Consider the following 108478-nt stretch of genomic DNA (forward strand, 5'->3'; position numbering starts at 1 on the left):
TCATTGGGTGCACACATGTTGTCATGCTTCTGTGTTTTTAATCAGAGGATGCTGCAGAGGATACAATCATGGGAAAATGAGAAGTGACACAATCAGTTTAACTTTCTATAAAAGGCAAACAATATCAACCAAAGATTTTTTAAGGTCACCGTTGCATTTTGGTGCAAGATTAGTTTAAAAACATCCCATCTTTGAAATGTTGTAATTTTCTGTTTTCATGCTCAATTTATAATTGTGTGATGTACCATGAGAGAGCAGAATGAAAACAATCATCAATCAAGATTGCTCAAATCTTTGTTCATTCAGGATGAAATGTTTTTGATGCAGTGGAGTCATGTTATCCTGCTTTTCCAAAGTCAGACCAGGAGAAACATTTCTGTTGTAATATCAGTCTTCATATATCCTGTATTAGTGGAGCTTTAAGGACCGAAGCTTGAATCTGAAAACACTGTGCTGACTTCCCAGTTCACAAATAAATATATAAATTAGTAGTTCAGTGATCTTACTGGACTCATACGGGTTCTATCTTGGGGCTTTAATGATTCCTGCAGATACATAAGTGCTATTCAGGTCTTTTTTTTGTCATGTTTTTTTGTGTGTGTTTAGTGCAGATAAAACAGATTTGGGTCATGAATGTCTGTAAGATTGAGGTCTAACAAGAGACCCAAGATGTTGTTCTGCTGCTTTTCATCTCATGAAAGGTGTTATGTTGGAATTATGTTCCTGTCCAAAGATGTGAATTTAAAGGGATACAGCTCGGTCTGGTCTGTGGAGGAGGTGACCTGCTCTGCTTTCCCCTTCTTGAGCGATGCAGTTCAGTGGGTCATTTACAGTCACACTCAGGGAGACCCACGGCTGCTCTCCCTCAAGGAGAAAAAAAAGTTTCAGCTTTTGAAAATGAATGTATGTTTTTGTAATTATGTTCACTGATTTTTTTTTCCTTAATGTTTTGTTATATTTTTTGTGACATAAGAAGTACTTGCAAATTTTTTCCAAAAAGTGTTTAGTTAGGAGATTAGACAATGCCTAATTATTAAAAAAGTCTGATTCTCACTTCAAATAAATATACAAAAAGACTGATTTCTATGGCTTTTTTTTTATAAATAACTTTGTGTTGTGCTGATTTAACTGACGTTCTAATATATATTTTTCCTGTTACTTATGCAGTTTCTCCATACAGGTAATATACATACCGGTATATGATTTTTCACCTTATTGTTAGTTATGTAGTTAAAATGATTAATTTCTATAGTCATTTTCAGAAATCAAGTATTTCTGTCCAAAATGTATCATTTTTAGACAACTAAATATCTCCACTAATATTCTTTTCACAGTACCAGCACTTCGTAGAGTTAGAGTTGGGCTATGTGACATATGATGCAGGTTTGTGATTAGATTAGAATGGACGATTTTTCTGATTAAAGTGACTTTACAGTAAGACAAGTATTATTCAACTGTTTTTACAAAATCACATTTTACTCAAAAGGCAAGAGTCAAAAGGGGTGAGAGTAGGGACTTTGAATGTAGGGGCTATGACAGGAAAAGCTAGAGAGTTGATAGACATAATGCACAGGAGGAAGGTGGATACCGTGTGTTCATAAGGAAAGGTAAGCAAGGCTAGAAGCTCAGGAGCAGAGTTCAAGCTGTTTTATTATGGTGTGGATGGAAAGAGAAATGGAGTAGGAGTTTCAAGGAGGAGTTTGTTAGGAGTATTCTGGAGGTGAGGAGATAGAGTGATGAGTCTAAAACTAGAAAGTAAAGGCGTGGTGTTCAGTGTTAGCAGTGATGCTCTACAGGTTGCATGTGAATTAGACGAGAAGGAGAAATTCTGTTGTGAGGTAGATGAAGTGATGGAGAGCATCCCCAGAGAAGAAAGGATGGTTGTAGGTGCAGTCTTCAATGGGTTTGTTGAAAAAGGCAACAGAGGTGATGAGGAAGTGATAATGTAGGCAGGTTTGGTATCCAGGATGGTAATGCAGAAGGTAGGAAAATAAAAATAAAACGAAGAGGTGAACATTGTGGACCAGGAAGGAGCAAAGATTAGCAAGGCTGAAAAAAGAAGGACATTGAAGAGGATGAACATTGGAAAGATGGTTTTTCCTGATGACATTCCAGTGGAGGTGTGGAAGAGTCTAAGACGTGATTGTTGAGTTTTTGACTACAGCATTCAACAAGATCTTGGAAAATGAGAGGGTGCCTGAAGAATGGAAGAGGGATATGCATGTGACGATTTTTAAGAACAATAGAGATGTGCAGAGTTGTGGCAACTACAGAGGTGTAAAGTTAATGAGCCATACAATGAAGTTACAGGAAAGAGTTGTGAAAGCTAGACGAAGGGCATATGTAAGCATTTGTGAACAGCAGCATAGTTTCATGCCAAAAAAAAGACTACTACAGATGCAATATTTGCTTATAAGATGTCGATGGAGAAATACAGAGAAGGTCAGAAGGAGCTAAATTGTGTCTCTGTAGACCTTAAGAGAGCATATGACAGGGTGCTGAGATAGGAGCTATGGTATTGTATAAGGAAGTCTGGAGTATCACAGCAGTATGTTAGTGTGCAGGACATGTACGGTAGATGTAAGGCAGTTGCTCCTTGCAACACGTTAAAATGCTTCAGGTACCAGTTACCGAGACAACATTTGCGTGCGTGAGTGCGGTCAACAGAAAAATATCACCTCCTCGAGCTCACCCCCTCTCTGTCAAAACCCAGACCAGGTGAAGGTAATGAATTAAATACTATCAGCTGTTACCGCCCATGCCCCGGTGAACACGCCCACCACCCAAAGTGTCAATGAAATGTGCAGGTGCAATACGAGACCATGAACATACAAGCAGAGGAGAATTACAGCTCCTACATTTATAATAAATAAAAATGGAAATGGAGAAGAGAGGAAGGGAAAAGGAGAGGAGAAGAAGGGTGAGAGGCACCGCCCAGTGGATCATGTCGGTGACCCCCTGCAGCATAGGCCTATAGCAGCATATCTACTGCGAAGCTATATTTGAGACTAACTATTATAGTCTTGTTCTATAGCTGCAACTATGACTGGAAAGCAGCCCTCAAGGGCCAGACTTGAAGAGCCCTGATGCAGAAGAACCAGAGACAGCCACTATATAGCCTGTCACCTTGTGATGGGGAAAAAAGTTTCCCATACTTGATGAAAACAAAACTGCTGAGAACCTCAGGCCGACTACAGGTGCAGACTACTACTCTGCCCAAACAAAGATTAGCGGTGGGAACACCAATGTTTTCTTTACTAGCATGTATCATCCTCTATGCTTTAATATCAGTACACTCCTCTGTTTCATTGTCATTCTGCATCGAGACGCCTGGTGTATCTTCTGACCCTTTTGCATGCAACTGTTTAATTAAAACTACCAAAATCTGAATCATCGCTCAAATGTTATTCTCTGTAACTTGGATACTCAGTTCTCAGCCCGGAGATTCACCTAGTTGGAAAGAACGTGTTAAAGAGGTTTATCAGGTTTTTCCACAATACACCTCCTCCTCGTGATGATCACCAGCTTGGTCACAAACTGCTGCAGGATGACATTCCACATTCCATTTTTCAACCAACATTTCTTTTAAGTTAACCAGTGTGGTCGTATTTGGTAGCTTTAGGTACAAACAACATGCCCAAGGTGATCCCACGAGTGATCCGTTGGGTAGAGGTAACGACTCCAAGCAGGCCACTCCAACGACTCCGTTCCCAAATTCTGGGGGTAGTCTCTGATAAACCCAGCTGTTTGTTCAGTCCCAGACTGTGAAGGTATGGGATTGCCACTGGTTGCAGAATCTCAATTCAACATCTCTCCAATTTGATTGCCTCCAATGATGACAAGCCTTAACGGTGAAAAGCAATCCTGGCTGGCCTGCTTTCGTATAGAAGATTGACAAATTCCTCATGCTCACAACTCACACGCTCAACTCTGCTCCTCAACACACAAATGCATTTTCCTTACAAACGTGGCTCTGTAGTGGGCCCTCAATGACTGGATATTTGATGTAACATGTTAATAGGTGTAGTGTCAGATGAGAGTTACTGTCCATTTACGAGTCAAGGCTAGAAGTGTACTTAAGCTTCCTTTTTCTGTGTGTTTTTATTTATTTTATGTTGTTGCTTAGCAGTCAGTTGAGTTGAGAAAACAAACAGCTTACTTTGAGGGGAGCCGACTGCAGATATTGCTTTGTTTTTCTGTACGCCTACAGCTCCTTACAGAGAAATAAACAGGCTTTCCAACAGTAGCAGATTTATTGCAGAGAAACATGGGTACAACAAAGAATAAATCAACCAAACAATATACATTCGCCTCCAAAAGTCACTGGTTTGATTCTCTCGTGGTCCATGTGTCAAAGTGTTGAGAGAGATGCTTAAACCTCATGAAGTGCCTGATGCACGCCTCAGTGTGTAACTGTGAGTGTGTGATAGAAAAAGCACTGGATAAAAAGGGATGTGTTTTGATGTGTGTAGACTAAGAGTGGCAGATGTGTTTGAATGAATGGGCGAAATTTGCTTTGAGTGGGCAACGAGACTAGAAAAAGTGCTGTATGAACAAAGTTCTTCTACCATTTAAGAGGTTGCTTGATCATTGTCTACATGGACATTTTCGATCTCTGATCGAAGAAGGTTTGTGTCTATTAAATGTTTCCTGCAATTCGCTGCAAGTGTAGCACCTTTTGCCCTCGTATAATGTCAAGTGGCGTTCTATTCTCTTCTATTATGCTTTTTTCTTTCTTTTTTTTTTGGGCTCTAGCGGCCCTTTATTCAAGCTGCAGATATGAAAGGGGTAGAGAGAGAGATCGGGGATGACATGCAGCAAAGGTGCGCAGGCCGGGATTCGAACCTGCGACCGCTGCAGGAGGACTGTAGCCTCAGTATATGAGCTGCTGCTTAACCCACTGCGCCACCGAGCGGCCCGTGCTTTTTTCTTTCTTTGCATTTTATTTGGATATTTATTTTTTATATTGGATTAAATTTCTTTCATTTCTTTTAATGCATATACTTATTCATTTATTAAGTTTGTAATACATTTAAATACGTTTTCATAAAAAATTATATTTTTTTCAGTTATATTCAGTTATATTCAGTTATTATAGTGCCTTATTCAATACATCTCATGTATTGTGGAGATTTTGATTGTATGGAAATTTTGTGAAAATGTCCTTAGAGCATGTTATTATCCCCATGACCTGGATTTCTGTGAATCTCCAGCAGCATATTGTTTTTCATTTCTCTTAAACTAAAAAGACTTTTGAACACGCCCACTCTTTTTAAATCTTCACAATGGTTTGTCCAAGAATGAACTTTCTAAAAAGACATGCAGAGGAGAATCATGTCTATAAACTTAAGTTTCCTTTGTTTTTCTTTACTTGTACTTTCCCTCTCTTTAATTAAATTTCCTGGTTTCATTTTCTTGCCCTTTTCTTGCTTTAACTTATGTATTCAATTTGTAGTGCTTTTGATAGTTGTTTAATTTCTTTTTTGTTTATTCTTCACTACAACATGGAGATTTTGATGGCATGAAAGTTTATTTTTCATCTTCACTGCAACATGGAGATTTTGATGGCATGAAAGTTTATTTTTCAGACTTCCTGAGAGGAAGTCCACATGACCTGGATTTCTGTGAAACTCCCGCAGCATAGTGTCCCTTCATCTTTCAAAAACGTAGTAGCCTTTTTACATCACATTACATTTAGCAAATGCTTTCATTCAAAGCTACTTCCAACAGAGGACTACATCAAGCCGCAGTAATAGATCACAAAGTAGGTGTAGACAAAACAGTATTTAAACCAGTGCAGCTTAGGACCAAATGTTATTCAAATGGAGCTCAGGAAGTTAAAGGGGGGGTACAGTTCACGGCAGAAGGTGTTCTTGGCAGAGGAAAGTTTTATACCCTTTGTTGAATGTAGAAAGGGGCAACTGCTGTTGTGGCCGCAGGCAACTTCTTCCACCATTGAGGAACCCCTTGTTTGAGGAGAGGGCAAAGCCAGTGTGAGGAAAGAGAAAAGCCAGTCTGTGCTCTCGTGAAAAGTGCAGTGCATCCAAAAGGGTATAAGATTGATTTATTTATGATTGAGTTGATATCACCTTGTAGGCAGGTATCAGAGAATTGGGTTTTATTCAAGCAGACACAGGTCGCTGGTGAAGCTCAATGACTGTGCCCATCTGGGTTGATTATAGACGGCTAGCAGGGCATTGGCTAAGAGAAGTTTTTCTGTGATTGTACATTTACACTCTTTAAATGTATTTCCTTACCCTTTTTTTGGCCTTTTCTTTTTTATGTCTTCTATTGTATTTGGAGGAGACGTATCCTTCATCTTATGTAACTTCCTCTAGAAAAAGAATGTCGTACAAATAAAAGTTTGGCTAATTTTTTCTCGTAAAATATATTTTAATTTAACAATTTTACACTTTTACAGTTCAAAAATAGTTTATAGTAGAAAGATAAACGTCCTCTGTTTTGAAAGACCATACATCTCGAAAAATCTGGTCTGAAAGTGACCCATACTGTAGTGCCTGGAAGGAGCAGCAGCAGTGGTTGGTAACCAAACTGCCTTTCCTCGTGGTTTGTTAGCACCTGGACTAGTGAAAACAACAAAAAAGGTGATGTATTCAGAGTCAACAGGAGTGGCAAATCAGTCACAAGGACTGTAACTGAGTATTACGATGAATAAATGAATGAATAAGTGAATGAATGCTTTTCTTTGTGGTTCTGTGTTGCCTGATCGCCCATATGAACAAACTGCCTCTGATGTGTTTAAATACTGAGGTGATTGAAGGCTTAAAGCAGCATTTCAAGCTGGTTTAAACCTTTAGTCAATAGCGCAGGATGTCAGAACCTTGAATGAAGTACAACCTCAATTCCAGTTAGGTTGGGATGCTGTGTAAAATGTAAATAAAAATAGAATACAATGATTGGCAAAGCTTATAAACTCACATTTTATTTCTTATAGAGTATTAACACATCAGATGTTAAAAACTAAGACATTTTCCCATTTCATGGAAAATATCAGCTCATTTTGAATTTGATGGCTGCAGGACATCTCAAAAAAGTTGGAAAATGGGCAATAGAAGACTGAAAAAGTAATTGGCACAAATCAAAACTAACTGGACGAGCGTTTGACAACTAATTAGGTTAATTGGGAACAGGTCAGTAGCCTGACTGGGTATAAACGGAGCATTTCAGCATGGCAGGACCTCTTAGATATAATGGTCTGTGACAAACTGCCTATAAAAACTGATTAACAAATTCAGGAAAACTGTCCCTTGATGTAAAATTGGGGCTGCTTTGAGTAATGCACCATCTACAGTGGATAATATCAACATTTTCAAAGAATCAGAAGGAGTCTTTGTGTGCAAGAGGACAAGGCAGAAGGTCAAAACTGGGTGCTCGTGATCTTCGGGCCTTCAGGCTGCACTGCAATAAAAACAGGCATGATTCTCTACTGGAAAGCATTGCATAAGCTCAGGAACAATCCCAGAGGTCATTGTCTCTAAACACAGAGTATCATTCAATCCACAAATGCAGCTCTGTTATGGAAAGAAGCCATATGTGAACAAGGTCTCTAAGGACCAAAGCTCATTTAAAATGAGCTGAGGCAAAAATAGAAGACTGTTCTGTGGTCAGAAGAATCAAAATTTGAAATCCTATTTGGAAAACATAGACATCATTTACTGCAGACTACAGAGGGACCTGCCTGCAGTCCTGACCATTCAGCAACAGAACACATTTGGCACGTCATGAAACAGTTGAGCAGCTAGAATCCTGTATCAGACAAGGATGGGATATTACTTTTAAACTCCAAGGACTGGTCTCCTGACTTCCCAGGCGTTTACAAGCAGTTGTTAAAAGAAGGGATGCTTCATAATGGCAGACATTGCTACATTGCCCAGTTCCAACATTGGTGAGATGTGTTGCTGCCATCAAATTCAAAATGTTTCCATTTCCATGAAATAAAAAAATATCTGTTTCAGCATCTGATACGTTGTTTTTGATATAGTTTTTTGATATATTGGAAACAAAATGTTTGAGATTTACACATTTTCCATTTTTATTCATATTTTATACAGTGTCCAAACTTCACTGGAGTTGGGGTTGTGGGAGTAATTCAAAGAAATCACTGCCGAAATAGCTTCTGAGGACATTTACTCAGTACAAAGACTATTACTCCGATACACCAGATTCAAATGAATGGATCACCATGGGCTCGTAGTCAATCTCTGCACAAGTCTGTTAATGACACAACCATTTGAATCAGATGTGCTGGAGCAGGAAACCATGTAAAACTTGAAGGGCAGTGGCTTTCAAGAACCAGAGTAAGAGAACACAGCCCTCCATTATGTTTTGTGCATTTAAAAATACATTTCTGACAACTGAACAATTGATCAATGAATCTCTTCTCACAGCTTTACTTGTGATCACTGGGTCTTTCGATTTATAATAGTTGTAAATGCATTCATAAAATGTTAATAAATTATATGCACCTTTACATACATTTTATGAATGTATTTACACTCCCACCAAATCACACAAAACTAACAGTATGTGGGATTTCGGAGAAACCAAATAATCTCATCTCAAGGATATTTCTCAAAAATGTAAAAAGTACTAAATAGATAGCCTAGGTAGTAAATAGGCAAGTGCTAAACTAGGTCTAGTATTTTACTCTGCTTCTATCTCTTCTTCTTTACTTTACTCTTGTCTTTTTGTTGTTTAGAGCTCTTGTTAACAGAGTCTCTTGTCTTGGTATTTGTTTGCTGGGCTTGTTGCCGTGGCGTGGGCGCTGCTGTAAAACACAACGTCCTATCATCCTCGCCTGAACTGTTGCTGTCAGAGATGATCCGCCTGACTGTTTTCTTTGGTGTGAGCGAGTTGCTTTTGGAATAGGTTTTCACCTCCATCTTGGGTATAGAGATGAAGCTGTTGGTCTTAGTAACTGTGTCCTTTCTGAAATCTTTCTTCAAGAGATGTTTATCGTCTACGGGAGGGACACGCTCCTCCTCATCATCCTCGTCAAATTCGTATTCATCTTTGACAGGTGTGACGGCAGATTTAGGAGTGTCTGAGACTTTCCTTTTAACTTCAGGCCCTTCTCAAATTCAGAGTCTGTGTTATTGCCATCTACAGAGCTGGAGGGGGCAAATGAGGGGGCATCTTCCTCCTCTGAAGATTCTGATGAACTCTCTTCACTTGAGGTGTAAGTGCCTTTCCCCAGCAACAGATTCAGCATTGTTTGAGAGTTTGCAACCTTCAGTGGCGTTTCACCCCTTCTGTTGCTTTGACGTGGATCCCCTCCATATCGTAAAAGTAGTTTAACCACTTTGAAATGTCCATTGTTGGATGCATCATGTACATAATTCTACCAACGTTAAACAGCAACCCTTTTTTGCTCCTCTGCATTTATATTTAGTTTGCACACCCAAACTTTAGCCCACGGAGCACCATGCAGAAACTGTAACCTTCAATTTACTTGTCTAACAATTACTGTACTCGACTGGAATGATATGTTTACATCAGATCCTGAAGAACATCATAATATGTATGGACACGTGAGCCAAATTTACTTGTCTTCTCAGCTGTTTAAGCTAAATTATAAACTGACACATAGATGTGCTTCCCCAGTAGAGAATGAACAATTAACAATTCTAAGAATAGAAATAAATAAAAAAAAACCATTTATTCTTAGTCAGATTCCTACCATTGTTTCCAAAGTATGGTTAATAACATTCATATTTTACCTCGTTTTCCTCGTTGCCTCAACATGTTTGCCAAATGTTTTTTAGCTCTTACATTCATTCTATAATTGTTCACACAACTCGTACATAGTTTATAAAATGTGTCTGTATAGTGCAGATTTGTCACGCTTCCTTGTTTGTTTTTTTTTTGAGCCACCTCGAAGTTGGTTTCTTGCACCACCTCACTGAGCTTGTTCGGTAACCGCTCTGATTCCTGGGAAATGTAGTTTTACAGGTTCCGCCAACCGTTTTTGCGCTCCCATATTATTCAACTTAAAAACTACATTTCCCATTTCCACTCTGTTTTGCAGCGTTGGTAACGGATGGGCATAACTGCAATAATAGTGGAGCTGCTTGCAAACAGAGCAGCTGTTTGGCTATTAGGTTCAAAACACTGGCGAGGTAAGTAATTTTCTTCGTTATGAAATATCTTGTGGTAATTAATGGGTATGAACTATTGACGTGTGACAATGGCATTGTTATTGTATGTTCCGGGTATATTTCGAGAGGTGCTATTATTAGTAATCCATAGGAGTTAGTAACTTAGCTGCAAAACTACCACTAAATATCGCTTTTTGATTTTGCCAATGTCGGTAAGATCAGTTATTGTTGGCAACTACAGAGTATATCTCTGATTTTTGCAGCTAATGGGTAGCTGTTTTTCATTGTCACGTCGCCCTGGAAGGCATCATGTATTAGCTGTGTGTGTCTGTCACCACTAGTGGGCGCTGTTACACGTGTTTGTTTTATTTACATGCTCAACTTTAAAATGTACACAACGTATTGATGAATCTTTATATTTTGGTCTTAACATATTCATTCACCTTTGTCTCCTACAGGCCCTTGTTTATTGCCAACAGCTCACAGAAATGTCAGAATCATCAAGTGATGTAGATTCATCTTGTGGCTGGAGCATTATAAGTAATGAGGTATAATTAATCTTCCCTCAATTCACTTGTGTAGTTTTGGACATTATGTGATTGCAATGTAAGATTTTTAAAGAAAGATTTAGCATACTATAGAACTCTTTTAATTCTGTGAGGACATTATTATTATTGTTTTCACAAGGTAAATTTTGGTCATGTGATCGAAAGTTCACAATTTTATTATAAACAATTTAACTACAAAACTATGAAATCAAAAGGAGAGTTGGATATTGAAATAGTATTTATGTACATACAGCTGGGCGATTTTGGACAAAAATAAAATCCAGATTTTTTTCTCTGAAAACCCGATTTTCGATTTCGATTTCGATTTTTTTGGTAAAACTACAAAAGACAATAGAATAAATTGTTTCAAATATTTTATCTTTATTTTTAAAGAAAAATAGCAAACAAATTTCCCTATTGGGAATGAAGTGCAATTGAAAGATACTGTAAATCCTCCTTGAGTTTAGTAAAGTGACAACATTTACAATTTTCTTGACCAAACAAAGATGACTAGACGGGCTCTGTCTGTAATGCAGCCAGCTGCAAAAAAGGAAAACCGATTTTCCTTTTTTTAACATCGATTGTGATTAATAAATCCGATTTAGATTTAAAATCGATTAATCGCACAGCCCTAATACAGTATGTTCTGCTTTAACAAAAAAAATTAACAAACAGGACTATTGATGCTTGAAATACAATTTCCTGTTTACTCATTGGCCATAGAAAAACAGTGTCATGGATAGTTAATCATTACAAGCCTGAATCTGACTTCATACAAATATTGTGCGTTTTTGTTTTTTTACATACCTGCTGTGTTTTTTTACAGGGCTCAGATATTGAGACGTTGGAAGCTGGGGTTGAATATGTAGCCGAGCTGCTAGAGTGCCCGGCAGTGGAAGAACCGGAGCTGCTGGAATCACAGCCGCCGGCTTCTGCTGGTAAAAATCTTAACATTTCTTTCTTGGTTGGGGCTGCTGTCAGATCAGGCTGTACCTTCTGGGTTCGCCCTGTTCCAAAAACTGTAGTTTCTTGAATGCCCAACGAACGAGTCCTCATTAACCAATCGTGGTAAAATGCCCAATTTTAGAGCAGTAAGAGGAGTTAGAGCTTTGAACTCTGATGCAGAGAACACTTTAGTTCTCTTTCTTTTATTGACAACATGTGGTTGTGTGTGCATGCATACTTTTTTTTCTTAAAAAAGGGAGAAAAAATGTAAAACTCAAAGCACTAAAACATCACTGTAAATACTTTTCTTCATCATGCTGTCACATCCACCTTTTATTTACAGATTGGGATTTTGAATGGCTGTCTTTTTTTAAAGTAAAATTGTCATCACTTATTGCATGTTCTATATCTTTGTTTGTGTTTAAAGGTATGTATTTAAAAAAAAATTATATTTAGTATTTGTTATATATTCAGCTGTGGCTGTTGTCGAGGAGGCTGCTGATTCCCCTGACGACACCCTGAAAGAACAGACTATAGATGAAACACTTTTCTCTCCAGAGGTGAGAAGACTTGAAAATTATGTGTGGTTAAGTTTGTGAGAAATCTAGTCCAATTAAATTTGTGTGTCATTAATGTCTGTCTTCCTCAGGCTGGAGTCAATGCTGCTGGGAAGGAGCATGTGCTATCTTCTAGCGATCACTCCGATATTGTGACTCTGGGAGACTCAAAAGAGGGCGAGCACACGGAGGAGGATGCAGCCGCCAGTGAGGAGCGTTACCTCGGCACCTCCAGCAGCAGCTTTTACACCTTCACTGCAGACACTGGTAGGGCTTCAGGATAACACACACTGATGTATGGAACAATCTCAATGATTTTCTTTTGCTTTTGTTACACTTACACCCAAACATTTGACATGGTTGAATTCAACACAAAACATTTATCCTCTACCTGAGCAGGTTTGTTGTTGAGTCACTGGAAACTCCCACAGACGCTGGTGAACTTAAGCTACCATCTGAGAAGTCATCTCACTGGAGGCCGATCTTTTCCAGGTGGCCTTATTGAAAATGGAGTGAAGCTAATATGATGCTAAGCTTGCTCAGCAGCCCTCCGAACTAATCCTGATGAGTTTCTAACAAGCCAGGGAGATGCTGTTTGTTTCATGTTGTTGTGCATGAGCAGATCTCAGGAGTTATTGTAAAGGAATGATGTAATAAAACTGTCAGAAATTGATCTAGAAAAATCTAAAAATAAATGTCACTAGAAATTATTACAACTGCATTGTTCCTAAAGTAATTGACTTTTTTGGAAATAGACTTAATCACTTTCTCGCTGACAATGTGCCACGTAAAACTGTGTAAATTTAGAATTTATATCCTAAAGATCAAACAATCAATCAATCAACTTTATTTCTATAGAACTTACCACAGATAAAAATCACAGTGATTTATAATAAAACGTGGAGCAGGATAAAAGAAGAAGTATAAACAAAAGGGATTAAGAACATACAGAAGAAATTAAAGAGCAAAATAAAACCAAGTTTAAAAAAATTGCAAAGTCAAGGTTATTCAGTCAACTAAAAGCTTGTCCAAATAAAGGGGTCTTCATTGTCTTTTTATATATATATATATATATATATATATATATATATATATATATATTTATTTATTTTTATTTTTTTTTAATTACTGGTATCCCGATTTTTTTTTTTTTTTTTTTTTTCCCCCCAACCCATTTTGTCACCCAGTGCTCCTACCTAACAGTCCTGGGCGTTGCTCCCTCTACCAACCCCTGCACTGAGCTCAGGTCTCCTCCTTAACCTGAGGAGTGAGCAGGCCGCTTCTTTTCACCAGACAGGGTGGGGCTTCTCTGGCCGGACGTAGCGCGTGGAAGGATCACGTTATTCCGGCCAGATCCTCCCCACCCCATCTGGCGCCCCGGTTGGCCAGAAGGCGCATGTGTAGCCCAGGACTGTGTGCATGTTTTTGTGAGGGTAGCTCCCATTAGCTACCCAAGGAACACGGGGAGAACATGCAAACTCCACACACACAAAGGCCCTTTCACCAACCCCACCCAGGGTGTGGGCGCTGAAGTCATGGGGGAACTTAACACGCTCTCAGTGCTCCCACGTTGTCTCTTAAAAGAGTAAGCACTGTTGGTCAGGCGCGTAAAGAGAGGAAGAGCATTCCAGAGTCGAGCGACGATGGACTTAAAAGCATGATCTCCTCTTGTCTTATCCCTGGATCTTGGGACAGATAATACGTTTTTTTCTGATGACCCGATTGAGCGAGTTTGGACGTAAACAGTTAGAATATCACAAATATATTTTGGGGTTGGACATGAAAAGCTCTAAAAGGCAGTACAATGAATTTTAAAATAAATGTTTTGCTTTACTGGCAGCCAATGTAAAGAAGATAAAATTGGGGTCATGTTGTTCCATCTATGAACACTAGTTAAAAGCCTGGTAAAAATGAGTAAAAAGAGAGTTTGAGAGGTCCAGTCTAGAAAAAAATAAAAGCATGTAAAACCATCTCCAAGTCGGCACGCAAAAGAATACTCTTAAGTTAAGAAATGTTCCTTAGATGATAAAAGCAATTTTTTGACACAGCCCCTGAGTGTTTATCCAAAGAAAGAGATGAGTCAAGCAACATCCTCAGGTTCCTGATGCTCGACTGGACAGAGGAGCCCAAGGTGTTGTTTGATCAATGGAATCTTTTCATCGGGGGCAAAGATCACAGATTCTGTTTTGGAAGCATTTAGCCGAAGATAATTGTTAGTTAAACAATTTTTTGATGGAATTTACACAATTAAACCAGCTAGCACCCCAATTTTCGACTCATGAAAAGAACAGTATAGCTAAGATCATTTTTACTGTAAAAAATAATGAAAAATAATCACACTAATACTCCTAACAATTTCATTGTTTTTTTATTTATTTTTTTAGATGTTTTCTTCTTGTGTTATTAATTTGCCTGTCACAAAACTATACTTGTAGTTTTATAACCATAAAACTATAATATTATAATAATTGCTTTCTGAGGCAAAAATTCCTCCCCTTACTACGGTTCAGTAAAATTGAAGTCAGTGTGAGTTAGTTTACTCAACATGAAAACAAATTATAGATGTGAAAATGAGCAACCTGATGCTTAGTGTTGGCAAAACAAAGTGTTAAGTGATAATCTTAGAGATTCACTCTCTTGTCGTCATAAGTGGGACTGAGGTGGAGCAGGTGGATTTTATTTTTCCTGGGAATGAAAACTGAGGACCTGTCATGGTCAGTATTAATCTCCAGCCTGGTTATGACAGCTGAGATAATGCAGTATTTCTATGTGAGTGTTAAAGAGAGTCTGGTGAGTTTAGCATGACAGAAATATAATGCAATGGTCAAGAGGCATGTGCATGGCTCTGTCCAAATGTTCATTTAACTGCCTGTATACTCTGATTGTGTGGAGTCAATGTGTACTGCACACACACAGATGTGCCAAATCCATTGACACACATTGGCAGACGTGTGGGTGCTCTCAACTGAAAATGAAAGTGCGGTTTAGGACGCTTTAGGAGATTAAAGTTCCATGCCAACTTCCTGTAGGTGTCTACAAAAGAACAATAAAGAGCAACCCCAACTGAAAAACAAAAACTGGTTTGCACCGGTTGCAGAAGCAAGGCTCTGCAGGAAGACACCAAAATCACAGAGTACATATTTAGTGCTTGGATCAGTCATATCGGTGAGGGGAGAGGCCTGCAAAATGCTCAAATATACTAAAAGACAAAACCAACCAAAGAAAACAAACAAACCTGTTTTCTAAATTATTGCACAATCCTTTAATGTAATGACATTATTAAATACAAATAAAAGCAGCACAAAGGAATTAGTGTAATCTTCAAGCTTTTTGAGTTCCCCCAATGGGGTTAAGTCGCTTTTATGACCAAGATTAACTGTTGTTTGGACTCTGGTCTCGCTCAGGCTCTCATTTTCTCTTCCATCATTACTTTCTGGAGTCTCTTACTCATCTCTACCAGGATCTCCACTGTAGCTCTCTGAGTTAGTTTCGTTTTTGTTGATGTGTGACATAGGGACGTACAGCAATATACAGTTGCCGCAAGAGATTGGGGTGGGAATTGAGAATTACTTTGGATGGTTTTGCCTACTAGAGAATGCATTCAAAAATGAAGCAAACTTTCCTTTCAAAGAAATTGACAGGAAAGTCAAATCAGTTGATCTTCAATCAGTTTCAACTGAATTAAATTAATCACTATCTTTTTTTCTGTTGCATGTATTTACTTCATACTGTATATGCATGCTCTCAAACTTTTTTTCTACACTTTTGTCTTCTTTTATCTATTAATGTCTTTCAATTTCTATCTCACATGCAGTTTGTTCAGCAGAGCAACCAGCAGGGACAAACTCGAGCAGCAGTGAAGATGAGGTTCAGCGAAATGCCGATACTGTTGTCCGAAGGCGAAGGATGAGGAAGAACACCACAAGTGCTATAGATCCAGAAGAGGAGGAAGAGGATGGGGAAGCAGTGCCAGATTCGCGTTCGAGTGAGGGGGAGGACAATGATGAGGAGATGAAAGAAAAGGAGCTCCAAGAGGAGCGGACTGGAGACGGACCATATGCCGCTCTGGAAGACGGAGTGCGAGGCAGTATCTTCAGCAGATATGTCCTGCTCGCCCTCATCGTAGCCATCAGCACGGGAGTCGTACACTTCTACAGTAAGAAATTCACCCCAGGATCACTGAATTTTATTCACGTCATCGTCAATTTAGAAAATACACTGAAAGGCTGATCTTTCCATTTGGAATAAGTGTACTATATTTTTTGTAAATGAGTGGCAGTCTGCTTTAGGTATCTGAGACATTGACTGAATAAAACGTATTAGTCTTTTATTGGCACAACTCCCCCAATATTTTTTTTTCTTCTCCTGACTCATCATAACACTTAGCGTGAGATATATATTTTATTTTTCATGTGTGGTTGGCACCACTTGGAGTCTTTTATATTAGTAGAGCATATGTGCCCCCTGTGTTTTTAGACTTGATAGATAACTGCAGACTGCTGGTTCAAATCTCTTGCATGTACAGTCCAGATGCAGGAAAGCGTGGAGAAAATCGGAGAGAATCAGCTGGACCGTGTGAGGGATCAGCTGCAGCAGCATTTGAGAGATCCACGTTTTACACACCAGGTCAGTAACAACACAGCACACAATTTAAGGAGTAATGAAAGATGAATTATGGCACACTGTAAATAACGATAACTATAAACTCTTACAAAGAAATGCACTGATAGACTTACACTTTTGTGTGTTTTTTAAGCACACATTCATGCTTTCCTTGAGGTTTTTTGATGAGATTTGCCTGTATGACGATATTTACCAGTTTTTGTGTAAGTAAGCGCCCATTCATAGTCAAATGAATGGTTTGTTGGAAATTACTGCTGCAAAAAAAACCTGAGTTTGAATTTAGATGCTTGTTGTCTAATAAATTGGTCAGTGTCTTCACTTGGCCTAAAAATGAGTTTCCCATTTTCATTCTTGTCCAGAGGATCATCTTTGACCAAGACAATCTGGATGAGAATCTGGAAGTTATTTCATTGCTCATGGAAGTGATTGAGAAGATAAAGAAAGAAAACCAGGAGCTACACTCAAAACAGATGCACGTTCAGGTAACTGGAATATTAATTTCCTGTCAAATAGGAATGGGCGATATTTTACCGTTCACGATATACCGTCAAAACAATTCCCCACGATAAGAATTTGTCATCTCGCGGTAAAAATGATAAAAATAAAAAGGAAGGAAGATATGAGCCTGAAAGAAATAAAGAAAGATAGATAGATATGAGCCTGAAAGAAAGATAGATATGAGCCAGAAAGAAAGAAAGATAGATATAAGCCAGAAAGAAAGATAGATAGATATGAGCCTGGAAGAAAGAAAGATATGAGCCAGAAAGAAAGAAATTAGCCTGAAAGAAAGAAAGAAAGATAGATATGAGCCTGAAAGAAAGAAAGAAACGTTTGTGAAATGTGGTGATAGATTTATAGTTACAAAGGTGGAATTGAATTGGTATTTTTTTTATCGTCATTTTTACCGTTATCGGGATAAATGCCAGAAATTAGCGTGATACATTTTTTAGTCCATACCGCCCATCCCTACTGTCAAAACACAAATCCAACTGTTACAAAAGAAAGTTGAAGGTCACTCCAGTAGATTTAAGGAGCACTCTTTTCTGCTATCTCATCAAGGCCCAGAGAGATGACCTGAAAATGTTGCTGAAACAAGCAGCCGAGGAGCGGACTAACATCATGTCTCGGCAGCAGAGTTTGACATCTGAAAACCAGCGACTGAAAAGCTCACTGGAACACGAGGAAAATGCCTTGTCCGTCTTACAGGAGGAGCTGAGAAACCTGCGCTCAAAGATCAGAGAGCTGGAGGGGATGAGAGCGGGAGCCGACTTGCTGATGTCAGAAAACCAGAGGCTGAAGAGCCAGCTGGAGACGGAGAAGCAGCTGGTCAGAGATTTCTACATCCAGAGGGAAGACATGATAGCTGAAGCACAGATGCTGAGGAAGCAGCTTGAAAATAAGGAGACGGTCACAGAGGAGCTGAGGAGAGAGCTGAATAATGTGAGAAGTCACATCCCTGGAGGTGGATTCGGCCCGGAGGCAGAAGAGCTGCAGTCACGTCTGATGGAGCTGGAGAAGAGACTGGGTTTTGAGCAGCAGCGCTCTGACCTGTGGGAGAGGCTGTATGTGGAAACCAAAGAAGAGCGAGCCAAAGGAGATCAAGAGTCCAAAGTGAAAAAAGCAAAACCAGGCATGGCAGGGAAAGTAAAAGAGACATTTGATGCTCTCAAGAACTCCACCAAGGACTTTGTCCACCACCACAAGGAACAGATCAAGAAAGCCAAAGAGGCTGTGAAGGAGAACCTGAGGAAGTTTTCTGACTCTGTCAAATCAACTTTTCGACATTTCAAGGATTCAGCCTCAACCTTCATCAATAAGGCTCAAGGCTTTTATAAGAGACGTGACAAAAGGAGTACAGAGGAATCATGGCAGCACAGATCCCACAGTCCTCATCATAGGCAGAAATCGGACTCCTCCCAAAGCAACCACAACACGCGCAAATCAAGTCGGAAAGTTCATGAGGATCAAGTCCACAACAGCCACAAATCCAGCATGAAGGGATGCGCCGGAGTTTTCGACTGTGCCTATCAGGAGTCCATGAGCCTCTTTAACAAAGCCCTGGAGCCGATCCGAGCTGATGAATTTCACCAGCTTCTGCAGAGCTACCTGCACCAGGAGGTCCACCACTTCCACCACTGGAAGGAGCTGGAGATGTTCATCAACAATTTCTTCCACAACGGAGTGTTCATTCATGACCAGATGCTTTTCACTGACTTTGTAAGCGGAGTTGAAGACTACCTGGCCGACATGCACGAGTATCATGGCCATGATGATGACGTGTTCGGAGATCTTGATGACTACATCTACAGGCACTTCTTCGGAGAAGCGTACACCAAAACCTACGGCCCGCGGTAAGTCTCCAGCAGATTTACTTCTGAAGAATGATCACTTCCTATTAGAGCTGGGTGATTTTGGACAAAAATAAAATCCCGATTTTTTTTTATTTTTTTTTTCTCTGAAAACCCGATTTTCGATTTCGATTTTTTTGATAAAACTACAAAAGACAATGGAATAAATTGTTTCAAATATTTTATCTTTATTTTTAAAGAAAAATAGCAAAAAATGTCCCTATTGGGAATGAAGTGCAATTGAAAGATACTGTAAATCCTCCTTGAGTTTAGTAAAGTGACAACATTTACAATTTTCTTGACCAAACAAAGATGACTAGACGAGCTCTGTCTGTAATGCAGCCAGCTGCAAAAAAAGGAAAATCGGTTTTCCTTTTTTTAACATCGTCTCGATTTAATAAATCCGATTTAGATTTAAAATCGATTAATCGCACAGCCCTACTTCCTATCTAAGACAGGCATATTGACACGCTCTGACTGTTTTGAGTGTCTGCAGATTTTTTAAATCATTTATATTATTATGAATGTTAATAAATATCATCATCTAGTTAGAGACTAAAAATTATTCTGTTTGTTGTCCGTACAGGGGCTGCAATTAGTTGTTCTTTTTTAGTCAAAATCCCATTGGTTTTTTGTGCTTGCATCCCACAGTGGGCCGTTTGAAAGACCCGACGCAGACTCAAAGGATGAGTCGAGGGTAAAGAATCAACAGCGGAAGCAGCAGAGAGCCAGATCTCGACCGCACAGAGATCGCAAGTGGAGCAAATCAGGAAGAAGCTCAGACAGACACATGGCTGATGTCAAAATAGAACTGGGCCCAATGCCGTTCGATCCAAAATACTGAAAACATCTCAGCTGGTTAAATTTCATAGCTGCAATTTCTTCAAATTTTGGGTTATGTTTAGATGCCAAGACACTTTTTTTGTAAATTTGCACATTTTCTTTTAATGCTACTGAACGTACTTGAGCTGTTTTGGTGAAATAATTGTTTTTAAAGTTCTAGTTAGAGATGTGGCATATTTTACATGCACTATGTACAGTAGTGCTATGGGTTTAAAACTGGGTTTGAGAAATTTCTGCTAACGTCCATCTTCATCCAAAGCCTCATCACTTTGTTAAAATTACACAAAATATTAATCTGGAACTCAGTAGCGGAGCCATGTTTCTAAAATGTTGCTGCTGCAGTGACTGGTTTGTGTTACGTTGATGTAATCTGCTTTCGTAGTTCAAACATTCCACCTCAAGCTTGTTTAACTGGAGCTGGTGACTTTATTTCACTTTCACATGTGGCATAAAGAAAAAAACTGGAAAAAAATAAGCAAGACGTCAAGTTTTATTCTGGGTGAAAAAAAAGGCCACATTTAAGTTTAAAAATATTTATTTTAGTAGCATATCAATACCATACTACCTATTCTCCAAGAGAAAATGACCATTGTTCCAGTGTTTTAGTGCCTTTCATAAATAAAGATGCTTTGTCCAACTCTTCCTTCAGGAAAGTGAGTATGAAATAACTCTTCTGTCCTTACAAAGTTATTTCCTTGCAGAAATGCAGAGATTTCCTACAGGAATAAAACAAAACATATTCAGTTTAAAAAGTTAGACATTTACACAAATCCACACAAACCTTTCATTCATTTCTTACCTTTTCCAAAACATCAAACAACACCAGATGTGTTGGCAGAGAGGATTTGTATGGAAATGAAGTCCTGAGCCAAAGAAGAGGCCCATTGTAGAATCTCTCAGCTTCCTCAAAGTAATCCTCCTCCCCCAGATCTGGAGGACACTCCAGAAACCGCATCTTCAGTGGGCAGTGGATGTGGCTACGAGGACACAGAGGACCATAAGCTCCTGCATGCATCATGTGTAATCATATTTTGGGCAGCCAGATAATTGATGGTTTAAATTGGACGGACTAAGAAATGCTCAATCCAGCCTTTCTGGAGCACTGAAGCTGCTCTAATGTACTGAGCAGCAGTGAGAGACATTGCAGACACTTTTATTTGGGTTTGTGAACAATGCAATTTTGCCAAAGAGACAAGACAGTACTGAGCAAAATCTGTGAAACTTCTATACCTCTATGACAAATATCTTCCTATTTATTTCTTTTCTATCAAACCTGTACCTGTAGAAGGGTGTTGAGTGGCAGGGCATGAGGAAGAGGACGTCAGGCTGGAGATGGGTGGAGTTACTGACATCACAGAGCTTCTGGAGGTGCGTCATGACATCCAGAGTTCCTCGTTGGTGAATCAGGCCAGTATACAGAGCTGGAACCAGGTTGGCCACCAGCAGGGCAGCAGTGGCAGCTCGACGATATGCTTTCAGATGAGCCAACGATATCCCTGTAGTACGAAAAAACATTTAAACCCATCCTGGTGCAACAACATACTGCAATTGTGGAGAAACTGAGTACTAACCACAGAAAACCATACAGAAAGGCAGCACCGGGTAGATGAACCTAAACTCCTTGTGAGGAAGCAAACTAAGGAGAGAAAACAAGAATTTATTGCATCTGGAGATGTAAAGCATATATATGTTAATCTAGAGCAGGGGTCGGCAACCCGCGGCTCTAGCGCCGCCCTAGTGGCTCCCTGGAGCTTTTTCAAAAATGTTTGACCTTTTTTTTTTCTTCTTTTTTCCTTTTTTTCTTCTTTTTTCCTTTTTCCTTTCCTTTTTTAATCTCGACATTTTGACTTTTTTCTCAACATTTTGACTTTTTTCTCGACATTTCGACTTTTTTCTCGACATTTCGACTTTTTTCTCGAGATTGTACTTCAACATTAATCGCAAAATTTTGACTTTTTTCTCGACATTTTGACTTTTTTCTCGACATTTTGACTTTTTTCTCGACATTTTGACTTTTTTCTCAAGATTGTACTTCAACATTAATCTTGACATTTCGACTTTTTTCTCGACATTTCAACTTTTTTTCTCGACATTGACTTTTTTCTCGACATTGACTTTTTTCTCGAAGTGCATAATGGAAAAAAAAAATCTTCCCCCAGTTATAGCTAATATAGAAACATGCAACATGTGTTGCCTTCATTCTAAGGCTTATACAAGACTTTTCATTTTTTGTGGCTCCAGACATATGTTTTTTGTGTTTTTGGTCCATTATGGCTCTTTCAACATTTTGGGTTGCCGACCCCTGATCTAGAGGAATGCAAAGTAACATCAATGAGAAAATCAGAGTATACTTGTTGGTAGTGTAGGTAACCATGACAATCCTTCACTGTGGTAAAAAAGTGAGTAATTATGTCTTATACTCTTAATTTAGCCCTTCAGGGCCGTCTAAGATGTAAGAGTTTTACCTGTACACCACAATCGTCCAGATGACTGCTGCCAGCAGGATTTTGTATCTTCGGAAGGCGAGGGTGCATCCATGGAGGAAGAATGGAAGATGAGGGCCGATCACCACGACAAACCCCTGGGTGAAGTACCAGTGCCACGGGTGGGAGCCGTAGAAATCAGCAACACCATGGAAGACGTTGAACTTGAGGAAGTTGAACTGCACCAGCGTCCACTGGAAAACAGAGATCTGTTATTTAGTCAAATCTGACTTGAAATGTGGCTTCAGGATTGTTTATGTTTTACCTTTTCATAGAAAATGCAGTCGATCAGAGCCGAAGTGACAAACGCCAATGTCCTGGTGAGGAGAACACAAAAACACAATGAGCCAAAGAGGGGAAAAAACACTTTGAGTGGATGTGAGGCTAACTGAACAAACCCTATAGGAATGTAGTCATGACTGATGAGTCTCAGTTTGTGCTCTTCCTGCCAGAAATGGTACATCAACAGAGGAAACCAGACAATCAGGGCCGTCGGTCGAACAATCACAGCCAAGGCCACCAGGGCCAAGTATTTCTTACTAGAAAAGAAAAGGAGCATATTTGTAAATAACATATTTGAAAGATTATTGTAGATATAAATGAGACAGAATGTTAACAAACCTGCTGTATGTTTTAGACCCTGGCAGAGGAAAGTAGGAAAGGGCCAAACAGGTGAGGACAGTCTCTGTGCTGTTAGTGAGCGTCCGAGTACAGCAGAACCACGAGAACCAGGAGCACAGCTGGCAGAAGAACTGAGGACCAAGACCAAACAAAACAGCTCAATGACTTCATCTCTGTATTTTTCTCATCAGCAAAAGGTTTTATATTAATCCTGTACAGCAAAGTCAAAGATTTTCAACTATTTTTAAAAAGTGCAACAAGTCCAGGTAAAAGACCACTAATCAGAGATCAAATTTTTTTTACTTCAAATCTCAAAAAATACCACACTGGCACATTTTCTTACCGCCCACCTTGCGATGTCCCCATTTTCCAGCGTTCGAATAAGGAAGAAGAATTTTACATCAGCATATGCAGCCAGAAGTGACTGAACGATCCGTGGAAGCCAAATCTGCAAACACAGCAACACCATGTTTGATGGAGATTTATAACTGAAGGAGATTAAGTTGATTAAGAAATGCTCATTTAAAAAGTTGCTTAGTAGGAAATAAAGCAACTTACCACGAGACAAACTGAGTCATAGTTTATCAGGTGTAATATCTTGTACAGAAATGCAAAGAGGAGAGGATATAAGAATCCTCTTATTCCTGCCTTCCACTCCCAGGTAAGATACCCATAAGTCACACTGTTAAGGATTTAATGGAATAAATTCACAGAGAGAAAAAGAGCAAGCTGCTGGTTTATCACAAGTGTAAAAGGTTGTTTCATTTCTTTAAAGACTGTGCTTTTTGTTTAACATGTTGGGTTACATGAAGCGGTAAGTTTGAATAAAACCTCAGCGATAATTGCCAGTCACTGCAGAATAATCAGATTTTTCTGGCTAAATCTTGTCTGCTGTAGCCATAAAGTGATAAAAAGGACTTGGTTTAATCCTGCGGTCCATAATTTACAGGAACAGCTTCTGCTTCAGATCCTTGCAGTAACCGAGTAAAGAAAATTACTTTGAAAGATATCTACACTAAATCAAAGATACCATTTTTGTTTGTTTGTTTGTTTTCTTCAGCTGTATTTTATATTGAATCATCTATTTGTCTTAGTGTTTCATTTTATGTCACTGTTATTGTGACATAAATTATATTATTGTTATTGTCAGTTATATAAATCTAAATTAATTTACTGCTAATATAACAAATCTCCTTAAAGTTAGTGGGTGTTTTGACCAGTACAAGTACAAGTAATCTAATTAAACCAAAACAAAAGATTGGGCTACAAGGAAAACAACGAAGCACCAAGGTAGTGATGGACATGACACAATTCTGCTAGTTTAACGTGGTTGTTTTCATCCAGGTGAAGGAGAAATATTCTGATGATCAGATCAAAGAATGGTGTTCAGAGGATTTAGTAATTTTAAAAAGCTTTTCCTAATTTTTTGTCTATTTAGTTGACATCACAGTAAAGTGTTCTCCTGCTCAAGACATTTCAAAATTAACATTAATTTAAAATAATTAACACCGAAAAAAAATGACTGAGCAATAAGAACCATAAATCCTTCAAAATTGCAGATTGTTAGATTACTGAGTATTTAAAGTATTCTAAACCACTGAAATCATTTACACAGTGGAAAAAGTCATTGTTATTTCACTGCTGCAAAACTGACTATGAATTAAAATGTTAAATGAATGTGGTAAGAAATGATAATTAAGAAAGTGCTCATCAATTATAATGAATTCTTAGTTTTTTGAATAATTACAGACCAAAAACAATATTTCTAACAGGTCTAGTTTGGTTACCTTTTGTCAAGGTCTGTTATCAAAGCAACCTAGACACAAGAACGACTCTGTCAACACTCCTGGATGCAGAAGAATTGCTAAGGGAAGGCATCATACATATCTATATTTCCCATATTTTTCCCAGATTTGTGTCAGGACAGTCTTTTCCCAGAAGCAAAACAATGTAGAATATCTCAACTCTGAATGATATCATTTGTTTTGGCTCATCTACAGTGAAAATAGTAGATTTTAAGTAGATATATACATAGATATAGAGCAGATGCCGTTAATAGAGACAGTATAGTGTAAATAAGTATATTTATATAAATATTTATATGGGCATGTGTGTACAAATATATAGAAATATTCAACTATGTGTATGTATGTATGTATGTATGTATGTATGTATGTATGTATGTATGTATGTATGTATGTATGTATGTATGTATTTATGTATGCATGTATGGGTATGTGTGTGAGTATAATTACAGTATATAATAATAATAATGTTATTTAGCAGTGTGAGTACAGTGTGTGAGTATTTATAAATACGGGTTAAATGATTAGTGAATGGGGGTAGGATTAAATAAGTTTACACTTCTTCCTACTCCTTTTTTGCACATGTAAACTAAGATATCAAGTGTTAAAGGATGAAAATCTTTGTTTTGTTGTTTTGTTTTCTTAACTTCTCTTGAAGCGTTGTTTTTTTACATGTACAAAAATAAAAATCAAATCAAATCAAATCAAAATACAATAAAACTGAAAGAAGAAAAATCTATTCCCCGCTTTGAGTGTCCAAGAAAAGCGCAATATAAATGTAATCCATCATTATTATTATTAATTATTATTATTAATATTATTAGACTTTATTTATAGGGATGCACACAGCTAAGTTTACCCCCATTAATTTTTATTATCTTGTCCCATGAGAGAAAATTGTCCATATCGATTTAACGCAGAACCATAATTCAGGCTTTAGCCTGAATCCACTGGTCTGTCTTGGAAGGATATTTGAAGGCCATGCGGTGGGAAACCTCCAGAGACTGCCAGTACTCATCAGGGACGAAGCTGGTCTGAACCAGGAAGCAGTTGATCAGTCTGAACACCACAGAAATCACAACCACCCTGGCTCTCAGCACACCTGGGGAGGTCACAAATCACTGCACATTAATGAAAACAGGGACGTCATCTCTGCCACACCTGTCTGGGGGATTGCAATCACTTTTAGACCACATTTTAGACCTCAGTTACAGCCGCACCGTAGTTAAGAGGGCTTTCATCCTCCTTTGAGTACAGCAGGGATTTCCGTTTCCTCAGTTTCACATGCTCTTCCTTACTCCCAAACTTCAGCCGCGATCGGAGGTTCTCCATCTGCCTCCAGCATCATTCACCTGTCCAGGTATCAGGCAGGTGACATCAGTCTAGTTGATAGGAGACCCTCAGTATAAACAACACCACTCACCACAGGTTAAAACAAAACAAAAGGTTGCTATAATTTAAGATAAGTTCTCTTTGAAAACTTTACGGAACTACACTGTTACACGATACTAACATGTATTCGTGTTAACATTAAATAAATACCTCTAAGCAGTTCTAGCTGCTCTTCCGTACTCAAGCCGGTTTCCGGTTGACTTCAAAATAAAAGTTTCTCTTCTTCTTCTTCTTCTCTCAGTTTATTGGCGGATCGCAACAACTTTCAGATGCATACCGCCACCTACTGTACAAGAGTGTGTAAAATTATTTCATTTAGACCGTTTTAAATTCTGTTTATCAGCCTAGTGTCGTTTAGGAAATGAATTAGTGCCTTTCTGGTGATTACAACGCCCTCTCCCTCTGTTCCCAGTATCCCCCTCAAATTCCACTCACGTCCTGCCTCTCTCCCTTTTTCCTGTAGCCGCTCTCTTTCTATTTTATACCTGTTACAGTGCATTAGGATATGTTCACTGTTTTCTTTTATTCCACAGTTCTCACATTTATCACTATCCCTTTTTCCCATTACATGCAAGGTGCCATTTAATCCTGTGTGGTCCAGTCTGAGTCTTGTTATAACTGTTTCCTTCTGTTCCTTTCAGTATAATTCTTTGTTATTATAGTCTTTTGTATTTTGTGATATCCCAGTCCTTTCTGATCTTCCTCCCACCTTTTCTGCCATATTTCCATTCCTTTCTTCTTTATTATTGCTTTACCTTCTCCTTTTCCTAGTGGAACTGGTATTGTTATTTCCTTTTGTAGAGCCATTTTTGCTAATTTATCAGCACCCTCGTTCCCTGTTACTCCCTCATGTGCTGGTACCCAACAGAACTGTACATCTATGCCACATCTGTGTATTCTTAATAATCTATGAGAAATATCAATGAGTAAGTCTTCTCTGCACGTTGTTGTTGATTGTATACTTTCTAATACAGCTATTGAGTCTGTGGAACCACCACCTTATCAGGACCAACCTCTTCCACCCACTGTAACCCAATAAAGACTGCCACCATTTCTGCTGTATCTGATAGTTGGTTGGATAATCTTTTGGAGATATTCACATCAAACTCAGGGATATATACACCTATTCCCACACAATCCTTTTGATTTTTTGACCCATCTGTGTATATCAAAAGTTTCTCTTTCGCAGTCTCTATGAATTTATTATGGATTGGATCGAAACCAAGTTTGAGCGTGTATTACTTCCACCTACTGGACATTCAGCCTGTTCTTTGAATGAGTCTAAATAAAATATATTTGCTTTTGTCCTTCCACATTCATTGAGTAATATGACTTAACTGGAACAAATGTGTAGGAAAATGTGGAACTTGTTGCCCAGCGACAATAGTTTGTTTAACTAGTTTATTATGTAAGACCCATTCAATTTTAAAGGGTCTTATTTATAATCTGTCCTTTTGCATGAGGAGTATTTTTTAGATCTGAGTCAAGAGTTGCAAGTTGCAATTGTCTTTTCATATGAAATTCATTACATGGACGAATATATTTTTCCTCACCTGTTACTAATTATATTTCATATAAGAAAAATGTCTCAAACATGTCAGACAAAAGAACATTTTCAAATGTAAGAAGGGGTGTACATGCTTGGTGGTGACCAATACATTTTTTTTCATTCATTCATTCACTTATCAAGTTAAGGTGTTTAAATCTGAATATCAGCATATATATATATATATATATATATATATATATATATATATATATATATATATATATATAAATAATCATTTTTCTTTTGTTTGTGCGTTTTTTTTGTTTGTTTTTGTTTCAATTCCACAACTTCAGCACAAAACCATTGTAGGAAATAGCCATCCAGTGGTTGGATGCCATCATGGTGTATGTAACAAAATCAAGACATATTGTGTGACAGCTCATATACGTCTTCACAACAAAAAAACTGTGGAACAAGTACATAATTATTACACCATGTTCAGGTAAGTATGAGAACTGTTAAAACTGCAAAAGGGGGGCTCACTCTACCATAGTTCTATAACATATATGTATGAAACTCTGAAGGGATATTACGCAAAGACTTTAAGTAATTTGTTGAAATGCGTATCAAAATATGTATTTGAATAAAATGTAATTACATTCCCTGGGAAATGCTAAGGCGTCCGACTTCTTATGTCAACATAGGGTTTGTTGCGCGTCACTGAACATTCCGCTGGGGGGCGCTGTGGCGCTTCCTGCTGTTCTGCCTTACGAAGAAGAAGAAGAAGGCTTCCCTGCTGCATAAGTGTCCTTCTTGTTGTTGTCTTTAGTTGCATGTTCTTCTGTTTGATTTTCTGTGTATGGTGACCACAGACACCTTACATGAACCGCTTCACCGGTGAGTTTGAAATGTTTAATAAAATCGTCTCTGAAATAGTGACGATGTCATGTTGGACCAGAATTTAAGGGAGCGTTTAGGAACCTAGAATCACCGGCATTACTCACTTTATTTTGACATCCACTTTGGCGTTTTCAAAATAAAAGCTCGAATGAATACTCGGGTAACTATTTTAGTCGTTACAAATGAACTAAAATAAAAAAGAGAGACTATCCTTTACAGCAGACACACGGTACATCGACAGAAAAAGCTCAATAGTCTGTTTAGTTCTCAGGTTCGGTTTCAGTATTTTTAGATTTGCATGACTTGACTTTCATCAGTTTCTCTGAAGGTGGTAGAACATGGAAATCAGATTAACAGTCATTTGAATGAGTTGTGTCAAGATCTTAAGGATACAGATGGAGCCTGGTTTCTGGCAGTAGCAAAACTCACTATTTTTGTAAAGATTCATGTCCGGCACTATTTAAATCCTCATATTGTACATTTCTGTTTATCCCTGTTATACATTTTACTTTATTCTATCTCTCAGTTTATCTCCATATATATTTGTTTGCTTTTATATTTTTATTTTTTATCTTTATTTTTATTCTTACTGTATTGCACCAATCACCACAACAAATTCATTGTGTGTGTTCACAAACTTGGCAATAAACCCCCTTTCTGATTCTGATTCTGATATTGTAAATGAAAATGCTCACTCTAATCTCATGGTTTCTTTTCATAGCAGTTTATAGCAACATCTAGAAAAGTTTTTGTGGCCTTTTTTAGAATAAAGAATTCACAATTATTTCAACCGTACAATATGTGAAAGATATATCAACTGTAGTCTTATTTATGTACTTTATCTACTGTTTTGAAGTATTGTTATGATTCAAGATGTGCATTTAAAATAGTTGGACAAGTACAGTCAGCATGTCTAGTCACAATAATGCAGAGGTGGGTAGAGTAGCCAAAAATTGTACTCAAGTAAAAGTACTGTTACTACAGAATAATATAACTCAAGTAGAAGTAAAAAGTAGTCATCCAAATAATTACTTGAGTAAAAGTAAAAAAGTACTTGCTGAAAAAACTACTCAAGTACTGAGTAACTGTTGAGTAACGTCTGATTTATTTTTCTAACACAACCATTAAAACAGACACTATTACAAAATAATCATCTTTAGGCAAATTAAATCAATAAAATAATAATATAAATTAAAATTAATAAAAAATTTAAAATAGCTTAAATTAAAATAATCTTAACGTAAATTCAAGTACTTTAATAAATAAAATAAATACAATGACAGAATAAAAAAATAAATTAAGCACAAGTAGCACAAAATTTCAAGCCTTTGTACTTTTCTTTTTTAACCAGGCAGAACTAGAACAAGCCCATGAACTCATAGAAACTCTGTGTGTGTTTGAGTCTGTGTAAATGTGACAAAACATGCAAAAACAAACATTTTTCCCAAAGAATCACCCAGTGATGTCATGAGATTGACGCGTACGCGGATAAAAGGGATAAAAGAAAAGTAACAGCTCAACGTAGCCTAATGTAGCGGAGTAAGAGTAACAGTTTCTTCTTCACAAATCTACTCAAGTAAAAGTAAAAAGTATAGTGATTCAAAACTACTCCTAAAAGTACAAAATTTCCCAAAACTTACTCAAGTAAATGTAACGGAGTAAATGTAACTCGTTGCTACCCACCTCTGCAATAATGGCATTGACAAATGTTATGGAAAATCATGTAGGTATTGTAAAGTTACTATTAACAAAATAAAAACAAACACTGTTTTTCTTCAGGCTCATTTGCTGTCTATGTTGGGATTCCTCCTGAAAAGAAGTCATGTTTCGCCGAAGACTGCCAATAACACAGTTGGCCTTCGCCACAGTACTCGGAGTTACTGGTGGTTTTTATATCTACAGACCTTATTTTGAGCCATTGCCAAAGACTTCAGAAAAGCACAATGAGGAAGTGCCACAGAAAAAGGATGAAACAGCCAGAAGCAATTCACCACTCCCAGGAAATACTTCCCAGGCAGAAGCCTGAGCACTCAAAGGCTGCTGGACTGGAGGCCAAACAAACAAAACAAGATCAGAGCACATACATTATTGCTCCTATGTGTTAATGTGTGTGTGCAAAATAAAATAATCTATTATCCGACCTCCCAATTTGTCTCTTAATACTGTTTGTCCATCCTCTATCTGTACATGCTTTTATCCTTGTCAGGGTTGCAGGGTACATGACACAGATCAACTGTGAATGCTTACTTCTATGAACAATTTAGAATGACCAGTCACCTAAACATGCATTTCTTGGACTCTGAGAAGAAGCTGGAGGACCCACAGAGAACCCATGCAGCCACGAGGAGAAAACAAAGTGTGCATTTGAGTCTATTGGATTTAAAAACTGGAACCTTCCTTCAGTGACACGACCATGAAAACTGCCTTGCTGCTAATTCTCACATTCTCACACCCTGGACAGATGGTCCAGGTCGTCTTCAAGGCTCCAGTTAGGCTGATTAATCCAGTGCTGTAAAATCAAGGGATCAAGTGACTTCTGCATGACAAATCAGATGAGCTGTAAGATAACTTACGTAACAGTTCAAGTATACACTAAAAGATCTGCAACATATTTTTTTAGCTTTACTTGTATATCTACTACAAAGGTAAAATAGATAAATAAAATGATCCTCAACCATTAAGATAAGATAGTCCTTTAGTGATCCCCAGAGGGGAAATTCAGGTGTTAAAGCAGCTCAAAGTCAGATACATGTTCAGGGCAACATGAGCTCAGACTAAATAAACAAAGATAAATTATGAGTATGAAAAATACAATAAATCTCCTTCCACTACCCCCAAATTTCTTGATTCTAGGTTTTCTAGTCTGGATGTTTAAATTGTTCCAACAGCCATATTTCTCACCATTTCTTTTAATGTTTATAAACGATCAATACAGAATATAGTGAGGAAATTAATCAATAGTCATGTTGTCCTCCACCTGGGCAGCATGGTGCCTTGATGGCTCCCACTGCTGCCTCTCAGCAGGAAGGGTCCTGGTTCAAATCAAGGGCATTTGTCTGTGTGGAGTTTATATCTTTCCCCTGTGCTTGTGTGGGTTTTTTTTTTCAGGGTTCCTCCCCCAGTTCAAAGAGTCTAAATTGAGTGTGTGGTTGTTTGTCTACAAATGTGGCCCTGTGATGGACTGGCAACCTGTCCAGGGTGGGCTCCAGCAAATCCCCATGACCCTGAATTAGAATTGAGCTAATTGTCTTAATACTGAAGGGCTATTAAAGATCGCTCCATCATCTGTGCCTGCTTCAATCCAACTGAGGTGGAACAGTTGGTCCACTGGTGCAGTCAGAACCACCTGGAGCTGAACCCGCTCAAGACTTCGGAGACGACAGTGGACTTCAGGAGACACCCCTCCCCCTCACCATCCTCAACAGAACTGTCTCCACCACAGACTCCTTCAGGTTCCTTGGATCCACAATCCCTCGGGACCTGAAGTGGACCAGCCACAACTTCCTGCGTCAGCTCAGGAAGTTTAACCTGCCACAGCAGCTGTCCAGGACCTGTACCGGTCCAGGACCAGGAAATGGGCAGGTAGCATCTCTGCAGACCCCTCACACCCAGGACACAGTCTGTTCCAACTCCTCCCCTCTGGACGGCGCTACAGAGCTCTGTAGCCAAAACCTCCAGACAGAGACAGTTTCTTCCCCCAAGCTGTTGCTCTGAGGAACTCATAGAGTCTCAGAGTAATCAATCACTGTGCAATAATAATAATAATAATAACAATAATAATAATAATAATAATAATAATAACCTCAATCATATGCTGTAACAATGCACCTTTCAATAATCATGTTCACACTGCTGCACCATTCACTTTTCAATTGTATATATTTTAATAAGAGCCATCTTAACTATTTAAATCTGGGTTCAGTGAGCAAAAAAACAAAAAAATTCCCTGTCTGGCATGTTCATACTTGGCCAATAAAGCTTATTCTATTCTATTCTGAGGTGACCATTCAGGAGTCAGAATCAGAATCAGAATCAGGTTTATTGGCCAAGTCAGGTCAAACAAGACAGGAAATTTGACTCAGTTATTTTCGCTCACTGTACAGTAAATAGGCAAATGACAGCTCTTTTTTTTTAAGTGAACGGTGCAGCAGTATGAGGTAGACATGGTTATTGAAAGATGCATTTTTACAAAATATGATTGTGTTTATTATTGTCATTATTATTATTATTATTATTATTATTATCATTATCATCATTATCATCATCATCGCGCAGTGATTGATTACTCTGAGACTCTATGAGTGATGAGAGTTCATCAGAGCAACAGCTTGGGGGAAGAAACTGTCTTTCTTAAACATGGTCCCTCTAACATCTGCAGTCATGTCCAGCTTCTAGATCCGGAGGATGACGACATCAGATTACGCAAGATAATTATCATTCTGTGTAAACGGGATGTAAATGCAAGTTTTTCTTTCCAAGTTTCTGGTTTTGGATGGTAATGACTTCGTAGAAGTTTTAGTTAAGTAAAAGGATGGGGTAAAAACAGTGGTTTGTCTATGAAAGAGCAAAAGAGAATCAAACACAATTAAACATATTAACCTGCCGGTGTCGTGCCAAAAAGTGATTGCCTGCCAGAATCTGATTTCTCCTCTGAAAATGGGTCTTTTTACCTGCCAAAAATTGATAGAAGGCCAAATACAGCCAAATAATGAAAGGTTGTTTCTACCTAAATATGATTTGATCTCATTCTTGAGCTTCATAAAATAAACACTAGAGCTCGCATGATTGCTTTTAACTCTTTTAAAGGACCATTACAACACAAAATAGGCATTTTCACCTGCCAAAAAGTGATTGAAGGCCAAATACAGTTAATGAAAAGTTGTTTCTGCCTAAATATGACTTGATCTCAACGCAGAGCCTACGCCGTAAGGTGCGCGTCGCCGAGTACCCTACGCCGTAGGCTACGCAGTCCCCTACGGCATAATGTCTGCGTCGATTTAACGCAGGACCATAAATCCGGCTTTAAGCGTGTGGAGCGGGGAGGAGCCGCTTCTCCGACACGAGACGACACGCACTGAGCTCAGAGTGACCGAGGCAACTCTCCACTGATGGACTAGAGGACACGGAAAAAATAACAAAACAGCTGAATTTCCACAGTTTGAAAAGTTTTTCTAGAGTCACTTAACCTACTTTTTTTTTCTTTTAAAATAAAAAGGCAGGACCCTTGGCGCAGCAGCAACGCCCCGCGGCGGGTGAGTACGGTTTTCAGGAAATGTCAGTCGAAGAAACCAGAGAAACCAGCCTGTAGCATCAGCCTGGGAGTTAGCAGGACACTGACGACTTTCAACTTAGTTTGACTTGTATGTCGCCTGTCAAACTCACCCCTTACATAATGGGAAACATTTTTTCTGCCTTGTTCTAATGCCGCGTTCCATTTGTCCTCGGAAGTGGGGATTTCCCAGTTCCCAGTCGGAATTTACAACTGGAACGCCCCTCGAAGTGGGATTTCCCACTGGGAAAGTGGGAGAGTCTTCACCACCCCCGAGTTCACATTCCAAGATGGCTGCCCCGGTTGTAAACAGTAGAAGAGAGCTCTGTAAAAATTCGTAGCACTTCATTCTAGTTTTGGTCACACTAAATCAGTCGTATACAAGTATTGTTCGGCATATATATGCTGCTATAGTGTAATTTACATTTTTCATGTGGTATATGCGAACTACAAACTTGTTTTCCTACTTTGTAACTGGAACGCTGATAACTCGGCTGTGACGTCATTCCCAGTTCCGACTTCCGACTTCCGAGGTAAATGGAACGCAGCATTAATCACACCGCTCAGTCAGGTTTGGTAAGATATGAGATGGGTGTAAAGTTTCCTCCCAGTTCAGTAGTTGACTGATTTTTGCTGTTGTTGTTTTTAAGTAAAAAAAAAAGAAAAGTAGTGGGACTCCTCGGCTCCAGAGAAGTCACGTGGTCGCCGGTGACGGCCACATGAGGACCAGCTGAGAGTCATTAGGTTTTTATGTTTGTTTAGGTAAATTGATTACACTGTTTGTTTCTTAGCGTGGAAATTGGTTTGGATCGCCTCTCAACTATCTGTTTCTGCTGATAAAGCCTCACATGGTAGCTCAGATTTGGCTGCCACAAGTTTTTCATTATGATTAATTCTGACGTGTCCATTGCTTGCATCAGTTGTGCCAGTTTTGCACCTTGACCAAATATGTTTGTTAACTGCATTCTCGGATTTTTCCCAAGCAGCTGCCTCTGCATTGGACAGTTGCCCAGGGTGGGTCCTTTTGCTTGATTAAAGCTGTTTGGTTACTCAGCTGGGTGGTAGCCTGGCAAACACCAGCCTATCGTCAAATGGCAAGGCCAACCACGGCTCAGAGTTTCTTAGGTTGTGTTTTGTTTAAACACAGTTGACATATGTATGTAAAGGTATTAGATATCTCTCTCAAGAGGACAAAACAAGCATAAATAACAATGAGTCAACAGCAGAGGTGGGTAGAGTAGCCAAAAATTGTACTCAAGTAAAAGTACTGTTACTTCAGAATAATGACTCAAGTAGAAGTAAAAAGTAGTCATCCAAATAATTACTTGAGTAAAAGTAAAAAAGTACTTGATGAAAAAACTACTCAAGTACTGAGTAACTGTTGAGTAACGTCTGATTAATTTTTTTTAACACAACCATTCAAACAGACAAAAGTACAAAATAATCATCTTCAGATAAATTAAATCAATAAAATTAATTAAAATTAATAAAAAATAAAAAATTGCTTAAATTAAAATAACCTTAAAGTAAATTCAAGTACTTTAATAAATAAATAAAATAACAGAATAAAAAAATAAATTAATCACAAGTAGCACAAAATTTCCAGCCTTTGTACTTTTCTTTTTTAACCAGGCAGAACTAGAACAAGCCCATGAACTCATAGAAACTCTGTGTGTGTTTGAGTCTGTTTAAATGTGACAAAACATGCAAAAACAAACATTTTTCCCAAACAATCACTCAGTGATGTCATGAGATTGATGAGTATGCGGATAAAAGGGATAAAAGAAAAGTAACAGCTCAACGTAGCCTAATGTAGCGGAGTAAGAGGAACAGTTTCTCCTTCACAAATCTACTCAAGTAAAAAGTATAGTGATTCAAAAATACTCCTAAAAGTACAACATTTCCCAAAACTTACTCAAGTAAATGTAACAGAGTAAATGTAACTCGTTACTACCCAACTCTGGTCAACAGATATCAGCCATAGAGTTTTTACCTATTAAATCAGTTATATACTTTGTTGATAATTACCAGCATTTCAAAGAAAGCAGCATTTCAAATTTTCTTTGAAAAAGTGTTGTAAAAAATAAATTGTTTGAGAACCTCCATAAAAGTTGAAAATTGTGTGAAAAATCTGATCGTTGTCAACATTTACTGAAACCTTAATGCTCAGCCTCTGAAGCAGACAGACATGATAGAAAACATTTGAGGGCTTAATTTTCTATTGTAAGGGATTCTGTGCATGTATGTTCTTGGATATTGCTGAAAGCATCTTTGGCAATGTGTGGGAGTGGTTTTATAAAGCATCTAGTGCTGATACAATAAATGTTAGTATTCAGTAACGTTATTCTGAGCATGAAGAAGTCAAGTAAACTTTGTAAAAACTGCCATATGTACAGGAAAACAAAAAAAGCAATAAACCGTAGGTGTAAATAAAAATGTATAGCTACATGTTGAAAGATATATTTCAGAAAAAAATATTCTATAAAAAAGTATATAGGCCTACACTATAATCTGGCAAAAGGTAGTGTACAGGATGAAAGTGTAAACAGTGTGGTCTGTAGTTACACTGTAGGCTTTTTTTTTAATTGTTGATGAATTAAGAATTTCACAGAGTAATGAACTATTTAATTTAGTTACAACTTTAACGATAGGCATACATTTATTCATAATTCCATAGTAGAAATCTTGGAACTTCACTATAGATTTTTAGAGACTTTGGTATTTAATTAATCTGAAGCCTCCCTCATCAAAATGCACATTTGGTACCTTTGTTACCCCTCAAAATCTTCACTTTCTACAAGAGTTAGTTATTGAATAATTAGTTATGGCGATGCCAGCGACCAGAGCACCAATTTGAAGGTGAGAGAATCTCAACTTTATGCAAATGAACGGCTTTCATGTTATTGACACCAAATTCCGACCCTACCATCAAACCAGGCAACGTTTTTCCAAATAAAAGTTCTGTTCTCCAGTTTTGGTGAGCCTGTGCGAATTGTAGCCTCAGTTTCCTGTTCTTAGCTGACAGGACTGGCACCCGGTGTGGTCTTCTGCTGCTGTAGCCCATCCACCTCAAGGTTTGATGTGTTGTGCGTTCACAGATGCTCTTCTGCATACCTCGGTTGTAATGAGCGGTTATTTGAGTTACTGTTGCCTTTCTATCAGCTCGATCCAGTCTGGACATTCTCCTCTGACCTCTGGCATCAACAAGGCATTTACGCCCACAGAACTGCCGCTCACTGGATATTTTCTATTTTTCTGACCATTCTCTGTAAACCCTAGAGATGGTTGTGCGTAGGGCTGTTCGATTTTGCCCAAAAATAAAATCTCGATTTTTTTTCTCTCAAAATCCGATTTTCGATTACGATTAAGATTATTTTGTGAATTGACAAAAGGCAAAGAAATTATTTCAAATATGCTGTTTTTTTATTGAACATTTGCCCCATTGGGCTTTAAGTGCAAACTTTGCTCTTATTAAACCAAAATTGAATGAATAAAGTGCAAAACTCTGAAAATAAGTTGAAAAAAAGTTTTAAAAAATATAATAAAATATAAAGTTTTATCTCTGAAAAAAAGAATCAGCAAATCAGCACTTGCAAACATACACTAAGTTATATTTCCAATTAAATAAAACAAGACATTTTCTAATTAAACTAAACTGGGTCTTTGCATGCTAAATAATAATGCAACCCATGAAGGAGGTAGAGGTGTGTAATGTCAGTCATTACATTTGCTATTCACATTTGCAAGTTTTTTGCAAGGAACACGAGCCACCGGCCACCGGTCTACCCGGGGGCATGTTCCAACGCCCCCTCCTACACTAAAGAGCCTCTCCGATGGGGCACTTGTCGCAGGTATTGAGAGGTATTTCCATCAATCATTAATATGGTATCAATCATTAATATGTGTGCAGACAAGGTAAAAAAAAAATTAAATAAATAAATAAAAAAAGTGAAAAATCGATTTTACGATTTTTACGTTTTAACATCGTTCTAATTACATAATCGCGATTACGATTTAAAATCGATTAATCGAACAGCCCTAGTTGTGCGTGAAAAATCCCAGTAGATCAGCAATTTCTGAAATACTCAGACCAGCCGGTCTGGCCCCAACAACCATGCCACGTTCAAAGTCACTTATATCACCTTTCTTCCCCGTTCTGATGCTCGGTTTGAACTGCAGCAAATCGCCTTGACCAAGTCTACGTGCGTGCGTGCATGTGTGTGTGTGTATATATATATATATATATATATATATATATTAGGGCTGTAATCAACCAAAGAAATTCATGGTCGACTGAATATATTGTTTTGGATCGAATTTTTTGCACTGAAATTAAATACACACTACAGCCTTTTGAAATTAATAGGAGGAATATTAGTTGTAAAACAATTGTTTTGTCATATTTTAATAATTGACCAACACTATTATTTTGCACCGTACACAGTGGTGGCAAGTATTTATTTATTTTTTTCTGGTTGAACTACAGTGTGGGACTAACCCATATTTTGGTGGGGCTCAAATAATTGCAAGAATTTCAATGCAAATATATATTTAATAAATATTTAACATCCAGTGTGATCTGAGTTTATCTGGGAGATGCCATTGTTGTACCTTCAGTTACAGTACATAACAATTATTATACTAAAACATTGAAATATGTCAATTCTGATATGTTCATGTTGTCAAAACGGACGGGGCAGGTTGGCTTACCATTTTCAGGTGATAAGCCATGCTTGATGTGGAGCTGTGATATGCAAACTGTTGTTTGCAAAGTTTGCATTCAACTTTTTTTCCATTGTCTATCTTTATGAAATTCTGCCACTCTGCAGATGTCTCTGACATGATGGAGTTCAACAAATCACCTAACCTTGTCCTTCTACTTCCCAATCTATCCGTCTCTAGTCACTGGGGTGGGCTAATCCAAAATAGCAAAAACAGTTGTAGAACACAGACTTGTTTATTTCTTTAAGAGGTTTTGTGAAACTGTTATGTCTTCATTCTTCCAAATTAGCTTAACTTGCATCCTTTATGAGGAATTAAATGTCATTAAGTAAAGCTAATATATTATACATAATTGTCAGACATCTTAACCCTGAATGGCACCTCACAGTGAAGGTTAAGCATTGGATGAAGAGTATGAAGGTGTCTCAAAAAAGATGGGCTTTCCAACTATTAGTGGTCCCTTCATGTAAGTTCTTGTACACCTAATTTTTATAGAACCAACATAGCATTTTTCACCCAAGAGAAGTCTTCATCACGTGGAGGAGTATAGGTTAGGACATTATTGTCTCAGGAAACCTTGTGTAAGAGCGTATTGAGCGCAATACTTCTTGTTCTCTCTGATTGTATACTGCACTCAGTGCTTTCTTGCTCAACGCAATGAAGATTATGCTCGTTTACCAGAGCTTCCTTTCTTTTCACAGTTTGATTAAGCAATCGTTCTGCAATTTTAGATTTAGGCAAGTTTTATTAGTCACACTGTACTGATGATCAAAATCTAATTTCTTGTATTGACACTTCTTGTGTACGCACATTTGTTTAAGTGAGACCAAAACATTTGTTCTGAAGCGCTGCTCAACAAGGAAATGTCTGATTCTGTTGATAAAATCTGCAGAAATGTGCTGACTCAATCTTGGCTCCAGCAGTGTGGGTTTTTCTATATTGTACGTCACTTCTGTGACCTGTTTTTACTAAAGATAGGAATCAAGGTTTAATTAAAAGTTTTAACACAAATAAGTACAGTATAATATCTGCTAGTAAATTTGGCCCAATGTTTTTGAGAATATGACAACTTCCTTTAAAAAAGCCTGTTAGTTGCTTCAGTGTGGCCTTTTTAGTGTGCATTTTTATTTGACATTGCAGTAAACGTGAAGCATCACATATAGTTCAAATTGGCCTATTACCCTGATATCTATTCGTGAAACTTATTAAAGGTGTAACTACTAATTTGCAAGGTTTTTAATTACTATCATTGAATAATTTGGCAGAATAATAATCAAATTAGACCAGAGCCAACATTTTTATCATATTCAAATGGAGAGCACTGCAGCCCTACTGCCAAAATGTTTTGGTAAAAAATTTAGTTATTCTTTAGGTGTTAGCTCAGTTAGGAGGACTCTTCTTGTTGATATAATTCTTTGAACACTCCAGCCACTTGAAATGCATGGCTGATATATATGTATATACCATTAAATAACACTCAGTATATAACACAAAACATTTACAGTATCTTGGTATTTAATTTGCTTAGAATTTTAGCTTGTCAACTTGTGGGTCTGGAATAAACCTATTTATGTAATAGCCATGATTACAGGCTCCTCCACATTTACACTCACAAAGATTTCAGTGAAACATTGTGAAATTGACAGTTTTGTTCCCTAATCTGATGTACTATTGTTTTTTCTTCTTCTTTTCCCCCCTGAGCATAATTCACTTTCCCCTTGATAGATTAATAGAATAATAATAATAATTAAAATTAATAATAATATATGAATCATCATCTTATTATGGATGCAATGTTTGGTAGTTCAGATTTTTTGGGGATGAACTTTAACTATCAAATTTTTTAAACTCAAATGCTCCACAATTTTGCGGGGATATTATAGTTTTTATTAAGGGATTCATTATGATTTTTTTGTTTTGTTTTAGTAAAATTTGTTGTAGAAACTGTAGCTTCTCTTCAGTGTTGCTGAACCTTCTCTGAAGCACATCCAGCTGTGTGGTTTTAGCCACATACAGTTTTCAACAACTGAAGTGGAAAATATTTTATCAATGTTTTCCGAACACAAGAATGAATATTGTTTTCAAACTGGTTTTAAAAATGGACAGCAAAAGGGCTCTTCTGATGTGCAGTGGCAAAGAGTTTTGTACACTCGGCATCACCTAAACCCAGCTATAAGCTCTGATCAAAAGGATATGTGAAATGCAATATTTGCTGTAAACCTTCACCAGCAGCAGGCCAATAATAATGGATGGGCTTATATAGCTGGTGGCCACAGCTAACATTGATGGGCATTAGGTGGGCACGTTTTGAGTCGGTTTCCTGTATTTGTTTACAGCTTGGTGCCCCACATTATGAGAAAAAAGATCTGAAATCTGCTCTTCAGAAAATATGTGGCGTGACGCTGCAGATAATCTGTCCAGCAATATATAAGTGTATGGTCAGTATAAATGCCCACATTACCATGTTGCACCTGCTTCGTGTGTAAACAACGCTTTCAAGTGTAATGTGCTGATATGGTGCATGCGCAAAACGGACCGGAATGTAATCAGTAAAACAATTGATGACGACCTGCTGGGTTTAGAGCAGGGGTAGGCAACCCTGGTCCTCGAGTCCCACTTTCCTGCATGTAAGACGTTTCCCTGCTTCAGCACACTGTGATACAAGAAGCTGTGTCATCAACAGAGTTGTGGAGACCTTGGTGACAAGCTGACAATCACCATTAATTACAAACAGGTGTGTTGATGCAGGGGGACCAGGGTTTATCCCTGGTCTGGAGGGTCAAGTACTGCCGTCTAGGACCCTCTTGACCCCACCAAACTACTAAGTCCCAGCAAAACTAACTAGTAATAATGGATCTTTATCATCTTTTTGCTTTATTACACAGGGATATGTATTGTATGTAATATTGTATAGATCTTTATATATCATTCAGGCATGCACTTCAGCTGATAGCAGGAAAGTCTGGTAGTTGAGGTCTCCAACCTTAATTTTTGTTGTGTTTTGGTTGCGTTTTGCAAATTTACAGGTGGATACTATTGTGTGGACGAGTTTGTTCAGGAGGGTAGCTTCTTCTTTGTTTATATTTTTAATAGAAAGCGGAGCAACCAAAGAAACGCCACACAGGGAGAGCACCTTTTGACACAGAAAAATCGCAACTTCAATGATTATTTGGTAAATTTCTTTACATTCACAAACAATATCTCACACCACATGCTTTCTATTCAATCATTACATGCAATACAGTTAAACAATTTTTAAACCCCCAAATTAATCCCTAAGGAAAGGTTTGCCAGGAAAGATTTGCCAGTTTTATTGACTAAATCCCAAGAAGCCTTAAAGCTGTCATCCTGCTGAAGATGCTTTAGTAGACGACTGAGTAAAGGTTGTGAATATGAAAATGAGTTACCAATTTTATATTTTTAACAAATTAAAAACATTTTCCAAACACATTTTTATATTCACTGTGGGCTACTCAGTGTTACATAAAGTAGCATCAAGGAACCTTTGCAGTTTTTAGATATATTCCATTTATTCCTTTAGGAGTGAATGTCTCTTTTGTGTCCAATATTTACTCTTTCTTGGTCATTCTCATTTTCTCTTTCATAATTACTTTCATTAATATCTAACTTCCCTGTGCCATGATGTCTACAGTAGGTCTGTGAGCTTCATTGTTGCTGGTGTTTTACATTGCTGTTCAGTGGTACACGGGAATCACAGGTGATGAGTCCACTGTCACTTTGTGTGGTTTTGTTGATAGCAGGGATGGGAGACTGCGAATGCTAGAGAGCACCCCCTAAAAGTATCCAAAAATTCCTTCAAATTAATGTACAATTATATTTTAACATGGTAAACACTTTTTACGGAGAAGGTTCACAACTTTGTTGGATGTTGACATATGTGATGTCATCATTTTTATTATTTTTTTAATTAATTATTTATTTTTCCTCAGATATACATAGGCCTACTTTGACCATATAGTGTATTTTTTATTTTAGCATTAATCAAATATTACTCAATTAATTTCTGTTTACTTCACATCCGTATAAACCACTGTAAAATGTTAGTGTTTTTAGGTTTTCCATCCATGATTTTCATCAGCACAGTCTGGTTGAAAGTATTCTTGACATTTTCCTCAATAAATTCTGATCCAGCATCTGTACTACAAGGAAAACAACCATAAATGAAGTAACCAATCACAAACATGGACCTACAGCAATGTTTTCCACATGAACAAAAGAAACAATCCTAAACGAATATGAAGAATTTAAAGATATAATCCAGGATTTAAGCTGCAAACATCACGCGGTCAAAGCTGTGAGAAGCTGGAAAAAGACCTTGTATGTTAATTCACTGACTCATAATCAAAGCACTACTATATATGACTATAATTAGAGCTTGATACATAGTTAACATGTTGCATGTGTATTCTTGTCCTGAGGCAACTTCAACTGTAAACTTTCAACTGCAAACATGGAAGTATTCAATCATATTTTGAGCAAGTAATGAAAAATAATTAAAGGTTCTTAATCAGCTTATTCCCAAATGTCTGAGTTCACTTTGTATGACAACCTGGCAAAAAAAATCTTAAAAGAAAAATAAATTCTTAGTCAAAATGATTTGAATGGTTCATTAGTGTTGATTAAAAAATAAATAAAAATCGGACTGCATGTCTCAAAAAATAAATCAACAAAGAAATATTGAAAAAGTTTTGAGAAGCTTGAAACTGGTGTGGGAGTAAAAAATGAAAACACATTTATAACGATGAAATCTATATGATTAAGAACAAGCAATGACGTAAAAAAATACCTTCAGTAAATACTACCTTTTTCAAAAAAATGCAATTAATTTAATGTGCAAAAAAAATTTTAATTGATGTCAGTATTAAATAAGAGCCAATATTAAGATTTTTTTAAGTAGATGATGATGACAAATGTAACATTACTTCTGATAGGCCTAATGAAAGTTGGATTTAAAGTTATAAATCAAAGACTGCTTTAGAACTCTAAAGCTACCTGAATCAAAGAAAGTCTAGGAGCAGGAATGTAGAAGTCCGTGGTTCAGTGGGTTTAGGTTTTAGCTTACCATTTATGACATACTTGTACTCACCATTTCCATCACAGGGCATTTATCATGATTCTTGATTTTGCACGAAATGCTAATCTTCTTACGGTTCTAGATCAACGGGTCAATGGGGCATGCAGTTAAAGAATGTGAGGCCTGTCTGAGTTCTTCTCAGCATAGTGATCATATGATACATCTGTGGCTTTTCCAACTATTTTCACCGTGATTAGTGAACCATCACAAATGAGATTGTCACATCTTGTAGAAGAAAATAGTGTACTTCCTGTTAGCATAGACTATGTGCAAAAGCATATGAACATTCTTCTTGTCAAATAAAACCATTTCTGTTTTTACTCTGAGATATTCATAACATCTCAAAAGATTCAGGCAGTTGAGATATTCCAATGAAGTACATTTAGGTCTATTGAATTGTGTCTTTGGATAGAGGAAAATACAATAATTTAAAATGCTTCCTGTTAATGTGTGAGTGAGATTAAACAGGTTCTTCCTCACTGCAGCCTGCTGTGTTATCGGTTATACAAATCTATGACGGAAAGTGTAAAATATATTAAGTATTTGTCTTGTAGACTTATCTGAATCGTAAATTATTCAAACGCAGGTGGGCCAGTGGCTTCTCCTTAAATTAAGTGATAAAGGAACTTGGGTCATCTTTTAGTATAGAAGTTATTCATAATCAAAACAATTAAATGGTCCTGTAAATCTCCACAGATGAGGGCAACCAGCTTACATTATGATAATTGGCTTAAGTTTGCAGACATGAATGGATCAATTTTTACATTAAAATCCTCTGTTTAACTAATTTTGAAGTTGGAGTCAGTGTGAGCCAAAGAGGTGAGTTAAGCATGTGCTAGCTTAACATAGTAGTAGTAGTAGTAGTGATCTGACGCAACCATAAAAAGTTGGGAAGCAATTAAACAAAAGGTCATACCACATAAAACATACTTTGTTTTATTTTACTCTACAAAGGCACATCATTTATGAGTAAAACATAATCTAATAATAAAAACTTGAATATATCAATGGACACCAAAAAATGTTTGCATAGAAATTATGAGTCACTAGATTTAATTGATTTAAAATTAGTTACAGTATTAGCTTTTTTTTTTTAAATGACTTGTTTTGTTGGTGTGTTTCAGATATTAAGCACTCATTATGTCTGATGGGGAATACGATTACCTCATCAAATTCCTAGCCCTGGGTGACTCTGGTGTGGGAAAAACAAGCTTTCTATACCAGTACACAGATGGCAAGTTCAACTCCAAGTTCATCACTACAGTTGGAATAGACTTCAGAGAAAGAAGAGTGGTATGTATGTACACTTTTGTCATGCCTGTTCATGAATACTGGCGATTTCCTGCATAACTCAGGGATTTTGTGCTCCAAACTTGTGGTGCAACATTTCCACGTGTGCTTCTGCGTTACAAGCTTTGATAGCTGCCGGGTTAGGGACTTAAATGCTTTTCCACAAAATGAAGTAATACTTTAACAAAACAAAAGACTACTGATGGATATTGCAACATAAATCTAAGATATGACTAATCCATGTGAACAGCAGGCAGCACCCTCCTTAAGAATAAACACTTCTTACCATTAGCAAACAGCTGACTAGTGTTCATATTTACTCTGTTCTTGCTTTTAATACTACTGACTTCCAACTCTAAGAATCTAGCCTGCTGTCAGTATGATAATACCAGACTGTCTGGAGGTTGATGTTGAGGTTAATGCTCAAAAAGAGCATTGCCAAATTGAATTTTACATAAATGTATTGTTATTATTTTAATGGAGAAGAATAATTGTACTATACATGTATTAGAAACAAAGAGATGTCTTTACATTGTAATTTATTGTAAGTTTTCTGAAATCAGCACACAGAATAGTTTATTCCAGTTTCCCAATATTCAAGAGCAGAAATATAGTGGATTCAGAAAGAGTTCAATATTTAACCCGGTCGGTCTCTGTGTCTCTCAGATATACAAATCAACAGGTCCAAGTGGAAGTTCAGGCAAAGGACAAAAGATCCACATGCAGCTGTGGGACACTGCCGGACAGGAGAGGTGGACCTACTTCTGCTAGCACTTCAAACAACCTCCAAAACCCTCCCTAAAGTTTTCAAATGTCTTTACCAAATATTAATTATGTCTCTTAATCCGTTTTTTTTTTGTTTCCAAACAATTTAGGTTCCGAAGTTTGACAACTGCTTTTTTTCGAGATGCAATGGGATTCCTACTCCTGTTTGATCTGACAAATGAGCAAAGTTTCATCAATGTCAGAAACTGGATGAGTATGTCTCCTGCTTCAACTTCTCAAATATGAATGTTTTTAATCACTGATTTGAAAAACTTGGCAAACTAAAAACAAAAGTAAATTAAGACGAAAACAAGTATACAAAAAAAAAGTTAGAGCCTCATAATCATGTCTGTTTCATGTAAAATTGACTTTAGCTGGATATGTGGACCCAAAGAATAGTCGGATTGTTCTAAAAAGTCCATTAAATCATATTACAAACTGACCTACTGCAATGTGCAAATTTCAACTGACTGCATTAGTTTGTTGTTTTTTTTCCTTTTTTTAATAAACAGGAAATCAAGCTTTTACACCTAGAAGTAAATACATAATGGCTTAATGTCCTTTACAGGTCAGTTACAGATTCACGCCTACTGTGAAAGTCCGGATGTGGTCCTGTGTGGAAACAAATGTGACCTGGCAGATCAGCGAGCAGTCAGTGAAGATCAGGCCCGTGATCTGGCAGAGAAATACGGGTATGTCCATTTGATTTGTGCATAAAACTCTCCTTCAAACATTTGTCAAGAAGGTGGTGGCTTCAGTGTTTGTCTAACTCTGCACAGTAGATTGTATGACAAGTTTTTCCCTCTTCAAAAGCAAATATTTGCTTATGTGTGAAATCTCATGCTCTGTGCCCATTAAATACACCTTTATCAAACAAACTGATGCTGTGGAGCAGTTCATAAAACAGTTCAAAGAAGAATATATCGCACTAAATAACTAAAATGTTTTGGTTTTTGGTCACTTTAATGTGTATTTTATTTTACTGTGTATATGTGTGCGTTTCTTTGTTTCAGATCTTTTTTTTTTAAATAAAATATTATTTTTGTCCAAACACAACACATATCTATATATATATATATATATATATATTGTTAGAAAGCCCACACTGCTTATGTTTACTAGTTCATAGTATTTTATATTATTCGTTTTTTCTATGTGTATATTTAATTGTCCTACGTTACTGGACTCACCAGACTTTACCAACGGTCCCTGAACGCACCACAACCGTTACGTTCCGACGCCGTTAAACGAAGGCAGTTTACTTTTCCTTCATGTGGCTGCCGATAGATGGTGCTGTTTTCCTCGTCCGTTTTAACCATCCGCCTGTGTTTTTGAGTTTTTACTGTGCGTAGATGCCTAAAGGTGAGCTTAAATGACATTATAAGGTGAACTGAACATCAGCATGTTTATCCGTTCACACTTTGTTGAAGCTACAGTTAAACTGCTTTTATGTAATATATTAGTTATGCTACTACTGTTCATTTCTATAGTTTATAAACCTCTTTGTAGTTGGTATGTTAATATTAATTAGTAATTTGCTGTAATATTTGATTAATGAATACATTAATGATTAATGAAACATGTAAGTTATGTTATTTACTTTGTATTCTGGTTTCGGTATATTACGGTAATACGTTTTTCTCTTGTTTGTATTGTTACAGACCACAGTTAATTAAATTCATTTGACCTGGAAATCCGTATCCGTGTCCTTTAACTTGGACACACATCCATACCTTGCCACTCTAAACCAGATATTTCCTGGAGACCCCAATTCTCCTTTTTATGGTCCTTCGAGCCGGATTAGAGTACCAACCAAGGTATGGAACCTACACATACGGATGCCGGAGCTGAATCTGAACCCCAACGTGCCTCACGGAGAGAACGATGCCTTCCAGCGTACCTGGATGACTATGTGGTTGCAACTCTCCCTTTTCAGGGACAAACCCAAACCACACAGCGGGCTCCTTCCTCCCAATGTGCACGCAGTAAACTGACACGCTCATCCCAGAGGAGCTCCAGTTCCAGGTCAACACGTTCAACACGCTCGTCGGGGAGCAGATTCTCCTCCAGGGTCCTCTCAGAACTGGAAACAGCCCAGCTCGAAGAGCGACTGAAGCAGATGGAGCTGGAGGAGATGCAGCAGCAGCTGGAAGATGACCGACAGGCCGAACTTGAATGTCAGAGACTACAAGATCAAGCCAGAGAGGCCCAACAGCTACAGGAGGAAGCCCTTAGAGCCCGAGAGTCATTAACCAGACAACTGGAACAACGGCGACAACTAAAGAAGAGAGAGAATGAACTGGTGATAGCCAAAATGGTTACTTCTCTACTTAAAGAGAAAGCACAGGATACTCATGACATCAGCGCCTCACCTCCTCCCTCAGATGATGGAAAAGCAGGCATGACTCCAGCTCTTCCGCCAGCGTCTATGGCTCCGCCTCCAGCTCTACACCCGGGTTTGACTCAAGCATCTGTGGCCCCACCTCCAGCTGTACACGCAGCTTTGACTCCAGCATCTGTGGCTCCACCTCCAGCGCAAATCGTGGCTCCGCCTCCAGCTCTCCGAGCGGCTCCGACTCCAGTGTCTGTGGCTCCACCTCCAGCGCAAATCGTGGCTCCGCCTCCAGCTCTCCGAGCGGCTCCGACTCCAGTGTCTGTAGCTCCACCCCCTGCGGCGCTGGCTCCACATCCAGCTCTCCATATGACTCAGCTTCCAGTATCTCTAGCTCAGCCTCCAGCGCCACATTCAGCTCTTCCTTCAGCACCCCTGCCTACTAATCTACCACCTGCGAGTTATCAGCCTGCTCCTATAGGTGCTGCATTATATCAGGCACAGCATACACCATATCCAGTTCACCCACCGCAGCACTACCAACCTAGTGCAGCTTTCTCCTACCCTGTCCCAGCAGCTGGTATGGATTTGTTCCTTGCATCATCCTACGGTGTTCCAAAGCCTATGATCCCCTTCTTCGACAGTGATAAAGAAAGTGACTTTGCTCTACTGAAGATGGCCCTTGACAACTTGTTAAACTGTCATCAGCACCTGAACGAGCAGTACAAGTACCAAGTTCTCCTTGGACACCTGAAACTACCAAGTGCACTCCAGCTGGCCAAGGCCTACATGCACGATCCAAGGCCGTACACCATGGCCATCCAAGCTCTACAGGACAAGTATGGGCAACCCCGTCAGCTTGTCCAAAGTGAACTGGGTGCCATTCTGAACACTCCAGCCCTCAAGTTCGGAGACTCCGAAGCATTTGATGCCTTCGCCCTGTCTATCCAATCACTGGTAGGCATGCTTAGGACTCTGGAGGGACAGAACGGCTATGAATTAAGATGTGGATCTCATGTCGACCGACTAATGAGTAAGATGCCGCCAAGCTATCGCGATGGGTTCGTGGAATACTGCCTGAACCAAGGTATACTTCGGACAGGTACTGACCAAACCTATACCTTATCTGACTTGGGCTCCTGGTTACAGAGGAAATCCCAGGCTAAGCGCATAGCAGGTCGAGCTGCTGCTCTCTACAACTACGAATCTCCCAAGCCAACAAATAAAGATTACCGGGCTTTCCATAAATCAAAAGAGAAACCTACAGCGTTTTTCCTCACTGCCAATGACGACCAAGGCTCCAAGGGACGGTTTCCACAACCTATGCCCTCATCTAAACCTAAACCTTACTGTCCCCATTGTGACACTAAAGAGCATTTCCTGAACGCCTGTACAGAGTTCAAGAAACTGAGCACAGGACAGATCGTGAAGTGGATAACTGATGGACAGCGGTGTTGGAAATGCGGACGATCTCACAAGCCTGATTTTTGCACCCTCAAGCGACCTTGCAACACCTGCAAAGAGCAGCATCTGACAGTACTGCATGATGTAGTCCAGCAAATCCAGAAGAGTGTGCTCATGGTGACCACTCCGAGTACAAGAGTGTACTTAGATAGACCGAACAGGTCCCCAAAGGTGATGCTGAAGGTCGTGAAAGTCCTTCTTCATAATGGAGATCGAGTACTAGAGACTTATGCAGTACTTGATGATGGATCGGAGCGAAGCATCATCCTGCCACAAGCCGTGCAACACCTCAATCTCACCTCAGAGCCTGAAACGCTCAACCTTCGGACTGTTCACCAAGAGGTAGTGCAGCTTCACGGTGCTTCAGTTGCATTTCATGTGTCCTCCCTGCCTAAACCTGGTGAGAAGTATCACATACGTCAGGCATTTACATGTGATACCCTGGGTCTCTCCGAGCACTCCTACCCAGTGACAACTCTCCAACGGAGATACAAACACCTCCGCAACCTACCTTTGCCTCACGTGGACCACGTCCAACCCCTTCTGCTTATCGGATCTGACATGCCTCATCTCCTGACACCTATAGAGCCGGTACGTTTGGGCCCACCAGGGGGACCCATTGCAGTCCACACCAAGCTTGGCTGGACTCTTCAAGGTCCCACCAGCACTGACCAAGTTCCCGGGTCAGAGCAGCAGTGTCTATTCACCTCAACAGTCTCACAGACCAGTGAGCTCTTCAAGAACGTTGAGCATCCTTGGCAGGTCGATACGCTGCCTTACGTGAGCGAGAGGCAGGTAACCCGATCGAAGCAGGATCAGCAAGCCTTAACCCTACTCCAGACATCCACTGTCAGGGTCACTGTTGATGGCACACAGAGAAACGCTACACCGCTGCTTCGTCGAGCCAATTCCACAACTCTCCAGGCTCCTATGGAGGCAGTGTTGCCGAGCCTTCGAAGTACTGAACGGAGGCTCGCCAAAGACTCTGACCGTGCCAAAGTATACTGTCAGGAGATCCAGAAATGGGAGAAAACGAGCTATGTAGCGGTGGTGCCATCTGAGATAGCTACAGCAACCACAGAATCGTGGTTTATACCTCACCATATGGTGCGGCATAACAACAAAGAGAGGATTGTCTCTAATTGCTCTTTCCAGTACAAAGGGACTTCCCTCAATGACATTCTTCTCCCTGGACCTGCCCTAGGTCCATCGCTGCTAGACGTCCTCATTCGGTTCCGGCAGTATCCAGTTGCTGTGAGCAACTGGAGGCACCAGGAAAGTTATCCTGCTGATGATATCACGCGTGGCAAGACCTTGAAGGAGCTGTCCCGACCACACCGCTGGCCCCAAGGCCCGAAGTTCTTGCGTCACACCGAGGATCAATGGCCTGCTAGCCCGTCAGCCTATCCAGAACCAGAGGATAGCGAAATAAAGAAATCAGTTTTCTGTGGCCACGGGACATGCAATTCCAGTCCTCAACTCCCTGATGTCAGCACGTTCTCCACATGGAAGAACCTCATGCAGGCAACAGCACGATCCCTACATGGGGCGGCCGATCCAAGCTCTAGCTCACCTGAAGCAGCTGGTTACATCAAGGCAGAGAATCTCCTTCTAAACCAATCGCAGTCCGGGTCATTCCCGGAGGAGGTCAAGGCACTCATGTCTGACCGACCCCTACCAACCAACAGTCGTTTGGGATCCTTATGTCCCAAGTATGATAAGGAGACAGGACTCCTCAGAGTCGGAGGGAGACTTCGACGAGCTGAGCAGCTCAAATCGGATGCTATCCACCCGGTCGTATTAGACCAAAAGCATCCTCCGACTAAGCTCATCATCCAGGATTTTGAAGAGACTCCCCTTCATCCTGGACCAAAGACAGTGCTGGCTGAACTGTGTCGCCAGTTTTGGATTATGCGGGGGAGGGAAGCAGTCAAAGGGTGTCGATTGTTTCGGCCCCCTTTCTGTCAAGATTGGACGTCGGACAGAGAATCGCTGGGGCATAGTGTTCAAATGCATGACTACTCAATGTGTGCATTTAGACCTCCTAGAAAGCCTCCAGACTGCTACCATGAAGGTCAAAGATCGGACCTACATCCGACCAGTAGCTCGCTTAGTCCAGCTCCCTAAGCTTGAAGATGATGAAGTCGGGGATACACTTACCTGAGTGGCCTTTCTACCTTGGATTCGATTGTCCATGCAGACACTCGGGGGCGGCTGTGTTAGAAAGCCCACACTGCTTATGTTTACTAGTTCATAGTATTTTATATTATTCGTTTTTTCTATGTGTATATTTAATTGTCCTACGTTACTGGACTCACCAGACTTTACCAACGGTCCCTGAACGCACCACAACCGTTACGTTCCGACGCCGTTAAACGAAGGCAGTTTACTTTTCCTTCATGTGGCTGCCGATAGATGGTGCTGTTTTCCTCGTCCGTTTTAACCATCCGCCTGTGTTTTTGAGTTTTTACTGTGCGTAGATGCCTAAAGGTGAGCTTAAATGACATTATAAGGTGAACTGAACATCAGCATGTTTATCCGTTCACACTTTGTTGAAGCTACAGTTAAACTGCTTTTATGTAATATATTAGTTATGCTACTACTGTTCATTTCTATAGTTTATAAACCTCTTTGTAGTTGGTATGTTAATATTAATTAGTAATTTGCTGTAATATTTGATTAATGAATACATTAATGATTAATGAAACATGTAAGTTATGTTATTTACTTTGTATTCTGGTTTCGGTATATTACGGTAATACGTTTTTCTCTTGTTTGTATTGTTACAGACCACAGTTAATTAAATTCATTTGACCTGGAAATCCGTATCCGTGTCCTTTAACTTGGGCACACATCCATACCTTGCCGCTCTAAACCAGATATTTCCTGGAGACCCCAATTCTCCTTTTTATATATATATATATATATATATATATATATATATATATATATATATATATATATATATATATATATATATAACTTGTATTACAAGTGCTAGAGTACTAAAGCCCATGTCTAACTCCCTTTCATGTCCTTGGCGCCTGTGCTGCTGTTCCCTGCTCCTGCTGTTTCACTGTGAACAGCTGACACATTTACTTGGTCAGATTAACTCCTGCTAACCTTGGATCACACTTATAATCATGTCAGTGCAGCGATACTAAATCTTACAAGGCAAGGCAAGGCAAATTTATTTATATAGCACAATTTAACACAAGGTAATTCAAAGTGCTTTACATTGACATTAAAAGCGGCAAGACATAGTAACAAGCAGAGTGCCACAAAAAGACTCTCGGGCTCAACAAACAATGGAAAAAAAAAAAAAAAAAGTTAAAAAGTTGCTGAAAGGGTCTGAAATTGTATTTGAGACATTTGAGCCATTTATCTGGTAACAGTGGAATAAGCGCAACCCTACAGTAGTACATTTAAGTATGTTGGGTTTAAAATAATGTAACTGTGTTAGTGGGTTGCCACATAGTTTTGGACAACTTTTAATACACTTGGACATTTGCTTATATTATGAGGATGTGAGAAACACTGAAGAGATTTAATTTACCATTGGTATCATCTCCCTCTAATAAATACTTACAAATAGACCAGATTAACCAATGGCTGATAATATTCCCTAATAACTGCCTGTTGCAGAATTACTTTTCAAACATTACAGTCTCCATCTTGTGTTTTTCTTTTCTTTTTCTTCTTTGAAGATGCAATAACTGAGCACCTTTTCAGATCCTCAGAAGGTTAGAAGTTGGAAAGTACTGAGAGATGAAGTTTTTTTTTTTTTAAATAGTGTGATTGTGTTTAAAACACTCACGTGGGCATGACTCAAGACCTGGGAGCCACCTAGCATGATAAATGGAGTGTGTCGAGTCTGAAATAGAGGGGTAGAGTGGTAATGTAACGATATAGTCACCGTGTCACACATCACTGACACATTAGAGCACCACAATCAATCTGAGAAGTCATTCAGGAAGATGACAATTTTGGAAAAAGAGAAAACAGAAAACTGGAATGACAATAAAGTGAAGTTGCTCACGCTGAGGATGAAATTTCTCATCTCAGTATTGATACTGTTCAGGGATGCGGCCCTTTACAATAAAATTGTTGAAATAGTGCAAAAGAGTTATCTACAAAAGCAAATCTCAAGCGATTCATAGGTTGTAATCAATTTGAAATAAATGCATGACGTCCGTGATCGTCATATGAGGCAGCAGTCTATTAGTCACACAACTTTTTGAATAGTTTGGATCAGGAAGGCAAGAGACAGTAGAATGGTGGGTGATGTTATTTTCAGTGGTGATAAAGGTCAGTCTGAATAGAGACATTTTCTCTCCCCTGCTGTGTTGCAAACTTATGTAAATAAGTGAGATTTTATTTCTGAAAGCAATATCACATTCTAACCAGTTAAAATGATCTCTTCTCCATGCAGGATCCCATACTTTGAGACCAGTGCTGCAAACGGGCAGAATGTCGGTGAAGCCGTGGACGTTCTGCTGGATCTCATCATGAAGAGGATGGAGCGATGTGTTGACAAGTCCTGGATCCCAGATGGGACTGTCCGGGCGAATGGACCCACCAACCCAGACATGTCAGAGCGCTCCGATGGAGGCAAATGTGGATGTTAGAAAGAATTTCGTCACACATCTGTGTTCACATGTTTTTTGTGAAAAAAGAGTGAGACAGCCAAACAAAGTGGAATTCTGTGTAGTACATCGTGTGGTTGCGAAAACTTCATCACCTTCAGTGTTATCTGTGTGCTCCACAAACCAGTGTAATGCAGATTTACTTTCACTGACATGCTGGTTGATCAGTCAGTACGGACTTAAATGCATTTTTAATTTGGGTATTTAATTTGTATTTACTTTTATTTAGTCATTAGTTCATACAATAATACATTGAAATTAGTTGAAAGGTGAATTTATTTTTTCTGGCTTACATTTTCTTCCACTTTTGGTGCATATTTTCAAGCGTTACTTTTTTCCTCCACAGAATGATGAGGACCCTTGTTACATGTGCTATAGACATATGGCCTTTGAGAGAAAAATTGATGATGGATGTACTTTTAGGAACCTTTATGTCACTCTTTCTGTGCCACTAATCTTTACTGAATGTCTTATTTTTAATTGTTAAATACTGCAGTCTTACTGGAGCCAAAGCAGAAGAAAATACAGCTCATGCGACTGTGGTATTGACTAGAACAGCTAACGCATACTTCCTTCTAGTAATGTTTTCACTAGCTACCCTCAAAAATGTGGGTTTAGGATTACAGTTTAATCTATATTATGAAGTTTAAAACAATTAAATAAAAAACAAGGCAGTAACTCAGGAAGCCAGTTAATTCAGGTATTGCACCTATAAGATGGATACACAAATGTTTAATCAAAGCCCTTTTTTAAAAAAGCTTAACACATCACTCAGATTTATGTTTTAAACTAAAATATTGGTGTATGGATTTCCTGTGTTAAGTCTGTATCTAAAGTTAAAACATGGCAAGATGGATCCCACTATAAAAGAAATACGTCTGCAATGACTTTATATTCAGTATCAGGGACTGTTCGGTGAAGATGCCTCCCCTAAGACTTTTCAGATTGCAGAAGTAAAGTTTGTTTTGCAGAAATGATGTGAAATGGTTTCACAATGCAGTCCTTTTCACCTCTTATAGAGCCAAACTTTGTAGACATTTTGTCATTTGGCCTACGGTTGGGAATTAGCAGGTTTGATGGTGCTAAGAGTATTTTAAATAAATCTGTGTTCAATCTTTTAAATCAACTAGCTTTTGTCATTATTAGAATATTTGTAATATATTTTCCCTTAGAGGATGCCTCTTCATAAATGTCATAAATTAGATAAGTGCGGCTGTTGTTATCAGATGAACAGATGCGTGACGCCTCCTGCCTATAAAAATCAATTTCCTTTGCAACTTTGCACTAAGGTGCTAGTTGTAATTGTTTTTTTTTGCTGAATTATGAACACAGGTACATGATTCACTGGAAACCAATGACAACTGTTCTGTTTTGGGTAGCTGAATAGGTTTATTCTTGAAAACAATTGAGCTAAGCTGTATTACTAAATTTTCTAAATAAGACAATACAAAAGGAGCCTCTTCATAAGTTTACCATCACTGTATACATTTAAAAAAAATGCATTTAAAGGTTTTCAGATTAGTTTATAATTTTTGTGATATTTACATATTTCATAAAACACTGGAATTACCTTGTATTTAATAGCATCACACAGAAATGCACATTTTTATCACACTGTCTTTATTTTCTGTGTTAAAGGGTATGTTTGATGTTTTTAAGATGCATGAATACATTTTTCATCACAGTTTTGGTCCAGAAATTCAAATATCTGAAAGTCTGTCTCTAAAATTGGATTTGATTTTATTATCAGGACTAGGTATATCATGCTGTCAATTGTCTTGCTTTCATTCAAGAAATTTGTAAATTATGTCCAAAATAAACATTTATATTTATGTATGACCTTGAACTACCATTTTTACAAATATTGATTGAGTTGATACCGGACCATTTGTAATGCTTTATTTATGTATGACCTTGAACTAGCATTTTTTTTTTTTTTTTTTTTTTTTTTTTTTTTACAAATATTGATTGAGTTGATACCGGACCATTTGTAATGCCACTTTTATAATTGTAGCATTACATTTTATTTTTGGTTGCAAATGAGCAGGGATTTTTCCAATTAAAATCAAAATATAGGTACATCTATCATGACTATGAGACGATCCAGCCATCATTTTTGCTAGTAATGACAAGATAAATCTTGTCCCACTGGCAGATTTTCCTACTTATTTCAAGTGAAAATTTACTTGAAACAGATGAAAATTGTCAAATAAGTTATTTTTCTAGTGTTATTTTTCTGGTGATGACTCTAAATGTTGAAATAGCAGTAAAACCACATTCATTGATGAAATGACATAAGGGATGGAAAGGGGGGATGGCAGTTTTACAGGGGGGATGATTTGGACCGTTTTTATTTCAGGGGGGGATGATTTGGACCGTTTTTATTTCAGGGGGGGGGGGCGTCATCACGTACATCAAAGAGATCTTTTTTCATGTTGGGCGGGGCCTCTGACGTAATTAGTTCAGCGCTCACCAAGGTTACCATGACAACATCACAACAGAACATTCTATTGCACTGTGCAAATATTCTGAAAACTCCGTACAGAATCATAGTGTATTGAACCTTCAACACGCTACCTGTTGCAAGACTCTCTGGTGAAAACCACGTCTAACGACTCGGAAAACACTTAGAAAACGCTTCAGAACTTCAAACTTACATTTACTGACACATTTCAAACCGTATATATCTTGAATCCTTCAAGACACGACCTGTTGCAAGACTCTCTGGTGGAAACCACTTCTACGACTTGGAAAACACCTCAGAAAACGCTTCAGAACTTCAAACCTACATTTACTGACACATTCCCTACCGTGTTGATCGCAGAAATGCCTTTTAACGGAGGTCCAAGACCCAGACAGGGATCTGTGAGCTCTCCCAGGGATGGAGCTCCTAACGGAGGTCCAAGACCCAAACAGGGATCTGTGAGCTCTCCCAGCGATGGAGCTCAGTCCCAGGTCTCAGAACAACTCCACCAACTCCAAAGGGGGTTAAAAGAGTGCAAAAGAGACCATGATTTCCTGACCAAATACAGGAACAAACTGGAGTGTGAACTTGTTGGTCGCAAAGAGGAAATAGAAAGTATCTTGTCGATCAACCAGAAAATGTACTCAAACACAGTTGACCTGAGAGAGCAACTCCAGCAGCTGCAGGAGGAAAATAAAGCCCTCCACGAGGAAAACCAAAATCTGGAAGAGTACAACATGGAGATCCATCCCCAGCAGAAGCAGGAACAGGAAAAATCCTGGGTCCGGGTGGAGGAGGCTCTGGCAGAACTGACAAGTAAAAGGCAAGGGTTCGAGGAAAGAGGGGTCGAGGTTGAAAAGGAGAAAATGAACCTGGAAGAGCTCAAAAGACAGACTGAAGAAATAAAACTAGAATACGAGAAGGAAAAAATGGATCTGAAAGAGCAGAAGGAAAGCTTGCAAAGAGAAGAAAAGATAGTGATGGAGGGCAAGAAAAAACAGGAGATGGAGATGGAAGTGTTGCAAGCAGCAAAGCTTGATCTGGAGGAGAAGAGGTCTAACCTGCAACTGTTGCAGTGCAACATTGATGTGGAGAAAGATGAGATGAAGCAAATGAAGGAACATGCTGTAAACTTGCAGAATGAGAAGAACAAGCTGCAGGGAGAGATCAAGATTTTAATGGAGAAAAAGAAAGAAATGGAAACTGGTCAGAAGGACCTGGAAATGGAAAAGACACAAATCTGTGATACCGAACTAAAAACAGACAAAGACTGTGCAGAACTCAAGAGAGAGGTGGGAAGTCTGGAGGAAAAGGAAGATGAAGCAGCACAGGAGAAAGAATTGGAAGAGGAGGATGATAAACTGCAGCTGGAGACACAATTAGAAGAGAAAGAGAGAATCCTGGAGGAGGAGGAGGAGGAGGAGGAGGAGGAAGATGATGATGATGATGAGGAGGAGGAGGAGGAGGAGGAGGAGGAGGAAGAGGAAGAGGAAGAGGAAGATGATGATGAAGAAGAGGAAGAGGAAGATTATGAGGAGGAAGAGGAGGAGGAGGAGGAGGAAGAGGAAGATGATGAAGAGGCGGAGGAGGAGGAGGAGGAAGATGATGAAGAGGAGGAGGAGGAGGAGGAGGAGGAAGAGGAAGATGATGAAGAGGAGGAGGAGGAGGAGGAGGAGGAGGAGGAGGAAGATGATGAGGAGGAGGAGGAAGATGAGGAGGAGGAGGAGGAGGAGGAGGAGAAGGAAGAGGAGGAGAAGATTGAAAGGGGAGAGAAGGACCTGGAAAAGGAAAAGACACAAATCTGTGATACCAAACTAAAAACAGACAAAGACTGTGAACTCAAGAGAGAGGTGGAAAGTGCGGAGGAAAGGGAAGATGAAGCAGCACAGGAGAAAGAATTGGAAGAGGAGGATGAGAAACTGCAGCTGGAGACACAATTGGAAGAGAAAGAGAGGATCCTAGAGGAGGAGGAGGAGGAGGAGGAGGAGAAGATTGTTAAAAAGGAGAAAAAGAAGAGATGTTTCTTAAAGATCTTCAAGAAACAAAGGGGAGATGAGGAAAGAAGACATGAAAAAGTACAGAAAAAATGGAATGACGTCAAAGAAAAAGATGAAGAGCATCCTAAAGAAATGGAAAGGGGAGAGAACAAAAAGAAGGACAAGGTGGTGAAGAAAAAAAGTTGGTTCAGCTGGATTTTCAAAAAGTCCAGCAGAGAGAAGGCTGCTGGGAACCAGTAGCTCAGCGACTTCACCTCCTCTCCCCCTCCTCTCCAAATTCTTCTCCCCAACATCTCTTCTCTTCCCGTCTTCATCCTCTCATTTCCAGATGGCTTTATTGCAGAAGGACAATAAAGCCCGGGTCCGGGGATCGGGCCTCCCCTGGCCGGGGGGTGCACGGGCGGGCGCGGCGGCGGGGTGGCACCATTCCCAGGTGTCTATGTCTTATGTTGTCAGTATGAATGGGGGGATGTTGGACCGTTTCCCCCTCCGTCTGGGGGCTCCGGTGGCGCCGGGGGCGCCCGTGGAGGTACGGTGGGGCCCTGGCCCGGCTCGGAGGGCCGGCCCCCGTCTACTGGATGGCCGGTGGGGGAACATGGGTGTCTTACCAGGGCCGGCTCTGCTGGTCCTGCTTCCTGGCTTCGGCCTCTTCTCCCCCTCCTTCCCCCCCTACACGATTCATACGCACATAGGCGAAGGGGCGGGGGGTCCGGGTCGTGGGGGGCGTTGTCCCGCGTGGCCCGGCACTCCCCGCCTCACGGTTTTAACAGCAATATAGACACTGCACATTCAACACTTAATAAATACATTTGACAAGGACACGTAGTTCGGGAGGGGGGGGTCGGTGTCAAATCGATACTTGGCCCTCCCCCTCCCTGTTTTTATGGCATTAATCACATGCACTCAACACCAGGGGCGGGAGGGGGGCCCACATCACCCGCGTTCCTTCGCCGGCCTGGGATAGGTGGGCCGTGTTGCCCGGGCCTGGCGGGGCTCGCCGTGCAGCCTGGGGTGCCTTCTGGCGGTGCTGGACCCCCCCGGGGAGGGGGAAACGGTGCGTGACTGTGTGTCTGTGTCAGTGAAAATGCGGTGTGGAAGGGTCCTGCCATGGAGGATTTGAGCCTCCATTGGCAGGACAACAAAACTTAATAATTTATCAATATTATATTATACAAAGATGGTTATTATTATTATTATTATTATTATTATTATTATTATTATTATTATTATTATTATTATTATTATTATTATTATTATTATTATTATTATTATTATTATGTGTATATTTATGTATGTGTATGCATATGTATGCGTATATATTAAATATAGTAATAATGCACATATATATGCCTTTGGTTTCTACCGTCATGGTATCAATCATTAATATGTGTGCAGACAAGGTAAAAAAAAAAAAAAAAAAAAAAAAAAGTTGCGCCATGATACAGGTGTGTACCGATTTTCGTTCATGTACGTCAAACCGTATTGGGGGCTTGAAGCACAAAGTTTTCTAGGGGGCGCTGTTGAGCCATTTTGCCACTCCCATTAATGCAAACCATTAAATATAAAATTTTTCGCCAGGCCTGGCTTACTTGCAAAATTTGGTGACTCTTTGGGCACGTTTAGGGGGGCAAAAAGGCCCTCCTTTCGTCAGAAGAATAAAGAAAAAGAAAGAAAGAAAGAAAGAAAGAAAGAAAGAAAGAAAGAAAGAAAGAAAGAAAGAAAGAAAGAAAGAAAGAAAGAAAGAAAGAAAGAAAGAAAGAAAGAAAGAAAACTCCTACAGATACAATAGGGCCTTCGCACTGTAAGTGCTCGGGCCCTAACAAGTGCAAAGAGCAACAGCAGAGCTATGTCCGGATGCTCTTCGTGGACTACAGTTCTGCATTTAACACAATAATCCTAGACATCCTCATCACAAAACTGACCACCATCGGCCTGCCCCCTCTCACATGTGCCTGGATTAAAAACTTTCTCACCAACCGACCCCAGACTGTGAGACTCGACCCCAGACTGTGAGACTCGGCCCCCGCCGGTCCTCCACCCGCATGCTGAGCACCGGCTCTCCACAGGACTGTGGGCTGAGCCCCCTCCTGTACAGCCTGTACACCAATGACTGCAGTCCGACCCATAACAACAACCTGATCCACTGGGCGGTGCCCCTCACCCTTCTTCTCTTCTCCATTTCCATTTTTATGTATTATAAGTACCTCATAGCTATCATTTTTGTCCATCGTTCCTGTAGTTTCTTGTGCTGGCCCCCTTTTTTCTCTTTTGTGCATGTTTGCAGGCCGGAGCTTCAGGAGCTGCGTGCTGGCCTGCGGTCCCCCCCTCTGGTCATCCCACTGCTGCTTCCACATGCCTGCGGTGTCCCCCCCCTCTGGTCATCCCCCTGCTGCTTCCACATGCCTGCTGTGTGCTGCTGACGTCCCCGACTCCCCCAGTCTGGCCCTCGGCAGGAGGGTCCCCCCTTATGAGCCTGGTCCTGCTCAAGGTTTCTTCCCTCCTAAAGGGGAGTTTTTCCTTGCCACTGTTTGGCTTAAGGCTTTTCTCCCACTATGGGAGTTTTTACCTGCCATTGTTTATGTAATAATTGCTCGGGGGTTTATGTTCATGTTCTTGTCTCTGGTCTTTTGTTTTCTTATCATATCTTGAATTGTTATTTTTTACATGTACAAAATAAATCAAATCGAATTTTAAAAAATCTAATACTTTTTCCCGGCCTATCTGTGCAATATTCCACCACATGTGTAGTAATACTGTATGTTATTATCTGTAGATAGGATCTCAGGTCTTGATTTGACTATTCAAAAATGCACCTTAGCCTTTTTATATTATTTATATTTCTTGTATCTGTTTGCGCTGTCTTGCACCGGAAAGGCTGCTTTTAATCTCACTGTAGCCATGTATAATGGCAATAAAGTATTCTATTCTATTCTATTCTATTCTATTCTAACACACAGATGCTTAAGTGTGTTTAAGAGAAGCACTGAGTGGCTTCAGTGGATAAGAGACAGACAAGAAAATAAAGAAATGTCTGCAAAAAAATAAAAAGTAAAAATGATGGTGTGAATGACCATATTGTTCTATATGTATTATATGAATCTTAAAGCTACATTGCATTGTTTTTCTAGTGCAGGAACACCAATTCACATACATTATATCAGGCAGTATTTAAAAAAAAACTCCACCATGTATAGTCATAAAAAACAAATCCCACTCCAGGGAAAAAAGGAAGTACTCTACTCTGAAAGTTGGAGTCAGAAACCTGTGGTTACTGCACAGCAGTAACAGGGAAAACACTAAAGGGCATTTAGCAGCTAGTTGTAGGGTGGAGTTAGAGTATCTAGCTTCAGCTTGGAAAAACTCCTTTCTGCTTCTGCTACTTTCACTGGAAGGGTCAGACCAATTCTGAGTGCAGTCCACAGATTGAGGTAGATTTCTGCGAGCTCTTTCTCATGGAGGAAAGTAAGCAGTTCAAGCAGAGTCATTACACCACATCACATTACACCTACAAAATACCCTTGTACTTGTGTAAATACTTTCAAAATGTAAAAGATGTTCACCACCATAACACTAGAGGCAGCTCCACAAATCACTTTCAGCCCAGGGTAAACTCCAAGAAAGGTTCAAATTCGTTTGCATCCTATACTACCAACGTGTGGAATTCCTTACCAACAGCCATAAAAGAGAGCAAATCCCTAATCTCCTTCAAGTCTGCCCTAAAAAGCCACCTACAGGAGGCTGCTACTCGTAACTGGGAATAATCAAAGCCTCTACTGCACATCCCGCTGTTCCTTCTGATTATTGCTTCTTGTTTTTGTTTTTTGTTTTGTTTTCTGCTTTTGTTTTGTTTTACCTAGCTTATTCTATTTGTCTCATCACCTTTTTAGTCTCTCTCGGTGCAAAATAACAGTAAATTCCCCCCTTTTCTTTTTTTTTTTACAATCTTCCCTACAAAGTACTGCTTCTTACCTGTATGTCATTCAATGTTATATGAGTTTAAAAAGGTCTTCAATGTAAACAAGTGTAATGCTTTCTTGGAATAATGCCTTTTAGTTGACTTTGTATCAGCGAATCTGTACTGTCATGACACTGTACCTGATCCTATGCAATTCTTCTAATAAATTCTTCAATCAATCAAATCAATCAATGGACTTTGATGGGAGGTCTGGGAAGTTCTTCTGCACTGTCCGTTTTCTTTTTGTTTTGTTTTTTCTATTTGGGTAAATTTTTCACAACCCTGTTCATTACATGTGGGTAGATATTATTATTTTTATGAATGAAATACAATTTATTTTGAAGCAGTTGTTTGTGGCCTTGGAAGTAACTTATTGCGAGGTTGGGGTCTTTCTTGCAGCTGCTGTAAACGTCCGCAGGGGGGCAGCACTGTGTCGAGACACCGCCGAGTGCAGCACTGTTGATCAGCAGAAGAAGACGCGCCCACCAGCCAGCTAACTGAAGAAATAGTTGTTTTCAGGTAAAACTCTCTGTTTTTATCATGTTTTTAGATATCAACTCTGTCTTCGGAAAATGGGTTCCGACATTTCTTTTTGTCATAATACAAATGCACTGCTACGAGTCTCTAACTTGTTTTCATATCATACATTAGGTTTAGCTGTTTTCCTCTTTGGTTGGTTAGACAGACTCGCAGTACTGATGAAGTGGCTAAAACTTTCAACTCTAACTGTCTGAAACAAAAGTACAGGTAATGTACAACAGGGTCTTGTTGTTTGCAAATAATGAAACGATATAGTCGTTTTAAATGGGGCAAAATGTCCCTGAAAAAGAAACAAATCTGATAATGGGATGAAGCCATATTCAAAATAACAGTTTTAGATTTTTTTTAAATCACAAAAAAAGGTGGAGAAAAGTGTCAGGTGTGATGTGTGATGAAAGAGTTTCAGCTGAATGAAAGGAAAGGTGTACAAAACTGTGGTGAGACCAGCCATGCTGTTTGGTCTAGAGACAGTGTCACTGAGGAAAAGATAGGAGGCAGAGATGAAGATGCTGAGGTTCTCTATGGCAGTGACCAGACTGGATCAGGAATGAGAACATCAGAGGGACAGCACATGTTAGAGGCTTTGGAGATAAAGTCAGGGAGGCCAGACTGAGATGGTTCAGACATGTCCAGAGAAGAGATAGTGAATATATTGGTAGAAGGATGCTGAGTTTTGAACTGCCAGGCAGGAGGCCCAGAGGAAAATGAAAGAGGAGGTTTATAGATGTAGTGAAAGAGGACACGAAGGTAGTTGGGGTAAGAGAAGAGGATGCAGAAGACAGGCTCAGATGGAGCAACTGATTCACTGTGGCGACCCCTGAAGGGAAAAGCCGAAAGGAGAATTTTTTTTAAATCATCTCCTAAAAGTAAATATGAAAAACACTATTATAAACCTTGGTGATAAACTTCTTTTTTTTAACAATATCTTTATTGATTTGTTGTTACTGAAATGTAGGTATCCTGCCCTGCATTTTCCTCCTGTAGAAGCACCCTTATATCTCCTTTTTTAATAAATTGATCAAATGGTTTCCAGATTTCCTCGTAGGTGATAAACTTCTTAACATAATTTTGTACACAAAGTTAAGAATGTACATTTTGGGCTCTTTGTGTGTTTTATTTTTTTAATTAAAACATCCTCCATAGTAACAGAACTGACAAGTGATGTTCTTGTCAGACCCCGAGGCAACAAACAGGTGTAGCCAGGATACTCTGGTGGTGGTGGTGGGGCCTTTATTGCCGGCCTTCCATATGGCAAGGTAGAAAGTGACAACAACAAAAAAACAAAACAACAAACTACAAAGAAAAATTCAAACTCAAAACTCAAGCGTTCACAAACAAGTTCCTTCCATAACTCAGAAATAATATCCAAAATGGTTTAGATGTAGCTAATCTGTCTTTCTGAGGTCAATACCTCATTATTTATATTATATTATATATATTATATGATAATAATTATATTATATTCATAACTCATCATTATGGACATCATTAAAATTGTCAAAAGCAAAACACCAATAAATTGAAAACAAAAACATATTCAGCTCACATGACAGGATGTTGACGTGTATTTAGGTGTAAAAGACTCCCCACCTATTTCTGCACCGGGACACTATAGGTCCAGCATGAACTGCACCTTTCGTGAGGCAAGTAGTAATATGTTTATCATCCTGAAGCGCGACCAAGTGTGCATCCCTGGAAGCGCAACAAAACGAACGGAAATATGTGTTTCAGTTACCATAACTTTATGCGTGCGCGTGCGTGTGGATGCGCTGCCCGCCACGTCTCATCTGCTCCAAAGTGGATGTGTGTGTTAGTGGCGGTCCAACTCCGTCACAAGCAGACACATGTAAAGTTCAGCTGGTACTTTCTTGTCTATGTGTGTTCATGTATGGGGGTAGAGATTGATATGGAGGCTCAGTTTCAGAGAAACACTGCAGGGTGATGAAGGTGGGAGAATAATCACACCATATGTGTGTTTTCAGTTTTACAGAATGCCTTTCCGTTTTTGTCCCCAATGTGGGACAAAGCTGCAGCCCGATTTCAGATTTTGCCCATCATGTGGGGAGAAACTTCCCGGCGCTGCTGATGAACCTTCACCTGTTAGCTCACCTACCTCTTCAAAGGATGAAGCATCAGTGTCTGAAGCTGAAACAGGCCCTTCTTCAAGTTGTGAGTCCATGGAAAGGATTCCAAAATATCTTTGCAATAATTTCATAAATGGTATCTGTTTGATACCTTTTTTATTTTTTTTTGTGGTTCTGAATCTTTTTATTCCACAGTTCATGAATCGATTAATACAACTCCGGTTTCACCTCGCCCTGCACTGCGAAAAGGCCGCAACTCCCTGCGCCTGGACAAAGCTGTTAAATTCAGCATCGAGGATGTCCGTCAATACACAACGCCCTCCCCTCGTGCTAGAGATGCCGAACCCAAAGGTATTTAAAATGGTCTAGAAGCAGTTTTGAGTTTTTGTTGAGTTTCTTTTTTCTCTCTCACTCACTCACTTTTGATTTGCATTAACAGATATTGGTGTTGGATATGGAGTGTCTTCACCAGAAAGGCGCACAGCTGCTACACAAGTCAGTGCAGAGCTTGAACCAACTTCTAGGTCTGTTGTAAAACCCTCTCGACTTGGTGAGTGTAGTAGTGCTTCCATCTATTCATTCATCCACACAGAGCAATACATACAGTTCTTTACATTTGTAGTCTCTAATTTTTGCTGCAAAAACCTTTTTACTGCGTAGTCCGGGGAAAATCTAAACTCTCCAGTACCCCAAACAAGGAAGCAGAAGACAGCCCATCGGATAAAACCGGTGGCGTATCACAGACATCAGCAGTGGATGGCTCTTCCCCCATGTCCTCACCAATCTCCAAGTCTCCTGTAAAAGGTGAGGTACAACTGTCTCTGTCACCTCACAACAGCGGATGCCATCACAAAACTCACCCACCTGTAGATTAAATTCACCAATTAGTGACAGCTACATGAAGAAACTATCTAAATAAAGTGCATACACATACAAAGTTTTCATTACACGGTTTTCATATGTGTCATATTGTGAAACATGTTGGTACGTCTTTTCAACTACTTTTCCGGGCCTCAGTTCTGAGGAAGTGAGATATGATCAACTCTGACTGCTATTTCGGTGGAGTAGAAATGTTGCCTATCAAGTAAAATTTGAAATGTTCTCACAATTTTTAAACTGTATATTATTCAAAAAGAGAAGAGACTGAAACAACATGAACTGAAGCAGTTTTGAATGAGAACTGAATTCATGTTTGTGGTAAAATGGTAACTATTTGAATGAAGCACTTGTTGTGAATCAAACAACATCGCAATAAATTGGTATTTTTATACTCACTTTTATACATTTTCTGTATACTTACAAAGTGAAATGACATTTTAAATCTGAAATGTTTATTTGAATATGTAGTGACAGGCAGAAATAAAGCCAAGAGAGCAAAGCTTGCATTCGCAGTGGAGCCGCTGCAGGAGGGCGAGACGCTGACGGACACGACGGGTAACAAGTGGAAGCTGATGAAGCTGCTCAGTCAGAGCACGTCGGAGCTGCTGTACGAAGGTCAGGAAGAAGTAAAATAGTGGTTTGGTTAAAAAGTCTTCTGTGATTGTTAGAATGCAGGTTTTAGGTTTTAGGCCCTAAAACCGTGCTGCACCGTCCTATGTAATTTCTTGCTTGTGTTGTTCTCTCAGATGTAAGGTGTCGCTTTTGAATAAAAGACAGTTGTAGTAAAAGTTAAAAACACAGAACTCCCATTTACTGTTAAATCCAAAGCAACCCATTATTTAATCCGAGCTGTGCCTTGGATTCACTTATTTATCAAAATGAAAACAACGTACGAGTACAAGAACTTAAATGATTGTGTTTTAGTGGCCCCCCTTATCAGTCTTTTGTTTTGCTCAGTGCATTTGGTTTGAATTGTTGTTTTATCATCTTCTGGTTCCAGTAAACTGAATTAAACCAGATTTTTGTGGCCGTGGTTCAGACGGCTAATGCAGTTTAGATGATCGGGCCATAGTTTGACTTCAGCGTTGTATAATGGATGATTCTGAACTGACGTAGAAAAATGAAATTGAGAGAAAGAGAACACTTTATTATCCAAATTCAATAATATTGTCCTGTCGTCCTCTTAGTTTCACGACCCAATTCAAAGGAATCAGACCACATCCTCAAACTGGTTAGTATCAATACGTTTTCTGAGTTCGCTGAGTTTGCTGTTTATGATGGGACGTTCCTTTATTTCAAAGCTGTCATCAATATAGAAATACTACTTTTTTTTGTAATCCTTGTTCGTCTTTTAATTTTTGTCTTTAGTTTTGCTTATAAGGCAGAAACTGTTCAATTTACGTCTCTTACATTTTAGGGAGCTAAAGACGGAAGAATCTTCAATGAGCAGAACTTTCTGCAGAGAGCAGCCAAACCTGCATCCGGTGAGGGTTCAGGGTGTTTTTGTATTTGTAGTCTCCAAGAGCAGTTGTGATGTCTTTTATTGCGAGGAGATGACCTTACTGCATTTTATTCCTTGTCCTGTTTTTAATATGATTAGATGAAAATGAGTGACTCAGCAATCAGATAGAGAACCGGTTTGAAATGGACTGAGATAAGAGACATTATGTAAAAATGTGATTTCATAACTTATTTAGAGGATTATTTAGTGTTTCTAGATACAGTTCTGTCAGGATGTGATTCTTTATGATTGTCCTCCTCTTGTCTCTGTAGTGGACAAGTGGATCAAACAAAACAAGATGGATTTTCTGGGTATCCCGCCCTGCGCTGGCTTTGGTCCTCATGCAGACTCATACAGGTGTGAATTCAATATCTGCACATTTATACTTTTCATGACAACATTTTAGCTTGACTCTGAGATTTTCCTTTTTTATTACGTAGGTTTGTTATTTTCCCTAACATTGGTAGCTCTCTCTACTCTATTATGGAAGAAAACGACCAGCTTCTTTCTGAAAAGGCCGTTCTTCAGCTCGCCTGTAGATTAGTGAGTATTGTCTGTTTTATTCGGTAAAACAGGATTTCATTCAAATGAAACCACCATCTTAATAAACATTAACCTCTCCCTTCCCCCTCAGCTGGACGCGCTACAGTTTATCCATTCACACGAGTATGTTCATGCAGATATCAACGCAGAAAACATCTACATCAAACCAGGACAGAAATCACAGGTGAGACATGTTCTCAAGTACTCGCTGTACTCTGCACGTGAGATGCAAAAAGCACAAATATTTCAGAAAATGGAACAACAGGGGAAAAAAAACATGCAAATGTACTGTATGTTTCAAAGAAAATTAAAATGTTAATCTACCAAAAAGGAATGTAAATGTTTAGGGGGTTTTCTCCAGAAAAATTGTTGTAGTTTTGAACACTTTTGAAAGTTATTTTTCAGTATATATTGTGGTCTTGTGATTATTATTTTAAAAGGCATGTTTTCTGAAAATTATCTCTATTGTTCAAGATTCTTTTATTTTCATTTTTGCTGGGTGATTACAACATACACAGGCTAAGCCAAAATGTTTTCCTCCCAGCTTTAAACAGCGTAAACGGCATTAAAATGAACACACAGAAAAATAAATGTTAGTGACAAAAGGTCACTAAAAAACTTTAAAAAAGGAAAAGGTAAAATAACAAACCAAATGCTTCTCAGTTAACTTAAGTGTGTTTTGTTTTCTGAAATGTTATCTTGGTCTTGCTGTCGTCGGTCGTTACGTCCCCCTCATAACGTGTGTGTGTTGTCAGGTGTATCTGGTAGGATACTGTCATGCCTTCAGGTACCGTCCCGCGGGCCAGCATGTGGAGTACCGTGAAGCCAGCAGAACACCACACGAGGGCACGCTGGAGTTTATCAGTTTGGAGGCGCACAAGGGAGCAGGTGCGTCTCTTCCCACCAGTGTGATCAATCAAATGAGACATCACTGCATCATATAAATTACTGTTAGCCAAACATGAGCTGATTTATTTTCTTCCTTTTAGTTCTCCATCCGGTACATCAGGCCTCATATATTTATGTGTGAAAGATATTAAAACTTCTTCCTGTTTGATCATTTGTTCCCTTTTTTGGATTATGTTGACAGTATAATATAACCTTATTACAGAGCCACCCTTATTTACACTCCTATTTTATTATTCTCTATTCTTCATCAATTATTGCAAAAAAAATGTTTTTATTTTTACAATTGTAATATTCTGCATATCTTTTCTTTTGCATTGTCGGTGCGCTATCTTGTTAATTGCTGCCATGACAACTTTCCTTAAACCAAGTGTCTCTGTAACTATCGTCAAACCTCAAATGTAAGATCCGCTCATCGTCTTCACTGTTTCAGCGCCGTCTTGCCGCAGCGACTTGCAGTCTCTGGGTTACTGCATGCTGCGCTGGCACACAGGGATGTTGCCGTGGACCGAAGTCACTCAGCCAGACAAGGTGGCTACACAGAAACAGAGGTGAGTGAGAGCTCGTCAACACTGGCACACGCACCACTTCCAACATTAGAAATGTCAGATTTCACTCTCGTGCTTTTTGGAGTCTCACTGATCCTCATCTTTATTTTTTAGGGCCCGACCACTGACAGTGCAAAGGCCCTATTGTATCAGTAGGAATTTTTTTTTTTCTTGTTTTTCTTCCGACGAAATTAGGGCCTTTTTGCCCCCCTAAACGTGCCCCAAAAGTCACCAAATTTTGCATGCCTGGCGAAAAATTTGATATTTAATGGTTTGCATTAATGGGCGTGGCCTAACGGCTCAACAGCGCCCCCTAGAAAACTTGCCTGCCTCAAGCCCTACAATACGGTTTGACGTACATGCGCGAAAATCGGTACACACCTGTATCATGTCGCAACTTAAAGAAAAGTCTCTTGGCGCCATGGCCGAAACCGAACAGGAAGTCGGCCATTTTGAATTAATCGTGTAATTTTGGCGCAATTTATGCCATTTCTTCGGCCGCTTCTTCCCCTGAACCGTAACGTGCACCCAGGTGTGTTATACATGTGTATATATGTGCGTCTAGATCCTGCGACGATGGGCATTACTTTTCTAAGCCAAAAGCGTTACCGTGGCGACGATAGACGCCAAAAAGCGTGCCCCCCCTTCATCTGATTGGTCCATATGTGATAGTTCCTACTTTCTGCCATAACTTTTGAATGGTTTGACATAAAGAGTCGTGGGTGGTGTCATCGGACTTAGTTTTGAGTCCTTGACCTTTATTGGGGAAAATTGCACGTTGCCCGTTCATCACTGCTTGCAGCTTTAATTTTTTTTTATTATCTGATCTGATTCTAACATTTACATCCTGATAACAGATATTGATCCCCATACATATCCCCAACATTTGTGTGTGTTGTTTTCAAATTGATTATTTGTAATAAAATTGCAAAACCTAGAAGAAATGAAAAAATACCAACACACACATGATTTAACCCTTCAAATATGTTCAAAACAAACATGTTCAACAGGATAAATTAAGTAGGGCTTTTAAAACAGCTAAAATGTATTCTTATTTTTCTTTTTTTTAATCCATGCCATCATTTCAATATCTGATTGCTGAATCATATCAATCACAGACTGACAGTCTGATACTGATATATGATTGGCTCTGTCCCATTTCAAATGTGTCTGTGCCTTTAACCTTCGCTATGGCTCTTATTGTAGATACAAGGAAGATGTTTCTGCCCTGTTGAAGTACTGCTTTGGGAAGAAGAAAGTTTCATGTGAGTTGAAGTGTTGCGTTTTTTTTGTTGTTTTTTGTTTTGCTTTAACTTATAACAAGTCTGAGGGCCTTGCTGTATGATGATACATGTCTCTCTTTGTCATGGTTTAGGTCCATTTCAAACTTACTTGACAGCAGTGATGGCTCTGGAGTACTCGGAGGAGCCCGACTACTCAGCACTGAAAGCAGGACTCACGGATGGTTTACAGCAGCTGGGAGGGTCGGTAGAGCTGCCGCTCTGTTTGTAGGTGAGGACACGCCGCCCGGAGCTCACAGTCAAATATCTTCACATGCACTTCGGTTTTATACACTGATGCCAGCATGTTCTAGTTTGGCAGTGCCGGGTTTTCACTTAGAGCTCTCTCTTCTAGCAGGTGGTTTTAATGTTGTCGTTTATGTGTGCAAATCAGGTTTTGTGTTCAGTTAATCTTTGGTATTATCCTTAAAAAGCACGGGAGAGTCGTATGACTTTCCAGGCTAGAGGAGTCCAAGTCTCCTTTTCAACCTCCACAAGTCTAATATATTATGATGCCAAAAGGCTGTGTGTGTAGCTTGATGATCAACATTCAGGGAAGCAAAGTTAATGTGGTCCTTACTGCAGGTGATCTACAAAATTACTGACAAAACTGAATTGAGCACATGGGTGTTCATAATTTCATAATTGAAGGACATCTGTGGGAGGAATTTTAAGTTATTTTCAGATTGTAAAAATGTTCCTACATTCAGTGCGAATGACTCTCTGGGTGATTGGTATTTGAATCTTAAACCATTTCAGTCTGCAATAACTTTAATTTATACTTTTTTTTCTCTTGCAGAAATAAAGCCATAGCAAGAACTAAATTTTTTTTTTTTTATTCTGCTTTTATCTATGACGTTTAATTGCACTGAAAGCCTTGTGTTTTAGAGTTCAATATGGGATGTTGTCATACTTTTAATCATTCATTTTATCATTGACATTTCTCATCTAAATGTATTTTTTTTTTTTGCATGTTAATGAACAGGGGAGGCAAGTGGCATTTCAGATAGACTTTGGGTGACAAACACTTTTTTTTGTTGAATGCAGTTAGTGTTTCTTAAGTTTGAGCTTTTAGTGTTTTCACTTTTGGGCTGTAAATAGTTTACATGTGTTTCTTGTTGGTATGAATATAGGAATGAAAAAGCACTGTTGTTTTAAATGCTTCTGAAAATGTAAAATGCATAAGCAGTACCTGTGGATTGATAAAAATAAAATTTCTATATTTCTATATCAAAGCAGTTCAGTGTTTCCTTTTTTTTTAATTGAAAATCTAAAAGGCAGAAGCAGCATTCGTGTCTGTATGAATGCATTTCAATTTAAAGCAGCACAAAAATACTTTTTTTTGCTCAGTGGCTCCCCCTGCAGGCGGTGGAGGTTTTCACCGTTACAACACAAGACTCATTTGGTCTCTTCCTTTATCTGTTTTCTCGTCCTCTTCTGTGATGTCCACTGCAGCTGTGTGGGCGAGTTTCATCGTGGTCGGCACAGTATTGTAAAAGTGGTACGCAGTTTTCGCAAGACATGACCGGTGTGGGAGTCTAAAGTCACTTTGGTTGTTTTTTGTTGTTAGCAAATGGGAGACCAAAAGGGCCAGTGGATGCTTCCTAAAGGCAAGAATAATATCCCTTTGAATGTAAATGAGCCATAAACATGAAAAACTCCTTTATGCTGCTTTAGCAATAAATTCAACCAGAGAAAATGTCTCAATAAAAGTCTTATTCTGATGTTTTCTGCATCAAACAAGACACAGACAGTTAACACACAGATGTTAATTTTAAAGAAAACTTTATAAAGTTTAGACATTTCTGAACATAAACATTTTAACATTTCAAGACACATACCATTTTTTTATATGAAACAGTAAATATCTCTTATTGTGCACACTCTTAGGGTGATTCAGAAAATAAACACTGTTACCGTCTGCCAGACCTCCCCTGTCGTGGCGTTAAAGCCACATCATGTCACTTGAGGCACTTTCTGAATAACGAGGCTTTTGAAAAAAAAATAAAAATAAAAAAATATGTAAAAGCACAACAATGAAAGACGACGGTGCCCCTGCGAGGCAGGATTTTTTTTTCTTTTTACACAGTTACAGAACAAGTGGCTTTCTTGGAGAACCTAGCTTACACGCTAAATCTGATCTTTTGAGCTTTTATTTTTGTACAGACAGTTTTGGCAGCGTGAGGCAGCAACACATGCAGGTTTGAATAAAATCCCACACTGGAAATGGGTTTCATATTTGTAGAAACTGCACATGGTGAGTTTTGCACCACTGTTCAAGAGTTTGTCTTGGTTTCTTACACAAGTGTCCATTCAGCCAAAATGAAAAGGGTCTTAAAGGAAAAGATCCTCTTTGTTTTCAGGGTACATTCCTGGTTTGAAAATGACTTCTTGTGTGCAGATAAACATCACATGCTCAAAGTCTTTCCTCTGACAACGAAAGAGCTTTGGGCTGTGGACTGATTTAACACTGAAAATCACAATCTCAGTAGGTTTTCATATCCACAAAACACTGGTTGTTCAAAAAAGACAAAAAAAACCTAATACAGCTGAGTTTTGAAAGAAAAAAAAAAAGACTAAAATTTATAAAACCATAATTTTGAAAAATGCACTAATCCAGACACAAGGCCTCTGATCTGTTCCTGAAATGTTTTAGGGCACTGTAATTTTCACATGGCAGGAGCAGTTTATGAGAGTGTAAACGGAGGTGGTGTCCCATTTTAACACAGGCAACTTAACGGAGTGTGTGTCAGAAGAATTATTACCGATGGAGGTGTTTGTGTATTGTCAGACGGGCGCAGGAACTTCCAGGCTAATCATTTGTGGTAAACAAGGCAAAAATTAGCACAAACTCCGCCGTGATGGAGGAGTTTGTTTGTCTGAGCGATGACGTTTCCTCAAGGCCTCCATTTCTGCAGTGTTCGAAAGATGGCACCAGTTTGTCCAAGGGGACAAATAGATTAAGTGCGGTTCCACTCAGATATTAGAAGACAGTAGAGGCCGACTAACTGGGAGGGGAAGCTCCTGCTGATCAAGTTAAGTTTCCTCTTCTGAAAGATTGAAAAAGAAAAAAAAGAAAATTAAACGTCTACCACATGCCATTAGATGTACAGCAACATCCCCGTTCACTGAGACCCTTCTCACCATGTTGTGCATCTCCCTTTTCCTCAATGGCCTCCTCTTTTTCCTCAGGAATTATCACCTGACCCAAATCTGGCACATCATCCACACTCGACTCCTTTAAAAAAAGGAAAACAAAAACAAAGGAGATCTTAACCGCTGAAAAAAACAACATTAAAGCGACAAACTATCAGAAGCTTTGATGTGAGTCTTTACCTGCGAGTCAGAACAACAGTCTTCATCTGAGTTTCTAAATCCTTCTGGAGCTTCCATGAGGATGTCTAGAGCATCTCCCTCGTCTTCATCACTGCTGGGAGACAAAAACACAAATAGTACGACACAGTTTTATCTTGTTGATCCTTTTCATTAACGTAATATTTTTAAAGAGTAAAATATTAAACCTGAAACACCTTTTCTTCAAATGTGAGCATCCTTATTTTAGACATCTTTCTCCAAGATTCAGCTTTTGCTTTTCAAAACGTTTAACTTAATAATGTGATGATATTGATTTCATGATCCTTGGAACATAATTGTGAACTCCTAGTACTGATTTTTTTTTCAGCTTCCCACATATTCTGCTTTGGAAAAATATCAGGAAATTCTTTAAAACAGCAAAGATTCTTCAAATATTTATTCATGGGGGTAAGTTGTTGGATTAAAAAAGTGTAATATTATTTATAAAAGTTCTATTATTTCTGGCCTTTACTAGCTGCTCAGAGAAATATCTGTTACACTGGCTGCTAAATGCTCCACTGTGGTGATCAGCGAGGCTTTGCCTGATGGTCTGTATTTGCCGTGAAGAGTTTTAAAGCACCATTTTCTTTCCAAAATCAGCAAACAATAAATGAAAGCAGAAGCACAAGGAGCTCCAGATTTACATGTTAAATGTAAAAATCACTGCAACCAGCCTCTTGTTTTTACTCCACAATCATGAAAATATTGATAAGATCAGAAGAGGAGCCTATTTGGAATCATGTGGAAGAAAAAACTATCCAGAGTGATCAATTATTTTGTCCCGTTGACACTGACCTTCCAGGATACAGGTTCTCCACATTCTTTTCTTCTTCTGTTTTCTCCTGTTCTGTTTTAGGTTGGTCCTCTTCATGTTTCTCATACTGCTTTTCTTTTTCTTCTTCCAGCTCTTGTTCCTCCTCTTCAACTTCATCAAGATCGGAGTAATTGAGAAAGTCAAAACTTTCAAGGGCAGTCTCAACTTCCTGAGTGAAACTGGCAGAAGTAGGAAAAGGAACCTGAGAAGAAACGAATACTGGAGTTAAAATAAAAAAAGATGTTAACACATGAGGGTTGTTCTGTTGAATTAATTCCTCAGCTCACCGGCGGTGCGTTCCCCGCTTGTTTTAACTTCTGGACCGGCAGATGGGGTTGACTTTGTTCTACTTGGTGTCCCTCTGCAGCTTCGGCCGTGGCGTCCTCCGTTTTTGCACCAGTCTGATCAGCACATTCTGACGAGTCCTCACAAGGATTATCGATTGCGTCTGTAACTGAAACACCTGCAGTCTCCAAAGACACTGTGGGTACGGAGGATTCATTGGGGCAAGAACAGCTCAGCTCTGCTGAGGTTTCAGAAAAGTCCTCTGATTGGACAGATGCCCTGTCAGTCAAACCACAGTCTGAGCCGCTCTCTCCAGCGAGGCTGTGAGCGCAGGAAGTCCGCTGATGACCGTTGAGCACTGCGTCTGTCTGAGGGAAAATATCCCCGCCTTCTGTCTCATCCTCCTCTTGATTGGAGGAGAGTGACGGCGTTGACGCACTCGACTTGTGTGGCGTGAGTGACAGCTGAGTGGCGACGGTGGTTTGCAGCACATTGGACGCCGTCAGCCTCTGAGTATGATGAGCCATCGCGGGACTGGAGGAGTCATCGGACGACTCAGAGGAGTTGGACCACACCGTGCCGTTTTCCATTTCCCCCTGACGCTTCAGCAGGGACTAAAGAGGAAGTGAGAGATTATCAGCACCCTCAAACTAGTGTCAGACATGTGAAACAGGATTAAAAACATGTGTGTGGAAAATCATTCTTTTCTCCACCAAAGAGACCCATCACACGTATGAGGAGGGTTGGTTGGGTGAGCTGATGTAGAATGAGTCAGTTATTTTTACTGATTTTAAAAAGGAAAAAAAAACATAACATGAATAAACTACGTGACAAAATGATCACAGATTATTTTACATTCAAATTAGGCACAAACCAGATCTGATTCAATATCAAAACTTAAAGGGGACCTATTATGAAAAATAGTGATGCACCGAAATGAAAATTTGTGGCCGAAACTGAAAATAATAATAAACACTTGGCCGAATACCGAACAATACCGAACATGGTTCTTCAGCAGTTTTTCATTTATTTAGCCATTTTTTTCACCATTGCATAAATCAAATACATTTGATTTAGGAATGCTTTTCAAAGAAAAAAATCTTTTACAAAATTACAAGGTAGAAAATATTTATTGAACATAAAAAAATTTAATTTTTTTAATTTCCCAACATTATGTTGTTTTGGTTCCACCTCCTGGTGAATGTTAGGTAAAATTCTTATGGGGTTAGTTTTTGGTTGGCTAACGATTTATGTAGTGCGCAACGTTACGGGACGGAGCGGCCAGTCTATTTCCTTATTTTACAACGCCGTTATTAATTGTTCGGTTTTTTTCCCCACTTATTCCACCGAACACAGAAAGTGTTTTTTTGCCATTTTCGGCCGAACAAATTCGGTTACCGAACAATCGGTGCATCACTAATGAAAAACACGTTTTTTCTTGCTTTAACATATATAAAGTGGTCTCCCCTCAGCCTGCCAACTCAGAGAAGGAGTGTCTGTACAGCCGCCCGGATGAGCCATCCAGTGTGATGTGGCTTCTACGAGCCGTTCAGATTCTGTGATTTACATCGGTTGGCCTCCGATGCGTGAAACCACGCCCACAACTAACTCCGCCGGCCGGAGCTTCCGCCATTTTTTCGTAGCGGTGTATCGTGTCATCCAGGCAGCCAATCAGCACAGAGCCTCATTATCATAACCTCCCCACCCACTCAGAATCCAGTATAGATAATGAGGTTAGAGAATGGGAAGATAAAGACATGGCTCAGAGGCTGATTTTCTCATTTATTTAGCAAAAACAATCAAAAGCTTGTTTTTAAGACATTCAAGGCCTGTTTAAAATAGGTATTAGATGCCATAATAGGTCCCCTTTAAATTACTTTTAGTAAAATACTTGAACTTTGATCTCACTACTGCAAACTAATCTACAGCTACGTCCCAACACACCGGCTGTGGCGAAATAAACTGCGGCATCAGACGGCTGGATTCCCAGCGTAAGGATGCCGCCCTGCCCGCTGTCGCGCTGGGAAAAGCCTCGACCAGCAAGCGGCACTGCCTGGGCCCAGTACGAGGCACGCTCTTCATCGAGGTGAGGAAGAGGAGGGACACATTGGAGCGCTACTCAACCACTATTAAACAGCTACAAGAGCCACAGCTGCGCTCATACATGCTGCTGCTGCCACACAAGCCTCTACCACTCCCATTCACTCCGCTCACATGGGACATCCCACTCCCACAAGCACACGGCCGAACACACAGCCCTCTGTGAAAGTCCTCACACGCATCGGTGCTACCGCTACACACAAAACAGTTGGGGAGCAGCTGAAACAGAGCAAGGCGATGAAATTACAGTAATAATAGTCATCAGTGAGATCAAATTGAAGAAATACAATAGTATGATTGATAAAGGCTTTACTGTGAAGTAGGAATGGGCGATATTTTACCGTTCACGATAAACCGTCAAAAAAATTCCCCACGGTAAGAATTTGTCATCTCGCGGTAAAAAACGATAAATTCCCGTTGATGACGTTTTTGTGTAAAGATGATTTATGGTTCTGCGTTAAATCCATGCACAACGTACGTGAAGGAAGGAAGGAAGGAAGGAAGGAAGGAAGGAAGGAAGGAAGGAAGGAAGGAAGGAAGGAAGGAAGGAAGGAAGGAAGAAAGAAAGAAAGAAAGAAAGAAAGAAAGAAAGAAAGAGAGAGAGAGAGAGAGAGAGAGCGAGAGAGAGAGAAAGAAAGAAAGAAAGATAAATTCACATTGATGACGTTTAGTAGCATTTAGTATCTTTTAGAGCAGTGTTTTGGCTCCAAAGACTGAATGTGGTGATAGATTTATAGTTAAAAAGCTGGAGTTGAATTGGTATTTTTTTTATCGTCATTTTTATCGTTATTGGGATAAATGCCAGAAGTTATGGTGATACATTTTTTAGTCCATACCGCCCATCCCTACTGTGAAGAGCTGATTTATTAGACAAAAATCGTGAACTAGAAATCTCACAGAAAAAGTTGGACTCAGTCGTTTTCAATGGAAAGCACTGAAGAAATGTGACTCACATAGAAAACTTGCTCTCGCATAGACGGCGTGTCAGGAGGGCTCTGATTGGACAGCAGCCGCTTGGAAACCGTACTAGAGGAACAGGTCTGGTCATCTTTATCAAATGGACTGAAAGAAAAAAAACGAGGGTGAGAACGGGGACATCATCACGACAAAAAATCTTGTGCGGGAACCGGAGAGGCGTACGTACCTCCAGGTGACCTCCAGGTTCAGTTTCACTGTCCCCAGGTCGTTGATGTCCACGGCGAGTGTCTGGGGCAGCGGGCAGAACAGGTCGAGCATTTCACAGGACACACTACCCACCACCACGTGATTGGCCAGGCTCTTCAGCTCCGTCACCTTGACAAAACAAAAACAAGCAAAGCTTGATGAGTACATGCAAAGAAAACATTGGGCAAAACTTAGATAAAGCCTTGGAGCACAGACAGCGTGGCGTCTGACGTAAGAAGATATTTTCAATATGTTGAGTTACGGCTGGGCGATTTTGGACAAAAATAAAATCCCGATTTTTTTCTCTGAAAACCCGATTTTCGATTTCGATTTTTTTGGTAAAACTACAAAAGACAATGGAATAAATTGTTTCAAATATTTTATCTTTATTTTTAAAGAAAAAAAGCAAACAAATTTCCCTATTGGGAATGAAGTGCAATTGAAAGATACTGTAAATCCTCCTTGAGTTTAGTAAAGTGACATTTACAATTTTCTTGACCAAACAAAGATGACTAGACGGGCTCTGTCTGTAATGCAGCCAGCTGCAAAAAATCGATTTTCCGATTTTCCTTTTTTTAACATCGATTGTGATTAATAAATCCGATTTAGATTTAAAATCGATTAATCGCACATCCCTATGTTGAGTATTTACTAAGTCAAAGACTAATTCATTGATTGTTTCTGAGTTCTCCAGGATCTCGCCTGAGTCCTGATCACAGTCTCCTCTTTTCATCAAGGAGAATACTGTCCAAATTACTAATATCATTGTTAAACCGTATCTGAGTATATAGATGATGTAAAGTGAGGGTAATTTCACAAAAAGCATCAAATGTGGTTCCATTGAGATTCAAAGGCTCACTTCATTACCTTGATTGACAGCAGTTCCGTGACGAGTGGAAGAAAAATATACTCCTCGCTATCCCATATCTGCTTGTTGCTGACTTCCACGCGGCCTCGTAGCCTCCAGCGCTGCCGTCCGTAGCGCATCAGGACCTAATGAGGCCAAAGGTATTCCAGGAGATATTGCAGAAAACAATACTAAAAGGAAAAACGAGGGGGGATGTACTGTTATGCGCTTGTGTGTCCTACCTCATACTGGTCACCAGCGCACAGCCGTGCAAATCCAGCGAGGCCTGAAACAGGAATCAGCAGGGAGATGAGAAGTGGCTTCAGAAGAGAGTGCAGAAAATGGGAAGTCGTAAAAGCGTAGAGAGAGAGTGACTCACCCTTCATCTTGACATGAAATTCTCCCATCTGGCTTTCCAACTCACTCTCAAGAGAGCACATGTGCTGCAGAGACAGAGAGTGATGGGTTTGTGTCATTTTCTGTTACACTGTCACCGTCCAGACCCCTCAGGTCATCTGGATCTGGTTTTTTATCAGTTCCCAGAGACAGAACCAGACATGGAGAAGCTGCATTCAGCTTCTATGCTCCACATGTCTGGAACAAACTCCCAGGAAGCCTCAGATCAGATGAAACGCTCAGTGTATTTAAATCCTTGTTCTCTGCTGCATTTGAGCAAAAAGTTACTTTTAAATGTGTTTAGAAATTAAAAATTATATTTTAACTACTGACTTTATCCGATTTTTATCTATTATTTTTTTGTTTACATTTTTTTTAATCACTTTATTCTTCAATGTCTTTGTAAAAATCTATTGTTTTTATTTCTTTCTTTTTTGTTTAAATTTTAAATCAGCTTTTTATTTATGTTTTAAAGTCGGTAAAGTACTTTGAATCACATTGTTGTTGAATTGTGCTATAGAAATAAACTTGCCTTCAAAAGTACTTGATTTAAGATCAGTAAATAGTCAGGTAACTGTCCACAATTATACTGATAATTTGAAGGATTTTTGACGCTAATTTAATCTGCAATAAAATGATCAATAGTTGATACCTAAATTTAACTAAAACATGTTTGTTAAATTTTTCTATTTTTAGCCAATCCTAAGGGCGAAATTATTAAACTGGATAAACATGTGTATGGCTGCAAACAGGAAAAGAAGCCAATGGCGGTGACCAATTCTGTTTGTTGGTTTGTTTATTGTTTTAAACACCGCTGCCATCTATACTCCCTTGGGTAAACACGCATGAGTAAAAATGTTACAGATTGTTGTTACAATGGCTTTCCTCATGCACACGTAGGCAGCTGCAGAGTTATTAAATGCAGACTCTGGCTGCATAACAGCTGGAACTACAGACAACAAAGTCAACAGCACTCACAGTTCCTAACTTCACGTTGTTGTTTTTACGCTGCTGTTAAGATGTATCTGTGTGTTATCTTCCATTAATGGTCATATGATACAGGCTGGATGATCAGGGAGGGACATGTGGAGCGCCAGAAGACCAAATTGGAAAGTGATATCATCATGTCTAAAGGCTTTTGGTTTTGCCGGCCCACATTACATGCAACCCCCAGCATTTTCAAACTGAAACAGCTGATCAAAAGTTTCTATTCTAAGTGTTTCTCACCAGAGACTCTGACACAAGTTTCACTGTTTAAACTGTAACTGCACTAATGTGGACGCAGCATCTTTTAATAATGACTAAAGCAGTGTATGAGAAGAGGTGTGAATCACAACAAAGACACAAACATCAGAGCTATGTGTGTGGAGAATCTCTACTCCTCCAAGGAGCGAACGCTGCAGCCACATCAAGCACCAAAGTTAAAACATCCCTTTTTTTTCCTCAAGGTAAATAGTAGCTAAATTTTCAGTGCAAAGCATAATTAATCAATCTGGGAGAATCATTACTATAATCACCCCATGAAACTCCCATTAATAACCATGCAACAGGACCAAGAACATGAATCACTGTGTACAGTACTCGAGTTGTAAAAAAAAAAATCAGGGGGGATGGTGGATTTTATCGTATCGGGCCTGATAATTTGTGCTGATTACAAATTGTATAATATATTACCAATAATAGCACTGACCAAAACACCTGCAGAAATACTGCAGGAATGACATAGCAGCAATTAAATGCAGCCTTCTGTAAGCTTTAAATATCCACTGGGCTTACATCAAATACATCAAAACACAACAATAAAAAACAGTTTTCTGAACTTATCAATATGACTCTGTCCTTCACAGGATAAGTAAAATGGATCACTGCAAAAACTCAAAATCTTAACAAGAATATTTGTCTTATTTCTAGTTAAAATGTCTCATTTTAATAAAAAAAATCTCATTACACTTAAAACAAGACACTTAAAACAAAATCTGCCAGTGGAACAAGATTTTTTTGCTTGTAATGAGAAGATAAATCTTGTCCCACTGGCAGATTTTTCTACTTATTTCAAGTGAAAATTTACTTGAAACAGGTGAAAATTGTCAAATAAGTTATTTTTCTGGTGTTATTCTTCTGGTGATGACTATAAATGTTGAAATATCAGTAAAACCACATTCATTGATGAAATGACATAAGGGATGGAAAGGGTGGATGGCAGTTTTACAGGGGGATGATTTTGACCATTTTTATTTCAGGAGGGATGCCATCCCCCCTCATCCCCCCTCAACTCGAGTACTGACTGTGTACATGCAAAGAAATAACAAACCTGCCTCTGGAGCAGGGCTGAGCAAGTCCTGGATGTTTTAAATGTTACCCTGCTTTAACACACCTGATTCAAATTAAGGAATCATTATCAGCATGTCATCAAGGTCTGCACAAATCTATTAAAGCCACGGTCGGTATCAGGAGGTGTTGAATCAGGGAAACAGCAGCCCTCAAGGATCAGAACCGCCCAGCTCTGCCCGAGAGGGACCAAACTGGGACCAGAGCCCGTGTGCACATATTCAGCAGATAAACTCTGACATCAGATCAGCCACTTGCCTCCGTGCATTCTCTGTAACCCTTGTTTGCTTCACTCAGACTCTCTCGGGCCTCTTTGCTGCCGGTGGCAGAGTTAAACGCTGCCACCATCTTACTTGCTCCATCACGCAGTCGCCGCTGTATGCAATAAGCATCATACAGTTCCTCAACCTGGAAATATAACACATACTTCAGCACGTGAATATAATCAATAATAACAGTATATCTTAAATTAACTTTTTTTTGCTTTTACTGTATGTCAGATTTCTAATTTAATAATTAAATCAGAGTTTGTAGATCAAAATCAGAAACAGAACCCCCTTGGAAATGAAAACGTTACATGCTTTTGCATCAAAGAAACACACCCAGTAACTTTTTCATTGACGTAATGTTGTGTTTGTGTCCATATAATTATCTTAAATCAATACACATGTATATAGATCATTTGCTCTCCAAAAATCTCATGAAGAAAACATCAGGTTCGCTGTTTGACAGCTGCTTTAAACACAGTGAAGCCCTTAAGAGCCCAAATGCTTAACTGTGTTTATCAACTGTTATAAACTTTTGTTTTTTCTTTTTCGGCAAATTGTGCAAACTTAGTTTTTTATTGTTTAATATCAGGATATTATGTACTGTATGTTTCCTGCTGGTGATGAAAATAATATTTCCAAGATGTAAAACAAAACCTGAAAGAAACTAATATTAAAAAAAAAAGAATGACATCTTTCTGACTTTTCAGGTAACATAAAACCCCTTGATTCATTGTTTTCAACATTAAAATTAATTATTAATCTTTCTGATCAATTGTACAGACATACACACCTTGCTCAGGTGAAATTCCAAGCGGCGCATGAACCTCTCAATGGCTTTCACTTGCTATTATAAATAAAACAAAGATTATATTTAATGACACAGAGAAAAAGACTCTACTATTTGTGTACAATTTCTCATTGCTTGTGTTACTACACAACGTGCTTGAATGAAACTCACCTTATCCAACTCATACAAAGACCCCTGCAAAGAAAAGAAAACGAGATTAATAACATTTGGGATAACAATGTAACAAGTTAGCCCCCTCACTGAGGACTGAAGACGACTGCAGACAATGGGAGTGAATGACAGCCAATACTGGTGTGACTGGTTAGACTGGACGAGCTTACCAGACGACCGTTCCGCTTGTTTTCTCTGGTCTGCTGACCCAGGCTGTCCAGCTCCAGCTGGTGGACCTGCAAGTACGACCTGAAGACAAAACCCAGACATCTTTACTTGTTTTTATTTTGCAGCCAGCTGCATGTTCAGTGATGTTCCACCTGGCAGCCGTCCACGGGAATTAATGCAAACAGTGCATGAGGTTTGTTTACGTACTGTAAGCCTCTGCGTAAGGCGGCGTACACTTCATCGAGCCGCTCAGGTTGGGGGGTTTTAGTGGGTGGCAGTTTGGTGGAGCCTGTGAACATCCTGCTTCCTTACAAGGCACGTTTCTCTTGGATGAAATGGGGCTTGAGGGAGGGAGAGGAAGAGATTGAGTGAGCTTTATCATCTCTGATAAGGCTTCCATAATTATTTCAGTTCAAATGGTTATAAAAGAAACAAGACGAAAGAGAAAGGGGCATAAAGATGGGTGTTCACCTGCTGCTTGGAGAAATCCTATCACTGCATGCTTGGAGAGTTGTGTGCAGCACTGTGGCTTTAACAAACTGAAGGACATGTCCTGTAATTAAACAAAAAAGGGATACATTAGAAACAAAAGACGTCTCTCCTCTATAATACTAGACAATACCTGACAAAACCTTTGCAAGTCTCTCTTTATCAAAGGCTCTGATAATCACAGAGGAGACTGCGGGGTGGAAAAAGAAAAAGGATAAAGGCCACTTTATTCTCACATCCTCAGTTTATCCACACTGCTTTGTTGAAAGTCTGAGATGGCGAGTGACATGCTAGCAGTAACCACAGTGGCCACGGCTGACAACAGCAGGGAGTACAGCCTGCTTTTGCTTCTCTTCCCCTTCCTTCCCTGCCTCTCCGCCCCCCTTACCCCTCCACATCCAGCACCAGAGAACAGGAAGTCTCATGACTGACTCTACACAGGAAATTCTACACTCAAGTTTGGCTCAGGAACACAAGTGCGAGGGTGTAAAAATCAAGCCTTTTCTCTTTACAATGTGCAGACCTGAGTGATGCAGCAGCCCGGAGAAACTACAATAAGAGACAGAGTCGCTTAAAAAACTAATAATCCACTCACAACAGAGATTACGGATTTAAACCAAACTAAATCTGTCAAGCAGGACCCAAACCCACATAATCTGTGAAAGAACCCATAAGAGATGCAGCAACTGGTGGCATCTGCTACGCAGACATAAGAAATACTGCCTTATTTTAACAGATGGGATGGGAAGTGCTCCACCTGTTGGATTTGCTGAGACAGAAAAACACACAGATTATGATTTCACATGATCATAGCTGCATTAACGGCAACACTGCTGATTTGAGATTAATCTCCCCACGCCCTGCTGCCTTTCCAAGATCCCCTACTGCGCAGGAAAGAAAGGGGCTCGGGGGTCCGCTGAAACTGACAATCTCAGCTCCACATGGGAGGATTAAGGGTGGCCGGTCAACGTTAGACCACTGAAAAGTGAAGGCGCCACACCGTAAGACCTCTAACACGTTACATACCCCACAACTTGTGTCAAATGTGGAGGGAGGCTTGCACTGCTGTGAAAGTGCAAAGTCACCACAACAGCAAAAGCAAGGCCCACATGCACATATAAACAGCTCGGGATGACACGTCCTTGGCAGATGTCACATACTTAGATAATTATGTGAATGAATCACCTAGTTTCCTCTGTGCTTTCATCCCTTTTCCCTCATATTAGAGTTCATTAGCCAGATTAATCCTCTTTGTGGAGCAACATGAACAAAGAGGACACTGTTTGCAAACACCTCACAAGACCACAATTTCTTTAAAAAAAAAAAAAAAGCTTTGCTGCATACACAAGCACAACAATAATCTCAGTTTTCATTATTTATTTGATTCTTTATCAAATTAGTTCAGCTGACAAAGGCCAAGGCCCATCAGTATTAGTATCACAAGCTTTTTTTAAATTAAATTAAGATATTATTTACCTCATTTGTCCTCAAAAGAAGAATAAATTGTGTAAGATGGAATAATAAAGAACAGATAAGAAACTGTAGTTGGTGGATCTGTGGTATTTTCTCTTTGACACATCAATCAGTAATCAGTATGTGCGTTATAGCTTTATAATGGCAAATTAAGCTGCTAGAGTAATGCCTTTCTGGGTGAAATGAAAACCATGAATGTACAATTGTTGGACAGAATCTAAAGAGCTTGTCTGTTATTGATATTTGCTTTTAAAGACACCAGCATCTGTGATGCTCATCGATACTTTGGATCTGTTTGAGGAGGAGAAGGAGGAGGAGGAAGAGGAGCAGGAGGAGGAGGAAGAGGAGGACAAGGGGAAGCGGTGTTACAATAAAAACGCAGCAGCCTGCGGAAGCAAAGAGGCGAATCACTATCATATATTCCGGTGTTGCCCTGTTGTGACCACATTTTGGTTGCGAGTACATCAAATTCTTGAGACTGTGTTTTCAACTAAAATAACTTTTTGGATCTAGAGGAACTGGAATGGAGGAATAACAGGGTTTATACAGCAATCCTTATGTTAAATTTAATACCAATTTAATACCTTTTTCACTACCTTCAGATTTTTTTAAAAAACTGTCACATTAAGTGTTAATCACGGACCTTTTAACATTAATACAGATTTTGAACTATAGAACACTATACAGAACAGATTTATAGACTCATTGATGTTGACCAGATGTTTCACATTTATTTCACTTTGTGAATGACAATAAAATAGACTGCTTAAAATGTAAAAGGTAAAAAATAATACCAATTTAAAAAAAAATAATACCTCTGACAGTGAATTTAACACTTTTAATGGCCTTAAATTTGGCAATTTTCATTTATCACTTTTTAATACTTTTTAAAACCCAGCGGAAACCTGAATAAAGATAAACATTTACTGACAACATTATTAGTGGCTTGTAAGAAATCAATAACAAAGAAATGGCTGAAGAGGGAGGTCTAGTGTAGATGAATGGGTTGATATTGTACAGCATCTATGTAATGTAATGGAAAGAATTACTTTTAATTTAAGAACAAAAAAAGAGGCATTTATTGATGATTGGCAAAAGTGGATTACATATGTCTCTATCACAAGACCGGATTCAGGTAATATCAGACTGGATTATCAGAATATTTTTTATGAACTCACTTTTTTCTGGAGGGTTTTTACCAGTCCCCTTATGTAGGTTTTTACTTTCCCCTTGATACTTTTGTACAGATTTATAGGTCTTCATGTTGATTGTTTGACTGTTTGTTTTTTACATGCAAAATCAAAACCAATAAAAAGTAAATGACAAAAGCAGCAGAAAGCAGCTCCAGTCCAGATTACTGGATTAGCCTGACCCGGTGGCAGCAGGGCCACTGAAGGCTGATTTATGGTTCAGCGTTACACCGACGCAGAGCCTACGGCGTAGGGTACGCGGCGACAGACACCATACGGTGCGCGTCGCCGCGTACCCTTTCGCCGTACCCTACGCCGTAGGCTCTGCGTACTTGTGAGGCGCCGTCGGGCCATATTTTGTATTCCGTCCATATCCCACCCGAGCCGCCGGATCCATCACAGGCCACAGAAAAAAGTCCACTCCCGACCACGGCAGGACCCCAAGCGCCCTGTTTCCATCCTCCAAACACCAGTCCACAAACTCACAACAAACACATAAAGAAACCCGGGGGGAAAGACCAGTGTGTTTTAATTTCGACAACATCACAGCGAAACAATCCCAATCCTGACAGACTCCTGCCCCTGAAGAGAGCGTTTGTCAGGGTTCTGGTTGTGACCTTGGTGATAGAGATGAGGATTAGGAGCCCCTACCTCTGATTTAATGTCCAACGAGCCGGCGTGTGTGAGCGGAGTCCCATTCCCGACGAGCCCCGGCTCTGTAGCGGAGGAGCGGTTATTCTCGGGGCGCTGTCCTTCTCCTTGATTTCGCAGTTGTTCGAGTCCTCAGTCAAAACAGCGGCAGACACCCCAACGAGTTCCGGTTGGGAAGTTTCACAATAAAAGCTCAAGGATTTAGAATCAGAATCAGAATCGTGTTTATTTGGTCAGGTCAAACAAGACAGGGAATTTGTCTGGGTTATTTTCGCTCACTGTACAGTAAATAGGCAAATGACGGCTCTTATTAACATATATAACATATATTAACATATATAACATATATAACTTTGTTTATAATTTGTTTATACAAACTTGTTTATAATTTGTTTATAATTTGTTTGCTTTTATATTTTTATTTTTATTTTTACTGTATTGCACCAATCACCACAACAAATTCCTTGTGTGTGTTAACAAACTTGGCAATAAACCCCCTTTCTGATTCTGATTCTTTCTGATTCTGATAACATAAGGAGGCTGGACAAAACCATCAAAAGGGCCGGTTCTGTCGTGGGTTGCTCTCTGGACACAGTGCAGGTGGTGGGAGAGAGGAGGATGATGGCTAAGCTGTCATCCATGATGGAGAAGGACTCTCACCCCATGAAGGACCATCAGAGTGCTGGAGAGCTCATTCAGCGACAGGCTCCTTCAGCCTAAATGTGTGAAGGAGCGCTACAGAAGGTCCTTCCTCCCTGCAGCTGTGAGACTACACAACCAGCTGCTCACAGTAGACCACAAACATAACAACCTGACAATAAATGTACATACGTATGAGCCTGGTCCTGCTCAAGGTTTCTTCCCTCCTAAAGGGGAGTTTTTCCTTGCCACTGTTTGGCTTAAGGTTTTTCTCCCACTATGGGAGTTTTTACCTGCCATTGTTTATGTAATAATTGCTCGGGGGTTTATGTTTATGATCATGTTCTGGATCTCTGGAAAGCGTCTAGAGACAACATCTGTTGTATTAGACGCTATATAAATAAAATTGAATTGAATTGAATACTGGAAAATAATGTGCAATATCATTCACTGCAATGTGCAATAGTGCAATTATGTAAATATCCGTCTGTAAATATCTGTCTGTTATTTTATATACCAGTATTTTTTATCATTATTATTATTGTATATACCAGTACTGTTTATAGTGTGTCATACTCTGATATTATTACTGTATTATTATTATTTCTATTGATGCCTCTTGTTTTGCACTATCCCCTTTGCTGCTGTACACTGCGAATTTCCCCGCTGTGGGACTAATAAAGGAATATCTTATCTTATCTTATCTTATACAATTTAAAAAAAAAGTGAAAGGTGCAGCATATGATTGTGGTTATTATCCATCCATCCATTATCTATACCTGCTTTATCCTTTGCAGGGTCACAGGGGTCTGCTGTCTGCGGTCTGCTATCCCAGCTACTTTCAGTCGAGACGCAGGGGTTACACCCTGGACAGGTCGTCAGTCCATCGCAGGGCCACACCAGACATACTCACACTCACACCTACGGGCAATTTAGACTCATCAATCAACCTACTACGCATGTTTTTGGACTGTGGGAGGAAGCCGAAGTACCCGGAGGGAACCCACGCAAGCACGGGGAGAACATGCAAACTCCACACAGAAAGACCCTGCTGGGCCTGGGAGTCAAACCGGGGACCTTCTTGCTGTGAGGCAACAGTGCTAACCACCAAGCCACCGTGCTGCCCGTGGTTATTATCATTATTATTATTATTATTATTGTTGCACGGTGATTGATTACTCTGAGACTCTATGAGTGATGAGAGTTCATCAGAGCAACAGCTTGGAGGAAGAAACTGTCTCTGTGTCTGGAGGTTTTGGCGTAGTCCTCCACCTCTTCTCCCGGGATGGACTGTTTTTCTTAAACATGGTCCCTCTTACATCTGCAGTCATGTCCAGCTTCTAGATCTGGAGGATGACGACATCAGATTATGCAAGATAATTATCATTCTGTGTAAATGTAAATGCAAGTTTTTCTTTCCAAGTTTCTGGTTTTGAATGGTGGTGACTACGTAGAAGTTTTAGTTAAGTAAAAGGATGGGGTAAAAACAGTGGTATGAAAGAGTAAAAGAGCATCAAATACAATTCAACTGTAGTAAAGTGCCGGTCGAAGTGATGAGAGTTCATCAGAGCAACAGCTTAGAGGAAGAAACTGTCTCTGAGTCTGGAGGTTTTGGCTACAGAGCTCTGTAGCGCCGTCCAGAGGGGAGGAGTTCAACCAGACTGTGTCCTGGGTGTGAGGGGTCTGCAGAGATGATACCTGCCCGTTTCCTGGTCCTGGATAGATGGGAGGTTAGTCCCAATTATCTATCTATACTACAGCATATCATCTATGTAGTACACCAGCTTGCAATGTATTGGTCATATGATCACAGAGCTACTATATCTTATCTTTTGTACCTTTGACAACATATCGAAATTCTTTATTGTAATTGTACACAGTAATAAAGTAATAAAGTAATAAAGGGGAGTTTTTCCTTGCCACTGTTTGGCTTAAGTCTTTTCTCCCACTAGAGGAGTTTTTACCTGGTATTGTTTATGTGATAATGTCTTGGGGGTCATGTTCTGCTTCTCTGGAAAGCACCTAGAGACAATTTGTAGTGTAATAGATGCTATATAAATAAAATGTAATTGACTTAAATTGTATGACCTGGACCTCCAACTTATTTCTGCGTGAAAGCCATAGTCCTGTTTTGACGCAAAATATATAAATATTTGAGCAACGTTTAATTTCTACAAGAGTTATATGTGAGACTGTGTGATTGTTGGGTGACTTATTGCAATTTTCAATACACTAAAAACCAAAATCCTAATAAAACCATCATGTTATACACACGCAACACTGATGACAGAGGGCATTTCCTCTGTGACACAGATATTTTCTACTAAAATAGGCAAACATTGTTGTATCTTTCCAAAACTGGAAAAGGTTTGAACAGACTCTGTATATGTTATCCAGCAGAAACGTGTCAAAGCTTACACCCAGTCAGAGGTGTCAAAGTAACGAAGTACAAATACTTCATTACCTTACTTAAGTAGAAATTTTGCTTATCTATACTTCACTGGAGTAATTATTTTTCAGACGACATTTTACTTTTACTCCTTACATTTTCACGCAATTATCTGTACTTTTTACTCCTTACATTTTAAAAACAGCCTTGTTACTCTATTTCATTTCGGCCTTTAAAAAAAAACGATCCAGTTAAATTGCTCCATCCTGATAGAGTGAATTTGGTTGTGGTTGTTTCAGATGTTCTTGTCCAGTTTTGTTCTTACATCCGTTGCCCTCAGATTCCTGCAACTAAACTTGGATGTACATTCCAATAAAGGTTAGGATAAATGATAACATGCCTCTGAAGTTTGACTTTTTGCACCATTACAATACTTATAGGCAACTAGTCATCATATCTGCTGCTCTCTGAAACACATGTTAATGCTCAATAGTACACATATATGGTTCTTTAATATATTTGCATTATACTAAGATGCATTCATTTTCAATGGCTTTTTCCCCCTTACATTACTTTTACTTTTATACTTTAAGTAGTTTTGAAATCAGTACTTTTATACTTTTACTTGAGTAAAAAACTTGAGTTGATACTTCAACTTCTACAGGAGTATTTTTAAACTCTAGTATCTATACTTCTACCTGAGTAATGAATGTGAATACGTTTGACACCTCTTCTGCACCCAGTATGACTTTCAAGTCAGTTATGACGAGGAGTCCTCGTGGCGTGTAGGTTTATTTTATTTTGAAACGACGGTCAAACGACCGGAAATTGTGTAGCTAGTTGCTGTGGCAACAAGCATGCCCCTCAGCCTCAGCCGCTGTTTTCTCCACTGTTGCTTTTGCCTCGCTGGCGACGCCACCATCAAATAAACGGAAAAGATGGACATGATGTTTCCGAGGGATCATGGGACAAAGAAAAGCTCTCTCTCTCTCTTTTTTATTTATAAAAGTGATGCTGATCCCAGGATTCCATAGTTACAAGCTTAGCTTCATTTTTTTCTTTTTACCAAGTAGGCTATACGGCTAAGCCTTCCCCAGAGCCGAATATGTCCAAGTATGATCAAGCCGGGGAGGATGAGGAGGAGGGGTCGATGAGGAAGAGCATGTGGCACTTCTACACCACACTTCCCACAACAGAAGACCCATTTGAAAAGAAAACAAAGAAGAAGAAAAAATAGGTTTATAAAAGGAGACGCCTGCTGTGAGCATGTGAAACTGTAGTAAAGTCCTACTTGCTGCGACCGAGATTAAATTAATTGTTCTCCGGAGAGATAACGGGATTTACAAAAGCTAGATAAAGGAAGTGGAAAAGACTTGCGACAAGTAAATAGAAGTAAAAAAGATAAGGCAGTAGTAGTTTAGTAAACTGATTGGAAAACAAAGAGGGTTATTGATGCAGCACGTGGGTGAAGCATGAGCCAATTAAAACATCTGTGTTGTCTTGAGTCATGATGAAAATCACCGAGCTCCCGGAGCAACATGACACACTTAGTTAAGTAGATTGGTATGATGAATACACCATAAATTAGACATATCAGATCTTGATAAAGGTCTTTAAAAAGAAAAAAGAAAAATCTATATTTTATGTACAACAGTATCATCAGAGGTGGGTAGTAACGAGTTACATTTACTTGAGTAAGTTTTGGGAAATGTTGTACTTTTAGGAGTAGTTTTGAATCACTATACTTTTTACTTTTACTTGAGTAGATTTGTGAAGAAGAAACTGTTACTCTTACTCCGCTACATTAGGCTACATTGAGCTGTTACTTTTCTTTTATCCCTTTTATCGCGTCAATCTCATGACATCACTGGGTGATTCTTTGGGAAAAATGTTTGTTTTTGCCTGTTTTGTCACATATATCTCAAACACACAGAGTTTCTATGAGTTCATGGGCTTGTTCTAGTTCTGCCTGGTTAAAAAAGAAAAGTACAAAGGCTTGAAATTTTGTACTACTTGTGCTTAATTTATTTTTTTTATTCTCATTTTATTATGTATTAAAGTACTTGAATTTACTTTAAGATTATTTTAATTTAAGCTATTTTTTTAATTAATTTTAATTAATTTTATTATTTTATTGATTTAATTTGCCTGAAGATGATTATTTTGTACTTTTGTCTGTTTGAATGGTTGTGTTAGAAAAATAAATCAGACGTTACTCAACAGTTACTCAGTACTTGAGTAGTTTTTTCACCAAGTACTTTTTTACTTTTACTCAAGTAATTATTTGGATGACTACGTTTTACTTGTACTTGAGTCATATTATTCTGAAGTAACAGTACTTTTACTTGAATACAATTTTTGGCTACTCTTCCCACCTCTGAGTATCATTGGTCCAACCCTGTTTAAAGGGTCTTGACATTTACTGCTTCCAGTCCTGTCAAATAACTCAAGGGGATTCACAAGGCAAGTTTATTTGTATAGCAAATTTCAACACAAGGTAATTCAAAGTGCTTTACATCAACATTAAAAGCGGCAAGGCACAATTAAACAGTAAATAACAAATAAAATGATAAGAAAAGAGGTAAAATAATAAAAAACACGTTTTTAAAAAGTAAGGGCAGTAGAGTACAGCAGGTAAGTATTTAATTTAAGAGTACGCTTCAGTAAACAGTAATGTTGTTAGTCCTGATTTAAAGGAGCTGACAGTTGGAGCAGACCTCAGGTCTACAGGAAGTTTGTTCCACCGGTGAGGAGCAGAATAACTGAACGCTGCCTCACCTTGCTTGGTTCTGGTTATTGGGAACCACAACAAACCAGATCCAGATGAACCTCAGGGGTCCGGGAGCTTCATAGGAACTAACAGATCAAGCATGTATTTTGGTCCAAGACCATTCAGTGCTTTGTAGACCAGCAGTAAGATTTTAAACTATATCCTTTGACTAACTGGAAGCCAGTGTAGTGATTTCATGACCGGTGTAATGTGGTCCAGTTTCCTGGTGTTTGTAAGGACTCTGGCGGCGTTCTGGATCAGCTGCAGCTGCCTGATAGATTTCTTGTTAAGGCCTGTAAAGATGCCATTGCAATAATCCAACCTACAAATGAATGCATGAATACGTTTTACCATGTCTTGTTTAGACAGGAACCCCTAATTCTAGCAATGTTTTTTAGGTGGTAATAGGCAGATATAGTGATAAACTTTAGTTGGCTGTTGAAGTTCAGGTCTGAACGTTCACAAGGACATCCTATCACCCTGCATTTGCTCTTTTACAGCCACTAGTTTTCTAGTGTAATGTAGAACAATATCCTGTTGACCGCACCAGTATTTGATCAACTGCAGTGTTCAGAGTGCTTTACACCTCCAAACACTCTTTGATAGGATTCAGACAACATGAATGAATAGGTGACCACAAGCTGCCCAGTTTGGATGGCAGTGAAGGGACTACGGACCACAGCATGTCCACCTCTGTGCTTTTGGATTCTTTTTAACAATGTCTGAAGACTGCATCAAACTCATTTAATCTAATTTTATTCGTCGAGAAGACTGCAGCACATAACTGAAAAACTAGTTGCTCTGGTTTACTTTTGGGAGAGTTCCACACAAGTACTTTTGCACAAACACCTGCATGTGTTGCTTTTTCCAAAAATGTAGTTTTTCATGGAAAATTAATATTGCATTACATGTTCTCCATGTTGGTAAAAGTTGCACTCAGTTAAAGTTTATGCCTTCAGGTATATTTGATAAATAAATTGGAGAACTTCTGAAATTATGTGTTACGTTTCTGGACTGTAGGAGGCAGCAGGTACTGTATACTCGGAGAAAACCCAGGCAAGCATGAGGTGATTTGACCCATTAACCTTTCTGTCTGAGGTGGCGGCTTTGACTGTAATCTCAGACTAGTTAGTGATCCGTCCCTATTTAATTTAATTTATTTAAAACTACTACCAAATTCCAGTTTTGTCACTTTAGCATAGCACACTAGAAGTTATATTTTTCACAACAGTAAATATCTAAGATGGCAGAAGTAATGACATTACACAGAATTTCCTCAATCCTCGTTTTTGTGCCAGCACCATGTGACCTGTATTAAAACCAACGTAAAGCGGATTTATCTGCAGCCTGAAAATGAATTGAAATCAAGATTTCACAAAGCTTAATAAATTTTATTCTTATTTTTCCCTTTCAAAAGACATAAGAGCCCAATTATGTGGAAATATTTAGACAATGGAAAAACTAAAAAGCTAAATATAGCATTTTGAGTTAGCTTGAACTTCACTCACATGATGGAAACTCATGTGACATGTCATGCAGAAGTCACGTTTCTTTTCCTTCATAGCTTCTATATTGGCATGATGGGATCCTACTGAAGAACCGGGAATTGTCCCAACAGATGCCTAATGATCTCGCTAACTGCCAAGTATAGTCAAGAACATTTTATCTATCAAAAGTGAGCAAAATTATAGACAGCAGAAAGATCAGAAGTGAATACACCACATCAAAGCAGCTGGATTTAGTTTTCATGTTTACAAAAACAAGTTATCTTAGTTTAGGTGCAATTTATGGGCTTTAAAGGTAAGTCACATCTCAGTTAATGGCATATGAGAATAAAAGTTGCCATATTAAAAAAAACAAAAGCATCAAGTGTAAAGTGAAGGATGCAGAAAAGGTTTGTTCAACTGCATGATCACCTATTAGTGTCTGGTTAGTTCAAAAGTATCTAAGATACTCAAAATAGAAGATATTCAAGGTTTGTTTTTTTCATTTAATAAAATATATTTGCAAGCAAAATACACTGGCATTATCAATCTGTAGTTTCTCAGCCAATTTTAATAAGCAACGAGTCAAGCAAACGCTCTTGCTGTAACTGTACCAGTAACATGTTAGCTGCTGAGCCAAACAAGTCATTTTTAAAAATCCATGATGAATTATTACAGCTACAGAAGACTAAAACATCAGTATCATGTCTACACCCCCCCCCCCAGTTGTACAGTCATATATCCTTTCCCATCTGCCACACAGTTACTTAAAAGGTCATTCAAGCTGCTACTTAGCTTTGCCAATGGTACAAAAGGAAAACATAGACCTGAAGTGGAATGGCTACACGTGAGAGCAAAACAACAGTTTTTTTTCTTGTTCTCATCTGTGACAATGTTTAGTACAAACACATCTTCTACAGGTGTTACAGTAGTAGGAAAAGAGCATGAGATAAGCAGTCTATTAAGCTTTTAAAAACTAGAAAATGCTTTTAAAAAAAAAGGAGAAAAAAAGGATTTTCTAACCACAAAACAAGAAAACAAAAATAATCGATATTCTGAAGCTGCTGTAATTAATGGCAATATCTTCCAGAAAAATGCTTGTTTATACACGTTTCTGTTGTGACTTGAGTTTCAAATTTACTTGTCGACTTAGACACTTAGTAGTGAACAGCTTCCTGTCCACTAAATTGCAGAAACCTCTTCCGTTAGCATCTGTCCAAACAACGGGTGCCATTATCAAAATGTAGTCTAACATTATCCTTGTGATTACAGGTATATAAACAAGTAAAAAGTGGGAAGAAAAATGTTACAAGAAAAGATCAACAAGGTCACCATGCTCGTATAGACAAATTTGCAGAAATGTGGCCAGGATATATTTGTTTATAAAGATGAACAAGAATGATGATTTCCTAACCGATTAGTCAGCTTTTAGCTAAAGGGACAGGCAGGAAACAGGAAAAAAAAAAAGAAAAAGAAAATACTGCTATAAATTACAGCCACCCCACATTCAAATGTACTGAAATGCATTTTTTTTCTCCATTTGGTAAATTTCTTAATAAAAATTTTTTTCCCCCACTTATCCAAGTCTTTATGATTACATGTCTAAAAAGTAAATCTTAAATTACAACAGTGATGTCTGTTTACGCGCTGGATGCAAGTGTTTGTTATCCTAAATGCCAAGAATTAAAATAAATGATTTAAAATCAAGGGTCTGGGTGTTTTTACAGCTTCAACTCTCGGGCCCATCATCGGTCCATCATGCTGAGGATCATCTCAGGGGTCAGGTCTCCGTTAGGAGGAGCCTCGGACATCGCCCCCTGAACTCCCGGTGTCGTCTCCTCTTCCTGGGACAACTCCTCCATCTGAATGGTTGATTTCACGCCGCCAACCACGACCTCCTCTGCAGCGCCGTCGTCCTGGTCTGCGCCGACCTCTTTCTTCACAATGATGTCATCTACTTCTCCAGTGGCCTCGTCCTCCACACGGATGATGGCGGCCGCTGGAAAACAATTTCAGGTTCAACTCTGATGCAGACTTTCGGTTTTGTTTCTGACAATTTAGCCAAACTGTTCCCAGTCTGGATTAAATCTGGAATAGGGATGTTAACAATTAATCTATTTTCGATTAATTGCCGTTATGAAATTACCCGATAAAAATTAACGATTACAATTAATCTATTTATTTATTTATTTTTTTTGTTTAATTTCACCAGCTCAAAGCAGGTTACGCCCGGACCACATTTAATGCGACACAACGCGGTGCCCCGCGCACATAAAGTTAGAAGAAAGCGACGGTGGATATGTTTGGTTTTAGTAACATGATGCTCAGACAGTCTGCACTGGCCCAGACGGGAGACACATGTAGCTCAGTGCTTAACTTTTATTTTTAATCCACTCTATATTCTTCTGGTTGTTCTCCGATATGTTCCCCTAAAGCCTGAAGGTTCCGCCTTAAATCGACGCAGAGCCTACGCCGTAGCCTACGTTCCACGTTGTTGTGACGCGGAACCATAAATCAGCCTTCACCCGGTACATACATAAGTTTCTCTAAACATCTGTCCCCGCTACAGTTTTAACTAAAAGAAAATGTGCTCCAATACAGCAGGTCTCATAATTTTATTTTGAACACTGCCAAAACTCTAACTTAAAACGTAACTAGAAATTAAAATTTGCTTGACACAAATGACACTATTATGGCTGCTGCTACTACTAATAGCCTTGAAGTGCACTTTATATTATATTCCTTGTGGTACAAAAATGTCTTTTTGTTACTTTTGTATCAAATAAATATTTGATTAAGGAATACATTAAAATGTCCTTTGTATTTTATATAAGCAAAAAAAAATTATGTTTGTATCTCAGATGGGGGAAAAACGCCGCTTATCAACTAATCGATGATCGATCGATAAGGTTATCAACTGTCAATTAATGAAATAATCGATAATTTGCATCCCTAATCTGGAATTGCTCTCAAATGGCCATAAATGATAAAAATCATGACCATCTAGAAACTTACCATCAGGCTTATTCTTTGGAGGCCGGCCACGTTTCCTCTTAACTGGGGGCTCCACCGGGGCTGGGATGGGGACAACAGACGCGGCCTGTTCCATCTCAATTTGATGGAGGAGTTCCTCTTCCTCCTCTATGTCATCCAATTCACCCTCTAAACAGGAGCAACAACGGCATTAATACATGCACATGTAATTACATGTCCAAACTTAAACTTAAAAATACTGGGTTGATAGCAAACTTAAAAAATGAAACTGCTGGGACAACTACACTAATATTTCCAGCACTTTTACGTTCACATAAGTTGGTCTGCAGATTTATAAGTGAATCCAACCTAAGAAATGTAACATTACAAGTTGCAGACTTAATCATGATCTTGAAAAACAAAATAAAATATAAAAAATAAAACGAGGGAATAAAGCCTTTACTTTAAGTGGCCTTTCACATTAGCGCTCTAAAATTCAACGTTCTCAGAAAAATACGGTTATATCTGATCATGGTGGATGTTAGTGTGCCAGTAGTGGAGTGTTAAGCAGATTCAAGTGGTGCTCTTGCATTACCTAAAGATTTCACTAGAGGGCACCAACACATGGGGAAAGACAAAATTATGTCTAATCAAGGCATGCCTTTCAATGTCTACTAAATAGGGCTGTTCGATTTTGCCCAAAAATAAAATCTCGTTTTTTTTCTCTCAAAATCCGATTTTCGACTACGATTATTTTGTGAATTGACAAAAGGCAAAGAAATGATTTCAAATATGCTGTTTTTTTATTGAACATTTGCCCCAAAATGAATGAATAAAGTGCAAAACTCTGTAAAATAAGTTGAAAAAAAGTTTTAAAAAATATAATAAAATATAAAGTTTTATCTCTGAAAAAAAAAAAATCAGCAAATCAGCACTTGCAAACATACAGTAAGTTATATTTCCAATTAAAAAAAAAATAAATAAATTAAAAAAAAAGTGAAAAATCGATTTTACGAGTTTCACGTTTTAACATCGTTCTAATTACATAATCGCGATTACGATTTAAAATCGATTAATCGAACAGCCCTACTACTAAATTGCCACAAATCTAAAATGCAGAGCAAAAGTGGGCTGTATAAACTTAGAACAGTACAATGCTGTCAGTACTGAGGATCTCTGAAAACTAAAATAAAACCAACTGATTTCATGACAACTGATACAGATGCACGTCTACAGTACCTGTGTTATCGTCGTCATCATCCTCTTCATCATCATCGTCGTCGTCATCATCATCTTCCCTCTTGGCCTGCATCTTCCTCTTCCTGCCACGGCGGCTTTTCTTTGCGGGACTGGGAGTTCCATTTTCCTCTCCAATAATTTCCCCATTGCAGTTCTCAGTATGACGCAGCATGGTGTTCTGTGAAGCAGACAAAAATGATGAACCACAAATTACATTCTGAACACACAAATAGTAAAATAAGTTTTATAGTGGTGTGTTCAGTAAAATCTGAAGAGTCTGTCCTACCCTGCGTGTGAATGTCTTGCTACACTTGCTGCAGACAAAGGCAGTGGGTACGAAGTTGGGATCGTGATAACGCTTGAAATGCATGTCCAGAAGCTGCTTTTGGCGAAAGGTTTTCTCACACTGGCTGCAGGCAAAGGGCTTCTCCCCAGTGTGCGTGCGTTTGTGCATTATCATGTGGCGTTCCTGCAGGATACCAAATCAAAGTAATTAAACACTCAGCAGCAAAACACATGGGGTAAGAGAACATGAAGCAGAGATTCCTTCTAACACAAACCTGTCTGCAGCAATAGTCACACTGGTCACACTTGAAACGCTTCTCATTTTTGTGAGTCTTCTGATGTTGGATGAGAGCATAACGCTCATGAAAGACAGCGTCACAGTAACGACATTTCTTCCCCGTCTCAATAAATGAGTGCTGTTTCCGCAAGTGAACACCTGAAGAGGATATGAGAAGTAGTAAGATCATTGTAAGACTTGCATAAGAATGAGGTCTTCCCGGGCCGTCTCCAATTTTTTTCAGACATTTGCCATTTCACTTGCACTCACTATGAAGCAGAAAGAGTCACACAGAACTTACCAAGGTCACTCTTCCGCGCAATGACAGTATCACAGTGTGGGCAGTGGAACTTGGCCACATTCTCTGTGTGTTTTTGCAGGATGTGCATCTTCATGGTACCACTCTGAGTGAACCGAGCATGGCATATGTAGCACTCATACGGCTTCTCACCTGCAACATAAAAAAAGAGACCATTGAGAGTGAGGTACTCCTCCCAAACTGGACGTAAACAAGAAGCCGACTGTATCTTGCCTGAATGTGTCCTCATGTGTCTCTTCAGTTTGTATGTGTCTCTGCTGGCGTAGCTGCACAGACTGCACTGGAAGGGCCGCTCCCCTGTATGAGAACGGATGTGCCTTTTCAACTTGCTCACCTGGAAAGACCGTAGAATTAGAAATTGCCCAACACAATGGTAGATTAAATTGGAATTACAACAAAAAAAAAAAGAAAAAAGATACACATATTACCTCCACACTCGAATAGTCGCACATAGAGCACTTGAAAGGCTTCTCATGTGTGTGTTTGTAACGACGATGACGCACCAACTCGCCACTGGTCACAAATGCCATGTCACAATCTGTGCATTTATGCGGCCGAGTGCCTTTAAAAAATATAAAAAAGTATACATTTGCATTAATGCTGAGACCAAGAGATTTTAAAGAAAAAAACAAACTTGACATGATTTGATGACGACCCAACCACAAAACCATCTGATTATTTTAGTACCATCATCAGTATTTGATGACTGTGGCTTCTGATTTACCTGTGTGTGTGTTGAGGTGGTTCCTCAAGAGAGTGACTGTTCTGAAGGCTCTTCCACACAAGTGGCATTTGTGTGGCCTCTCATCTGTGTGACTCTTCATGTGTCTGTCCAGGTTAGAGCGCCTCGGACAGGTGTAGCTACAGAGTTCACACTGGAAAGTCTTCTTGACACCTGGACACAGAGGTCATTCATTTTAGAACAACGTAACAATATTCCAGTACCAACATGTGGTTAAAATATTTGCCCTGTGGGTAATATCCAAACACTGAGGGGACCTCTAACCTTTTTTCTTGATCTTTGTAGGCTTTGGAGGCTTCATATTGCCCACAACCTTCTCTGCATTCACTTCTGACAGCAGCCCTTCTTGCTGCTCCTCCTCGAAATCATACACAGAAACATCCATGTCACGGTCGCCGTCTCCATAACGCAGGCGGCTCTTCTTTCCTTTCTTCCCTTTACGGATACCGGTTATTGGCTGATAGTCTGGGTCCTTGGTCCATTCTGGGTCTTCTTGCTGAGGCATAGAGGATTCTACTTCTCCTGCCTCTTCATCTGCCCCCTCCTCCCTTGCCCCGTGTAACTCATCATGGGCAGCCTGGAGCTCCTCCTGCTCCACGGTTTCCACCTCACCATTTGCACCAACTTTTACAACCTAGAAGGAAACATTACAAATTTGTTTCAATGTGATGGTATCCTTTAAAACAATACACCAAGAGAGGATTAGGCCTGTGTTGAAAAAAATCGATTTCCCAATTCTAAATCGATTCTCATATTAATTCTTAAAAATCGATTAATATGTCTAAAGATCTTTCTTTTTTTTCATCATTACATTACAACTTTTGGTTATTTTTTGTTTATCCCCAAAAAAGTAATGTTTTGTTGGACACGAGAATAACTGGTGCCATGTTTTTGCCTTTAAATATGTTTAAAGTTATGAAAACATTAAAGTTTTCAGTTATAATTGCATAAATTGTCTATATTTCATTACTCTATACACTGTCTTGGGGTTACATTTGCAAAAAATGCTAAAAACTAAATGCTCAAAAATTAAAAACCAAAATAGACCAAAAATGGAACAAATAAAAACGGAATGTGGGAAAAAATAAAACCGATTTCATCCGCCTGTTTGCTGCCCTGGATCTGTTTGGTAATTGGTGATGTTTCTGAAAGCAGTTCCATCAGCATTCTGGGAGCTGATTGGTCCTTACAGCATCATTAGCTGCCAATGCTTGCTGTTGAATCTCAATATAATAGTAGTATTCATATTTTGCATAACTACAGTCATATAATTCATGCAACAACTCAAAAAACAGTTTTAATAACAATAACCCAGAGCAATATCGGAATCGAATCGAATCTTGATAATCGATTCTGAATCTTAAGAATCGGAATCGATTCTTGACATTTGAATCGATCCCCAGCCCTAAAGAGGATATTACAAAAAAGTGTTTTGTAGAGTTATTTCTCACCTGGAAGCCTTCTGGCAAGGGAAGGGTGTGACAGATAACTGGCTCTGCATCCTTGTTACCCGATGCCTCAACAAAAGTGGCCTGGAGTCCCTCCACCGTTGCTGTGGTGACTGGTACTTGCACCAGCTGCAATTGGCCAAGACCTAGCGCAGCGCCTGCCTGCTCCTCCATGTTCACCACCTACAAGGGAAAGAAGGAGACAACCTTATAGCCTTAATCAGAGGGCAAGACCTTTCAAATGTTCAATTACTGCTAATTCGACACTTAGTTAATATGTGCTCTATACAGACCTGAAGTGTGATAATCTGGCCTTCATCGCCTCCAGTAACAGTTACTGTGCCACCTCCTTCCAAAACTTCTGTCTTCATTTGCAACAGAGTTGGATCCAGAGCATCCATCACCATCATCTCCATGTTGCCAGTTACTTCACCCTGCGTCGCTTGTATTAGGGCCTCTCCGCCCTCTGGCAGGACCTTTCCTTCAGAGGCCAAAGCAGCCGCTTGAGCAGACTCCATGGAAATAACCTCGCCCTCCATGGCAATGGGCTAACCGCTCTAGGTACAGATTAAAAAAAATATGTATGAACATTCAAATTTGAACTTGGAAAATGATCTTCATCGCTTTACGCAGAAATACACAGATGGTAAAATAAACAGTTTGTACACATGAGGAATGGGAGATATTTTACTGTTCACGATATACCGTCAAAAAATTCCCCACGGTAAGAATTTGTCATCTCGTGGTAAAACCGATAAATTCCCGTTGATGACGTTTTTGTGTAACAAACATGGCGGAAGGCGGATCTGAGAGCGAGGAGCTCGTTGTTAAACGAGGCTCCAGTTCCATTATCTGGAACTGGTTTGAATTTAAAAAGAGTGACGAGGAGCAAACATCATCTGCAAAAAAACAGTGAGTGCAAAGGATGGCAATACTGTTTCTTTATTTATCAGGTTTTATTTTTCTCTACTTTGTGATTTTATAAGCTAAGAAAACCTGAAGGACAATGGTACTTTTGCTGTTTACACTGTTATCCCACTGTTTAAGCCATACAGTTTGAATAAATGTTGAATCTGTTCTTACATTTCAAACTTGTTTCATTTGAGTCATTACAGTTTTGCAGTACAGATGTACTAATTTAATTGGTTTTTATTAACTCGGTTGAATTGGTGTAGTTTAGTAGCATTTAGTATTATTTTAGAGCAGTGTTTTGGGGGCTCCAAAGACTGAATGCGGTGATAGATTTATAGTTACAAAGGTGGAGTTTTATTGTTTTTTTTAAATCGTATTTTTTTCGTTATCGCGATAAATGCCAGAAATTATCGTGATAAATGTTTTAGTCCATACCGCCCATCCCTAGAACCCATCAACTGGTATAGGTTGAAATACCTAAAAGACTTTCAATACATTCAAACATGTCTGGACAAGAAAACCTCACACAAAAATGTTAGAAACGACCCATTTTAAGTGTTTGCTTACAAGGCGAGAAACCCAACCTTAACTTTTCTATTAATTCAGATTTTAAACTAAAACACTACAGCATGGGTAGATGTGCAGATCACAACAACATTACTTCCTATTTACAAAAGCTCAGCCGTATAGTTATTAAACTACACAAACTTGAAACTTAAACCACGAGTCCTAGTAATGTGGGGTTGCTCATGTTTGCTGGCACACTTGTGTAGAGTAGTTTTCCTCTGCTGGGATAGAAAACCGCTTTTCTAGGGAAACTGAGTCACTGAATATCCGAGCAGCAAAGCTGCGATGGAGGAAAATCTGAGTAAAACACAGCGAAACAAGCAACAACTTCACAATATACACATATAAATATGAGACCAGTTTTGTGGTGCATTATTGTGTGAAGTTTCCCATATTGATCACATTTATTGGGTTTGTTTTCAACTCAATCTGTCAATGACGCGGAATCACTCCCGGCTTTTTTCAACACACGCACTTTCCACCTTTATATAAATACCTTGAAAAGTGTTTTTTTTATTTATTTATTTTATTAAAAACAAGATAAACTCCAGTTTAAACACGCCTTGGTACTTAAACCCTGTCCAGTACCAGCTAGTTGGTTAAGTCGTGAAGCGCGTCTGAAAACAGGAAACAAAGGGCACGATAAAATGGACGTCAGGCCTCAACAAAGTTAAGAGAAATGATTACTAATTATGGCCATCCCGGGGAAATACGCGATTATAGCGGAGGAAAAGCACCAACACGTTCGCCTGGGCCGGGGAGTCGGGGTTTATAGCCGGATTTGGTGTATTTTGGACAACGATAGAGGGAGACAAACACCCCCCGCCAGCCTGGCCGCGCAGCCCGACCGTGACACCTAGAGGCCGTCGACGGCTCCTACAAAAACCTCCCCGTGTTTGCACCCCAAATAGCGTTTTTACTTACTCCTGGTCGCTTCGTTTTCCCCTTACAGTCACGAAGAAGTTTGGTCCCCGCGGGTGCGTGTCTCGGCGCCGCAGCAGAGGGCGTGTGAGCTGCAGCGAGCTGATAGTTTTCTCCCGCTTTGGAGCAGCAGGCCTGACACAAAATGGCGGCGGGTAAGTCTTAAGGCGCATGCGCACATGGGGGACCCGGGGGAGGAAAGGGGCGGGGTCGATGCGCCGCCCCGCCAGAATGGCGCCAGATTTGAACTGGGGTGTGGGCGTGGCCACCGGAAACAGACCGATGATCAGCAAAACCAAAACACCCTACACAAGTATTGTTGTTCATGTATCCATGTTCTTTTTGTTTTTTTTGTGTTTCACTCATAGTGACATGTACCATCTTATTTGCTCAGGAGTCAATATAATATAAGTTGTAAAAACAATATCCCATGCACACTGACACACACTTATTTTTTGTCTTTATTCTCTATTATTTATATATTGCTTTATTAGTTTGCCATCACTTTTGTGTAGTTTTACTTTCTGTTTTTTGTATGTTAATCTTGACATGAAATTTTAATATCTTCGGTGGAGGCTTCAAATAAGCCCATTGGGTTTTTTGCCTCTTCCTGCACCTATAGTGTTTATCATTGATATTTCCTGTATATTTAAAAAAAACTGTGCAAAACAATAAACTAAACTAAACTAAACTAAACCCTCAGAATCAGAATCAGGGGTCAGGGGCCGGATTCACAAAACATTCTTAAGAAAAAAAATCTTCACAAATTACACAAAGAGCCTGTTAACTAACACTAATCTGGGGCCAGATTCACCAATATGTTCTTAAGAACGATCTTAAGAAATGTCTTAAGATCTAAAATTAAGAAGTTCATAAGGAAGTTCTTAAGTGAAATTCCTAAATATTTTCTTAAGAACTGTAATTTATTACGAATTTCTTATTTTTCCTACTTAAGAACTTCTTAAAATATGTCATTGCATTATACGCGCCAACAAACAACATTTATACAGGTAGTTTGCGTCTTAACCGTCAGTCACTCACTAAACGTGGAGAAGGAGAAAAAGAGATGGAGGAACTTTTCAAGGTTATGGTGGATGAGATTAATGTGCGAAAAAAACTACTATTGGGGAAAATTAAAAATAATTAACTACCACGCTAAATAACATGCTAACAAACAGTTAACAGGCTCTTTGTGTAATTAATTACAAAGTATATCCTCAAACTATGACCTACTAGTCTAAACTTGTCTAAAATGTGTTGAAAAAGGTGATATTAGAGGCTTACCTTTTCACAGAAGAAATTTTAAGACAGGTCAAGGTTGTATTAAAGTTAAGAAAAAAGTCAAGAACAAATTTGAGAACTTTTATTTCAAGAATACCATTTATTCTTAAGTTTTTTCTTAAGAAGAAAGTTGAGAAAATACTTAAGACTTTTTTTTTTCTTCTTAAGACCGAAAAAAATAACACTTAAGAAGATTTTTTTTTAAAGAATGTTTTGTGAATCCCCAGGTTTCTAAAAAGAACTCCCCCCAAAGTCAAGGAAACTCATTAAATTGATCAATAACATTTATCCAACCGCTGAATTTTTGAGACAAAGATTTAATTCTGAAGTCGACCCCTGTGCTTTTTGTAATGAATCTGAAGAATCGCCTGATCATATGTTTCTATTGTGTCCTGTCTCACAAACGTTTTGGCGTGAAATTAGAAATTGGCTATCTTTAAAAATGAACGACATCCCAAAATTAGAAATCTCAAATATTATTTTTTACATAGATACAATTGACAAATCAGTGTCTCACTTGGTTAATGTCATTCTATTACTGGCTAAATATCATATACACTGTTGTAAGTGGAGAAAAATGAAGCCCTCTTTCCAATGTTTTTTAAATAATTTAAAATGTTTTTTGTCTCTATAAAAAAAATTAAGTCAAATAACTGCAAAAAAAATGATTAGTATTATCAAAGTATCTTTTATTTTAACCTATTTCTGAAATGTCGATGCTATTTGCCTTAAAATGCCTTACTGTTTTTGTTATTAATTTTATTTATGTTTACCTTATTGTTTGTGTGTATGTCTCTTCTTCATGATACCTCCCAAAATATGATCTATTTTTCTTATATTGGATTGTATTTCCTCCACAGGCAGTTTGTATAAATGTGTGTTTTTGTTTATAAATTGTGTTCAATAAAAAAAAGGTTTATAACAATAAACCCATCTATGTTTTGTCGTGGATTTTTTTCATGATTTTTTTTTACTCAATTCATGATTGAGCTGATAAGTGTGTCACGTTATGGTTGGCGAGCAATTCACAAAGTCGACCACAAGGGGGCGGTGTAGTCGGTACGTTGACACAGGCACATGTCACGGTTGATCAACTTAATAGAGTGAACAGATGGTGATGTAATGGCTAACTTCAGCATATTAAATCACTCGGAATTAAAGGCGAGTTGCTACCCTTTATCAATCATGGCCTGTCAAGTTAAAACCGCAAGAGAAAGAAAGATCCACCCAGATGACAAAGTATGTCGGCCAAACAAGACACATCTGCCACTTTCCTGTGGCTCACTTGTGGCATTGAGTCGAGGTGGGTGCCAAAAATCAGCCACACATCCACCAAACATGGACTATATTTGGATTTTTTATTTTTATTTTTGGAGGTTCGATCAGTCACAACACTTACTTCAACGCATGTCAAAGCTGACTTGACATTTCGTTCACAACCACAACATAGGCTACTGTATGTCATCTCTCACATTAGATCCAGCTTTTGACCTTTGGGCCACTTCTAGCCCTTTTTAATACTTGACTGCACCATAATATGATACGTTTTGCAGAATGTTTTGAAAGATGTAAAATAAAGTAATTTCAATGAATGTTGGCTTTGGTGATATCAAAAAAAGATATATTGGATTTGAGTGTGGAAGGAAACATTTATTGCAATCTATCCTTCTGGGAGGGATTCTGGTTTGTAACACTCACCTTTTATATCCAGGCTATGAATTAAATAACTGCATTGTGGTACTCAGAATTTTTTTATAGTGTTTATTTTTAATCCATTTTTCAGTCTGTTTGATTATTTCAGTTTAGTTTTAGTTAGTTTAAAAAGCGCATCAGTAGTTTTATTTTTAAATATTGGTTATAGTCTTAGTTTATTTGTTGAGGAATTGATTTACAGATGTTGGAATGAAAAATCTAAGATGAAAGAATCCCATAAACAATGCCATACAGATCAAAAATCTGTTATTCTTTCCTTTGAGTAATTATAACTGGAAAAAAATAATTAGTAATTGGAAAAATGAATTTTACTTTCAATTCTTTCAGTTTTTTTAGTTAGTTTTGCGATGTGATTTTAATTTTTATTTATTTTTTCTTTAATAAAAATGTTTATCTTTTTCTATTATTTCAGTTAATAGGGGACATTGTTAGCAGCGATTCATCTCCGGCCCCGGGCATCGTGGTCAGGGAGCCAGGTTTACAGGTAAGCTACAGTTATAACAATCACAAACACACACTGTCAGCAAGAAAGTGTGAGTTTGTTCTCCAGGCTCACATGTACCGGTACACAATACGCACAGGTTTTGAGATATGCACTTGGTTATGTTTTGGAATTTCATCCCCTTGCTTTTCTTAAGAAAAGCTGGACAGTGGGGTTTTTTTTTTCTGAAATTGTTATCTCATCCCTGTGATATACCTGACAAACTGTGAAGGACTGCACTGCTTTTTGCCCAAAGGGGCCTGGGATAGGCTCCAGCAGACACCCACGACCCTAAACAGGAATAAGCAGGTATAAATAATGGATGGATGGATGGAAAGAAGGACAAGCTATAATTAACATATATGTGTTCATAACATAAAGATATATAAAGTGAAGCTTCAGAAAACAGCATCACATGTGATGTAACTTGCTCCTTTGTTGCAGGTCATCACTAAAAGAGCTGATATCACATTAGTGTGTGGAAAGCCTAAACATGCAGGATAAACAAGAGTTAAACATTATTCCTGAGTTGTAATGCTGGTTTGAGCATTAATCACCCCATAAGAAAGCAGTCCACATAAACCTTCCCCAAAACATGTA

At 39.1% G+C, this 108478-nt stretch overlaps 6 protein-coding genes across 13 annotated transcripts; 3 read left to right on the forward strand and 3 right to left on the reverse strand.

Annotated features, from left to right (window-relative positions):
* The first annotated feature begins 10057 nt into the window (after positions 1-10057).
* Positions 10058-20704, forward strand: ccpg1 (cell cycle progression 1). Its single transcript, XM_061743814.1, has 10 exons — positions 10058-10139; positions 10577-10666; positions 11493-11604; positions 12086-12171; positions 12261-12435; positions 15983-16324; positions 16694-16794; positions 17151-17273; positions 17851-19142; positions 19791-20704. Exons 2-10 carry the CDS (start codon positions 10607-10609, stop codon positions 19981-19983), a joined length of 2484 nt encoding a protein of 827 aa, XP_061599798.1. The 5' UTR covers positions 10058-10139; positions 10577-10606; the 3' UTR covers positions 19984-20704.
* pigb (phosphatidylinositol glycan anchor biosynthesis, class B) lies at positions 20500-26509 on the reverse strand. 4 transcript variants are annotated; one of them, XM_061743842.1, is made up of 13 exons: positions 26434-26509; positions 26112-26290; positions 25864-25993; positions 23645-23762; positions 23430-23534; positions 23087-23217; positions 22864-23004; positions 22731-22782; positions 22448-22659; positions 21554-21618; positions 21262-21478; positions 20782-20959; positions 20500-20698 (listed from the first exon to the last, which is right to left on the reverse strand). In XM_061743842.1, the coding sequence occupies exons 2-13, from the start codon at positions 26221-26223 to the stop codon at positions 20585-20587; spliced, it is 1575 nt and encodes a 524-aa protein (XP_061599826.1). In that variant the 5' UTR covers positions 26224-26290; positions 26434-26509; the 3' UTR covers positions 20500-20584. The 4 variants fall into 4 exon arrangements, with proteins under 4 accessions (XP_061599826.1, XP_061599833.1, XP_061599818.1 ...); XM_061743849.1 differs by having other exon boundaries at positions 26112-26243; positions 26434-26496; XM_061743834.1 differs by having other exon boundaries at positions 26112-26273; positions 26434-26479.
* A 7212-nt stretch (positions 26510-33721) lies between these two features.
* rab27a (RAB27A, member RAS oncogene family) lies at positions 33722-55117 on the forward strand. Its single transcript, XM_061743861.1, has 6 exons — positions 33722-33924; positions 44883-45051; positions 45715-45800; positions 45924-46027; positions 46382-46505; positions 54042-55117. The coding sequence occupies exons 2-6, from the start codon at positions 44899-44901 to the stop codon at positions 54235-54237; spliced, it is 663 nt and encodes a 220-aa protein (XP_061599845.1). The 5' UTR covers positions 33722-33924; positions 44883-44898; the 3' UTR covers positions 54238-55117.
* An 8017-nt stretch (positions 55118-63134) lies between these two features.
* vrk3 (VRK serine/threonine kinase 3) lies at positions 63135-75449 on the forward strand. 4 transcript variants are annotated; one of them, XM_061743894.1, is made up of 15 exons: positions 63135-63190; positions 65194-65380; positions 65491-65646; positions 65735-65845; positions 65956-66099; positions 66643-66789; positions 67362-67405; positions 67592-67658; positions 67948-68032; positions 68116-68218; positions 68310-68402; positions 68974-69106; positions 69558-69675; positions 70879-70937; positions 71048-72176. In XM_061743894.1, the coding sequence occupies exons 2-15, from the start codon at positions 65203-65205 to the stop codon at positions 71182-71184; spliced, it is 1575 nt and encodes a 524-aa protein (XP_061599878.1). In that variant the 5' UTR covers positions 63135-63190; positions 65194-65202; the 3' UTR covers positions 71185-72176. The 4 variants fall into 4 exon arrangements, with proteins under 4 accessions (XP_061599878.1, XP_061599895.1, XP_061599903.1 ...); XM_061743911.1 differs by lacking the exon at positions 63135-63190 and adding an exon at positions 63356-63418; XM_061743919.1 differs by lacking the exon at positions 63135-63190 and adding an exon at positions 75212-75449 and having other exon boundaries at positions 65125-65380; positions 71048-71184.
* Positions 72721-87573, reverse strand: LOC133462568 (rho family-interacting cell polarization regulator 1-like). Of its 2 annotated transcripts, none has more exons than XM_061743882.1 (17): positions 87439-87573; positions 84107-84188; positions 83843-83976; positions 83638-83716; positions 83468-83491; positions 83300-83353; positions 82499-82648; positions 79896-79959; positions 79759-79802; positions 79537-79662; positions 78650-78798; positions 78459-78567; positions 75408-76019; positions 75102-75322; positions 74289-74379; positions 74097-74190; positions 72721-74002 (listed from the first exon to the last, which is right to left on the reverse strand). In XM_061743882.1, the coding sequence occupies exons 3-17, from the start codon at positions 83932-83934 to the stop codon at positions 73989-73991; spliced, it is 1923 nt and encodes a 640-aa protein (XP_061599866.1). In that variant the 5' UTR covers positions 83935-83976; positions 84107-84188; positions 87439-87573; the 3' UTR covers positions 72721-73988. The 2 variants fall into 2 exon arrangements, with proteins under 2 accessions (XP_061599866.1, XP_061599857.1); XM_061743873.1 differs by having other exon boundaries at positions 74289-74382.
* A 7033-nt stretch (positions 87574-94606) lies between these two features.
* LOC133462604 (transcriptional repressor CTCF-like) lies at positions 94607-104565 on the reverse strand. Its single transcript, XM_061743931.1, has 13 exons — positions 104407-104565; positions 102297-102560; positions 102007-102186; positions 100820-101189; positions 100538-100708; positions 100242-100375; positions 100027-100147; positions 99796-99945; positions 99493-99653; positions 99219-99401; positions 98933-99110; positions 97736-97882; positions 94607-96719 (listed from the first exon to the last, which is right to left on the reverse strand). The coding sequence occupies exons 2-13, from the start codon at positions 102540-102542 to the stop codon at positions 96466-96468; spliced, it is 2295 nt and encodes a 764-aa protein (XP_061599915.1). The 5' UTR covers positions 102543-102560; positions 104407-104565; the 3' UTR covers positions 94607-96465.
* Positions 104566-108478: the final 3913 nt, after the last annotated feature.

Source organism: Cololabis saira, chromosome 2 (assembly GCF_033807715.1).
Source record: "Cololabis saira isolate AMF1-May2022 chromosome 2, fColSai1.1, whole genome shotgun sequence".
NCBI lineage: Eukaryota > Metazoa > Chordata > Actinopteri > Beloniformes > Belonidae > Cololabis > Cololabis saira.

Excerpts from the sequence above, each read along its gene's own strand:
- ccpg1 (XM_061743814.1), top strand. The coding sequence starts at position 10,607 with ATGTCAGAATCATCAAGTGATGTAGATTCATCTTGTGGCTGGAGCATT. Across the intron at positions 12,436-15,982 it reads CACCTTCACTGCAGACACTG|TTTGTTCAGCAGAGCAACCA; the intron begins GTAGGGCTTCAG and ends TCTCACATGCAG. Across the intron at positions 17,274-17,850 it reads CAAAACAGATGCACGTTCAG|GCCCAGAGAGATGACCTGAA; the intron begins GTAACTGGAATA and ends TATCTCATCAAG.
- pigb (XM_061743842.1), bottom strand. The coding sequence starts at position 26,223 with ATGGAGAACCTCCGATCGCGGCTGAAGTTTGGGAGTAAGGAAGAGCAT. Across the intron at positions 22,783-22,863 it reads CATGACTACATTCCTATAGG|GACATTGGCGTTTGTCACTT; the intron begins GTTTGTTCAGTT and ends TCTCCTCACCAG. Across the intron at positions 20,699-20,781 it reads TGTTTGATGTTTTGGAAAAG|GAAATCTCTGCATTTCTGCA; the intron begins GTAAGAAATGAA and ends TTATTCCTGTAG.
- rab27a (XM_061743861.1), top strand. The coding sequence starts at position 44,899 with ATGTCTGATGGGGAATACGATTACCTCATCAAATTCCTAGCCCTGGGT. Across the intron at positions 45,801-45,923 it reads GACACTGCCGGACAGGAGAG|GTTCCGAAGTTTGACAACTG; the intron begins GTGGACCTACTT and ends CAAACAATTTAG. Across the intron at positions 46,506-54,041 it reads GATCTGGCAGAGAAATACGG|GATCCCATACTTTGAGACCA; the intron begins GTATGTCCATTT and ends TTCTCCATGCAG.
- vrk3 (XM_061743894.1), top strand. The coding sequence starts at position 65,203 with ATGCCTTTCCGTTTTTGTCCCCAATGTGGGACAAAGCTGCAGCCCGAT. Across the intron at positions 65,381-65,490 it reads AACAGGCCCTTCTTCAAGTT|TTCATGAATCGATTAATACA; the intron begins GTGAGTCCATGG and ends TTTATTCCACAG. Across the intron at positions 66,790-67,361 it reads GTCGGAGCTGCTGTACGAAG|TTTCACGACCCAATTCAAAG; the intron begins GTCAGGAAGAAG and ends TCGTCCTCTTAG.
- LOC133462568 (XM_061743873.1), bottom strand. The coding sequence starts at position 83,934 with ATGTTCACAGGCTCCACCAAACTGCCACCCACTAAAACCCCCCAACCT. Across the intron at positions 82,649-83,299 it reads TGGAATTTCACCTGAGCAAG|GTTGAGGAACTGTATGATGC; the intron begins GTGTGTATGTCT and ends TTATATTTCCAG. Across the intron at positions 76,020-78,458 it reads TGCGAGAGCAAGTTTTCTAT|TCCCTGCTGAAGCGTCAGGG; the intron begins GTGAGTCACATT and ends CTTCCTCTTTAG.
- LOC133462604 (XM_061743931.1), bottom strand. The coding sequence starts at position 102,542 with ATGGAGGGCGAGGTTATTTCCATGGAGTCTGCTCAAGCGGCTGCTTTG. Across the intron at positions 102,187-102,296 it reads GCCAGATTATCACACTTCAG|GTGGTGAACATGGAGGAGCA; the intron begins GTCTGTATAGAG and ends TTTCCCTTGTAG. Across the intron at positions 99,654-99,795 it reads TGCGCGGAAGAGTGACCTTG|GTGTTCACTTGCGGAAACAG; the intron begins GTAAGTTCTGTG and ends TATCCTCTTCAG.